This window comes from Spinacia oleracea, chromosome 1 (assembly GCF_020520425.1).
Source record: "Spinacia oleracea cultivar Varoflay chromosome 1, BTI_SOV_V1, whole genome shotgun sequence".
Taxonomy (NCBI): Eukaryota; Viridiplantae; Streptophyta; class Magnoliopsida; order Caryophyllales; family Amaranthaceae; genus Spinacia; species Spinacia oleracea.
Window position 1 is genome coordinate 107,286,134 of NC_079487.1, and position 143,787 is coordinate 107,429,920.

Sequence of the window (143,787 nt, forward strand, 5' to 3'; positions counted from 1 at the left end):
TTATGAGGAGTGACACATAGTCTGTCATTAGAATCTGAGAAATAATATTTGTGATTTACTATATATAGGATTAACCATATACGTAGTAGGTAATAATTAGGTGCCATTCATGTAGAAATTTTAGTTAATTGTGCCACATAATAAAAAATTAATACTAGCCACATGGATAAATCATTACCATATTTATTACATTTAAAGACCCAACCATTCGGTATTTACGTGGTTTAGGCCCCGTTTAGTTCACCTTATTTCTCCTGATCGGACCTGGTTTGATCTGATCTGATCTGATCTGATCCGAATTTATTTTTTCTGATCTGATCTGATCTGATTTTTCATAATTAAGTTTAAACAAAAATCTACATTTATTAATATTAAACGACTTACGTGTAAACACAAATTTATAATATTGTTATTATTTATTTGACTTTACTCATGATTTAACTGTTACTTATATAAGATAGACCTAAACATGATTTAGATAGATCGATTATGATCTAGACATATAAGTTCTGATCTAGATATGACCTGTACAGATCGGTTCTGATTGGGGATGATACGTACAAATTTGGTTCTGATCTAGATATGATATGGACAGATCGGTTCTGATATGGACATGATCTATAAAGACCAGTTTTGATCTAGACATGATCTGTGTAGACAAGTTCTGATTTGGACATGATCTGGACAGATCGGTTTTGATTGAAATAGATCGATTCAAATTTGGACATAATCTGGACATAGGACATGATATAGACATGATCTTGACAAATCAGTAAAGATTTAGACATGAAATAGATAGATCGATCTGAATATATTGGTTATGATCTACACGTATGAGTTCTGATCTGGACAGATCGATTCTGATCTGGCCATGATCTGTGTATATCAATTATGATCTGGACATGATCTATACAGATCAATACTGATTTTTACATATCAGTTCTGATCTGGACATGATCTGTACAGATCAGTTATGATCTGTGCATGAGCTGTACATATCATTCTGATCTGGACATGATTTATACATATCAGTTCTGATCTGGACATGATACGTACAGACCAGTTCTGATCTGGTCATGATCTTTAAAGACCAGTTCTGGTCTGGTCATGATTTTTACAGACTAGTTCTGATATGGACATGATCTTTGCCGGTCATTTATGATATGAACATAATCTTACAGAGTCGATATCTAGACCAGTTATAATTTGGACATATCAATTCTAGTATGGACATGATATGTACAAATCAGTTCTAATCTGAACATATTGCAATTGGTTCTGTAAGGATCGAACATGATTTGTAAGGATCGGCTCTGATGTAGACAAGATCTTTGCAGATTTGAACATGATCTGGACATGATATGTACAAATCAGTTATGATCTAGATATTATCTGATCATACCAGTTCTGGTCTGGATATATAATGGTTATGATCTATAAAAATCAGTTCTGACATAGGCATGCCCTGATCATATCGTTTCTGGTCTGGACTTAATGGTTTTAATTTGGACATGATGAATTTGAATGTTTTGTTAATGTTTTTTTATGCCTTAAATAATAGATTTTAATTGCATCGACAACACCATTCTTTTTTATAAAAGCAATAATAATAATAATAATAATAATAATAATAATAATAACAACAACAACAATGATATAAATATATACCAATAATAAGAATAATAGTACTACTACTACTACTACTATTAATAATAATAATAATAATAATAATAATAATAATAATAATAATAATAATAATAATAATAATAATAATAATAATAATCTGATAATAATAATAATTGTATCTCGGCTCCCCACCAACTTCTTGTAGTTTACTTGATCTTTGTAGCTTGTTAAGCTTGTAACGTTTTGGTGGTTTCCCATAATAATAATAATAATAATAATAATAATAATAATCTGATATGGTTTGATCTGATCTGATCTGAACTTATTTTTTTTGATCTGATCTGATCTGATCTGATTAAATCTGAAATAAGTAATAAAGTCTTGAAATAAGGTGAACTAAAGAGGGAAAATAATGGGATAATTGACACTTATAGATAATTTAGAACACAAACATAATGAGTGAGTTGTGAGCATCTCTCCATCATGGAAAAAGTGTCACAAAAAGATATAGAAATATCAGAGACTTGGTTACTCAACAAAATTTCAAGGACCTAGCTCCTTCAAAGGTAGTTGTTAATCGTGTGTATTTACCTCAAATAATAAATACGTTTTAACAATCATATACTAATACCACTGATAATAAACAATACACCGAAAATCTCAGTTTAACAGCTAGTAAAATTATTTACAAAATAACATTAATTTACGACTACAATTCTGATTATATTCAAATATGATAAGAATTATTGAAATGATGACATATGTGAGCTTATTCGGTCAACGCAATTTAGGAAGTGTAAAAAAATTGTAATTTTGCCTAATTTTACAATTTGCTTATATAAATCATTTTAGGAACCATAAGTGATTTCAAAACTAAATTATAATTTATTGAATAATTAAATATAGAAATATTTAATTTTTGTATCACGATGTACCAAAAAATGTGCCAACCAAGAACAAAAGTAGAAAGGTAATTAATAAAATAAAAAATAAGACGAAATCCGTGCATCACACGGGCTTCAAAATTAGTAAGTGATAATTGTAGATTTTTATTTAAATCATAATTCTTAACAATTACTAGATCATATTTCATCCATTTCTATATAGTTGCAACACTTCCCTGAAATAGAAATGTCACAATAGTTGCAACACACCTTAATTGGAAACATTTTTTTACCCAAAGTTACAATGTTACACGTACGATGAAGTAAGTAATGTGACTAAAGTGGTTGTGGCCCACTCAAGTACCACTTTCATAAATATCGTGTAGAACCGTAGAAAGGTATGTTGCAACAATAAAAAAATCTGAGGAAATATCATATAAAATCAGACTAGAAAAAAAAAAAAAAAAAAACTACAAATCAGTTTACATTTAAAAAAAAGAAGGAAGTTCAAATTAGATCAGTTCATGAAAAAAACATTGAGTTAAATCAGTTCTTATTTTTGTGAATCGTGAAAAACCACTATGCTCCAATGATGATGTTGTCACCATTTATTTTGGAAGATCGAGGACAAAAGATGATGCGAATAATTTGTTGAGACCTCCAAAAGTGACAAAGATTTGTCAAGGCTAAAGTTCAAGAATGGTCGCAACAACAAATACGTCAATATAAGTGGGCCACGTGTCAAGTGGAGTTGGTTTCACCATAAATGGAACTTCATCATCCTACCTTAATTTCAAATTTTAACTAGCTATTTGGCCCGTTTGATGAACAGGCGGATTAGAGCATCTCTAATAGTTACATATAAGGACTAGCTTGCAATTTTCATAAAGTTTCTAGCTACTAGCCAACCATTGGAGTACATATGAACAATTAGCCAAGTTAAGCAAATTAGCTCTACAAAGCTAATTAGCTTGGAAAAAAAAAAAGAACGGACAAATTTGTTTATTTGATAAACATGTGAATTGAATAATAAAAATAAATTAAAAAAATTGTTAAAAGATTTCAAGCAACTTGCTTACCATTGGAGTAAAATACACATGAAAAAATAGTAGTTTGAAAATCTGATGTGGCATATGAAAGCAACTTACCAATTTACTTACCATTAGAGATGCTCTTATAGAATGAAGAAAAATGATTTTTTAATTTTTTTTTTTACGAAATAAACTCCTTTTTTTATATTTTTGTGTGGTTGTATTTCCCTTTGTTTCGCACACTTCGTTATTAGTTTTCACATTCATGTTACTACGTATATTACATAAAAATTATGCCAACTGAGGATCTCCTGTTTCTCGAATTAAAACTAAATATTTCGTACATCATAAACCATAAAATAGTTAATGAAATTTTGACGTTTTGGTCACAAAAAGAAGTTGATGCTCATATTTGCCAGCTGATGTAAAATTTTGCTTTTGTCATTAAAATTTAGATGCACCTGGAATCTCTAAAAGAGGTTCTATTGTCCTGTTCTCAAAGTCGTAAAACCGACTTATAATCTAGCTACTTTATGCCACTATGTGTATTCCACTTTTACCCTTAAAATGGTTGTTTACATCATATTTTCTAGGAAATGGTTGAACGAAATGTAGACTCTTAATGACTATCATGACGTCATTGCTGCCCACTTAAAGTTATTAATATTAAAGACAAATGACATTCCCATGTCGTAGAACATAAAAATACCCTTGGATGCACTTTATTCAAATTAGAACCATAACAAAAATGGGGAGATAGCATGAAAAGATATCATTATGCTTAAAATACAAAATTTACCTCAACTAAAATAAGATTATATAAAATCAATTAAGAGAACCATTGCACTGATTTCGATCAATTTTAGATTTGAAGACAAAAATGCACCCAACTTGTAAATTTCCTGGAAAAAAAATTATAAACAGAAGATTAAGATTGTTGCAATGGAGGAAAGCAAAGAAGATGAACCCGAATGAAAATCGGTTCTGGGTATAAAAACTAATTACATCCATAAACTCACACCTTTTCAAATTCATCCATTTATTAATTGATTAGTTAATTAATTAATAATTTTAAAATTACTAAAAACCTTTTAGTGAAAGAATAAATGAATTTGAATGAAATCATATGAATTAACTATGTCATTGATTTTGAAGGTTGAAGGAAGTTTGGGAGATAATGAAGGTGAATCATTTTCCATAAATCGTTGTAGCATCAGGAAGTTTTTATTTCTTTTATATAAAAAAGAAAAGGAGATGCCACGTGTCATGAATGAAATTTAAAATTTTGAAAATAAAAAGAGGAACAAATAGAGGAGATGCCAAATGTCACCATGTTATGAGTGGTTTGGGTTTTTAAATACTAGGTATTGATTAATAATTTTAAAATTACTAAAAACCTTTTAGTGAAGGAATAAATGAATTTGAATGAAATCATATGAATTAACTATGTCATTGATTTTGAAGGTTGAAGGAAGTTTGGGAGATAATGAAGGTGAATCATTTTCCATAAATCGTTGTAGCATCAGAAAGTTTTTATTTCTTTTATATAAAAAAGAAAAGGAGATGCCACGTGTCATGAATGAATTTTAAAATTTTAAAAATAAAAAGAGGAACAAATGGAGGAGATGCCAAATGTCACCATGTTATGAGTGGTTTGGGTTTTTAAATACTAGGTATTGATTACTCCTACGTATTTTTTTTACATTTATCATTTTCGGTCGTATTTTTATTAGGAGTGATACTTTCATTTTTAATAACTTTTCTACATCACCTTTTAGTTATTTAATATGTTAATACTACTACAAATCTCGCCTTTTAGCGCGCTTTTTAAGCTGTTTTTCGTCGCAAAAACGCGTCGAGAGATTAGCCCTCGTCGCTTTGCAGAGGCGTCGAGAAAATTAAAGTCGAGAATATTTTCGACACTGTTATGCGACGAGAATGGTGACGCTTTTTGGCGACCACCTCTTTCCTTCAACGTCGAGAATCTCGACGCTTTAACGTCAAGATATTTATATTAGCGTCGTGTATACCTATTTTCCCGCCTCGTCCCACAATTACCTATTGCATTTCTCGACGCCAAAAAGCGTCCAGATTTTTTTGCGGGTGCCATAAATCTAAATGAACCCTCTATCACGACATCAATAAGCGCTTGGATTTATTTGTATAAAGCTTTTTTTTCCACATATACAACCAACATCAAACTATTATACAAAATTAAAATTCAATAATGATAACTAACTAATAACCAAAGAAGGTCGAAATGTTGAATTCTATTCATTATTAATGACATAAAGTACAAAATAAGGCTTGATAGAGTCTTACAAGGATTCTTTAGTAACAACAAGTTACAACACCATTATAATATTGTATACTATCAAGGCATACTTCCTCCAAAAAAATTTACATTAGAAGCATTGAGAAATTAAAATTAATTAAAGCTTCTCTCGTTTTCAAGAAGTGATGCAGTTTCTCATTATTTGCGTATTTGGACCTACTTGAATAATCTCTATACCAGAACTTCTCTGTATTATGGAGCCATATGCAGCCGGGATAGACGAGACTTGAATCACATGGTCATTCATCTTTAACACAAATCTCATAACTTCACCCTGCAAGTAATGAATTAATTTTCAACAGCCATAATAAATTATATTGAATTTTCAAGGAATTGGCCAACAACGTTCAAAAGCATTTCAGTACCTTCTGAACATTTTGGGCAGTTTTTGCATAACACTCATAAATATCAATCCATGTCCCTTGGGGAAACTATTCACCTTCCATGGTCACAATTATACCTATAAGCATGATTGTCATGTTTGCATTAGTGTGTTGCCTTGCATCCTCCAGCCACCTTGCAAGGTGATTAAAAATCTCCCTCCTACACAAACAACGAGGTTTCATATACTTGGTAGATGGTATTATAAGCCATATTTGTCTGCCAAATTAAGCATTTTAGAAGAAAAAGAAAGGGACCAATTCCTTTTTTGTAATACAAAAGGCCACAATGGCCACATGATCTCCATAATTTACAGATTAACAAGCCCCGGCTTTACAAAACCCCACCAAATTTTTCATACATGCCGCTGATGTCTCTTTACTGTTTTATACTAATTTCAAACAATTGCTATGTCAAAAAAATTGTACACAAAGTATTCAGAATACATGTTCACACCAGGAATTCCTTTTAAATTTTCTAGTATTATCCTTCAAAAAGTGGAGATTCTACTCAGGAAGAGCCAGGCAAACAAGAAAAAGCCCAATTTTGAGTACTCAATACTCTCTACAAGAAGTAAGCGTCAATATAGGCACAAGTATCTGTACAGACACTGATGAAGTTACCCATACTTTACTAACAAACATAGATTCAGCTTTTATAACAACAAATTTAATACCTTAAACGCAGTTCCCGCTCTGACGCCACGACGCCACTCATCCGGAGTCTCTTTTCTACCTTCCAACCAGTGGGTAACCGAATTTCATTTTCTTTCACATGCTAAATATAGGACACCAATCAATTAGTCAAAAAAAATACAGTGCAAAAGTTTTGCACACATGAAATTGACGGTCATCAAACTCACATGTGTTTCTATCTCTCCTGATCTCTTCTCAGCAAGCTCAGCAATGTGTCGAAGCACCTCAGGTTTTGAATATAATTTTTTACGAGTTTTAGAATTGATGTAGACCTATAAATCAGGCAACAACATTAAAATCTGAGCAAGTGTAGTAGATCAACATTTACAGATACAAAGAAATGATTCGTCTCCATCTTCAAACTATTAATACTCCATCATACATAATATTATAGTAACAGTAACATATTATACCATAAAATCAACCAAGCAAAGCTATTGTGTCCTTACAAACAGCGAGAAAATATGAAACCAAGAGGCAATATTAGTGATAGGGTGGCAATGATTTCCATACTTAAGAACTACAGAACGGATTTGAGGAAATATACATTTGTCTCAATTGGAGCTTTGTTATCTCGTCTTTCAGACTATCAATCTCCTTCAAATCTTCTCCCTGCAAATAAAAAAGAGACCCTTAGAAAAAGAGCATAGTTCGATAAGTGAGGCGTGTTATACAAAGTAATCAAAGAACTGTCTAGTAGGCCATAATCAACAGAATTCATGCCTAACATTAACCAGATACTTAAAAAAAGGATCTAAATTATACAATTATGTAACAGGGAGACATTTTTGTAATCATCAATCAAGTATGAAAATCTAAAAACAGAATTTGAGTTTAGACCCTTGTACCTCAATCACGAGCGTTGTTTTTCCAGTTGTGACATCAGAAGTTTCCTGAGCATTCTTGTACCTCGGAAGAGTTCTTTCATGCTGCGCGTAATTAATTAAAACACTTAAGCACATAGTGAATCAAAGAACATTAAGAATTAGTTTATTATATCAAAGGAACAACACATTCGGCATCAGTGATGTTGCTGTGAATTTTCCGGAGAGCTACAAATAATTTGTTACAAATTAACTGATAGAATAAATGCTAAATATGCTAATATACATATATTCTATCATTAACGTTGGACCTCCCGTCAAAAAAAAAACCTTGGACCTAAAAGCATAACTAGCTACATACATAAGCTATCAAGTACCAACGCGCAACTCATATATAATTATATAAACCACTCTTCTTTCTCATGACCCAAATAGGACTTCAATGCTAACAACTAAAATGTATTGAGATCATTGAAAACAATTCGCCCCTTCTCTTTTCATCAAACAAACTAAAGCACAAACACATGCACAAACGAAACAAATGCACCATTACGCTGCCAAACAACCCATGGGAAATTAACTTGCAATACAGGGAAATTATCTCAATAATCCAAACACTACAAATTAATACAATTCTATTTAATTTAATTTACAAAATACAAAAACATAAACAAGATTGAACAATATAAATGGATTAATTGAAAAAAGAAGAGTTAAGAGGACAATACCATGAGAATATGAAGATGATGACAAACTCCGGGACCGACAATAGAGACCAGCGACACTAACAGTACCGGAGGGAGGCGGCAACGACCACCGGAAACAGTAGTGCAGCACGAGCAGCAGCTAGAAGGAAAATAGGGAACAAGACTAATTAGTGTCGTTGGAATTGAAATGCAAATTCTTTGTTTCAATTTTGGCATTTGCAAATTGCAATCATATCAAACCATTATAAACAAATAATAATTAAACAGCAAATTAATCAGAGCATTCACTTTCACATTTCAATATTATCTATTCAATGAAATTAAACCAAAATCAAACAATATCCCTCTTGTAAAAGCAATCAATTACAACAAAATTGCTCAAACATGAAACTCGAACAAAATAAAATTTCTTTCTAATTGTTTCAAACAAAAGTAATTGCAAAATCGGGATAAGAGCGAGAGAGAAAAATTACCAACTCTAGCAGATCTTGAGGATTGGAGGGATGAATAGCTTATCAAATTGTCTGAAATCCTATTGCTGAAACCGATAAAATATGTAAGCGATCTGAACTAATCATTAAGAAACACCGGCAAATATGCAAGAAATTTGAACTAATTTTCAAGCAATTCGATCAAATCAACAACTCAAACTAAATCGAATTTCGATAACAGTTAACCTAATACTGCATATTGAAACAAATTCGCCAATTTAGAAGTAAAAATAAAACATATTAATGTTTAATCGAAGAACAAATTTGCCACATACTATACGAATCAAAGTATGAATCACGAAATTCGAGCCAGAAAAACGATAAACATCCACCAATTGTAGAATAATTGCCTTCGACCTAATTAATTTTAGGGAAAAAAATAAGAGATTCATACCGTCAAAGAGATTTTAGAACACATCAATTTCTAGGGTTCTAAAAAATTTGCAGAGAAAAACTACTTTTTTTAATCTGGAGTCAGAAGAGAATGGAAAATCAAGTTTGATCAGAATCAAATCGCTTAAAAAGGAAGATGAAGGATTAAAAGAAACTGGGGAGGAGAAGATAGCATCCCTCATTATCTGTACAGGGGAGTGCAAATACTGCAATTCATTAATTTCGCCCCCTTTTTTAGTATTATTAAAGGGCGCCCAACTAATTTCGCCCCCCAAATGATGCGGAATACCAAAGAAGGCAATAAAATAAGGTCGCCCTATTTGTTCCTATCAACAAAGACAATAAATTTCGCCCTGTTTGATTCATTTTATCGGGACGATTTTACTATTGCCTTCCTTTTTACAAAAAAATTGCCCTCTTTGCTTCTGATTCTTGTAGTGTATAAGCTGAACCTAGTTGGGTCCTAATCAGTAGGCGTAGGGTATATAATAATCCTTCAGTTCCACCTCCCCTTACCCAAAAAGTTGAATACTACCCAAACATTATATTGTTGGTTAATGTCATAAACAAGATACAAACATACAAGTATCGTGTAACTTAAGCTTATACTTCGTATTAAAATGGATATGAAACTAGATAAGCAGCAACCTGTTCTTGGCATATGGCATAACTCCTTGTGTCAAACAGATCATACCTAGCTAGCACTTAACGACAGGGACATGAATAAGAAACAATCAAGCAGCAACCTTAATCCATAGACACAAGTACTAGTATTAGTAGTAGTATTAGTATTAGTATTAGATGTAAATTTCTTCCCCTTTCAGCTAGCTGCTCCTGAAATTTACAACAACAACTTACTATATGTAAGTGGTCATATTCATTCCCCTGTATCCCTGTAACCCATTACCCGTGTGCTTTAGCAGATAACATTATTTACTTATATCATACCTTAAAACTGACAAACAAGGCCTTCCTACCAACAATATATTAAGGGGGCGTGAATACCAAACTCCACTAGCCGTGACCAATTCCTCAATTGTTTTATATCATTGACCTTTTGCAGACAAACTGAATTAACAACCATACTTGTTTTACACCAATCAGAATCGTTGTTAATTCAGATTTCAAGTTTTCCTTGTTAACTCAAGACAATAGGATTCTTTGGATATTCTTCAAACTCCAAAAACTACATGCAGAGGTGGTGACAAAGAAGCAATTAATGGAGAGGTGTAGATCATATGACAATTCACAAAACTAAAAAGACGAGGACTTCTAATTCTTAAATACTGAAACCCAAACGTAATAACTGAATTTCTTGTGTGCACCTTGAGTTTAACAGGATGTGAGGCTCTCTCAAGCAAAGTATCTTCTTAAAGTACTCCAATTCTCAAATTATCTACCACGTTCTTTCAGCTTATATTTTTTTTTTGACAACCCGTTCAGCTTATATTGATATGCCCTTATAATCACAAAATTAGATTATCCAGCAATAAATATTATATACCCAAAAAAAATATAACTCCAATTCTCAAATTATCTTATCACTACTGAATTTGAAATATAGAGTAACAATTGAAGGATTACGAAAAATGCAGTTTCAGCATTTGTAATCAATGAAACTATAAAAAAAAGGACCAGACATCAAATACCATATTCTTTCACATGGAAAAATAAATCACCCATGAATTTTATTTGATTCCCAAATATCAAAACCCTATATTCCATCAAAACTTAAATTCGATTCAATTTTTAACCCCCTATATTTGATTCAATTTGTAACCCCCTATATTCGATTCAATTTTTACCCAGAAAGTCAATTTAAACCAAGATTTAATCACCAATAAAACCCAGAAAAAACAATTTAATGGGTTCCAAATTGAAATTGAAATTGAAATTAGTTGTGAACTGACCTGACCATCATGAAACTGTGATCTAAGACTGGAATAGACCGCTCGGTCATGGGAGAATCGGGAATCTTCGAAAGCTTGCTGAACTATGAAAACCATCAAATAGATTTTCTCGTATATGAATCATGATAATAGTAACAAACTAAATTAAGAAAATTTCAAGGAGATGAAAAGAAAGAGGAAAATTGATTGTAAGGACTTACAAATGTAGATCTCGGACTTTCAAAGTGATAGAGAAAGAGGAGAGAAGTATTAGTTTAGGGTTGAGAAGAACGAGGACTGTGAGTGGAGGCGGTTCTCAGTTCTCACACAAAAAAAACACGCGGGCTTCTAAATATGACCACGTGCTGGGCATGTGTCTATTTAGTTGTATCTCGACGCTAATAGTAGACGGGAAATAGGAAGGCGCATAAAACCGTCGACAAAACACGCAAATCATAATTTGATACTGACAGTACACCTTCAGCGTCGAGGACTTGGGGTCGAGAAATGATGTGTTTTGTAGTAAATTAGTTTTCTCTAGAGACCACCACTACAATAAACTCCTTATCTACTTTGATTAAAATATTTTCTAGCATATTTTTCTATTTGTTTATTATCCCCTTCCCCACTTGTTTTATTATTTTTATTATATTCAACTCTCATTCCTTAATACGCGTGTCGGTTAACATGTGACTCCTAATAAAATGATGATGGAGTAATAACTAGCTCTCTTGAGCCTGTGTTATAGTGTTTGTTTACCCGACCGTCTTTTAAATAATTTTATTGACGACTTGTGATCTTAGTGAGAATATATGATTTAAATAGAGGTGGAGATTGAAAGTATATATAAATATTAAATGGTGAATTGATTTTCAATATTAAAAGAGTAGATGGAGCGGAAAACACTGACCAGATATATTGGACTACGACAACTTTTGTGTAAGATCGCCTTATCGAAAAAATCACTTTAATTGGTTAACTAATTGACTCCTTGCTTAAATAATTGGTTCCCTTATTTAACTAATTAGTTCCATTGTTTAACTAATTGGGTACAGTGCTTAACTAATTGGTTTCAGTGCTTAACTAATTGGATGTAGTGCTTAACTAATTAGTTTTAGTGCTTAACTAATTGGTTTCATTACTTAACTTATATGACACCATGGTGATTTTATGTGTAAGACCGCCTTATATAAAAGTAGTAATTGGCGGCTATTGATGAATTGATGTTGAATGAGAAAAACAAAGTAGAAGAGGCGTTGAAGTTGTAAAATATAGCAAATAAAAAATAAAAAATAAAAACACAAATTGATGGATGAGAGGAGGAGATGACACGTACTCCCTCCGCATTTAAATAAGAGATACATTTGACCGGACACAGATATTAAGGAAGAACTAGTATGTAACCCGGGCGTTGCCCCGGGTTTTGACTTTTATTCGGATTTTTTTTATAAAATATGTGCACGTAGAGATGGTGTTATCATCAAATTACGGTGGTGACATAAGATTAGTGGCCGATCAACAACCTCCCCGATTAAACCCATATCCAAAAATCTAAACAAAGTCGGATCCTTTTCTTCAATGTAATAATTGTACATTTATGAATTAAGTAACCATTTATTTTTTTTGCATTCACTTTTATTCAATGTATTTTTTATTGTAAAACAAATATATAGGATTATATGGAAAGATATTACATAAGTTGTAGTTGGTTAAGATGGTAAGAAGTGTAACTTTTAACAAAGAGGTTTGGTGTTCGATCCTTGTTAGATGTTTTTTGTTGTAATAACGTGTCATGATGCTAATAAGTGGTGACGTGGCGTAATAAGGAGAGATCTACGTGACACGTATACATTCTTCAAAACGCCTTTTAATATATTAGTATAGATAGTTGAATGAAATAAAACAATAAAGCAAGTGAGGTTGAGGTAAATATTTTAATCAAGTAAAATAAGTGGGGACCATTAATTTTGTAGGGATGTGAGGTGAGGGGCCGGGGTTTATGAAATTAATTGTTTAATGTGGTAGTGAGTCATATGGTAAATTAGATATATTATTTAATTAGATGGTGGGGTTGAAAAGTTACTAAAAATGGTAACTGTGTCTCATATTTAAATACGGTCGGAAATGGTCGCGTGTCTCCTATTTAAATACGGAGGGAGTATATTTTAAGTGTATCGTTATTCGACGCCCGCATACACTAAAATCACCTGCGGTTTTAACATGAAATGACACATTTACCCTTATAAAATATTACCCCTCTCTTCATTTTTTTTCCACATCTTTCACCCCTCCTCCTCCAGCAGGTTGCACTATCCCGCAAGAAGCCATAATTTCCGGCGAACTTACAATTCCGTTGGAAAACCTCTTTACTCCTTTGGCTACAATTAATTATCGCCGGAAAACGTAAGTAAACTAATATTTCTCGTCGGAACTTAATCCTACAACTTGACCAATACCCCTTCGTTGGCTGAGGTTCATAATTTCTCGTCGAAAAATTATGGGTTCAATGCAAATTCAAACAAAAAACAAAATAAAAAAAGACATTTTTTTAAAAAAAATCGAAATCTTCCCTTTGAAATCTCTCGCACAACCTTTGCGGGGGAAGCCATGACCGCTGCGCAAAGGCTGTGCGCCGACGACACGGAGCTCATGCACCAGATCTGCACGACCACCGCGTCGCCGATGCACACCATGTGCGCGGCGACCATGGCTTCCCCCGCAAAGGCCGTGCTCGTCATCCCAAATTTTTAAAAAAAATTAAATTCATACCTTCCGGCGGGTGTTGCTTACTCTCTCGTCGGCGAGTTTGGATAAGTGGAGGGCACACGACGGGGAGTTTGGTTCTGGGCAAACGACGAGTTTGGATGAGGGGAGGGCACACGACGAGGAGGAAGAACAAAAAAGGAGGACGAAACAGAGAGGCGAGGACGAACGGGAGACAGAAAACAGAGAGGGGAGGAGCAGTGAGGGAGGCAGAGCATATGTTCTAGGTTCCTAGAGTGTTTTTGGGTGCCCGAAGTTCTTAACAGAGAAAGGATGGGGTGGCCGGAGTTCTTAACAGAGAGGGGATCAAAGGTGAAGAAGGGTGAAGGGGGAGGGGTAAACTCGTACTTTAACATAATAGACGAGGGCGTTTTTAACGGATTAGGGCGTCGAATAAAAACCCCTATTTTAATCATATATGGTTTCACATTTTAAATACTAGGTATAAATTTAATATAGAACTACGAAATATATCAATCATATATATTTTTTCTTTTGGCGAGTCGAAATATATCAATTACTTGAATTTGGCACTTGGCTTTACATCCACCTTAGAGTTTCCCAAACTTAAAATCATTACTTATTTATCTTGCTTTCGTATTGTTTTTGTACGAGGATAATTCATGAATTACAAAATTACAACAATGTTTGTGTTACTACTTTTTATAGTTACCTTAATACGGAATTACCCATATTTTTTTTATTGGCTACGGAGTAGCTTAATATAGAGTTTTTATTATATTTAGAACGCCCTCATGAGGCTAAAGCTATTGTTGTTGAAATAGACAAGTACGTTTTCTTTCACGAACGTTTTGCTTAAAGCAAGTTTCATCACAAAATAGGAAACTAGGTGGAGCAAGGTACATAATAAACCAATAGACAATAGCTAGTGTGTTGCCTAAACCATGTTCCAGGATGATACTTCAAATGTTATGCCTAAACCATGTTCCAGGATGATACTTCAAATGTTATACGGAGTACTACATTTTATTTTCACATATGTTAGATTTGCAAGTTTTTTTTAACTTTATCGTGGCTGTGTTATGTGTTTTGTCCTTTCTAGTTTCTAGTAATGTTGTCTCTATTTTTTATTAATCATAAAATGTACTGTGATCAATTCTTAATGAAATTTAACAGTGCAAGATTATGAAACAAAAGAAAATATTAGTAAAATCAACAATCACTTTGTCTAACTTAAATATATTTGGGTGAATTAAAAAAGCACAATAAATAGACGATTGAGGTGGTTAAACATCCAATTTTGTTCTTGTTGGTCTCAGCTTCAACCGTGTGACATGTATACATGATTAGAAGGCCCTTGGCTTTACATCCACCTTTGAGTTTCACAAACTTTAATTTTTATTTTAATTCTTTTATATAAAGATAGCCGTTAAAGACAATGCGACAAATGATGTACATGAAATTCGATCCAGGTCTTGAGTACCACACCAGTCTTTAATTTGATTATTTATTTATCTTGCTTTCATTATCTCTAAATGGAGTACTTTTGTGTTGTTTAGTACGAGTATAACTCAATGATTACAAAATCACAACAATGGCCGTGTTACTATTTTTCATAGTTACTTTAGTGCGGAGCAACACATATCTCTTAAATGACTAGCCTAAATGCCTAATATAGGTAGTTATCTTTAGAACACCCTCAATTATTGAAGTACTTTTAATTTCCTTTCATGGACATTTTGTTTATGGCCAAACGGCCAAAATTTCATCTCTAAAGACTAAAGTTATGTAACTAGGTTAGCAAGGTGATAAACTAACAATTAACTTTGTTACATGATTGAATTAAACAGATTAAGAATCTTCTTTTGAAGGTCAAAAACATTAATTTCAACCTCACTCTTAATGTTCAAATTTTGATTGAGAGTTTATTGACATTTGTAGACCTTTTTTTAAAACCACACAAGGTACCACAACACAGAACTCTAGCAGTTGAAAAAAAGAAAACAAAGAACTCCAATTCTACTCATGATTTACGTATATTAGACCTGATCAAATAGCGGGCCGGGTCGGGCTGGGTCTATGCATAAAAAATCAGCCTGGTATGTTTGGCTGGGCTTCGGGCCAAAAAATTATGCCCAAACCTGCTATTTTTGGGCCTAAAATACCTGGCTTTTCGAGCCATTTCGGCCCGGGCCAATTTATAACTATAAATTGTATTTTGTGTTTCCCAAACCCATCCAAAAAAATTAAATTTTAGGGTCGGGTCGGGTTTGGGAAGAATCTTCCGATCCGGTTTGGGCCGATCTGACCCGAATTTTTAATTTTTTAGGGCGGGTTTGGGCAACACAAAACTACACTTTTTAGTTATAAATTTGGCCCGGCCTAAAAATAGTCCAAAAAGTCTGATATTTTAGTCCCGAAATAGCGGACTTGGGCACAATTTTTGGTCTTAATCTTGACCTGGCCCGTCCCGTCCCAACATAACGGCCTGAGTTTTATGCCTCAACTCGACCCGGCTCAAACCTAGGCCAGCCCGCCATTTGATCAGTTCTGCCTTAATCTAACTTATACCTTGTCGACTTATATGTCGTACTCACGAGTCAAACATGGGTAGTCCTTATCGGTGGTGAATCCTTTATGGTAATTGGTTAGCCATACATAATATACGTACTAGAATTATCCTTTGCCGACCTGCACCTAAAACTAAAACACCTGTGAAAAATCTGTTGGTAAAACAAAGGCCACAGCCCCAAAGCCAAACACACCCCCTATTAAAACTGCGCCTTTTCCTTCCTTTCCTTCCCATTACCCTGCAATTGCAAGATTCTGTAAAATATTTTAGCTTGATTTTCTCTCTCGTTTTCTTGGTGATTGATTAGCTCTTGTGGGATAAATGAACACGAACTTTTGATTGAAATGTGCTCAAAAGCCGAGCAATGGGATTCTCTGCTAATCTTCTCCCCCATGTTCCAGCTTCTTATCGCCGCCATTATTTCAAGGTATATATTCCTATTTTTACCCCCTTTTTTCAGCTGTTTGTTTCAATATTTTAGCTATATGATCTGTTTTTCATCTAATTTGTTGCAATTTTTCTCATTATTTATGTTATTAGTGACCCAATATAGGTTTAAGTTTTAAAGTTTTATTCTTTAATGGATTTGTGATTATGGATTAATTGGGATTTTAATTGAGATTATGGGGTTTTCGCGATTGTAGTGAACATTAAATTTGATAAGGATTTTACTATTATTTTGTTGGTATGCTCCTGATTTCGGGTTAGTGTTTGATTTTGTTAATAATTTGTTTGTAATTGGGTGGAAGTTGATTTGAAGTATGATGATGTTCGAGGGAAAATGGCGACTGTTTCATTGATCAATGGTGAATTGGTGATTGATATTATCCGGCCATAATTTAAAGGTTTTGGGTTTTAGTGATTGAATGGGGATTGGGAGAAGGTGAAATTTTTTCGTTAGAGAATTTGAAATTATGACATATCATTGGTCTAGAATGGGTTGTTTTGGACCTAATTGTGCTGTGATGGTTGAAGGGTTTGATGGAGGTTTGGTTGAATATTGAGTAATCTTTGTTGCCGTGTAAAGGGTTGTTAAGTGATCTGAAAAGTGAAAACACAGAGTATGTTCTATATCAGGACTTGAAGAAGAAGCAAATATGCAGTCGAAACACTCACCCTTTATTCCTCTCCCCTTCGAGTGGTGGCGAGTCTGGTGACTCTAGTGAGGACCACTGGTGAGTGGTGATTCCCAAAGTTGTGTCACCCTATCATAAGTCCCTTATATACCTGCCTTTTATTGGGGATCAATATAGGTGTAGGTTTGTAGGAGGATGGAGGCTTGTGCTCTAGGTTGCTCTATGAGTTTATGACCTTTGATTATGTGCTTTCTGTGAAGATGGTATCCTGCAAACCTAATAGGGTATCCAGAAAAGACTAAGCATTCCAATGCCAGGTTCTTTTAATTTAGTTCATTACTTTTGATGAGTCTGAGTGACAAAATTTTAGGGGTCATTATTTACCAACCTGTTCTTATAAGTTGTCCCTTTGTATAACAAAACAAAAATTTACCGGGATACACCACTGAATATATGATTCTGATCCGTCTAATTTTCTAGCTAAGTTTGTGCTTTGACATTTGTGGAATAAACTCAGTGCCGTTCTCCTAAATCTTTTGTTTTTTTATGCATCCCTGCAGTTTTGCTCTCTTAGGGTCCGTGAAAGTCACAGGTCATTATCATTTGTAACAACGACAAAGTGCTATGGTCTTCATGGCATCAATTCGATCTTGGGAGACAGGATATCCAGCATCAACAACAATGGGACACCTGAACCTGCAACGGCTCTCCTGGAGCGGTTGTTTGCACAGACACAGAAGTTGGAAGAACACTTGAATGGGAATTCTCATTTTTTCCAAGATGTTGATCCAGACTTTAACCTTGAAAATCTCGAGTCTGGTATTGAGGCTGCTCTAAAAGCCTTGAGGAAGAAGGAGGAGGATCTACAAGAAGCAGAAAGAATGGTGATGTTGGAACATGCTGAATTGAATCAAGCAAAGGAGGAATTAGAGCGTCGAGAGAAGGAAATTGCAGCAGCTTTTTCCAAACAGGAGAAATTGGAGGAGGAGTTACGACAGGCTAATTTGAAGTTAGTTTCACAGGCAAGGCATGTAGAAGATATGAAATTGCTATTGAAGGAAAGAGAACAGGAGATTGCTGCAGCACAGTCCGTATTGCTGTTGAAACAAGATGAAATGGATAAAATGAGGTGTGAATTGACACGAAAGAATGAAGAAGCTGCCAAGAATGCAATGCAGCTTATATCCAAAGCTCAGCTCTTGGACGAAGCCAACGACGTTGTGAAAAAGCAAGATATTGAAATTCAGGAACTTGGAAATGTTCTCCACGGAAAACAACAGGAGATGGAAGAATTGTTAAGTACGCAACAGCTTGAAGGAGAGAAGTTAAAGGCTGCGGAGACCAAGTTGGAGAAACAGACAATGGAGTGGTTGCAAGCACAGGAAGACCTCAAAAAGCTTGGTGAGGAGGCATCCAAGCACGTAGATGAGAGCAAGGAAACTATGAAAGATTTTAGGAGAGTTAAAAGGCTTCTTGCTGATGTGAGATCTGAGTTGGTCTCATCCCAAAAGTCATGGGTTACCTCAAGACAGAAAATGGAGGAACAAGAGCTGGTTCTTGAGAAGCAACGGCTGGAACTGGAAGAGCAACAGGAAACAATTGTGTCTTACATGAGTAGTCTGAAAAGTGCCCAACTAGAAATAGAAAATGAACGAGGAAAGCTCAGAGTTGCAGAGGCTCTGAATAAGGAATTTGAGCTGGATCTATCATTGAAGAGGGGTCTATTGCAGAATCTACTGGGGGAATTGGATGAGGAGAAGTGTTCTTTGCAAAAAGTAACCAGTGAAGTGTCTACTCTTCGAGAGGAGCTGAATATGAAGAGCAGTGAATTTGAAGAAAACAACAATCTTCTGGAAGTGAAGGAAAAAGAATTGGTAGAGGCTAAACTAGAAATTCAGCAGTTAATATCTGAACAGAAGTCTCTCATGCTCATCCTGCAAGAGAGAGACTTGGAGCTCAATACCGCGAAGAAGAGATTGGAGGAAGTGAATGCAGAGGTAGCAGAGCTAAAATTGCTCTTGAATAAAAAGGAAGATCAGCTTATCCTGGCCACTGGCATGCTTAAAGAAAAAGATGATTTCGCCGAGGCAATGCAGCATGAGTTAGATGATGCAAGAGTAAAGGCTTCTGAAGCTGAATCTGTTGTTGGAAGAATTGTAGATCTGACTAAGGAATTGGTAATCTCAACAAAGGAGGGAAGTCTCTACACATCAAGTGACTTGGAAAAGTTTCCATCTCAATTCTTAGGAAATAGTGGTGAAGATTATAGGTTACAGAAAATACAGCTGGAGGCTGAACTTGAATCGACTAAAGAGAATCTTAAGGCGAAGGAGATGGAACTTCTGGCTTCACAGAGGAAACTCGCAATCAAAGATGAGGAGCTGGAAATGGTACTTGAAAGATTAGAAGAAAAGGACAGAGAATTGAAAGAATTAGAGGAAAGGCGTAGAGATGCAGATGATTTGAATAAGCTCTCTATCTTGGCAAATGAGAGTGTAGACGACTTATCTATTGAGAAGCTTCAACTGGAAGCTGCTCAGCTTGAAGTCGAGGCTGCGACTAGTGCTTTGCATAAACTTGCAGAAATGAGCAGAGAGCTCCTCAATAAAGCTAGCTTGAGCATTGATTCTGATCTTGAGGTAAATGTCTTCCCTCAAAATGGGTTTGGCTCTGATTCGTGCGTGGTTGAAGAAAGTGTCCCTCTACAAAATGGGCCTGAACCTGACTCAAATTTGGTTGAAAGTAACGAGTGCCTAACAGAGATTACATTTGAAGTTGCCCGTCTTTCAGCTTTAACAGAAAGGTTAGTCCAAGAAGCTGGTGTTGTCAGTGCTGCAACCTAATAGCAGCATCGATTATTTGATTTTGGTGTTATGGTTGGTATTTGTGTGTAAATATGCATATTTTTAGAAAATTCAGATTGTTTATAAGTTGAAATTCTATTTTATTTTGACTAGAATACTGGTTAGTTCTTAGTAGTTTGTGGAATTGTGGTATGGCAGCGTTGTCTCATTCTTGTTCAAATGTTCTATTTGAAGTATTACAGACCCAGTACTTGTGCCAATTTAAGGCATCTTGTTCTGTTGAAGTCTGAAATTTGTGTGGTACCTCTGTTTTTCCAGCTTACCAAATACTCATTTGAGAATACTTGCTTTTTTTTTTTGCTAATTGCTATGGATGACGACTAACCTTGAACTAATTTATCTGTTGGTACTCTGTATGATTATAGCCGAGTTGGTGTTAGCTAGCTTCGTTGGTAAAGTCATGAGTCTGTTGTGTGTTTGTGGGTACACGCCTACGTTTATTTAGCTTTATTGGTGAAGTCTTTTGAAATCGTGTTTGCAAAGTTGCTGTCTTTGCTTGAACTTCATTAATCTTTTTCACCCATGGGTGTCAATTCCAAATCCTAAAATCGAACTATCATTTGTGAATTGATGTACATGTTAATTAATTTAATGATATGAAATCTGTTGTTAGATAATCTCAGATAGCTTTTAAAGTACCCAGAGCAAAATAAAAGATCTGAGAACCAGAGACAAGTTTCACAACATAATAACCACACTTTGATACTGTTTTATAAACTTAAATTGCACATAAAAAACAGGGGAACTACCAAGCTTATGACAATTCTAACGACGGTCTTAACCCAGCTCAAACCCGGGTAACTTTTATTTAAACTCTGGGAATTCCGTCCTTACCCGAGCTCTTCAATCCAGCGGTTACATGGGAGTAATATTGGGAGTAATACTGGGACTAAATTCGGGTAAAAATTCGGGTATACTCCATCCCCACAGATCATCAACAGGAAAGATCTCAGACAAAGGCAACTTCAAAATGGTAACATCTCCAAAGATAGGATGAGGAAAACCTGGAACATTCAAGGTGTGATAGAAGGGACGATCTGCAGAATTACCTATGATAACTTGGTCTAAGATATCAGTAAATATACGAGCACAGACATCAGTAAGGTAGTATTTAATACCATTTACAGTAGCAGGTTTATCTGCGTGCATCATGTCTAAAGGAATGTTATCCCCCATGATAGCTGTAGTGAAGGGTGTTTGGGTAATAGCAGGCATGGGTTGATCAGCAGCTAGTGAATTCAAGCACAACCTTGCTTCATCTGCTACCTTGTTAACAACAAAGTTTGGTGCCCTTAAAAGCCTTGTAACAAGGCAAGGGAGACTGTTGTCTTCCAACCAAAACCAGAATGCCATTGCTAGCATTGTTTCTGCTGGATCGCGAGATAAGTGCATCACTAAATGCACAAACAAAGAGCGATCTACAGCGTGATATTGGTGAAGATCTAAAAGGGGGATGCTTGGCATTGTTTTTAATCTTTGAGCAATGATGGATAGATGGATGGATGGATGGATGGTTGTGAGAGTTAGATTGTCTAGCACTAGCAGGGGTTAAATAGAGGGGGAGATATATATGTAACGTTTATTTCAAATGTTAGACCTGTTGCGTCTTACAGTATAAGCTGAATCTAAGGTGTTGTTTGGTTGGCATAGGAAGTAAAATTTTGCATAAAATGCAAATTCATAGGAAATGAGTTCTTTAATAGAGGAGGATCTGTAACGTTTATTTCAAATGTTAGACACGAGGTAAGTGATTCTTAACTCTTGAATACATCTTGCAGTACAAGCCAAATCTAAGTTTCACGCGTAACATGTTGATAAAAACAGCTTATCTGGAAGAAAATTTAAGATTTCAACGATTTCTGTTCTATTTTTATGCGAGAATCCGGCTAAATCAACGGAAAAGGGGAAGTTTTTTATTTTACATTTCATGAAAATTGAATAAGCATAATTTAATGTACAAAGAATGTAAAAGTAGAAAGCCAGTTAATGAAAGAGGCTTGTCTACAATCTCTCAAATTAGAGAACTTATTGTACATTAAAAAGCAAGCCTAAGATAAGTTTAAGGGTTTAACACACAACACATTGATAGGGAAAAAAAAGCTTTGTGTTTGGAAGGAAGTTGAAGATTATTCACAATATTTTAAGCGAAAATCTTGCGAAAGTAATTTCAAGATTATCAATATCAACTTTTAAAACTTTAAGCGAAAATCACGCTGAAATGACTTTAAGATCATGCACAATGTACGTTTTATGCGAGAATCTCGTATGAGTAGTTTCTTTTTGTTGTCTGTGTGTGTTTAAGACGGGCTACATGCCAAATTGGAAAATGCTAGAGAACTATCAAGACATAAATGCAATAGCATATAGTATAATTTTCATGCTAACTATTTTTTCGCCCGAGTAACGCTCTAAATTATTTCGCATTATATTATTGTGAATTTAAAATTTATTCAAAAATAATATTTTTTTAATATATTCATATACTCGTATTCAACAGCCGGTACTATATTATTAGTATACATTTTTTTTAAAAGGACATGTAATGTGCACTTTCAAGTAAAAAAAAATATCATAAATGTATTTTCTATGTATTTGTCATTTGGTTGTTTAATTTGTGTGGAGACTAAGAGTGAGGATAATAATATGTAACGCAATGAAGAATTTCATTTGAAACACTCCATACTTCAACGACTATATATTTACAGTTTACGTTGATCACTATCAAGAAATGGTCCCATGGTCTAGTGGTTAGGACACCAGACTCTGAATCTGGTAACCCGAGTTCAAGTCTCGGTGGGACCTAATTTTTCAATATTTTTTGACATTTCTGGTTTTTTGAACCCTTCATTTTGCGCTACTGAGCTCCATTTCTCGTCTCTAGAAGGTTGTTTTCTTACACAACAGTCAATGGCCTACAGAATGAAGTTGAACTAACATTGCGTCACTGTCATTAAATTGTTACTGTCTTCGAACAATAGGTTTATGACAGCATTCATTACATAGACAACCTGTGGTGAATTCTTGAGTCATCATTTTCTAGACTACATACAAAACTCGATTAAAACAGACATTTTTAGATAAATAAATAAATGGGACGTGATTAAAATAGGGCGTATTTACAACTTTACATAGATGGAACTGAACAAGTTGATTGAAATAGACATATTTACAAATATGAACTGGAAAAGGTGTTATGAAGTGATCCCCAGAAGCGGAAGCTATACAGTTTTTAAAAAGGCACTCCACACTTCTAAGAAGATCGATCTGTTCAGCTGAGAAAATAGAAATAAAAGGATAGACAGCTTGGTTGATGAATGATGATCGCCTCACACCCGCCGTTGTAAAAGCCATTTTTACAGGTTAAAGTTACAAATTATTATTCTCTGAAAATTATTTAGTCCACAGAAGGGGAAAACCAGGCTGTGATTTGCCGGAATCATCAACTACCTGATCATCTCTTTCTGCAGTTTTCTCTCTCTTCATGTTCGGTTTAGCTATCTTCTTCCCAACAATAAGTCCCACTTTCATGGCAGTAAATAGACCTAAAGCAACAAGAAGAGGTCTTACAGCCCAGTGGATATCCTCAAAATGCTGATATTTCTTCAGGACTCCTTGACAGGAACTGAAAGAGACCACTTCAACTTCAGCCGGGTCAGCCAAGAACCGGTCTTTTTTCTGAATAAATGGGAATCTTCCTGGAAAGTCTACTGTAAGACACCCATTTGGGTGAATATGTATGATCTTCCCGGTAGCCCATGTTTCCCTCTTCCTTGGCCACTCAAAACGAGGTTTAAAGACATTGGCTTTAACTCGCACAAATTGGCTCACGTGATAAGGCTTCGCCATCTGGAGCTCCGAATGTTTACCTTTCCATAATGTTTCCAATCCAATGAATGCAACAGCTGCAGTTCCATCACGGTGTATGGAATAAAGGATTCCAACTCGTGAATGCTGTTTTTGCTCCTCCCTTAGACGCACCCAATCTCCAGCAGCAAAGCCGTGGGTGACCCGCTCTAATGTGGATGTCCGGACTCTTAGTGGGTCGTGGATTCCTCGTACCCTTACTAAGACAGAGGCATCCTGATCATTATTACTGCCTTCTAAGCCAACTACTTTTCCCTCTGGAATAATCATGTTTTCAGATTTGGAGGTGTTTGGTGCCTTTCTGGACCTCACTATGTCCCCTTCCTGAAGAGTATCCTTCGAAAGAAACCACTCGGTATAATAGTGCTGGTTTGGCCTGCCACTATTGGTTTTACTCCTCAGAATAAAAGTTGTCTCGTCATTCATAATTGCATCCTGCGAGCTGCAAATCACTACAGATTAAAAAAGGCTTTGTACTATTCGACTTATTTTGACTTATTTCAGATAAAATAAGTTTTTTCCGGACATTTTCACACACAAATAAGTTTTTTTCAGATAAAATATAAGTTCAGACAAAATAAGACCAATAGAACGGAGCCGAAATGCAAGGATTCGCAACAAAGACTAGAAAAAGAAGATCTGGATGGCTCAAATTGCCAAATATCCAGAAAATATCGTATGCAACAACCACCACATCATTTCTCATATTTTCAGCAGGTGCATCCTTGATCCTTGTAAAATCTAATGCCCAATGTGCCAATGTTTTTTGTTTGAACATACCACAATCCTGTCCCCATTCTTGTGTCATCTGCAGAAACTAACAACGCCAATCCTCCTCTTTTTTTTCCCCTTCCCGCGCTTTTTGTTTACTTAGCAATTAGCATATTGACTTTCTAAAAGCAGACAGGTCGTTCTGTGATTGCTACAGATGTGAATTGCATTAGAATGAAGTTAAAAACTCAGTAATAAGGCTTATTCAGAAGCTAGAGAAAACCAAGCGAACATCTTGGGTGTAAGTCAGGTCCTAAAGAGCCAAAGATAGAGACTTTAAAAGGTTCTACAAGTAACCAAGAGATAAGTAGGTTTCAGGAGTAGTGAAACCATGTTTGCTTCCTTTTCAACCCTCTAATTCAAACTTCAAGAATTAATACACTAATATTAGCGGGGAGCAGATGAATATATATAATATTGCGCAGAACCAAGGGATTCTACAATGCCTTTTGATCAAGCTAGTCAAGCCTTGTGATGAAAAAGAAAATTTCTCGTCAATATTCAGAATTTAACCCCAATCCGCTTTCATAATAAATCGGGTTTTCGCAAGGTGATATTCCCTGGACTTTAACAGGAAAACAGAGGGATTGAAGGACAATCAAGTCATCTTATGCCTTTCTCTGTTGAAAAATACCTTGTATAGCTGTAAAATGGATCATCATTCAGCGCTTTTACTGTTTTACAACCTAAAGTGACTTCTCAATTCAGATTCAGCTTTACCAAATGTGGTTACAGAATTAAGCTACCAATAAATGATTCTTCCACAAGCTACTCAACTGAGTCCATCTCACTCACTCATGGATCTTCCTAATACATCATAAGCGGGAAAATGTCAGTGATGGCTAACTGGAGTAAAAATCAACCTTGAGACAATTCATTTCTCCCACAATGGAAACCCATAGCAGTTCTAGAAGGAACGTTGAATAATACTTAACTAACAGAAAACTTCTCAACTTCTAAGACAATCTTATCTATTGTAACAGTAAACTTCTCAACTTCTAACAAGGTCCACAATGTTTTTGCTTAACTAACTGTAAACTTCTAACACAATCTCATGCTCAGCTATCAAAATTGTATGCCATGCTTAGGTGCCTGAAAAGTGTAACAACTAACAAGCGGAATAAAAGCCCTAATGCCTTAATTGTTGAATATGTGGATCTTAACTTCAATTCCTATCTAGCGTTAGCAAGTGGTGAGTCCGCTCTCTTACTCCCATGTCTAACCCGTATTATGTGTCCGTACCCAAGTCGAGTCGATACAGGTACGTCTGGGGTAATGTGGGCCCATGGCGAGTACGAGCATCACAGCTATGCTGGATCAGCTAACCCTTGCCTTGCTAAGGGGATGGGGGAGGAAAAATCAACCAAGGGAAGTGACAGTGAGAAATTTCAGTGGCAAAACTGAGCCCACCAATTACCGAAAAATGGAAAAAGAACATTTCTTTACAGTGAAAAAGTCTAGTTGCGTGCTTCAACATTATAGGCAGGTTGAAATAAAATCCAAGTGATCATTTATAAAATTAAGAAAGAGTAGTTACTGCAGATATGAAAGTCAAAGGCATGATCTTAGTCCCTTTAAGCAATAATTTCACAGGCACATGAATCCAAATTGATTACTGACTCTCTTGCATGAAGCCAACTTAACTTAAAAGACGCAAATGTTGGAGGATCCCACTAATCACTACTAGTTCTCCTCTACTGTTTCACTAAAGTCTAAATACTCTAAAATCTAATGAAACCACTGTTTTAGCTGAATTTTAGGAACATTGACTTCCGATTAATAGAAAGCACTGGTTTCATGCAAGATCAGGTAAAGAACTAAAAATTTCATACTCCGTATCACATTACTCACATATACATTGGTGTCAAAAATTCCATCAGAAAAAAGAACCAGATTAGGACAAAGTTTAGTTTTCCTCGTAAAAAGGCAAAGAGGACTGACCTTTTGAATGCCTGCAAGATGTCTGTCATCAGAGGGCGATTTCGAAAGTCAAATTCAAAGCAACCAGATAGGACATTCTCAATCTCAGGAGGAAGACCACCTGGTATATGAGGTTTTTCTTGATTTAGAACAACTGAACGATAGATTTGCTGAACTGATCTCCCACACCAAGGTTGATCACCTGTCAACATCTCCAAGATACTGCACCCGTATCCCCAAGAGTCACTCTCAGATGATACTGGACCTCTTGCCTCTGGCTCCCACTGTTCGGGAGCCATGTAGTTTGGGCTTCCCATTCTCAGGGACATATCTGAGTTTGACAATGATAGTCCCAGAAGAAGATAGGGAACTCCAAAATCCCCTAATATCGCCTCATCATTCTCATCAAGAAGGAAGTTAGAAGGTTTGAGGTTGAGAACCAGAATTTCTTGGGAGTGCACTTCCATGACTGCTTGCGCTATGTTAATTCCATACCTACATATATATCAACATGCGATGAGAATAACTACTACAACGGCATCATATTCTCAATCTTTTGACTTTCATCGGCCACCTTGCACCTATATTACCTCAAGACATCAGGCAATGAAAGTTTCCCTCCTTTAGAACGAGCTAACTTGTCCCCAACTGATCCCTCATAGAATTTCATGACAATGCTTATCTGTTGAATTGCAACAAGGTGACAGATATGCAACAAGAATGCCTAGTTGACGCAGAATTTAAGTTTTTTCTAACACTAAATATATATATTCTTACCTTCCCATTTATAACTGAAATCCCATGAAGCCAACAAACTCCTTTCATTCCATGACACTTGGGAAGGATTTCAGTAAATTTGTCTAAAAAGGCTTTCACGCTATCTTCCTTCATCAAGTTCAGCATCTTTATTGCCACTTCATGATACTCATCGTAATCTTGAGCTGACCTGTGATGGGTTGCCAACCAAATATCACCAAATGGGCCCCTACCAATTCTGTGTCTGAGTCTCAATGACGAGGGATCAATCCATGGACTAGCTTCATTTGGTGTCACTGTAACAGTTCTCATATTATCAGCATCACCTTCAAAGATCACGAATTCAAATGGAGTGGGTTGCTTTGATACAAGTTGATCAGCCATGTCTCCTGGAAAAAGCAGACGTTGTAAACAGTCACTGACGTGTATTAGTGAAGATGAACCATATTAGGTGGAATCAAGCTGCGACTAAATATTGTTAAATGCGACAATACGTAAGCAAACGCATGCACTTAACAGAATATATTTATCAACTTATCCTGAAACACTTCAAAATGTCATCACTTCCCTAGTCCATAATAAATAATTAAAAAAAAAAACCTATACATCTGCAAGAATGTAACCTGTATTCTAGACATCAGAGTCTCAGGTTTTATCTGCTTTGTAGGAGACAAAAATAACAAAGAATTTGGCATGCAGAATATAAAATTAACCAACATTCATATACTTTCTATGAAAAAAGAGGGTGGCACAATTTACTGACAATGACCTGCAATAATTTCTCTTGCCCAGCAGCCCCAAGAAAAGACCCTGACTTGGGGCTACGAAAGTCACCTCAAATACCACTAGAACCAAGGAGAGTCAGTCCCTTTCTAGTTGCTTAGTAATGCAGAGCTTTTCATCATGTTTTAATCAAAGATAAGATTAACAAATAAACAACACTACATCAGTCTTACAGGAATTTTCAGCAAGCAAAACAGCAATATATTACAATGACAACAACTTTGCCAGATTCATCCAAATCAACACATTATAGAAGACTAGCGATAAGAGGTTAGGTTACAGGTAGCGTTGCCGCCAACACATTCTCTTCATCCAACTGAAAGATAAGGTCTTTAAGATCTTTCCACCACAGCATCACAACTAGCAGTCTATTACGTGTAAAGTTCGATAATGTAACAAAATGACTGAGACAAAATAAATCAACAAGTAATGCAGAGTTTTTTATAGCATGTTTTAATTATACAATACAAGGATCAACACATAAACCACACTACCTCAGTCTCACAGGAACTTTCAGCAAGTAACAAAGCAATATATTACATTACAAGCCAGCAACTTTGCCAGATTCATCCAAGATTAACCAAACTTCCTAGTCCCTACAACACGTTATAGAAGACTAACAATTACAGGTCAGACATAATGTTGCCACCAACACATTCTCTTCACCCAATTTAAAGATTAGGTCTTTAAGAACTCTCCTACCAAAGCATCACAATTTGTAAAATTCCATATTTCCATATATAACAAAATGACTGACACAAAACAAAACCAAGCCTAGAAATATAACTTTCTTGTTATTAAATAACACAGACAGTCCAATACTCCATGCAGAAAAACTCAGATTGAGCTTGACAATGGCATCGCAACTGGTGGTAATCTTATCCCAACAATTACAGCAGAGAACAACAAAAGGGCAGTTGATGAACAAGAACAGAAACCTTTGTAAACAATAGATTAAAGATTATACAGAAAGAGACTTATGCTAATGGCCTAAAGTAGACCCTGGTATGTCACAATCGAAGAAGGGACAATAATAGACACTGTAATTCTTGTTCCTTTTTACTGTCAAGGATTTTCGTCATGAAACAGAAACTGTAAATCATATTCACAATAAAAATGATCTCAACTATTTCTCAACAATAAGCTAAAGTTAAACCAAACCATAACATATTATCAAAATTTGCAATTGACAAATCATAAATCCAGTTTTAATGTGTCTCTCAGGCTCAATAATTTTTAATTGACTCTGTCATTTTACGCCAAAAAGATCAAAAATTGTAATTGAACAAATTATAATCACGACCCACATCATAAAAAGGAAAAAATTGACAATCCCATTTGCTATAACAACAAAAATCATCAAAATAAGAGATATCCAGAAGACAAAAGGCATAAATAAGGAAGAAAAACTCACAGGAAATGACAAAAGAAACGGCGAGTAATTAGGGAAATGAAAGGGGGCAAAGAAATGAACTCAAAATTGATTATGGGATTTTCAATAACAAGGAGAATTAGAGCAGAGAGTTGAAGAATAAGATGGCACTTCTTCCATGGAAATGGGGTTGAAAACAGTTTGCCAGTTTGGTGAAACGTCAAATACAAGTAAAATCGGTGGAGTGAGAGAGTTTCAGACTTCTCCTTTGTTAAATTGATGGATTTCCGAGGCTAAGGGAGAAAATTTATGAGATTAGAGTAACAAATTGGCAATTTTGGGAATATCAGGTGGTGGTTTTTAGCTTCGGGTGGCAATCTGGTAACATGCCACTACGACAATTGCTCATCATTCATCAAGTGGAAATTTTCTTTTTTCTTGGCCATCATAATCCCATGAAAAACACAGAAAATGTTCAAATGATTTTAATAAATAGGCCATCTTTTATATTTTTAAACAGTTAGATTGACTTTTTATCGCTTTTTATGCACGCGATGCGCTTGTAATTTATTATCATGAAATAATATAATATGTTTAGGTAACGGTTTGTTAGCTTTGTGAAACGTTAGAATTAGTAGCGTTTAAAGGTTACAGGTAACGTTTAATAAATTTATAATAAAGTTTTAAACAATATACTCCGCATATAGATTTTATTGTAATATTACAGTATCAACCGTTATTTTTACTGAAAACTCATACAAGTTACCTGCTACTTTGACAGCTAGCCGTTACCCGCTACTATTCACCGCTAGTTTTTCCGAACATCAGCATTTTTTATTCTTTATGTGTTTCGTTTTGGACGTCCCTCCTTACTATTTACGTTTTAGGAGCTTCGTGCTACAATGTCTAATGTGTGTTTAGCTTCCGATGTAATAAAACTTTGTTATGTTCACCTCATTTCCACTTATTTCAAAAAAAAAAAAATTAAGTTCAAATAAGTTCAGTTAAGTTCAGGAAAAACAAGGGTTATCCAAGTACAATTTATAACTAAATAAGTTTTAACAAGTTCAGATAACTCATTTCTTTCTCTCACTTTTCTCTCTTCTGCTAGGGTTTCACTTTTCTTTATCGTTTAGGAAATTAGACTATTTTCAACCCTTCTTGTTTTTTCCATCGTTTGTTCTTCAGGTTCTGGTTTTCTTTTTCTTTTTTTTTTCCATTTTCGTTGGTTTGTTCCTCATTTATTCTTGGGGGTTTCCTAGATTTTTCTTAGGTTTGTGATTTTCATCCATGGATGATAATTTTATTTATAGGGTTTCAATAATTGAAAATGTGATTTGGACTCATACGAGTTTAACGTTTATCATCAACTCGTCGATCGGAACAATTCGTGCCTAAATTGCGAAGGACTCTACTTGGAAATTAGATGTGGAAACATTGAAAATCATTGCTCGCGTCAAGTTAGAAGCGGTGGAGTACAAGTTGTGTTTTATGATGCAAAATAGTAATTGTTGTGATTGCAACAATTATGTATTTACTTTAGATATGTGGTATACAAATTTATTTTATCGTCATAGATGTCGTATGGTTGATTATTCATGACATTGTTCTTCACTGTAAAAAATAAAATAAAATTAGACATGGCTAAAATGATTTAAATAATCACTCGGGGCATCGCCCGAACCCAAAAACTAATCTATCTATACTATATATTAAAAAGCGTTTATAAGAAAGTTTACGTGACACGTGGCACTCTGCTTATGAGTCATCGTTCGCTCCATGTACATAAAATTGTCAAACATGTTTTGCATAAGGTTTGAACCCTTGACCTTGAGTTTAAACATAAAAGCTTTTACCACTAAGCTATTAGATGTTTGATGTTACAATTGCAAAAAAAATTATACATAAGCATATGTGAATGTCATTAATGTACTAACCCGGGGCATCGCCCGGGCCAAAAAACTAGTATCTAGTTAAATAGAGAACATGTAACGCGAAACTTCATAATTCCCCTTAGTAGAGATAATGAGATCTACGCATTTGCAATTTGCAATAGCAGCTTAGCTTCTTATAGTTCAGAATACAAATTTTGGCCTCAAATAATATAATGTCAGTAAAGTAACAAAAAGTTGATATGGCCGAGTTGGTCTAAGGCGCCAGATTAAGGTTCTGGTCCGAAAGGGCGTGGGTTCAAATCCCACTGTCAACAAATTTTTTTATTATTTTTTTCTTTTTTTAAATTTATATTATTCAACCTTTTCCACTCTATCTCCATTTTTAACTCTCAATATTGATAAATTTTTGAGTGGTAGGATCTTAATCCGATTCGATCCAGTATATACTATATAGTATTTCATGATAATAAATCCCTTTTTTATTACACCTTAATAAATAGTTCATAATCTCAAAATCATTAGAAATTTCATACTTTTCTATCAATTTTTTTTTTTTTTTTATAAAACAGAAGTATTCTTTTTATTAAAAAGTAAAGAAATTCATATAATTTTATCAATTAAGACTTGAAATTGATCATAACTAAAATCTTAATTTCAACGACCTTGCGCACATCTTATCAATTGTATTTGAATATACACAAGTGTTAATCTTATGTGGGCAAAATATGATCTTATAGTATTAAGATTTTTTGAATACATGATTTTACATTCCATTTTAATAATATAAACATTATGTAGCAGGAATTATGTAGCAGGATCTTGCGATCCTATGATCCAGTTCTACAAATCCGATCCTACACCCCTTCGCCGATCCTTACCACCTTGGCTAGGTGAGTGTGAGGCAGACCTCCTAAAAGCTCATCCACTACACATTTCTAGTTAAATAGAGGATATGCTGATTAAAAAACTCTTGTACAATAAATTTATTTTAAATCGGGGTAACTTTTAACCTGTTTTGATTTAACATTCATATTATGAAATATTTTAGATGGATGGATAAACATTTTAATGAGTTACATGGTTGGTTTTATACATTATTAGTGGTTTTGAAGAGATTTAATTTTTATTAAAGTGAAAATTTTTATCACAACAAAAATACAGTAGATAACTTTTACACTAAGTCTTTATGTTTGGTTGACATATAAAAATAGAGGAAGTAGAAATTCATGGGAATTAGAAATTGGCTAGTTGTTTGGTTGACATAAAAAATTAAAAATGGAGGAAGTTGGTATTCATGGGAAGTTTGAGTTCCTACAAAACATGGGTAATAAATTACCTAGTCTCCCATTGGTCAATCAAAGTTCATGGCAATTTCTAATTCCCATGTTGTCAACCAAACAACTTTAAGAAATTCCCATGAATTTAATAAGGGAACTAATTTCCCTTGAATTACAACTTCCTATGGGAATTAAATTCCCATGTCAATCAAACAAGGATCCTACTACATGTACACCTAGTGTATAAGGCATCTTATACACCATGCTTTTCTATTGGTTGAAATGACATATTTATTGTCTTTCATTCTCATTTTTAGTGGGTTTGATGATGTGTCAACAAATTAATAGTGGTGCACATGAGAATTTCGTACACTAGGTGTACATGTGGCGCTTTCCACCAAACAAGCCCTAAGAATTTGTGTATTATGATAGCTAGATATGCTAGTTAGGACTTCCTAGTTTACCTTTAACTAAGTTCTGTTATGTTCACTTTATTTCCATTTATTGGTTGGCCAAATACAATCTATACTATATATTAAAAAGTGTTTATAATAAAGTTTGCGTGACATGTAGCGCTATGTTTACGAGCCTTTCACTCCATGTAATCTTCATATACATAAAAAAAAATGTTAAACATGTTTTGTCTAAGGTTTGAACCTCCAATCTTCAGTTTAAACAACAAAGTTTTTACCACTAGATCATGACATGTTTCATGTTATCATTGCTAAAAAAAATATAACTAAATGTTAATTTTATTAATGTAGTAACCCAAGGCATCACCCGAACCCAAAAACTAGTTTATAATTAAAATAAGTTTTGATAAGTATACGATAATTTCAGGAAAATAAGTGAAAATCAGGTGAATAGAACGCACCTTAGTATAAATCGGTAGTGAAACACTGAAACGGTGTTGTATAACTAAATAAATTGGGTACGAGGTGTAGTTACGGAGTATAGCTGTCAAAAACTTCCCCGACACGAGAAACCGACCAGAACCGACCTGTATTTTTAAGGACCCGTATTCGACCCGAGACTCGAAATGTTGTTAAAATAGTAAACCGTAACCCAGCCGTATCCAACCCGTTAAAATCGACGATCGATTTCGACCAGTTAATGCATGACCCAGACTCGAACCTGACACCCGACCGAAATAAAACCGATAACAGAAATGAGTCAACTGACCAGACCGAAAAATGACTTGAACCCGATTCAACACCCGACCCGATGTGAACCCAAAATCGGTTATAACCCTATGAAACATGTTATTGACCCAACTCGTGACAATCCGTTACCTGATTTTACACGACTTGTTGATGACCCGATTTGTCATTGACCTAACTAAATAATAACTTTAATCAAGTTAATACTATTTCTTATAACTACCTAATCTAGAACAAGTGAAAAACGTTAAACCAAATTTAACCAAATTTATAAAAGTTAATTATAAGGTTAAAACTTGACTAGACCTGATAGTTATCGAACCCGGTCTTAAACGATGTCCGATAGTGAATCACCTGGATTTTATCCTACCCGATAATCATATGATCCGTACTTGACCCGAACGCGAAATTAATTGCTACAAGTTTGACTCAAACCCGACTCGTTAAGACCCAAACCCGACTCGTTAAGACCCAAACCCGAAAGTGTACCCAATTAGTAAAGACCCGATTCGAACCCGACCTATACCGAAATAAAAAAACAACCCGACATGACCCGACCGAAATCGACGTACATCCGAGTGACAAAATGACCCGATACAACCCGACCACATCATGACCCAAGACCCGAGATGACCAGATCCGGACCCGACTCGAGTAACCGTTTTGAGAGCTCTATTACAGAGTACCGAGTACATAATAAAAGCTGCAAACAGTCAAGTAAATTGTATGAATGTTGTTTTACAATGAATGACTAAACAGTTGATATGGCCGAGTTGGTCTAAGGCGCCAGATTAAGGTTCTGGTCCGAAAGGGCGTGGGTTCAAATCCCACTGTCAACATTATTTTATTTTTATTTTTATTTTTTAGGCATAAGTACTTTTTTTGGATTGACCGTTTGGTAAAAACTAATTTCTATAATTCCTGAAATTTTTAATATGTATAATTGATATTCTATATATTTTGACATTAGCTGTTTCCGTTGCAAGGATAGTAACAAACAATCTTAATTAACTCCTAAATTTTGACTATATGTAATTTTGTGTAACTGAATATTTGTATTGTGAAGTGTGAACATCTAAAAGAATAAAAAAATAAGGACATCTTTTAAAGATGATCCCTTATTCCCATCATTGAAAAAGAATTAGGAGAAGCCCAACACCATGTATGAGTGTATGACCTACTCCTCAACTCAAGTCCACATAAGTGCATAACCCAACAAGGCAACAAGTGGCACTTGGTGTTAAATATTTTCCATGTCTCCTTCTTTCAGTTGGTTCCTTCTCGTACTTCTCGTCCTTCCTTAATAAAATTAAAGCTCGAAGATTTGCGATCTTTGATGAAATATTGATTTTTCTGGGTTTTTAGCACATAAACATTGCGATATTTGATTTTCCATGGGTTTTGATTTTTGCAATGCAAACATCTACACCTTACAAGTTACAACCCGTGAATTTTGAGGTCCACAAGGAGTAAACTCTTTTAGGATGATTCAAAGATCTGCACTCGATCTCTTTCACGGTGCCTGCAAGCTGAAGGATGGATCATGTTCATGGATGGATGGTCCTTTTGTTTTTTTACTTGGAATAACGTTTGGATTTCAGTCCGTTTAATTACCTTAAATACTATTTCAGTTCGCTGCCAAACACTCCTAATCATTTAAGTCGACTTATATTATTAGCACCTAATCATTTAAGATATCTGAAAGTGTTTACCAAACAGATTAATGGAGGCAAACAAGGACATGATGAGTATGCAACTATTTATTTACATTAGGTTTAAGAATTTCTCTACTGGAATTCGAAGCCATTAAGAATTTTGCAATGCATCTTACTCAGTTACAAAAGCACCACCAAATCCACAAATTAAGCATAGAGTATCAAGTATATCCATTCTTATACAAATTTCACATTAAAAATACAAAACTTAAAAACCAAAATTAAGAAACAGGAAGAACCTTCTTAACAATGTCATCACTAAGAGCAGAAATCTGAGAATCAAGAGACTTAATAGTATCTTCCTTTTGTTGTTCCAAACTCCCCAAAGCTTCTTGAAGTTCTACTTCAATCTTCTTCCTTCCTTCCGCCAATTTAGCTTCAACCTCAAGCTGAGTCTCCTTCTTCATCTTGTTCAAAGCAGCTGAGATCTCCGCACGGGCAGCGCGCATCACGGCGTTAGCCTGTTCTTCAAGTTGCTTAACCTCCGAGGAAGTATCCTTCACACCGGAGAGCTGTTCTTTAATGGAGGCGTCACGCTTATCCATGAAGTCGCCCAGTGGGGTGTAGTATATCTTGTCAAGGGCGAACATAAGGAACAGGAATTCCGCCATGATTATGGGGAGAGTCAGGTTGAAGTCGAAAAGGGACGCTTTCTCGATTTCTTCGGCTAGGGATGGGTAGGGGAGGAGGAAGGAGAGGGTGAGAGGGGTAGCGGTAATGGCGGCGGATTTGAGGACGGAGAGGTTGAGGTGTTTAAGAGGTGGGAGCTGCGGTGGTGAGAGTTTAAGGAGTGGGGTTTTGAGGAGAGGGAATTTGGGTTTTGGGGTGATGGTGGTGGTTGTTGTGGTGGGGAGGGTTTTGGAGGAGGAAGCCACGAGCATGTTGGCCATTGCTGGTGGTGGAATTGGTTGTTCCCTTTCTCTCTCTTTGTTTTTATTTTATTTTTAATTTAGGAGATTTTTGATTGGGAAGAAGATGAGGAGGTGGTTATGGGTGGATTTTGGGAGGGAGAAAATGTGGGAGATTTGGGAAAGGTTATCCCAACCTATGCCACACAATTTGGGGTCAAATATTGTGGTACAAACATTTTGATTTTTTTTTAAATATAAATCTTTTTTTTTTTTTAAATAATTTTTTTCTTACTTTCGGACATCACTTTTGAGTTTTGAACCTTCTCGAATTGAACTATACTTGTTGGAAATTTACCACTCCGTAAATTATATTCCCATTTAGTACTCCGTGAACTCGAATAAAATTGATTATCGACATCTAACTTGATTACATCTGCTAAAAGTTTCATAAAATATAAGTACAGTGTAACCTTATTCCTAAAATTACCTCTTCTTTCACGGAGCAAACATAGACAGGCCTTATAACAAGGGATAATGCTTGAATTACAATTTTTGCTCTATTGTAATTGTTCCCTACTCAGACGAAATGCAGTTGAAACTGTTTCTAATCTGTTCTTCCTCAGAGAAGAGCAGGCATTGCAGATGAAACTGAAGTACCATCCCCATCATACTTGGTCATCATATAAATGATTCCAGATTAATAGCAAATTCAAACTCTTATAGAAAGTGTGAATTTAAAATCTTTATTGATGAGCGTTTATACTGTGTCATACTGCTACAAATGTATGTTTCAGGTATCGGAAATGATCCTATAACTGGGTTTCAAGCTCTATATAAGCAATCGAATTACTCCCACCGCATGAATCTGTATACAACTTTTTTGTAGTAGTTATGAATGACTGGCTGTCCAAGAGAAGAGAAGCCATTCCAGCAGAATTAGTGCTGTGCAAGTAATACTACTACTACTCAAATTTCTACCTGCGAGACTCTTGAAGAATAACTGGGGTGTCCCTTGTCACAAAAATGAAACCAACTTCTTACGCAGCCGACGAGTCCACCTGTCGACCTGGATGGATTGGCTTGCCCTTCGAACTTCAGCTGCTCAGCGCTAGACACTCTTGAATACATGAACCAACCTCTGAATAAATGAGAGATCATGGATTCATTGTGGCTTGAGTTATCTTCAATTTGACACCGTAGGTTCTCCAGATCATCAAAGGCCTCCTCTATTTTCACTATTTCCTCTTCGTCATTCTCTACCCTGCATTATACAACACCCTATTAAATCAGTTTCCCCAACCTAAAGTGCAGAAAATAGAAAATCCTAGAAAGTAGGGGGGAGCGAGTAGGATTAGTCCACAATTAGTCCATAAGCTTGCTTGTCACAAAGCTAGTGCTATTTTCATCTGATAGTCTACTATCCAGAAAGCACTAAGAGAGAATTCATATATAGTCTTTACCTAAAATTATAGATTTGACAAAAATAAATGCATCTGTACTTGTAGGGGGTGATGTTACTTTTCTTCAAGTATTAGAGCTGTCAAGAAACTTTTGTTTCTTCTTTATTCTGTGTTGACCAATAACAAAATTAAAACAAGCAAAGTAGTTCATGATCTTTTCGCATGTTGACCAGACTAAGGTGATGTTTGGTTGCAAGTAAATAGAGGGGGAAGTGTGAGTTCCTAGGAATTGCATATATATCAAGTTGTTTGGTTGGCATGAAATGAGTATAATGGAGGAATTGGAACTTTCTTGGGAAGTTGTAATTCCCATGGAACATGGGAAGTGACTTACCTACCCTCCCCTTGGTAAGTCACATTTCCCATGCCATTTCCCACAATTTACAAATGCCCAAGTTCTACCAAACATCATCAAGCTACTTCCTAGGAAGTTGACTAAGGAATTAACTTCCCATAAAATGAAACTTCCCATGGGAAGTTACTACCCAAGTCAACCAAACATCACCTAAAGAACAGCATGCTCCAGGCATCTGTAGCTGCAGAGGCAGCACAATGACCCAGCTAGATAAACAAGCCACCGCCTCAGCAATGGCCTCCTGTAAAAGAACCACTACCCAAGGAACACATTTCCCACTACAGAGGCCACGTAGCTCCATACAGGTATAACATTTAATTGCAAAAAGGATGGGAAGAGCAATAAATGAAGTCTTACACTGCACGAGGCTTTGGAGCTTCTATTCGTTTTGTTGATCTCTTCTTTATGAGGTTGTAAGCAATTGACACGTGCCGAACAAAGCGAAGCTGCATAGATCACGCCAGGTCAAGTCAGCATAAAGCAGAAGAATTAACCCTGACCTTACAGGGGAATTCACTCAGACATCAAGAAGACCAATATAGGAAGAATAGCCAACCTAGAAAGCCAAAAATAGATGGTAAAGATTTAGAAAAAAGTGCATGTTGTGTGAAGATATAAACTTAAGAAAATCCCAAATGAGTCTGGGGAGTTTGATATATAAAACCCTATAACGGTTTATCTTAAACACGAAGAAAACCAACAGACAGATAAAAGGAAAATGACCAATTTCAATTCACAACTCACAAGAGATTTCAGTGGCAATTTGCAGGCACCACAGTTAAGTAATTAACATTCTAGAGTTTTGATCATGCATCCTTTTTAATTTCATGTGAAATGCATATACCACCGAGGGCTTCAAATACTCCTTATCTGTGTAAATAAGACCTAAAATGGAAGCAATGTAGGGCAACTGTGCAAGTCTGTGCAACCTATGCTCAGAATTGAAAACTTCTTGTACTAGCGAAAAGGAAGGCCACAGTGGCATGCCTACAAGTTTACTGAAATAGAATAATGCTAGTCGTGACTGATGATAAGTAATCAGTGAACATCCTGATCATCACAACCTAGCTTAAAGTTAGTGTCCGTGCAATCGAGTGTTATGGATTTAATAGCCTCACAGGTAAAACCCCTCTGTTTATACAATGCAATTACTGGTAAGTAGACTCGAAATAGAAAATCCAACTTGGCTAGCATTAGCTACCTGCACAGAGCATGCTCAAAATTGTGGACTTCTCACACTTACTTGAACAAAACTACAATAACTTGATATGAAAGTTTCTCAAAATAGGTTATTATTTTGTTGAAGACAACACCGAATTAAGTGAAAATCCATGCAAAATAGACAACACCAAGACAACACTTGCTCTTTGAATCAATTGTTCCTCCGGTAAAAACACTTAGTTTGTATTGTCGAGGAGAGTATAAACCTAAACACATGCTTAGATGAAATCTTGAAAATGTATCTTCATATTTTACTCTCTAAACGGAAAGCTGCAGAAAGATGATCGTGTAGACCAGAAATAATAGCTTACTCAATGCCCATAAATCTCCATTTTTCAGCTAACAAAGCACTCAGATAACGACAGCCATACAAAACCAATCACACATATACATGAATTACAAAGAGCACAATGCAGAAAGCTAAAAAATCTTATTCTATCTTAGATTGTAAACTGCAAGTTAGGGGATGTGAATAATCAATTTCAGGAAGTATATTTTCTGCTTGAGAGTTGCAAACTTGCAACACAAATGTCAGGGCACTCAAAGTTTAAAGAGTATGTAAGCAAACAAACCTCATCACCATCCCTGATGCCGAAGTTCCTGAGATATTCGTTGTCATTAAGTAGCTTCTGACCACGATAAGATAAGCAAAATTGAGTCCATACATGTCGCCTATCAATAGAAAAAAGGTAAAATGAAATCGATTAATCAGAGCAAGTTGAAAAGAAAATACTCAAGACCAAAATAAAAAAGATGTATGACTTGATTTATCTAGTGTAGATTTCTAAGTAAACATCATACCATGAAATCTTGTCTGGTCCTGTGGTAGGCAAATGACTAAAAACGTTCTCCACTGCATGCTTGAGATCAAAGATCGTAGCCATCTTTATTACTTCAACTCCTACAAAGTAATCCAATCACCATAATTATCATATTAATCTTAACCAAAAGATATAATTGCAGTACTGCCTAGGCCTATAATGGTTTTCACTAATCTAACCACTCTACTCCATAAGAAATCTGTATTCATATGATCGTATCAAAATCAAACTACTACCATTCTACCATTCATGATTTATTGTCACAATGTCCCAAAAATGTTCCCAGCTCTAAAGCAATCAGTTTCTAGCTACGACATGTCTTTCAAAGTTACAATTAACCAAATGAATGCACTGAACAAATAATCTGAATCACACAAAAACTTTTGTTTACTTTATACGGAGTATAAGTTTTATCAAAAACATCCAGACAATATCATACTATAACCCCAATTGCACATTATGAACCTAATAACTGAAAATGAGAATATCTCAAGATTCAACAGACTCCAAAATACTTCATCATTGCCGAATCGGCAAAAACAACCAAGCAGAACAACCAACAATATCACAATTTTACCCAAATTACCAGCATTCGTTTGCATTTTTCTAATTCAAAACGAATTCAAATGATAACACTAGACGGCAACAACAACAATAGAAGGAAAAAAAAACGATAGAGAGAGATACCGAAAGAGGAGCCATCCAATTTGACAATGGTGAGATGAATGGGCGCCTGAGAAAGCTTGTCATATGAGAAACTCTTCCGGGAACTCACAATCGACATTGCCGTCGAAATAGACGACGGATTCCGACAAAAACTCCGCCGTGGTTTCGACGAAGATGACGACGAACGAGGCACCTCAATCGGAACCCTAGACAATTGCAAGTCGCGTCTTCCGAACAACTCATCATCCTCCTTGTTCACGGCCTTGAAGCTTAATCGTGGCATAATCACAAATGCAATCCAACACAACAAACACCAATAAAAATATTCTCTCTCCTCTCAATCTCTCTCTCTGTGTATCTCTGTAACCTCTGAGTTAGAGCTTTAATGGCGATCAAAAGAGGCGAAACAGGGGGTTTGATATATTGATTCGTAGGTGAAGTAGCACGCAATTAGAGAATTTTTAGGGTTTCCTGAGATTACAAAAAATGGAATTGGCTTGCTTTTGGGGTGAAGAAAGGTGATGTTTGGTGGCGATTCCTCGGATGAATAGAGAGAGAAAGAGGAGAGAGAAAAATGGTGGTGCACTGCTGCTGTGTGCCTGCCTTTGCTCTTGGTGCTTCTCCGAGTTTGTTTGTTGCGGCAGTTTCTCACATTCTAACATTTGTTTAGGCGCCTTTTTTCTATATTTCCCCCTCTACTTAAAAATGGCATAAGTATCGGGGACCTTTTAATCAATTAAGGTGATTTAAACTGTTTAAAAATCACACCTAAGTAATGGATATAAAAAGTAAAACAAAAGAAAATAAAAATCTGAGGTATAAAATTTGACTCTTGGTGACTAAAAATTTGATATAAATGAATAAAAGTTGGTTGTAAATAAATAATTTGGTCGGCGTAAATCACAAAGATTGATTTTCAATTTCTCATCACTATGCTAAAAAAATTTAGCATAAATATAAAGAAAATAATGAAAAGAAAAGAAAAATGGAGTATTAAATCCATTTTCCAATCATGGTATCATTTAATTTCTTTGGTATTACAAGGTATTCGTACTTATAGTCCGTCTAGAATTTATCAATTCCAAAGCATGTATATTCGTCAAAAAAAAAAACAAAGCAACGAGAAATTATTCGATATAAACCCGAGAGCCTAAAAGTGATGGGTTTTTGTAGGAGAATGAGAGGATTTTAGATGTGCATAATGAAGACTCGACAAATTATTCTAAATCAACAAAATTAGAATGAAAATTATTAGGTTTGGTGTCTAAGGGTATTATGCCCGTTGATGATCCCTACCATATTTCCTTCTCACGCTGAGAAGATGTGAGAGGGTGCACGGTGCACTCAATCCATCTAATAAGCTCTTGCGACACGAATTTCCAAAATTTCAAAAAAAATTAAAAAAATAAAACAGGAATTTCCAAAAACAGAGTATTTGACTATTTGAAGAACAGGCCCAAATAGGCAAATTACAACTTTCAAGCGAAAAGCTTTCAGCAGTTTATTACTCCGTACAAGAATACAACAAATACATGGGCAAAAGAATTACAGTATTTACTAAAATCTGCCCAAGGGAAAAAAAAGGCAGAAATAAATAAGCCACCAATGTGGTTAAATAATTGATGTCACCGCAGATTAGTGCAGATCAGTCTCTCTTCCCTTCTGATGTAATCTTAATAGTTCGCCGTAATCAGGGAACATAAGCGTTGCTCTTAACAGAATCAGTCCTACTGTCATTGACAAACCCTAGCTGCTTGTCAAGCCTTTCTGGCTTCATGCTATCAAAATGTATTGATCTGCAGCGGCTGCTTAAGCAAAACGAGTGGCAGCAACTGTAGCCATCACTCAGCAGTAAAAGAATATCGCTATCCATTAAATTAAGAAACCTCCCTACAAACAGGGCTACTTGCCCACCAACTTAAAGTAGGCGTACAAACCAGATCCCAGAAAACCAAGAAGCTGTCCAATAACATTGAGCTGCAACCATAATATACAGAATATCATTACCATTTCACTCCACAACATAATACTCTCAAGAACAAACCACAGTAATTCAGTTTCACTCACCAAATCAAAAGGTAAGCCCCCAAATATTATCCAGCCCAATCCAATGGTGAAAAGATCCTACAAGAACAGTATCAAGAATAAGATATTTGCAAGCGATATAAGGAAGAACAAAAAAAAAGAAGAAAAAGAAAAGAGTAACAAGGACACTTCGAAGGTGTTTGGTTAGAGGACTCTAGAAAAGGAGTATGGAGTTCAAGGCCCTTCATCTTTTTATGCAATGTGGATGCTTACCAACTATCACGACCTGACATCTCAATTGCAGTAAGATAAAAAACTGTTACAACTGCCTAAAAGAAGATCAAAAACCTTTACGATGTGGTTGGTGATGCAGCAGAGATTCCACCAACCCCATCCCCTTGCAATTCAACTCCACCTCCACCAAGTTACCAACCTAAGTGAGACTTCTTTTGCGACAAAGTAAAGTTCCTTATGATCTGCCTAGGTAACTATTTTCCACAAAGTAAAGAAGTCTCTCTCATCTTATCAATAAACGCGGGCTTGTTTGAAGGGTATTGCATGGATCCATCAACTTTTTCAAATTCTCTTACATATGAATAATAAATATATTTCTCATAAGCATAAAGATGTTTAACGCCACACGTGAATATATAGATACATCAAAATATATCTCCAGTGGAAGTTTAACGAAATAACAAAAGTAACAAAAAACTGTACCTTCAGGTTGCCACAAATAGTCTGTGTTAGTGCTGAATTAAGAGTGGTGTTGAGAAATATACTGAAGTTGAGGAAGAAAGCCAGAACACAAGAAAAGGACAAAACAACCTGCAATAAGAGGAGGGAATAAAGCGGGGATGAGCATCAACTTAAGAAGACAACCATCAGGAAATCATTTTAAAGAAACTCTCTGCAACATGCTAGGCTTTGGCAGCAAGCATGCATGTCAAAATTATGAGCATCAGAAAAATCAAGGGATTATGAAGTACCAGAAAACCAGGTGATAGCAAGTATGGAAAGTTGAAGGTGAGATCCAGGTCACCTCTCACATAAGTCCAAAACAGCAATATTGGTCCGCAAAGAATACCTAAAGTTAAAAAATATAGAGAAAAAGGTACCATAAGTAAAGAACTGATACATTGTGTAATAAGGTAGTGAGGCTTAAGTGCATTTTTTTTGTAACAGATCTGCAATCTCACCATTACACCACATAAGTCCAAAACTATTAAGGCCACTGGATTTTCCTGAGAGAAAAATGGTTATATAAGCATCAATATAAGAAATCATACAGAATATTAAGGCAAATGAATGAGAACAATGATGTATCACCAATTCGAGCAATAATTGCAAGGTATATAGCCGTAGAAATATTGGCCAGAAATACAATTCCATAACCATAAGCATCAAATGACAGATCTCGAGCACCAGCAATGAATGCACCAAGAACAATTAATCCTACACTGAAATAATAAGAGAAAAAAGTTAGTGACAACAAACCACTTCAGAAAAGAGAAGGAAAATCGTTGTCTCCATAGAATCGCAGATACTACAAAATCACACACCATGCAGGTTCCATAATTACCAAAGATTCTAAGAATGGTTAGTCAGGCAGGTAAGTCCTTTATGAAAAAAAGGAGCAACAGAATGTGTGACTTGTACAAATGCTTTTACCTTCCAACAATAGAGGATGTATATCTTTGCTTAGCCAGAAAATACTCCATAACCATTGTAAAGACAACCGTCGTTCTCCTCAGGGTAGTATACATAGGAACATTTACTCCACGCACAGACTCCATGCTGACTAACTTTGAAGGAGATGCAAAACATAAATTGTTTAAATTAGATACAGAAAACAAAAAAGCATTCTAAAATCAAATAAAGTTACTTTCGAGGAATACCATGTACATCAAATAGGTGAATGCAAGAGGTAGAGTGTGCATCAATGTTTTCAAAGGGACAAGAGTTACACGGTTATCAAGGGAGGTTGATGCCTCAGTAACAGTGAAAGAAATGAACTTCAAGCGTCTCATCGCATAGAGAAATGTAGATGAAGATATCATCTGCAGGCACAAACAAATCACAATTTCATGTTATCTTCCCTGGTATAATGTGTTTAAAGCACAAAACAGTGGCCTCTCAGAAATTTATAATCACTAGTGAAGCGGCAGTAGTCCATAATTTACTTAGCTGCCATCTTCTGCGGCCTTGCATCATAGAACAGCATCAATCAGATATTTGCCTACAACCGACGTTTTGACATCTAATTTTCCACAGGACCATCACCACCGCCCAAAATATGCAGAATACATTCAAGTATTGACTGGGATGTACATAATCATCAGTCCTAAGTAGGTAAAGGCATTTTAACCAGAACTTTTATCCATCCTTAATTGAATCACTGACTCAATAATTGGCTAAGCATTCATATTTAATATTTTAATGTACCATAGAGAAATAAAAGAAGATTGGTAACTGATGTACCCTCTTCTGATGCTTCTGAATAAAAGAGCAACATTATATTTCAGGAACTCTTTACTAAGACCCAAATCATATACAGATTTGATCACCAACCAAAAAATTACTAAATGGTAAAACGAAGTAGATCTGTAGATTTTATTACAATATTTATTTAGCTTTCTCATATTTATATATCGCATGCATTAGCAAGGCCTCTGCAAGGGGGTGATCTAGTTTACTTCTAAGTTCTAATAGTATGGAATCACTGAATTCAAATATGTGCCTCTTCCTTCCAAATATCAAGAAATCTCTTAGGCTGAATACAATCGATACATATTGAACAAAATCAGTAAACTCGTACATCAACTAGCAATAGAAAAAATAAAAAACAACTTACTTGAAAAAGCGTGATAACATTTGCACTTGGGAAGTTATATGAAGACAGGGCAGCCTTATTAAACAATATCAAGAGCACTGCAAAAAGGAAATGCAAGCTGAGTTTCTATCCATACAATCAGCCAAATGGGAACAATCTTTTTACAGTAAGCTGTGTACATCACACTCCCGACACCGCCCCACCCTCCCTCTAGACCAGGCACTGTATCGCAAGCTCGGTATTTCATAAAAATAAAACTGAAAAAGGCAGAACCAAGAAGTTCTAATGGTATTTGTACAACGAATAGCTTCCTCTAGATTATTCATATACGCCGTATAAGTCATAACTAGTTTTTGGGCCCGGGCGACCCCCCGGGTTTACATTAATAACATTCACTATTACTTATAATTTTTTTTATTTGCAATGATAACATGAAACGTGGCATGTCTTAGTGGTAGAGCCTTTATTGTTTAAACTCAAGGTTGAGGGTTCAAACCCTATACAAACTATGTTTGACATTTTTTATGTATATGAAGATTACATGAAGTGAAAAACTTATAAGCAGAGCGCCACGTGTCACGTAAGCTTTTTAGATACTCCTTTTAACATATAGTATAGATTGTATTAAACTACTGATATTTGTGCAATGTATTTTTGTTTAGGGATAAAAGATTACTCTGTAATACTTTCGTAAAATCGTAACCAGTTTCAGGAAATAACAGAATACACAGCTTTCACTTTTGAGATACGGCACAAACCAATTGTTATACTCCCTCCGTATTTATTTAAGAGATACACTTGGCCGGGCACGGGTATTAAGAAAAAGAATTGAATGAAATAAAATAATAAAACAAGTGGGGTTGAGTAGATATTTTAATAAGAAAAACAAGTGGGGACCATGTCATTTTAGGGAGTGGGGGGTGGGGGTGGGGTGTAGATATATTATTTAATTAGATGGTGGGGTTGATAAGTTACTAAAAATGGCAAGTGTATCTCTTAAATAAATACGGCCGGAAAAGGCAAGTGTATCTCTTAAATAAATACAGAGGGAGTATGAAAGAGATAAATAATTCTGATGCACACATAGGAAATACCCACAAGATTTGCTTAGAAAACAATAACCAGTTATACCTCTATTTGTTTTTGTTTTTCCAAAAGCCACTAGAGCCTGCTACTCATAGAAGCAAATAATTAAACCATGAACACTCAATCACTAGTTTTCCTGTTGACATAATAATACTCAAAGAACTTCAACTACTTCATGGTAAATTCTCTAGTAAGGCATCATGTCAATTGTCAATCAATGTCCTAATTTAATCAACAACAATCACAACTCCATCATTCATCAAACTCCATTACACTCAATCACCAGTTCCGTAGTGAGAAATTAAGGCAGAAATCCTAATGTACAAATAAAGGAAGCAACATTAAATTTTAAAACCCCAAAACCATCCCTCCACAAACAGAATTTCATGCAAATTCATGCCAAATCTCAGCATCAAAGAACTGAATTTTCCATAAGCTTATAATCACATAAGGTATCATGTCAATCAATGTCATAATTCAATCAACAACTAACACAGCGCCATCGTTCATCAAACTCTGTTACATCCAATCACCCGTTCGTTAGTGAGAAATTAAGGCAGAAAGCCTAATCTAAAAATAAAAAAAAGGAAGTAACTTCATACTTTTAACCCCCAAAACCATCACCCCACACCAAACAGAATTCCATACACTTCATAAACTCGCTGCAAATCCCACCATCAAAGCATTGATTTTCCATAAGCTTACACCAACCAATTTTCTGAATTTCTAGAGTTCCATAACCAAAACCTACTAAAATTAAAAGCATAATCAATCATAGACAATTTCGATTCACAATCAATCGACGACGAGTTATGAGATCAAACACTTAGCTCTCAGATTTTCCCAAGACAAAACCTTTGAAATTATTAATCAAGCTCCTAAGCATTAACAAATCACACACAAATCCCTCAAAACATTCCAATCCATATCAATTCATCTACAACATTAAATTCGTAATTTAGAAACATTTATCTCAAATCACAACCATATACCATAGAAATCGACAATAACACTAAACAATCAGTTGAATTACATTAAAAAATTCACCCCAGGAGAGAGAAAGTGGTAAATTACCAGCACAAGACATATAAGAAATGGCAGCATAAGCGCCACGTTTAGTCATGGCGGAACCTCGGAAGAGTTTATCGTCGAATTTGTTGGGAGGATCCGTGACCGGCAACATATTGGTCTTCTCTGAATTGGAACCCATTTGCATTCTCAATCCAATTCCAATATGAATTGAAATTCTGGAAACGATAATTTGATGATGGACGAAGGTTGATTCTTCTGGTTTGTGAAGAATATGGTCCGGAAGTTTCAACGGGACGCAGACGGTAATGGTCAAATTTGTTCTTGGCGTCTGTTTTGATCCGATCCAACTTCGCCCCACCCAACCAAATATCCTACAATAGTGTTCAACTATGTATCACTACTAGATTTTAGCCTGTGCGATGCACAGATTCTATTAAATTGTTAGGTTTAAATAAAACTCCTATATATATACCAATTTATATATTATATTAGATTAGTTTTTTTTTATTTTTCATTGAATTTCATTTTAGATTTTTTTAAAAAAAAAATTATGAGAGGGTTTGTTTTTGGATGAAATTGTATGTACGTAATATGAATAATTAATTGATAAAAATTTCTACGTGACAATTAATTATTTATCTATGCGCCACTCAAAACTTTTAATTCAAAATTAATTTTGAATTCTTATTTTTCATTGGCGGAAACCATTATATTTCCTACATGGCGCTCTAATATTGGATAAGTGTTTGATTTTAAATTAAATTTTATTTATTTTATTTTAGATTAGTGTTTGATTTTGGATGAATTTTATTTTTGATTTATTTTATAATTTTTAGAGTGTTTGATTTTAGATGGAGTTGTATATATTAACAATTAATTAATTAAAATATCTACATTGCACCTAATTATCTACATGGAAATCGATTTTTTTAATTCAAAAATAAATTAGAAATCTTATTTTTAGTAATCTTAGATGGCGCTCTAATATTTCAGCAAATATGCCTCATTATACATATATATACATATATATATATATATATATATATATATATATATATATATATACATATATATATATATATATACATATATATATATATATATATATATATATATATATATATATATATATATATATATATATATATATATATATATATATATATATATATATATATATATATATATATTTAGGTTCACATGAGAACCATCTTAAGGTGAGAACCTCTCTTGTGGTGAGAACTATAATCTTGACCGTTCATTATTTATATCTTAGATCGTTAATATTTTTATTCACCTCACGAGTGTTTATAGAATTAAAAAATTTTATTTTTATCCTCTTTGTCCGACCCTCTGAATCGAGGTTGCAGTCTCGATCGTATTTCCTGAAAATCTTGAGCTCACCGAATCCAAAAATCACATGTGATTGTTTGGGGTATGTTTGCAATCAGAACACCAAACAATTAAAACTCATAATTACCTGCTAATCAATTCTCCAAGCAATCAAACCTCATAATTGCCCGGGGTATGCGATTCTTAGTTTCTTGGCCCGCATCGATTAGCGACTAATATAATAATTAAATCAATACTGGGAGTTGAATCAATTTAGGCAACTACAAATTCGTTATGAGAGATAACAGAGGTAAGAGAGATAAAGAAGATGATGGGTTTTTATGTGCATATTAGTGATCGGTTAGTTTAGTTTATGTTGTTTTTTTTGAGGGGTTCATGTGCTACTTTAGTGATCGGTAAATGCAAATTGTTTACAGTAGAGAACTTTGTTTGAAGCTTGAGGCTCGGTTGTTGATCATAATGCTGATTGGATTCAGAGTTTAAACTGAATATGCATATGTTTTGAACTATATATGCATATTTTTAGAACTAAATATGCATATTTTTTGAACTATATGTGCATATTATTTGTCTCAAATATAATGTGCGTAACTTTTTTAAGTGTTCCAGGAAATTAAAATTTATATTCACATATTTTTTTTACGAAAATTTATCTTAAAAAATATGCACACATAGTTCGAAAACTACGCATATGTAGTTCGAATAATATGCACAGAGGTTCTCACCGTAAGAGTAGTTCTCACCCTAAGACAGTTCTCACAGGAACCTCACCCTATATTATATTATATTAGGTCCCGTGCATGACACGGATATTATAAATTATAATTTAACCTTTATTTATAAAATACTGCATCGTTGACTAATAAAGAATTGTTCAAAAATACATTAGTATGAAGTACAAAAGATTTTGATAGATTTTCTAAAGATTAAGTTTTAGTCAAATATACAGAATATTTTTTCCGATAGTTTAATGTCTAATAAAAAGAGATCCTTTTTTTTTTGATAGGTGTTGATTTAAAGAATGTAGCCGAAAGTGATGTACATGTCATTTTTTCCGGATGAATTTTTCAAAGATCTCTTTTTATTTTTTTTATGTATATAATTTGTGTAATATATAATTTCCATAATGCGCATTGTATATTTATATTCTATATCGTTTTTCCTTTTTTTTTTTTTTTTGTAGTTTCACGATTCTATATATTAAGTTGAAATCTTCTTTCTTAATATATTCTCCAAAGATCGCTGAGATCGCTGAAATTATGACCAAATTTATATAAGGTCGTAATTTTAGCGATGTCAGCAATCTAAATTGACCATTTTAAGAAAATTACGATCTTACTTTAATATATTCTCCAAATATTGCTTTAATATATTCTCCAAATATTGCTTAAAAACGGGTCTCTTGTTTTTAACAAACAGACCCCTTCTAGATAAAGAGACCCCCCATCTAGAGACCCCCTTAAATGGGGTCTCTTAGGCCTTTTGGACGAGTCTCTTTACCCATTTTTGTAGTAGTGTTATAGTGTTTAGAAATGAAACAATATAATTCATAAAATTAGCTTCTTAATCATTAACCACATAGAGACGTATTCCAGTGTCGAAGAGAAAGACTCGCCTTCTTCCCTTCCTAAAATAATGTTGGTCGTGCAGAAAAGCAAGTTGTGTGGAGTCGGCCTCCTTCTGGTTTCTTCAAGTTATTATTTGATGGCGCCCAAAAGAGGAAGCTCCACCAAAAAGATGAAGAAGGGACATTGTTAGTGGGAGGAGTCATGGCTCTACACCCGTAGGAATCCATCCTATTTGCTAAATTTTTGGCAATTCGAGAAGAATCAACCGTGCAGCGGCGATGGGGTGCAAAAATCTTATTATTTAAGGGGATAAAGTAGTGGTGATAAACTCGATCGATGATCCGGATTTAGCAGGTCCTGTGGGAGATTATTGGGCTCTTTGAGGATGAAAGGCAATCAAGCGGCATTTTTTGGCGGCAAAAGGAGGCTCTTGTCATAATATGTCGTTACAGTTTATGTCATTTGATCATTCCCTCTACCTTACCATTCGAAATGAGGTTTAATCAAATAAATAAAAACACAAGATACCCGTTTTTTGTTAAATTTTAGAGAATATGAAATGGCTGGACAACCCAATAAGGAGGAGAGGTTAGTCCACTTATAAGTCCAACCGAGATTCCACACTAAAACCAATAGGGGTAATAGTGGGAGTTTCCTCAAACTTATAAGTTGGTATTTTCTCTCATCTTTTACAATATGGAACAACTCACATGTGTACAACATTGAATATTGAGTTTCAAAATCACCGAGAAGGCAAGAAACATGGTAAAAGACAAATAAACCAAAACCTCAATAATATGCTCATTTTAGCAGCAACCATATGCATCCGTTTAAACAAACGCAAGTACTTTTTCCTTTTAAGGGCATTCTTGGATTGAGGGTGTTCCGGTGTTGTAAAGATGGAAACAATGGGCTTCTAATGAAGGCCCTTTCGTGTGTGTTGAAGATCTTGCTTGATTGAATGAGTTGAGTCCGAATTCACCTGCACAAGAGCAAAGTCACTAGCCTCGGGGGTGTTTCCGAGGAAAGCCCCTCCGATGCCTAAGTAAGAACGATGCTCGGATTCTAGAGAGAAGTTCTCTAGAAGAGTAGTCTTAAGGCGATAAATTGGACGTACCTTGAGGTGTGAGCCTTGGCGGCCTATTTATAGTGTTTGCATAATAAATGCCCATAGGTCATTTATTGCTATTGGGCCTTGGGCCTTAATGGATGGCTGACTAGCCATTGGTAGGTTTGATGCTGTTGTTTAGAGCCATTGGGCTTTAGACTTAGTGGCCCAATTGAGAATCAATTGGGAGCCCAAACAACATTCCCCCCAGACCCGGTCCATTTAGAATTAAATGGGTGGGTTTCCAGTTGTCAGAAGTCCAAAAGTTCCCTCTCTTTTTTGAAAAGGGATGATTTGCATTGATGACAAGTGTTGGGATTTGCATTGTGTCGTGGAGATCGTGGGTTGAAAAGAAGTTGATACGCTTCCCTTTTCTATAAATACTGGGCGCTAAACTTCCTTCAAACTTTACTTTCTCTCTCTTTTAGACAAACTTCCTCTCTTTTTCCGGCGATCGCAGTTTTCGAGTTTCTTCAGATCTACGAAATTCAGCCAGCTTTAGACTTCGGGAACTTGTGTCGTTCGTTTTGTCGGCGAATTCCGCTTCGGAAAAAGGTAATTTGTTTCTGAATTCTCCTTACTTCTTCGTTCTTTCTTCTACTCCTCAATCTAAACCCTAGACCGAGAATTCGCGACCATGGCAAAGAATAAGGGCAAAAGTAAGTTCGTCGTTGGCTCCTCTAGTGAGAGGGAGGATGTGCCTTCGAGAAGGGTACAGAAAACTTCAAGGGGTTGGCCTTCGGAGAGGCCGGTGGAGAAACGTTCGACTGGTTGGGACGCTTCCAAAGATGGTGCTGTTGGCGGGTCTGGCGTGTCTGAACGCGCTACTTCTGGTAAGAAAGCTGGTTCTTCGGGTGTACGCCGTCCTTACCCTGAGTTTCCAGTTCATTGGACTGAAGCTGATCCGAAGGGCAAGTATGCCCCGATCTTGCATGAGACCACCAAGATCGATGGTCCGTTGGAGAAATCGGTCAGTGGTGACTGGTTAGTGGAGGCGAAGCTGGGGAACTATCATCGGAGGGCCGAGGAGCTATACGGAATCCAGCACGCCTTGGGGTACTGGTGTGAACTTCCCGATCAGGAGCGTCCTCGGGTGACTCATCCGCCGAGGGGGTTCATCACTGTGTACACTCATCACTTGGAGAACGGTCTCCGCTTTCCCTTGAATCCGTTCATTTCCGAGCTCCTGGTGTCGTACAACATCAGTTTGGCCCAACTTACACCCAAGTCTATGAGGCACATCATCGGATTTAGATGGGTGTGCGACTTCGTTAACTTTCCCTGCTTTGTCTCCGTTTTTCGGGATCTCCACGATCTGTCTTTCAACCATGCTTCCAAGGGTGATGGGTATGGTTGGTGGACCATCATCAACAAAAAGTCCCGAAGGAGAGGGGAGCCGAACTATATTACGGTATACCCTTACCTTAGCTCTGACCATAAATGGAAGACGGAGTGGTTGCTTATTCGCGTGCCGACGGATCCGAAGCACCCCAATTTTTATCGCCCTCCAAAGTGGTTTGTGACTCCTGATCCTGACATGGGGGGCGTGGCTGCTCCGGATCGGAACCATCAACACTACGTGGATCTCCTCCATTGGTTCTTGGCTCGGGAGAATAATTATAAACTGTCGTCTAGCTGGCTCCCGAACCTTAACTACATCTTGCGGGAGGACATTCTTGCTGTCGCCGGTCTCAACAGGATTTTTGACAGGGGTAGGTGTCTTTCGGCTGGGACCGTGTTTCAGTGAGTTTGTCCTCCTCTTTTTTCCTTCGTTTTACTGATTCGTTTTGTACTTTGTTTTTGCAGAGTACGGCTTTAGCTGCCTTGATCCTGAGATTTTGGGCATTTCTTTGGATCTGAAAACTATTCACGACTCGGCTCCTGATTACAAGTTCGGGAAAGAGAATCCTCGTAATCCTCGCCTGAAGGATTACGTGTTGTCTCCTTCAGGTGTTGCTCGGATATCCGAAGTTCGAGCTGATCCGTGGGATTCTGCCTCCTCTCCCGAAGCTGTTCCAGTGAAGGTCGTGCTTCCTGTTTTGAGGACAACTTCGGATCCGGTGAGTGTTTCTATCGGCTCGGTTTTTGTTTGTCTTTTCTTTCTCTTTGGTTGGCCGTCGGCTAACGTCTTGGTCCTGGACCATCTTTCTAGGGTCCTGGGACTGACGCTGTGCCGCGTGCCGTTCCTTCGGTTTCATCCCCGGCTCGGATAGATATCTCTTTATCTAGGAACCGGGTACTTCGCCTTTTTCCTTTATTTTCCTTTATCTTCTTCTGAATTGACTGATCCTTTGTCTCCTTTTCTTAGGATCAGAGAAAAAGGAAGGGTAGCACTCTTCTGAAGTCTTCTGCGCATCTGAAGAAGGCGAAGGTTTCTCAGTCCTCGGAGAAGGTATTTGCTCTGACTTAGGACCTTTCTTGTAGTCCGTTTTTTTTTTCTTTTCCGAAGCTGATCTTTGAACGCTTGTTTGGTAGGAAACGGCTTCGGAAGACATGCCTCCTCCTAAGAATCTTCTTCACTTCATGCCTTGCCAGGGCAGAAGTTAAAAAGCGTGGTGGTTGCGGAACTACCACCCGTGGATCAACCGCTGGCCGAGGAAGATACCATCCCTTCTCCGCTGAAGCCGTCTACTGGTTTAGGGATCGAGGTCCAGGATATCACCAAGGTGGTGGAGGCGATTGAAAACGACTCTGTTCCTGGCTCGGATGTCCCTATCGTGGCCGAGGAGAAGAAGGAATCTGATGACGTTCCTCTCGAAAGAGAAAGAAGTCCAGATAAGGAGATGGTGGATCTCACAGGCCCCGATGTTGAGATTCCCGAGGCTGAGAAGGATGTTCTCTCTGCTGAAGAGGAGCAGCCCGAACAGGGTCTGACGAGAAAAAGGCGTCATTCAACTTTGGGGTCTACTTCGACTTCGGCCCTGGACAGGTTGATCCATGCTGACCCTTGCTCGGATGTTCCGCTGAAACGGATCCCCGAGGAAGTAAGGGAGGCGATGGCTCGGTTTGCTAGGGCTCCGGTTTTGGGAGAGAATCCCCTGGCTCATGTGGGATCTTTAGTGGGTCCCGAAGCTGCTCGGGAGAATCTTCTTCGGGCCAATCCGCAGTGGAGGGTTCCTGGAGCTGAAGAGAGGAATCCGGCTATGATGGCCCAGTACTACCTGAATGAGGTAAGTATTGGTTTGCTCTTTGATTTGTGTCTTTGGCTTATGTTTTTCCTACTCTTTCTCATCTTTCTTTTGCTCCCAGGCTGTTTTCTGGTCCTCGTTCGCTTCCGAGTGTAGCTCGGTTGAGGAGAGACAATTGAGGAGATATCAGGAGGCTTATGCTCGTGATATTCCTATCTTGGACCAGAAGGCTGGGCAGCTCCTCTCCGAGCTTGTGGAAGTCAAGCAGTTGTACCTTAAGTACAGTCGCGAGGCTAGAGCTACCGCTGAGCAGATCGGGGCCGAGGTTGGTAAGCTTACCTTCCGAGTCGAAGAGGATGCTGAAAAAATAGCTTCCTTCGACAAGGAGAAGAAGGATATGGCCGCCAAGTTTACGAGCGAACTTGAAGAAAAAGACAGACTTCTCAAGGAGATGACGTCTAAATTTGAGGCGGCTGATAAGGAGAGTAAGGATGCGGAGGTGAGGCTTCAGCAGTTCGTCAAGAATCGGGAAATGATTCAGAACCAAGCTGACAAGGTGCGTGTTCTTAAGCTGACGATCCGAGAGAAGGATGAGACCATTCGAAAGTTGGAGCAAGAGCGAGCTGACCTCTATACTGCTGATCAGTGTAGAGAGCAGTATTGGAATGGTATCCTGGGTGCTCGGCGCATGTTTGCAAAGCACATGCCTCATTTCCCTTGGAATGAGAAAGTTCCTCTCTGGATGCGGGCCCAGGATCACTTGGTGGAATGCCAGGCTGACCGAGACGAAGCTGAAGCCGAACGCCAAGCTGCTCTTGCAGTGGCTCTGGCCCAGAAGGCGGATTCCGAAGGTGACACTACTGTCGGGGGTTCTTCGAAGGATGCTCCCCTAGGGGCTGCTCCTGAGACTCCCAAGAGTTAGGGATACGTGCAGTCGTCTTCTTCAGAGTCGGTCGGTTCCAGTTGAGGACTTCCGAATGTGTGCTTGCCTTTCCCCCTTTTGCCTCGGCGCTGCGTTGTACTTGTTTCTTTTTGCTTTTTAGTACTTCGGTAGGCCGGTATTATCCGTTGATGGCTGCCGATTTTAACTGTTTCATTTTCTTTTCAATTTCTGAGGGTCCTCGGGTGTGTCCCGAGTTGGTTTGATGTATTTGTACTTCCCCCGAATATTGAATAAAAAATGAATGTTCGTTACTTGGCTGTCTCTTTTCAATTTTTTTTTTTTTTTTTTGTGCTTTCCGAAGTTTTAAGTCTGCCTTTGAACTTGTAACTCTCGAGCTTTTCTTTGTGGACTTGCTGAGGGATCCTTTGACCTGTAGATCTACTAAGAGACTCTTCAGTTTTGCGAGTTCTTCAAATCCGTAGATCTGCTAAGAGACTCTTTAATTTTGCGAGTTCTTCAAATCCGTAGATCTGCTAAGAGACTCTTTAATTTTGCGAGTTCTTCAAATCCGTAGATCTGCTAAGAGACTCTTTAATCTTGCGAGTTCTTCAAATCCGTAGATCTGCTAAGAGACTCTTTAGTCTTGCGAGTTCTTCAAATCCGTAGATCTGCTAAGAGACTCTTTAATTTCCAGACTCTTCAAATCCGTCGATCTGCTCAGAGGTCTGAATTGTTCTTCCGATCTCTTGTGGTTCAGAAACCTGGGCAAGAGATCGCTAGTCTGCCTCTTAGTTATGACTTTGGCGATCCGTGGATCTGAGCCGAAGTTTTATAACTTGATTCGAGCGACTGTTTGTTGCGAACAAGGTTTATCTGGGTATCGCGAATCCGAGGATTCTGGACGATTCCCCGAAGTGTATGATTTGGTCATTTCTTGCATTTTATCAAGGAATGGGCAAAGTCAACCTGCTTTTGGTCTCGGATTGATCAGATCCGAGGCTGCATGTATATATAAAAAGACAATGAATTTGAAATATAGAGATAGGTTTAATGAAACACATGGCGCCAAACGGCTTTCCTCTTCTCATTTAAACAACTTACTTGGTTTACAGACAGTGATCATACAAAATACTTCTTGAGAACATCGATATTCCAATGGTTCTTCAAGATTGTTCCATCTAACTGTTTCAGCATAAACATGCCTGGCCTTTTTTCGGAATGGATGATGTATGGTCCTTCCCAGGTGGCTGAGAGTTTGCCATGGATCCGTCCTTTCTGAACCGAGGCGGCGTTTCTGAGTACTAGATCGCCGACTTTTAGGGGTCTGGCGTTGACTCTTCGATTGTAATGCTTGTTGACCCTCTGCAAATAAGCTGCGTTGAGTGTCCTTGCATCGTTCCGAGCTTCATCTAGTAGGTCGAGAGCTTCAGACAGAAGTTGGTTGTTGCTTTCTCCTTGGAGTCCATCATACCTGTTGTATGCCTGGATCCTCAAGCTTTCTGTTCCGATTTCCACAGGGATGACAGCCTCGGATCCGTGTACAAGGTGGAACGGTGTTTGCCCAGTAGCTTCTTTCTCGGTGGTCCGAAGGGACCATAACGTTCCGGGTAGCTCTTCCAGCCACTTGTTTTTGTCATCCTCGACTCTTTTCTTGAGTGCGTTGAGGATGAGTTTGTTTGCAGCTTCAGCTTGCCCGTTGCTTTGTGGGTGGCAAACTGCCGAGTAAGCTAGGTGTATGCCGAACTGTTTGCACCATTTTTGCAGCGGGGTGTTGTCGAACTGTTTCCCGTGGTCGAAGACCATCAGTCTTGGTATGTCAAACCTTGTGATGATGTTCTGCCATATGAACTTGCGGAACTGAGGTTCGGTGATGGAGGAGACAGCTTCGGCTTCGATCCATTTGCTAAAATAGTCTACTCCTACAATCAACTACTTTTTCTGGTTCGTAGCTGAGGGGAAAGGACCAATGATGTCTAACCCCCACTGTGCGAATGGTAAGGGATATAGTGTTGATTGTAAGGTTTGAGCTGGTTGATGGATAGCTGGTGCGAACTTTTGGCATTTCTCGCATTTCCTTGCCATCTGCTTTGCCTCGGAAACCATAGTGGGCCACCAGTATCCGGCCCGAAGGGCTTTGTGTGCCAATGTCCTGCCTCCGATGTGGTTTCCGCATATTCCGAGGTGGATTTCTCTTAGGATATAGTCAGCGTCTGTTGGACCCACACATTTTAGCAGTGGAGCGGAGAATGATTTCCTCATGAGCTCTCCTTCGGCGTCGATGATGAACCACTTGTTTAATCTTTTCATCTTTCTCGCCTGTAGCTTATCTTCGGGAAGTTCTCCCCTTTCTTTGTATGCAATTACTGCGTCCATCCAGCTGGGTTCGGTACGTAAACTGCATACTGTGGGTGGTGGCAAGTCAATGCTTCTCTCTTTGTGAACTTTCACGTGGACCGACCTGTTTAGGTCGATGAGTGTTGAGCTTGCGATCTTTGACAGTGCGTCTGCTTGCGTGTTTTGTCCTCGGGGGATGAGAATGACTTCAAAGGATCTTAACTTTGACGTTAAGGATTTAATTTTCACTAAGTAAGCTGTCATGCTGGGCCACTTGGCCTCATACTCCCCTCGGATCTGGTTGGCTACAAGCTGGGAATCAGTTTTGAGGCAAACATGCTCGGCCTCCAGGGATAGCCTCATATTCGGCCTCGTTGTTAGTTGCTTTGAATCCGAACTTCAATGCATACTCTATGCTTTTCCCCGTTGGGGGGATTAATACAACTCCTGCTCCTGAGCCGTTTACTGTGGAAGATCCGTCAGTGAAAACCTCCCAAGTGCTTTTCGTATCATCCAGCATTTCTTGGTATGAGCACTCGGCCAAGAAGTCTGCCAACGCCTGTGCCTTGATGGCGGTCCTCGGCTGATATTTGATGCCGAACTCTGATAGTTCGAAGGCCCAGGCAGCCAATCTTCCTGACCTCTCTATTTTGTCGAGTACTTTCTCGATTGGTTGGTCGGTCAGTACTGTGATCTGATGGGAGTCGAAGTATGGCCTCAGTTTTCGTGCAGCTACCACCACTGCATATGCAACTTTCTCGATGAGCGGGTACCGAGTTTCGACGCCTGTGAGTGTTCGGCTGGTGAAGTAGATTGGTTGTTGCTTCTTCTCTTCTTCCCGAAGAAGCACTGCGCTGACGGTTCCAGGGCAGACTGCGACATATAGATACAGGGTTTCCCCCTCCTTTGGTCTGGCCAGTGTCGGCAGTTGAGCTAGATGGGCTCTGAGTTGTTGAAAAGCCTCTTTTTGCTCCTGCTCCCATATCAGCTCGGGGTCCACCTTCCTCGGGACCCCCTTTTTCTTGACTGGTTCTGCTTCTCCCCGGGGAGGCTCTTTGGTTTTAGTGCTATGAAGAAAGGGGCTCCCTTGTCCGAGGCTTTTGATATGAACCTTGTTAGTGCGGCTAACCTGCCGGTTAGCCTCTGCACGTCTCTCTTGTTCCTCGGCTCGGGTAGATCCAATGCTGCTTGGACTTTGTCCGGGTTCGCATCGATTCCTCTTTCGTTCACCATGAATCCGAGGAACTTCCCTGACTTCACCCCGAAGACACATTTTTTTGGGTTCAGCTTCATGCTGTATTTCCTCATATTTCCGAAGGTCTCTGCCAAGTCTTTGACATGGTCTTCCTCCTTAATGCTTTTTACGATGGAGTCATCCACATAGACCTCGACGTTCCTCCCTTTCTGGTCGGTGAAGACGTGATCAACTAGCCTCTGGTAGGTAGCGCCGGCATTTTTCAAGCCGAAGGGCATCATTTTGTAGTTGAACACTCCTGCGCTCGTGATGAATGTTGTCTTCGCCCTGTCGTCGGGGTGCATGAACACTTGATGGTAACCTGAAAAAGCATCCATGAAGCTGAGCAGTGCATGGCCGCTGGTGGAGTCAACCAATTGATCTATCCTCGGCAGGGGATAGCAGTCTTTGGGGCAGGCTCGGTTCAGATCTGTGAAATCCACGCACATTCGCCAAGAGCCGTTTGCTTTCTTGACCATCACCACGTTGGCCAACCATTTTGGGTACATGCATGGCTCGATGAATCCGGCTTCCTGCAACTTTTTTACCTCTTCGGCGATGGCTCTGTTTTTCTCCGAGGAGTAATTCCTCTTCTTTTGTTTGATTGGCCGAGCTTCAACGTTGACGTCCAGCTTGTGACAAATCAGCTTCGGATTTATCCCTGGCATATCTGCTGCTGACCATGCGAAAATGTCTTTGTGATCCCTGAGCAGTTGGATCAAATCGATTCGGAGCCCCGAGCTTAGGCTCTTGCCTATTCGGACGCTCCTGTCTGAACCCTCCTCGAGGAAGATATCCTCCATTTCTTGATCTGGTTCGGGAGATAGGGTTTCGGGACGGGCATCGACCTCTGCGGGAGATAAGCTGCTCGTGCCTGCCTTTCTCCTTTTTGCCTCGTTCTCCTCTCCTGGAGCATCTTTCTCCGCCTCGGAACCGTCTCCTAATTTGAGCTTTCGGACGGCGGTGTGGCAGGTTCTTCTTGCAACCTCTTGATCACCTCTAATTCGTTCGGCGAATCCTGCGTCCGAAACGTATATCATCAGCTGATGGTATGTGGAGGGGACTGCTTGCATCTTGTGAATCATGGTTCTTCCCATGATTACGTTATATATGGAGTCGCAGTCCATCACCAAAAATTCGTCCCGAATGGTTTTTGCTGTTTGGCCTTCGCCCACTGTGACTGGTAGGGTGATCTTTCCTCGAGTGATAGTTGCGGATCCGTTGAATCCGATCAGGGGTAACTGACTTTCGTCAATGCTTCCTCTGACTCCTCGAGGATCAGTTGCTCGAAGCAGTTTCTGAAGAAAATGTTGACGGCACTTCCTCCGTCGACCAACACTCGGTGTACGTTGTGGTTATTGAGGTCCATGGAAATGACTAAAGGATCGTCATGTTTGTACTGGACTCCGAAGCAACCATCGGCAGTGAAGGTCATGTTCGGAGGGCGTGGTTGGTTGTCTCCCACTGCGCTGAAGTTGACTCGATGGGTGAGAGCTCTTAGGTGTTTCTTGCTGGCCTGGCCAGACTTCTGTCCCCCGAACACCACTAGGATGTCATTCTTCTTGTGCCCTGTTGCTTCGTAGACCCTTTTCTGGGGTTGCTCGTGTTGTTTGCCACTTGCGGCTTTTTCTTTTTCCTCCCTTCGGTCTAACAAGTATTGCTTCAGATAACCTCGGCGAACGAGGTCCTCAATGTTGTCTTTCAACGAGTTGCATTCTTCGGTGTGGCGACCGAAGTCATCATGAAACTCGCACCATTTGTTCTTGTTTCTCCGAGCTGGGTTGGACTTGAGCTTCCCAGGTAGTTTCCACTTTTCATCATTTCTGTTGAGGCTAAAGATTTCCTTTCGGGGCAGCGTTAGTGGAGTGTAGTTAGCGTACTTGGGTTGAAGTTCACCCCTTCTCCCGTCTTTCTTCGGGCTCATTTCTCTAACTCCTACTTTCTCCTTCCCTTTCCTTGAGCTGCCCTCGGGCTTGCTCTGGACATTTTTCGTGTCTCTCGGATCCGACGATCCTTTCAACCTTGCAGCAGCTTTGTTGAACTCTTCGGTTCTGATGAATGCATCAGCCATTTGGAGCACGTCGGCTATTTTGGAGGGGTTTTTCATCGAGAGCTTATCACGGAATTTCCCTTCTTGGAGCGCGTGCTTCAAGGCGAAGATGGCCACGTCTGGATGCAAGTTTGGTATGTTTGTTGATTCCTTCATGAATCTGGCCATGAATTCTCTTAGACTTTCGTCTTTTTCTTGTTGGATTGAGGTCAGTCCTGCTGTGGTTCGCTCGGGGCGATTGTTGCTCACGAACTGTGTGCAGAATCTCTTTTTCAGCTTCTTCCAGCTTTTGATCGATCCCTTCGGCAGCGATCTAAACCACTCTCCTGCCACTCCGGTTAGCGTGGTTGGGAAATGCTTCGGAGTAGGGGCTCAAGAACATTTGCTGTTCGTAGGAGATGACATGATCCCTCGGATCTGCGATTCCGCTATATGTCAGGTGTGCTGGCAGCCTCACCTTCGGAATTTCTTCCATGATCAGCTCGTCCGAGAAAGGGGATGTCGTGGGAGTCATGATTCTTTTCCCGAGTCTAGCCCTGATGCCTTCGTTCGCCGAGGTTCTGTGATTAGAACGTTCGGGCGTACGATGGGGGCTAGGGGTTCGATCATGCCTCCTGTCTCTTCTTCTTTCTCGGCTACTGACCTCGGGTCGTTCGCCAGATCTGCTTGATTCGCCTACCCCGAGTCTCGTATGGATCGAAGGTCTTAACCTTGAGTGGACCGAGGGCCTCAACCTGCTGAGCACCGAGCTTCGGATCCGAGTGTTATGAGTAGTCGATTCGCTTTGGAGAGCTGTTGGAGTAGGCGATGGTCTTGCAAACCAGTCTGGTTGTTGTTGTGCCCTTTTTTGGGTGTCCCACGTGCTTTCCATCCATCTCGACGTCAGGTGTGTTCCTGTCAAGGGAGGGAGCTCTCGTTCGGGTCTGGACACCTCTACACTGGGCGGTTCGTTCAGCCTTCGCCTGGTCCTCCTCTCCTCTCTACGGTCTTTTGCCAATCCTTGCTGCTTCTCATTAAAGAGGAAGTTTTGCATGATGGTCATGGCCGCAGCGAGCTCTTCCCTAGTTGGAATCGGAGGTCATGCGTTTGTGGCGGTCGTAGCTCTGCTTGGCTGTGACCTCGCCACCGATTGAGGGTGCTCCTCTTCGTCAGATTCCGAATCTGACCGCACTAACATATCGTCATCATTGTTGTTGACAACATCATTAACCATTTTGCAGAAAGAGGTGGTTAATGTCTTTCAAAGGCTTTGAAGTGTTCTTCCCCACAGACGGCGCCAAATTGTTCCGGTGTTGTAAAGATGGAAACAATGGGCTTCTAATGAAGGCCCTTTCGTGTGTGTTGAAGATCTTGCTTGATTGAATGAGTTGAGTCCGAATTCACCTGCACAAGAGCAAAGTCACTAGCCTCGGGGGTGTTTCCGAGGAAAGCCCCTCCGATGCCTAAGTAAGAACGATGCTCGGATTCTAGAGAGAAGTTCTCTAGAAGAGTAGTCTTAAGGCGATAAATTGGACGTACCTTGAGGTGTGAGCCTTGGCGGCCTATTTATAATGTTTGCATAATAAATGCCCATAGGTCATTTATTGCTATTGGGCCTTGGGCCTTAATGGATGGTTGACTAGCCATTGGTAGGTTTGATGCTGTTATTTAGAGCCATTGGGCTTTAGACTTAGTGGCCCAATTGAGAATCAATTGGGAGCCCAAACATAGGGTAATGCATTAAGGTGTTAATAAAAGTCAAACTAAAAAAATAAGGTAATTGAAGGTGATGATGAGAGGATAAAGTGGTGGCAAAGAGAACAAGTTAGTGTTAGCAAGGAGTCACTCTAGAGGATCCAAAACCGTTAGTAAGAAGAAAATAAAAGGAAAGGGGGAACATACCCTCATTATGGGGGGAATAGTTACCCACCATCCCACTATGGTGATTATTGCCCTCATACTGGGGGTAATAACTCCCCCCTTCCTCCCTTCTCCTCACAACACCACCACTACCACAATACCACCACACCACCCTCATCGCAACCACCTCAATTCACCTCCATTGTCCTTTTATTAAGACGGTTCGACTTTTATTACCCCCATAATCCATTACACCAAATCCAAACATGCCCTAAAGCATGTCCCTACTTGTCTACTCACCAGTAGTCACCACCCTCACTAGGAATTCTCCCCTTATTTAAAGAAATAGACTAAAACCGAAGTACACAATATATGATCATAAATTCATAATGACCATTACCAAGCCAGGAAAAACATCAATCAGCATTTATGAAAGTTGACAAATCTTGAATCATTATAGTTGTTGCTGGCTCGTCTGGTTTTATTATGTGGAATACATGGGTTTCCCCCTTGGCCTCGATCCATTCGGCCTGACCAGCCCACTTGCTTGCCTTAACCATTTTGTAGTACCATATCCCACGGGCCCGAAGCTCATCCACCTCGGCTGTGTAAACCAACAACTTTTTACACCCGAGGTGGGTAATGCTCGGTGCCTCGGGCCCAAATGGGTTGATGAACCCATTATCGACCCCATTTGTACAATTGTTACAAACATAAGACCATACTTTAGAATTAGTGGAGGATGCGATACCCTCGGGCTCGAGTGGAACCCGTTTCGACCCGAGGAAATATGGCATAGCCAAGAAGAGGCCTATGAAGCGTGTGTTGGGTCTAAGCCCGGCCTTCATCGCTAAATTATGAGCTATTGTACCCCCTGCACTATCCCCTCCAACATAGATCCTCTGGAGATCTCCATACCGGGCTAGCCACGGGTCGTGGTCAGGCCCAGTACTAGACGCATGGGCTACTATCCACTGGAGGGAAGCCCATGCGTCTTCAAAAGGGGCGGGAACCGTAAACTCCGGGTACAGGCGATAATCTATGGCAACTGCAAGAACCCCGACCTCAGCCGCGACCCTAGCCACAAAATTGCTGTCACCACTGTAGAATGGGGCACCAATGCAGAAGGCTCCTCCGTGAAAGTATACAAGAACAGGGATCTTCCGGTGCGGGTCAGGATGGGCTGGTAGAAAAACCCGAGCCCGGAGATTGCGGTCCGAAGAAGCAGGGAAGGTGATGTCTTTGGATTGCACATGAGCATCATTTGGAGGTGGGACGACGGTGGGTGGGGTGGTACTATTGTATCGTAAAACGGTGCCGTTTTGATAATCGATTATGTAAGGCTGAAGAATAATTGGGGGTTGAGTAGTTTCAGATGATGAAATTTGAGCAAGAAGTGGAAGTAGTAAGAAGATGACAATGAGAAGATTATGGTTTTCTATTAGGGAGGCCATTGTTGTTTTTCTGTTATTTTCGTTGGAGTGTGAGACTAGAAAGATTTGTATAAGTTGGAGATAAGGTAAGAATAAATGGGCACTTCTAAATGAGAAAGATTTTTTCCATCAAAAAAAGAAAAATAAAGGAGAAAGATTTATTGTGCTATAGCCTATATGCATGTGAGGGCGTCAAAATCGCAGCCCAGGCATGTATTATGAAATACATGTCATGGGCTTGTTTGTAATTTCCCAGCCATTTTGAAATGGTTGAATAGTCAACCCCGTTTGCCAACTTGGATCCCGTTACTGCCAATTTTGTAATATGAATACCATTTTAAAATATTTAGCACCATTTTTGTGATATTAATACCACTTTATAAAATTTAGTACAAAACGAGTACCATTTAAGGAAAATGAATTTCATTTAGAAAAAGTTTAGTACCATTTTTGTAATACCAATATCATTTTTCTAATGAATTGCCAACTCAGCAATGCCAAGTCAGCACCGCGTTTTACAAGTGTACAATACCGTTTTACATTTCCCCCCAAAAATATTTACCATTTAGATTTACCTTTTTATTTGGAGTTGGCATGTTTTTGCAAATACATGCCTGGCATGTATTTGGACTTCCTCATATGCATGTGTCCATGTCAAATGTAAATCTAGTACCACTAACCATTAATTGAAATGATTTAATAACTAGTGTAAGATTCCTTGTTTTCATACGTTGTAGACTTGTAGATATTACATGAGTATATTTTAGAGACGTTTATCCACCTCTTATTCAAGAGAACTGTCAACTCTAAGGGTCAACTGAACATTTTCCATTATTGCTCATATTTTTACGCCATTGATTCGCAATAGACGCATTGCTTGATATAAAACGGCTTGTTACTTGAGTAGATTGAAGCATCCGTCTAAACATAAGATGATTATCTTTCTCCCCGAACTTACCCTCTCCATCCTAATGTCAAGAGTCTGAAAATCTAACAACTTGTGGTGGCTTAGCTTGTGACATGTCCAACATGTTGAGAAATTTTATATACTTAGTATTAAACATTTGCAAATTGCAGTGTATCTAGGGAAAATCAAACTTACAAGATTGAGTATTTTTAACAATTCATTAGATACATCTTGGAGGAATTATTGGCCGACAATATAGGGTGGTATATATATTGCACCACTCAAGAAATGGTGCATAACCTAGAAGACTGAAATAATATTGTGTTCCTCGTCAACATATAGACTGAAAATTATGGTTATTGGATTTGGATCACTGGACGATTGGACTAGTGTTCAAACTAATAAGTTGGGTTTTTGGTGTTGTCATTTTTTGATTTCCAGTTTTCTATTTTTTTTTAAAATATTACTAAAAAAAATGCGGATAATATTTAATAAAACTTTCATTTTTTTGTTGTCAGTTTTCAAAATCAACATGGTTATTATGGGTGTGACTAATCTATACCTAATCCATAGTATTATACCCGCACCAAAATATTTTAAAACTCAAATCATTAACCTCATATCTTTTTCATAATTTTAAGTTCATAAGTCTACCTACATCACACAATTCCTAATTCGTGAAACCAAAAAACAAAAACTGACATCCTCAACAATCAATTGTGGTGAAAATTTGTAAAAATTGACTCCAATTGAAAAATATTGAACAGAAAAAGCATAGGAGGTATGTCTATGAAATAAAGAAAATTAAATTGGAAAATATTTACTCTTCTAAAAAAAAAAAAATGATGGATGAAAGGAGAGAAGCCACATGGTTTCTAATAATGAGATGCGACATAGCTTCTAATAACCTATGGTTTTCCTTTTTAAATACTAGGTATAGATGAGAGAGTAATTTATTTTGCGGTTTTTTCTTGAAATACCCTTGAGGTTTCACGGAATGTACCAAATACCCCTCATGTTATCAAAGAATATAATACACTCATATTTTTCCAAAAATGCACCAAGTTCCATTGATCTTAACGTAAGTCTAACACCATTAGTAATTAACCTAATTTATCCCCTAATTAACCGCCTAATTAGCCTAATTAAACCTAATTAATCCTAATTACTACCTAACCACAACAAACACCCAGCCACCACTAACCCAACATTATCCTAATACCAACACCACCGCACCACTATACTTGCAAGACACATGCGCGGGCTCTTGCCTGACATCGTAGCCGTCGGCGCACACCGGCTCCCTCACTTGACACGTTGGAGTCGTCGGCCCACCTCACCGCCCGCTTTTCTTTCTCTCTCTTTAGACAACCACACCGGCCTCCATACCCCCAACCCTTTTCTTTTCTCTCCCTGCGCCGCCCACCACGCTAGTCATCCACTCACCATCGAAAGCACCGTACACTCGTATCCGCCGCCCACGCTTGGGTCCACCTCCGCGCTGACAACCGTTCTCCTTCTCTTTCTTCCCCTTTCGCTTCTCTTCCATGGCGCGCATCACCATCCTCGATATGTTCCTCCAACACTCCTCTTTCAATTTTCTCTTATGTGAATTTTGTTTTCACTCTCTCCTTCGATCTGATAATTGTTTAAGTGAAACTTATGACTAAATTCGACTATGAAATACTCCATTAATGCCTAGCTAATTCGAATACTTATATTTTTGTTTACCAAGAACATAAACCCTAAAAATATTTCCCCCAATTTAATTTGGATGCAAATATAATTCCAAACAAGTTTAATTTGTTTACCAAATATTCAAACTCATGACCAAATTCGCACCAATGTTATTCAAAATTTGCCCAAATTCAATAGCATTTTCTCAAAATTTTTGGGCTTATTGTGGTGTTTGGGCGTCGGATCAGGAAACGGGCTTGGGACAACAGTGGGCTCAGGCGAGGTGGGTGAGATGGGGGTTGGGGTGGCAGCGAGATAACATAAGGGTTTGGGGCAGTGGCGGCAGCAGTCCAGAAGAGGTGGGTGAGGAGGGGTTGGGGGTGACGTCGGGCTCAAGGGTGGTTAGGTTGGTGGTTGTGGTGATTATGTGAGGTTTACATTTACTTAGGTCAATTAGGGGGTTAATGAAGCTAATTAGCGTTTAATCACTAACGGCTTTAGACTTTCGTTAAGTATAGGGGCATTTGTTGTATTTTTCAAAAAAATAGGGGTATATTATATTTTTGGGAAATATGAGGGGTATTTGATGCGTTCCTGTGAAATCTCAAAGACATTTCATAAAAAATTGTTTATTTACATATGAATGAATGAGCAACAAAGTTATATTTTTGAGGGAAAGGAGGTTCGAACGTGTTATTTATCATACACATGTACTCGATTTTTAGGATAAAAAGGAAATTAGTCAAACAATGAAAATTAGATGAAGCGAATCACGAAAAGTTAGGAAAAATATCAAAGTAGTCTTATTTAGATGAAAAAGATCAAAGCAATGAAAGAGACAGAGAAGACTAGCAGAAAAGAGAGAAGGCCCGTGCAGAAAATAAAGGTAGGAGACCAAAACAATACTGCTTTGAATACTTGGGAGTAACCCTTTGTCTTAAACTCCTGATCATACTTTATTAAGCCAACAATTAAAAAGCAACCCCCAACCAATTAATTAAACTCCTGATCACCGTCTCTTTCATATTAGTATTACTCCTTCAAAATACGAATTAAGCCACATTTGTATTAAGTACCAGTGTGTTATAAATCACCATATATTATTTTATAACACTAGTTAATATTTGTACATTTTTTAATCCTCCTATAAGGTGCAAATGTGCACTCTGCATTGGCACCTGAACAACACAAGTAACACTTTCAGGAGTACGGAATACTATACTATACTACTATATGTGAACTTTGTCGACAGAGTATTATCACAATAAATTATTTTTGATTAACTCATAACTTGATTACAAGGACAAAAACATTAATTAGTTATTAGTATTGATAAAGGCTGACAAATCTTGAATCAATTTAGTTGTTGCTGGATCATCTGGTTTCGATATATGGAATATATGGGATTGTCCCTTGGCCTCGATCCATCGGGCCTCACCCGCCCACCGGCTCGCCTTTACTTTTTTGTAGTACCATATCGCTCGGCCCCGAAGCTCGTCCACCTCGGCTGTGTAAACCAACAACTTCTTACATCCAAGATGGCTAAGGCTAGGGGCACCTGGCCCAAACGGGTTGATGAACGCGTTATCAACCCCGCGCTTGCATTTGTTGCAAACATAGGGCCATACTCTATAATTGGGCGAGAACCGGATGTATTCGGGCTCGAGAGGAACCCGCTTTGACCCTAGGAAGTAAGGCATGGCCAAGAACAGGCCATGAAGGCGTGGGCCAGTGCTAAGCCCGGCCCGAATAGCCAAATTATGAGCTATGGTGCCACCTGAACTATCACCTCCAGCGAAGATCCTTTGGAGATCCCCATACTGGGCCACCCACGGTTCATGTCCAGGCCCGGTACGAGACGCATGAGCTGCCACCCACTCGAGGGCAGCCCATGCGTCGTCTAAAGGGGCAGGAACCGCGAACTCCGGGTAGAGGCGATAGTCAATGGCAACCGCAATAACCCGCGCCTCGGCGGCGACCCTAGCCACAAAATGATTATCACCCCAACCGAAGGGAGAACCGATGCAGAATGCTCCCCCATGGAAGTAAATAAGAACAGGAATCTTCCGGGCTGGGTCAGGTCGGGCCGGAAGGAAAACCCGGGCACGGAGATTATGATTTAAAGAAGAAGGGATGGTGATATCTTTGGATTGCACTTGAGAGTCAATTGGAGGAGGGACAAAGGAACGCGGGCCGTTATAGTATCGTAAAACGGTACCGTTTCGATAATCAATAATGTAAGGTTGGATTTCAATTGGGGATTTATTGTGTTTGATAGCCTCAGAAGTTTGAGCAAGAAGTAGTAATAATTGTAGTAGGAAGAAGAAGAGTGCAAGAAAAAGTTGTATTTTTAAAGCCATTGTTTCGTAAGAGTTTTAGAGAGGAAGAAATGGCGTATTTATTATTTAAGGGGGAGAAAGAAATGGAGATTTATTGAAGATTGATGATGGATCTAATAGGGAGTGTATGAGTACATGTCATATCTTGAGAGGAAAGGGACAAACATAATCACGGTGGGTTTGTCGGAAATTGATACACCTCCAAGAAGGCACTAATTGGGGTTAATTGTAATCAACGGGGTTTTACCTTTAAATTGTAATGTTTAGCAAACACTAATAATAGAAATAGTAAAAAACTAAATTAAGTTTTAATGCGTTGGATATCTACCCCTCTTATTTTATCATCGGACATTATTATATAAAACATATTGTAATGATGTATCGATTTATAAAAACAACACAATATAAAGTACACATAATCATTCTATTAATTCATTATATAAATAGATGGTGTAGTTCTGCTTATGTCACATATATTTTGTATTATTTTCTATAATAGATCAATGTATCATTAAGACTATCAATATCTTTAAAAATTATGAAAAATAGAATTTTGAAAATATATATTGAGATTAACCCAATTAACAATAAAAACTAGAAAATTTATCTTTACATATCATTAATATATGTGGTCAAAGTTTATAGATAAATAATGTAAAAAGTCAATATGATACATCTATTAAAAAAAAAAAGTCTTGGTCGGACCAACCCAACCGGTAATTTCCGACAAGTCTTTCCTCATTTTGGAGCAAGAAGCGGAACGTACTAGAGCGATGAAATGAAAAGTGTTTATTACGATTACGGCCTTCAACCCACTTGAGCAATTTTCCATTCTTCCATTGATTCCTTTGAAAATAAGAAACTTGTATGTCTCATTTGCAAATCCATATTTGTTTATGCTTCTCAGTTTGGTCCTACTTCTGCTTTATTTTGTTATTAAAAAGGGAGGAGGAAACTCATTACCAAATGTTTGGCAATCCTTGGTAGAGCTTATTTATGGTTTCGTGTTGAGCCTGGTAAACGAACAAATAGGGGGTCTTTCCGGAAATGTGAAACAACGGCTTTTCCCTATCTTGAATCTTGGTCACTTTTACATTTTTTTGTTATTTCGTGAAGTATATCATATTTTCCAACGTATTACATGCACATTATACTTCTGTTGTCTCCAACATAAACGGACGAGGTGGTGTTAGCATTCAGTACGAGGTGGTTTTTTATATATATATAATTCATGACTCATAAGATAAAATTGATAACCACCTCTTGGATGAGGGTGAGTATTTCATGTGTTGAGTACGTAATGTCTAATGAAATTGTTTAAGTTGAATTAGACTATGTTTTGTTCGACTTATTTTAAGTTACTTCAGAGAAGATAAGATAAGTTCAGAAGAAAAAAATAAGTTTTTTCAGACATTTTAGCATACAAATAAGTCTATTTCAGATAAGATAAGATTGAGGTTACAGTGATCTATATTACTATATTAAAAAGGAGGAAATCAATGTGGAACTGATAAGTGTCTCTCTATGATTCGCCTCTCTTTTACTTATAAAAATATATATTAGTTAATTCATTCTATAGTCATTTTGTTAAATTCATCATAACAGCCATATAGGAAATCCTCTATATATCTATATAATATAAAAATCTATTTATATCTATATAATATAAAGAGAGGAAATAAATGTAGTGATGACAAATGTCAATTATTGATTCTTCTTTCTTATAGATATAAAAAAAATACTTGGAGTAATGTTTTGTATATTTTTATTTAAACCTTTTAATTACTTTCTTCATCTAAATACATTACTAAAATAGCATGTTGAAATATTCTATGTATACATAGAGATCATTGACTAAAAAAATTATACTAAGAATCTACTTCAACATCACAATATTTAAAGCATGACAATAATCTGTTTAAAAGAAAAATAAAAATATTTTAACAAGGTTGTCTAAAATATCGTTTTACTAAAAATATTTTAAAATCTCTTAGCAGATATTAAAATATTGAACTTAAATTTATTAATGACTAATTGTATGTATTATCAATTTTTATTTAAAATATGTGTCTTAAATAGACTGCGGATATGTATAACGAATATTACCTTTTTTTTTTAATATTCGAAGTTCTTCGTAGTATTTATCAAGGTTGTTTAAAACATGCTTATTTAAAAATAAATTGCTTAATAACTTTGTATCTTTTCTGTCTCGGATTATAATTTCTACTTATCCTTTTATTTAATAGCTTCTTAATCTTTTAAATGAATTTTATTTCCCAGAGTTTTATAGCTTCATTTTATATCACTACTACAGAAATGTAATTTAATAGCGTTTTTTTAATAGCGCTTTTGCCCTTTCCGCTGTGAAAGATATTAAATACTACATATTATAGCGCTTATAAAATAAGCACTGTTATATCTCTACTTCCTATAGCGCGTCATAATACACCGCTATTAAATCCATTAAAAAATAAAACAAAATAAATTATAACTTAGAAAAATTAAAATAAAGAAATTGGTTCTCTTTCTTCCGTTTTCTTCTGCTCCCCCAAAACCCTTTCGATTGCGCCTTTTCTCTACTCTCAACTTCTCAAGACTGACAAACAATGCCGACAACGCGAGGTTTCTTTATCTTCCTCTCATTTTCGTATGTTCTTCTTCAATTTTTTAAAAGTTTTACTATGAATTGTGGCTGATGCAAATTACAAAGCATATTAGGGATCGAAGAGGATTTCGTCGGGGAATTGAATTGAATGAATTCCAGAATCACCTAGTATCGGAAATTGTTCTCTGATTTTTCTGGGTCTGTATAAATTTGTTGTGATTTAACTGATTTACTACTCACAAAGTCACATTGTCTAGCTGGGTTTGGTTCGAGGGTTTCAAATTTTTGTATTTGGGTTATGGAGTTGGCTGGAATTGAGGTCTTAAACTCCTTAAGAACTGATATTAATTGGGTATGAGAACACTGTTTATGTGGGATTATCTTTCATAAAATGTCATCCTTAGATCACAATTTGTCAGCTTGTTTGGTGATTTCTAGTATAATATCAACAAATCAAATATTCTCATGTTTGTATGATCAAGTTGTTATACCTGTTAGAATGATGATTAGTATTTGCAAATTGCGACGGTGTAAAAACACATTGTGATGCAGAAAGACAGTGATGCTGTGAAGGATGATCTTGATCAGTTAAGCGAAGTTGGTTGGGCCAAAAGGTGGAGCTCTCAGCCGCGTATCTCTCGTCGCTCAGTAAGTATCCTATGTTCAATAATGGCTAAATCAGCAAATGCTACTTCAAGAAAAGTCATTCTGTGCACTTGTAATGTACAGACCTAACTAAGGGAGCTGACAACTCTTGAGATAAAGAATGCGGAGAATCTAACAATGGGACGAATTTGAAGGAAGAGCCTCCTGCGAAGTGTGGATTGAGTTCTAATTTGTCAAAGTTTATTTTTCTGTGTTCAGTATTGATTGATTATGCCCTAGTTTTGTAGTCTGACATAATTGGGGGTTTAATTTAAATTTGAAATTTATGTTTTATTATCATTTTGGGGGATGTTTATTGGGTGAAATTTGATATAATGAAGGTTCGCGGATGATAATGGGGGAGATAAGAAGTCTTTTTTTCATGCAATTTCCTTTTCTACCTATTGCAATTTCAACAACTTTTTGTCCAGAAGGAAATCTTAGACTACTTAAAACTGAATGCTATTAAGAAAATTCAGGGTTGTGTATAGAGACAATCAATTATGGTTAAAGAGGAAAGTTTTGGCCTCCTGATAAAGCTTCTCTGTCCGAAATATACATTTCCACGGAAACGGTTGTTCTCACTCTAGTGAGTGCTTAGGGAGGGGCAATAGCAGTAGTACAAGAAGATTTATCACCTGATATTTGCTGATTATAGTAGGGTAGCAAGAGAAGCCCCAAATCCTTAATTTATCCAGGAAAGACTACACTGCTTAGGGACCTTTTCTTTTGTTCTTAGTAAGTTAGGCTTTTCTCTTTCGGTCCTTAACATCTGCATCTCACATCTCGGCACAGTGGGACGTGTAAGCCGCCTACTGTCCCAGTTAACTACATTTGTTCCTGTAATCGCTAAAGATCTTGGAGCTTTTGGATTTGATTCATGTTTGTTTTCAAATGCCACAGATATCCATAACATAAGAGGCCTTATAGAATTCAGAAATTAGTCATTAAAGAGAACCAAGATCTACTCCTAAAAGTCCCAATGTATGTAGAGAATATTACTATTAAATGATGACTCATCAGTAACATCGTACACCTGCAGAATACCAATGGCTCCACGATAATAAGCTGAAATGACAAACTCGAAAAGTTATTTTTTCTGGCAACGAAACAAACTAGAAACAAAAACTAGCTCCTAACTTCTGTAGCTAACATGTGGGCTTCAGACACCAGGGATCTACCTTTAATACATTTGATGTGACTAAAATCTAAAACCAAAGACCTAATAAATTACAATATTAACAATTTCTTTGGGGGCGTTATCTAGATTCTAGAGTTTGAAGAGCCGTAAGGTGGTTACTGCAATTACCACATGGTTCCCAAATTGCCTTGCCTGCTATAGACCTAATAACATAACCATAACTTCAGAGTGTAGAGGAGAAGAGGCCCAATAATTAATTTATGGAATTTTGGTAAAAACATAGAATTTGGGCTCATTGTTCAGCACACTCAAGACAGTCTTTGACCTCCTGCATTTCTTGTATGAAAGGAACTATCAGTATGTATGTCTGTGGTACCTTACGATGTACTCGTATTATTGACTACATTTGAATGTGAGATATAAAAGAGAAAGAGAAGATGAAATCTAAGTAGTGTCACGTTGTTAGCAGGTTTTTAAAACCTCTGTTGTGAAATTCTATATTTGCACGATCAAGGGTATATACACTACTACTGATATGACATTTTATAGCGTTTCTTTAATAGCGTATATACACTACTACATAACACTTTTCAGGTTAGTTAAAAGGTTTCTACTATGTTCTGAGATTTAATTTGTTTATTATTAATTTGATCTGATTATAATTTTAGTTAAACTTAATGGTTTGTGATTTGGTTTCAATCTTATCTGATTCTGTGATTCTATGTTATTTTCTTTGACTGAGATATCTCTATTTTGGAGGCGCCTTGAGAGTACCAGAGGGTCAATACTCAGGTTTTGATTTTGGTTTTGTTATTTTCTTTTCAACTTGTTATGATTAATTGATTTCGTTTTATCTTTTCCTATTGATAGGCGACATGTATTGACATAATTTCGCTTGTCTTATCGTGGTCAGAAGCTACTAAATGACAATGAATATCTCATAAACATTCAGAGATTGGGATGGAATGAGGTATGTTGGCTCACGTACTCTTTAAACTCTACCTAGGTATTTGTGTTGCAAATGAGTTATGCTTGCTTACATACTCTTTAAATTCTAAGTGCTTTTACATTTGTATTACAACTAGTTAAGTTCTCTTACATACTACTTAAACTCTGAGTGCCCCAAGCAGAAATATAATATACTCTCTGATATTGATTATTCACTTCCCTAACTTGCATTTTACAGTTCCAAGTCATTATAATACTTTTTAGTTGTCTACATTGTGCTCTTTATGCTCTTTGTTTTCCAGAGTATTTTCCCAGTATCTCCCTGCATTGTGTTTTTGTTTTTGATTCCCTTCACTCTTATTCCCGAAGAAGTTTTGTTATTTGTGACTGCGTTTCTTTGAAGGGTTTTGACTAGAGAATTGTTTGTAAAATTAGAATAACAAGTATGTGAAGTTTGAACCTCTTATGCTGCTTTCTAGATGAATTATTTTTAGACTTCAGGAGATTCGATGCCTTTTGAAACTGACAAACTGTGCATGACAGTGAAGCTTGTATTTAAAGGAGGGAAGAATTTGTTTTGTTGCTTTCTTTATCACAGTTTCTTTGAAGGGTTTTGACTAGAGAATTGTTTGTAAAATTAGAATAACAAGTCTGTGAAGTTTGAACCTCTTATGCTGCGTTTCTTTGAAGGGTTTTGACTAGAGAATTGTTTGTAAAATTAGAATAACAAGTCTGTGAAGTTTGAACCTCTTATGCTGCGTTTCTTTGAAGGGTTTTGACTAGAGAATTGTTTGTAAAATTAGAATAACAAGTCTGTGAAGTTTGAACCTCTTATGCTGCTTTCTAGATGAATTATTTTTAGACTTCAGGAGATTCGATGCCTTTTGAAACTGACAAACTGTGCATGACAGTGAAGCTTGTATTTAAAGGAGGGAAGATTTTTTTTTGTTGCTTTCTTTATCACAGTTAGCATTTGGAATACCTTCTGGAAATTGCATCTTACTCTTGTCGACTTGCCTGCAGGGAGTTCTTCATGTCAATCTACTCACTCTATACGCAAATTTTAACACTATTGATCATTCTATTAACAACTTGAATGGATTGTTGTGAAAAGATTTTCTCAGTTCATCCAGAAATACTATTATTAAGTAAACTACAGATCCTTGACCTGTCAGCTAACAAACAATCTGGGCCTCTTTTTTTTTCTTTTTTTTTTGAGGCCATAACTGCTAAATCCTATACTAGTCTCCAAACTCTGAATCTTTCCATGAACCTGTTTGGCTTGTGGGTCCCTAACTGAGCTTCATTTGGCACAACTTGTCTGATTCTTTGTCATCTTGCAAGTGGCTTCAATAACAAATACATTGCCTTTGAAGGTGTATGTTGTTAGTTATTTGAATGAGATGTTGATTACTTCCTTTGAAGGTGTATGATGTTAGTTATTTGAATGAGATGTTGATTACTTCGGGGCCAAATATGGTGGCAATGGATTTATTAGGGATGAAAATATTTACCATGTATTTAATAAGTTAAAGAATGATAAGAACAAGTTTAAGTTTGATTGCCAGATTGAGAATGACTTAAGAGAAAATTTTAGTACTTGGGTAAATGAAGTCGTGCAAGTATTTTTCGAGTTAGTAGGAAGAAATAGAGAAGCCTCTAAATGGATTTTTTCTTTCATATATGACACGTATTTAGATACTCATGTATATATTTGAAACTGTAAATTTAAATGGAGCTTTGCTTTCTTTCGTATTTAATATTTTTCCCCTTCTATATGTATGAATATCTTATACACTTTCACAGTACTTTTTTCAGATTGCCAGTTTCCAAGTTATGACAGAACATATTGACAAAGTAAGGACTCAATGGGTGCACCACGTTGTTCAACAACTGTATAATAGCTAGGTTACGTTGATGGAACCAACAAACATAAGCCTCTATTAATTAATGTATTTTACGTAGTTTAATGTTTAGAATTTTAGTTCAGATCTATGTAATCGGTTTTATTAGGGTGACAATTGCAAAAATTATTTTAATTGAGGTTTGGAAATTAATTTTCAACTATTACTATTATTCAATATATGGTGTTGTTTTGTGCAAAAAATTAAATATTTTTCAGGGTGTATTACACACACACATATATATATATATATATATATATATATATATATATATATATATATATATATATATATATATATATATATATATATATATATATAAATATATATATATATATATGTATGTATATAACCTTTTATAGCGCTTCATATACATCCGCTATTAGAAAATAATTTAAAAGATGGCGGTAAATATTTAACGGCGTTTCTTTAATAGCGCTTATAATGTGCTATGAAATAAACATTTGAATTATCCTAATGTTACATATGATAGCGCTTTTGAGAAGCGCTATTAAAGGTACCTTTTACTTTTAATAGCGGAGCCATCAAGAGCGCTTCAAGAAGCGCTGTTAAAAGCATTATTAAGCGCTATTAAAAGCATTTTCTGTCGTAGTGTATTATTAGTTTCTTTGTCTTTAATCATTTGTTGGGTATATTTGCCTTTATTTTACATTGTAATTCAATGAAAAATCTTTATGTGCAATCATTTGTTGGGTATATTTGCCTTTATTTTACATTGTAATACTCTATAATAGGGTTTTAAAGTTCAAAACTTTCTTACCAAAAATAACGTCGGCCATCTAGGGCTAGGTTTGACACATGGGGAAGAAAATAATTTTGTTTATGTACCCTTATTTGTTTTTTTTTGTTTTTTTTGATAAATAAGACACTGAATGGGCAATAACAAATTTATCCATCATTAATTAATTAGAAAAATATCTATAAGCTATATGTTTCCAAAATATAATGTAACCGGACAACCAAATTTTCAAATACTCTTAGAGTTTTAAAATTCAAAACTCTCTTATCAGAAAATAATGTCGATTCCAGCTGTCTAAAGCTTGGTTTGAGGTGGGTGTGGATACACGGACGGGTGATGAAGCGGAGTTAATTTTATTTTCCGTCTTTGAGGCGGAGTTTTGGACGGGGACGAGTATCGTGCTTATCGTGGTGACGGGTACGAGGATATCAATGCTTAGGACGGGGACGAGTATCGTGCTTATCGGAGTTTACACATAAGCATCATTGATTTTAATTAGGAGAATATCTATAAGTTATATTTGTCCCAAGTATAGTGTAATTAGATAACCAAATTGTGAATAGAGTTTTAAAATTCAAAACTCTCTTACCAAAAAATAAAGTCGAGTCCAGCCGTATAGGTTTAGGTTTGACAAATGTGATGAGTGGGGATGAAAATAATTTTTTCTATGTACCCTTATTTGTTTTTTTAATAAATAAGACACCGAATGGGGCACTAACAAATTTATCCATCATTACTTCGTTTTAATAAGGAGAATATCTATAAGCTATATGTGTCAAAAGTATGATGTAATCAGACAATCAAATTTCAAATACTCTAGAATAGGGTTTTAAAATTCAAAACTCTCTTAACAAAAATAACGTCGGTGTCCATGCATCTAGGGCTAGGTTTGCACATGGGGAAGAAAATAATTTTGTTTATGTACCCTTATTTTTTTTTTGACAAATAAGACACTGAATGGGGCAATAACAAAATTATCCATCATTAATTAATTAGGAAAATATCTATAAGCTATATGTTTCCAAAATATAATGTAACCGGACAACCAAATTTTCAAATACTCTTAGAGTTTTAAAATTCAAAACTCTCTTATCAAAAAATAATGTCGGCTCCAGTCGTCTAAAGCTTGGTTTGAGGTGGGTGTGGATACACGGACGGGTGATGAAGCGGAGTTAATTTTATTTTCCGTCTCCGAGGCGGAGTTTAGGACGGGGATGAGTTTCGTGCTTATTGTGGTGACGGGAACGGGGATGAAAATTTTAGGCAGGTATAGGTGTTGAAGGACAAACCCCACCCCGCTTCGAAGTTATCTCTAGCTGGAAAAAGTATACGGTGGGGGGAGGTGTTAAATGATCAGTTAATGATGTAGATGATAGGGGAATATTAAGTGGGTGAGACTATTGAAATAAAGCTAGAGCGGATGAAAACAAATTTATGTTTGCCCTTGGTTATGAAAGGGGAAGAAAGGTTTTGAATTTGTTAAATAAATAAGACATGTAATGGGGCAGTAACCGATCTATTCATCGTTAGTTTTAATAAGAATATTATCTATAAGCTCTATTTTGAACTGTCTATAGTAATAGTTTAAATATGTAAATTTAATATGCATATCATAAACCGTGCATCGCACGGGTACTATACTAGTTACTATATTAAAAAGGAGGAAATCAATGTGGAACTGATAAGTGTCTCTCTATGATTCGCCTCTCGTTTACTTATAAAAATATATATTAGTTAATTCATTCTATAGTCATTTTGTTAAATTCACCATATTAAAAGATTTTATTCTATTTTCCTAAAAAAAAATTATATACATGGCAGAATATTTGTAAATATATTTTATAAAAATTAATACATTATACGTACTGTAGTAAAGATATGGTGATGATTAGCCTCTATGATTAGCCTCTCTTATACATATAAAAAAAATAAGATGGTTAATTTATTTAAAAGTTATTTTGTTAAATTTCACCTTATTAAAAGATTTAATTTTATTTTCATCATAAAAAAATGATTTTTTACATGGCATAATATATTGTAAATATCTTTTTATAAAAATTAAGCCATTATACGTAGTAAGATTTTTATAATCCATTAAATTATTCTATTTATTTTTACTTACATACAGATCGAGTAATTAACATTTTAAATAAATTATAAAATGAATCAAATATGAATAAGAGTGTTCTTAAAAAAAAAAGTAGTACTATGTATAATTTTAACAACTAAACTTGATAATTATCACCGTCATTGATTGTAATACTAGATTAGATCCCGTGCACGCACGGATTTTGATAATCTTTTACACAAAATATTTAATTGATATCTCCCAAACTACTGCATAGTTATAACATTTTTAACATACTCGTTTAAATTTATTCATCTAATATGCATATTTAAAATACTATAATGGTAATTTGACCAAAATATTGAATGATATATGTTCCATTATTAATATAGCAATTTGACTAAAATATTATCAATTTAGAATAAATATTATTACGTCGTATCTATTATTACCATAATTTATAAATTAAGTTTTGTTTCCATACATAAATAGTTTATAAAAAAGGTAGAGAATAAATATAAAATCAAACAGATACACTTTTTTTGGGAAAGTAGTTTTTGGCGGGAAAAAAATCTCACCAGGAATTGACACGTGTCATTCCTGGTGTCTCTTTTAGTATATAGTAAAATAGATTTTATATATTTCAATGTGATAATTATCACTGTCATTGATGGTGATATTTTACTACTCAAAAAATCGTGACTTCCTTACACATGAGGGAAAACTTGTATAATCTAATCCATTTATTATTATTCTACTACATAATTCCTCAATTTTTTAGATGCAAATCTTTGATTTTAAAACTATTATATTTACACACTCTACTTTCTCCGCTAGCTTTTTGGTGATTATTAATACTTTATGATGAACATATATAGTCATGCATGTATCATTTTGTTGGAGTCGTCTTAATAAGTACTTACAAATATATACTACCATTCTTTTCAATATAATTTTACTTATTGATAATTTAAGATATTAATAGTTGACGTTACTTACTGGCAATTGAGAAAATAAAGTGTTTTTATCCTAAAGAAATGGAAGAAGTAGTAGACAAGAAAATCGATGTTTAAATATTTATGAAGCAATTTGCCATAAAGTTAGATTACTTCATAGTAACTTGTATCAAGTCACTACATAATTATGAGATAAATTAGATTAATATTTAGGATTTAAAAGTCGTTACTATACAAAATCTCTTTTGATATTTCTTAGAAAACCACAAAGTATATTTTCCGTACTTCCCTACTCCTTGACAAGTGACAAGTCTAATTATTACTATCATATTTCTAAATATTGTTATTAAGATTCATTTATTTTTATATCAATATCCCACATCACACACAAAAAAAAAAAAAAAGTATATAGATTATCAAAGCTCTAAAACCTACAATCTCAAATTCTAGGACAAACTTTGTGAATTTATGTCGGTATTAGAGAAAATTGAATCATATCAAACATGGCTACCATTGTAGTACATATTAAAAAAGTATTTATATCACCGAGGATACAATAAATTAAAAGGAACATCAATACTCTTTTTTACTTCTAACCTAAATATTTATATCACTAAGGATACATATATCTAAGAAAATTAAAAATTTGTATTTTGAAATTTATATTTAGTTCAATTTAAAAATTGATGAATAAGATTGTGGTTATATCTTATAATTAAGGGTTTATATCATATTTGGGGGGTAGGGCATAGATGATTTTGAAACTTTTAACTCTATGCCACAAACTTTATAATGATGTATCTTTTTTTAGGGTTTATAATGGTTGTATGTTATAAGGGTTTATATTATTATATTTTATTATTGTAATATTGACTTATAAATACTACGTAGAGATTTGTGTTGGTGGGCGAGTATAAGGATAACATGTACCCAACTACCCATATTGGTGATGAAGTTGATTTGAATTTATCAAATTTAAGAACACTCGACCCCATATATAGCCACTTTAAAATAATTTATTAATATTTTAGGTAATTGATGAAATCAATTATAATAATAAAGTTACGTCTATATATTCATTTTATCTTACCATCCTTTGACCTTTGATGGTAATTTACATGTATTTCCTTTTTCCGGATTCCTCCCTCATCAATATTTCTCCTATTCATTAGATATGTTTCCCTTTTCTACTCCGTATATTGAACCTCCTTTATCCGCAAGTAACTTACTTCAAGATTCGTAGATTTCTATTCACCTTGTGAGATTTGGGCTTGATGCTGAAATTGAAGGTTTTCACCGGAAACTCGCCACAATCCTTGATTGTCACTGGTCGCCGACAGTTCTCCGACCTCCTTACGGGTAGCTGCCGAGGAAAAAACTTGAGATAGGGGAAAGTGACTGAGATTAAGGTGAGGGTAATTGAGAAAGGAAAGGAGAGAGTAATTTAAGAGTAGACCGCGTTTTCAGAAACGAAAAATACAAAACCACTATAACTGGTTTGTACTTTTCCGTTGTAGTTGTAAGAAAAGTAGGCAAATTTTATTTTTTTATTAAGTGGTTTAACCGACCAGGTTTTGTTTTATTTTTAAAGAAAAAACGAAAACGGGATAACTACAATAGTCCCGAATAACCCCTTAATTTTCTGCTTACCGTTTTTGTTGTTTTAATTTTTTAAGGGTTGTGCCCTCTCAATTCCTTCAAAAAAAAAAAAAAAAAATATAAAAGTATTATCATTTGTTAATTTATGTACTCTGTATAAAAATAAGTATCAAAATTTCATGGGGTTGCATTTGTAAAGGGTAAAGACTGAGCTGGCAGCGAGTAAGTTGCGTAATAAGTGTTCAGTTGTTCACGCTCCTCCTTTACAAAGTTGATGACGGAAAGAAACACGAAAAAAAATAAGTATCAAAAATTTCGATTTCACGCTCCTCCTTTACAAAGTTGATGACGGAAAGAAACACGAAAAAAATAAGTATCAAAAATTTCGATCACGGTGGGACTCGAACCCACAATCTCCCGCTCCGGAGGCGAGCGCCTTATCCATTAGGCCACGCGATCTTTTTATGCTTTTAATCGCCTTTAAAAGTATTTAAAATTTATAAAACGTATTTTGTTCATTTCCTCCACTGTAATACGGAATAATTAAATATGGGCCGGTGGCCTGTACCAGTGTTACCACTTACCTTACCACCCAAGCACCCACTGTCGGTCAAACCATTTCATGGAATGATGGAATTACGAAATAATATAAATAACCTTTCACTCTTCCCTGGAAAAAAAATAAAAATAAATTCCAAAACAAGTCAATAACTCGTGAAATTGTAGACGTCAAATATTTAACTTAGTGGTTGGTTGAATTTTTAGACTAAACAATAGAAATAACGTTTCACCCTTCCTTAGAAAAAAAAATCAAACAAAGTTAATAACTCGTGGAATTGTAGATGTCATATATTTAACGTAGTGGTTGGTTGAATTTCTAGAGATGGTTTATGTCTATATTATTGCGCGTGCAACTTTTTTCAACAAGAAAAAATACTACTTCGTAGTTTCCGTACATACAAATTCATATTATTTGAAAATTCTTTCAAACTTACACATTTTCATATTATATAAAGGTTAAATTTGTCTTTTTTTTTTTTTTTTTTTTGACAATGTTTGTTTAGCACTTGTCAAAAAAAAAAAAAAAAAAAAAAAAAAGACAAATTTAACATTTATATAATGTTAAATTTGTCATTGACTCCTTCTGTCTATTTTTAATCATCTTTACGTTTTGTATTATATGCACGAGTTTTAACAACTAATTAATGTGGATATAAGTTCTACTTAAATGGTGCAAATTACTTATTATTAACAATGTTTTCCCTTTTATCCAAAATCTAGCATTGGAAAAGAGAGAGATTAAATGTTCTAACTAGTTAGTGGCCCGGGCATGCCCAGGAGTTTTGTATGTAGTTTAAGTTTTTTATAATCATTTCAATTTCACTTATAAATTTCTATATGTGTGCATTTAAAGAATAATATGAAGTTCACTATATATGTAGTTGAAAATAAAATTGGTTAATCAACAATTGATAGACTAAATTTTTGAGTAATTTACATTATTTGCGTAAAACTTTACTCCGATTAGATTTTATGTTTGATTAGCTAAAGGAAAACAAAACATTTTTTCCTATTCTCTTCTCTATTAGTTTGTATGTTTGATCTAAATACGGGGTAATATTTTAGAAAGATATACTATGTAAAATTTGATTAATAAATGAAAATTATAAAATTTATTATTATGTGGTATCTATTATTCCGGTATCTTTTGAAGTCTTTCCATGCGTTTTGTGTTTATATGGCCTAATCGACAATGCCACAGATATGTGAAATCCGAATCACCAGTTTTAGCCTTTTTGGTATTTAGGTTATAAGTTTGTTTGCTTGTATCTAGCACATATAGACCATTTCCTTGTTGTGTTGAACCATAAAACAGTCCATTCAAAGAAAAAGAACAACTATTATCTTTAAATTGAAAACTAAAACCTTTAGAATCCAAACTTGAAACGGAAATGATGTTTCTGGTGATACTAGGAACATAGTAACAGTTTTCTAGTTCCAAAACAAAACCACTAGGCAAAGATACAATTAATAAATAATAGATACCACATAATAATAAATTTTCTAAATATTTTGTGGGAATATTTTAGTCTAATCGGTACATTAGTAATGTAAAATAAATTAACTCAATATTTTGGTCAAATTAACATATTACGCATATAAAATACATATATTAGATGAATAAATTAAATGAATATGTTCAAAATTTATTAATTAAGCAATAGTTTGTGGGATATTCGGTTAAATATTTTTGTCATAAAATTGATCAAAATCTGTGCGTGCATGGTATCTAATATAGTGTTAATATAAAATAAAATATTCTAACGTAAAAAAGGAATAAAAAACAAAATACGTAAATAACAAAAAGGGCGGAGGGAGTTCAATTTATTGTACTTAATAAAAGGGTTAGAAGATGTAACGTAATTAGTGCAAACGAGTATCAGGAAGAAGGAAGGAAATAAAACGAGTAATATATAATTAGGGAACATATCGATCAATTAAAATAAAAAAACATGATTTTAAAGAAATACTCACCTTAACTACTCCGCAGTTACGTTAGAGCAATTTTAATGGTGAGCTACAAGATATTGTGGCTAACTTTGCCACATCAAATTTCTAACTAAAATTGATTAAAACTACAAATTATCACATTGGTGGGATCACAATACTTTAATTTTTAGCTCCCTATAATATTTAATTTAAAAAAATTATTTATTTGAGCTATATTTTTTTGAGCTACGTAGCACAAAATAGCTACAAGGTTTTAACAACTGCTTATGTCATTGTTGTACCAATGGTGGACTACCTGCTCACATGCTCAATTTATTGTGAACGGGTCCATTTTGTAACCATTGGAGTTGCTAATGAGTGAGATATTTAATTGCTTTAAATGTTCATAGATAATTATTTAACCTATGCATTAGGTACACATGATAGAAAAACTGTATTTATTATAAATTTTCTAAAATGTGAATAAAAGTAATTTAAAGCTCTTAAATTAGGATAGTTTTACAATGGCTACATCAATTGTGTAGTCACTATAAACTTTTAATCTTTTTTTTTTTATTTTTAATTTAGATGTATTAAATAAACACCATTCATTTTCTATTAACTTGACTTTTACAATGACTTGTTTTTCTCTGTAAAAAGAAATTAATATAAATATAAATTAGAAATAAATAAATTATTTTCCTTTCCTCTCCTAGTCTTTGTGTATCATCGAGCTATTCTTTATTCTTTTTTTTTCTTCGCACAAACGTGTATCACGCTGACATTTTTTTTTTATATTATTGTTTAACAAAATTGCATATTCTACTCTCTCCACACCGTCCTTTCTCACGTCACATTTTCCTCAATCTCCAATAAACTCATATCAATCTCATTCACCCTCTTTTATGTTTGCTTTGGTCTTCTCTACCCCTCACAATTGCATCTGCTTGTTACTCTTCAATCCCCTTCTAACTGGCACATTATTTGGCTTTCGTTTTATGTGGCCAAACCATCATAGTCAATCTTTACCATCTTATTCACACTCGGTGCAATCCCTACTTTCTTCGTAATTTATCACCTCATTCCTAAACTGATCATTCCTTGTATGACCTAACCTCACATCCAATGCAACATACATATTTCCGCCACATTCATTTAAGAATGTAACATTGTTTTGCAACCCAATATTTTGTACCAAACGATAGTGCAAGTTTAGTTGTCGTCCGATTGAGTTTTCCTTTCAAAATCTATATGGAGCATGCCTGGATCACAAAGAAACCATGTAACACTCTCATAAACCTAATTTAATTCTATGAGCAAATCTCTATCAAACTCCCCATCCTGTTGTATAATAGATCCTAGATAGCGAAAGAAGTCTGAACCTTTCGACAATCCGACCTCTCATCCAAGGTGATCGATCGTCTCCAGGTCTTTGCTTCTGTTACGGCTAAACTTACGTTCCAAATATTACTTATGCTCAACTTAAAGCTACGAGATTTCAAAGTATGTTTCTAGATAATCCAAATTACTTTTTCACACATTCTTCCGTTTCATCGACCACGCAATATCATCTGGAAACAACATCCACAATAACATTATATTGAATTTAACCCGTCGATTCGTCCACTAACTTGACAAAGAGAAAATGCTAAATGTAAATCCTTGATGCACTCAAATCGTCAAACACTTGTACTAGCTCCCTCATACATACCCTAAATGATGCCAATATATTAATTCGAAATGGCTACCCTCCAAATTATTCTCCTAATACTTTATGGTATAAAAAAACGGATAAAATATTACTCCATCTGTCCGTTAATACTCGCACCGTTTTGACTTTTTGCACTATTCACATAATTCACTTTGACCCTATTTTATTTCTAGTATATGAAAATAAATGTTAGTATATAATATATTGTTGGCTTCATTTTAATATATATTTTTTAAATATTAATATTTTATAAGTTATTATAAAATGTAGTTAAAGATATTGGTGGTCAAAGTTGTGTATTAACAAGCGTGTCCAGTCAAAACGGTACCAGTATTAAGGGACGGAGGGAGTACTCCGTAATACTCTCTCTGTATTTATTTAAGGGATACACTTGCCTTTCATTCCTTATTTATTTAAGAGATACATTGCTATTTTTAGTAACTTATCAACCTCACTATCTAATTAAATAATACATCTAATTTACCCTGTGACCCACCATCCTATTAAACAAATAATTTCGGAAACTCACCCCACCTCCCACCTCCCACCCCCAAAATGACATGGTCTCAACTTGTTTATTTATTATAATATCTACCCAACCCCAATTGCTTTATTATTTTGTTTCATTCAATTTATTTTTCTTAATACCCGTACAGCCGTACTCGGCCAAATATATCTCTTAAATAAATACGCAGAGAATATGAGATTTTGTACAATTACTCCGTACAATTTACAATGGCTATTTAACTGATATGTTCCTTGAATTATAATCCGTGCTCCTAATAAAAATGTTTGTTTTAAATACCGTGAATGATTTAATTCGAATTTACAGTAAATTTTCTTTTTGTTAGAAAAAAGGAGGCGAAAACTCTAGAAAAGAAAAAGCGCGTAAAAGACAGACACAAGCCGTATCTCCGACACTGTCCGACAGTTGAAGCACCTTAAATTAAGATCCAAATATCAACGGTCAAGATCAAACCTCCACACTGTCCAACTCATCAGATTAAACACCGTCTTCCTTCTCTCTCCTCTTTTGTAATAATCTTTTTTCCTCTATTTCGCCATTTCCCCTCTTTTATCTTTCTCCTCCTTTCAGCTCCAACCCAGATTTTTCTCGGAAAATAAAAAAAAAAATCACAAAAAAAATTCAAGATTTTATTTCCCCCTGAATTATCGCAGCTCAAATAAATCGGATTACAGAGAAAAAAGAGGGGGAGAAAATCTAGGGTTGGGTTATCGAACATAGATTATAGCCGTTGGATCGAGCTTGGATCCGGTTCAAGGGTGATCGGAGGGTCCAGTTTTGACTTCATTAGTCAACGGATCCGACGTCGTCTCTGCAGATCGGTGATTTAATTCCCTCGGTATGTTTTTAATTTTATTAGATATTTACCTCCATTTTTAGCCATTTTAATTGTTATTTCTGTACTTCATTTTAATGTGATCAAACTTTAGGTTTGATGATTAATTGGGTTTAATTTCACGAAATCATAATCTAATTAGGATTTTAATGGGACCTATTGCATTATTTATACGTTGTATCAATGAATCATTTGAATCTAAAATGACAATTGATGTGATTAATCTTACTATTAATTGATTTGATAGTCATTATGTGTGACAAGTTAATACATATGATTAGAGGGGTAACGTATTTAATTTCTGAAGATAATCTAAATTAATGAAATAGGGTGGTTAATTATAAATCATAAGCTCATTGATTTAATCTTGGAAGTAAATTGGATTATTTGTTTATATTCAGGTATCTATAGTTTGTTTAGAAGGGCGAGAAAGAGAAGGGTGATTTGGTTTAGGAGAGAGAAAAATGGCTCTAAGGAAAGCAGTGGGGCAACTGAAGGACCAAACTAGTATTGGTCTTGCGAAGGTGTCGAGTGACATGGCGCCTGAGCTTGAGGTCGCCATTGTCAAGGCTACGAGCCATGAAAATGATCCGGCGGATGAGAAGTACATTAGGAGGATTCTGACATTTACGTCGTACAATCGTATGTATGTGAATTCCTGTATAACTTCTATCTCGAGGAGGCTTGGTAAGACAAGGGATTGGGTTGTTGCTTTGAAGGCATTGATGTTGGTCCATAGGCTGATGAATGATGGGGACCCTGTTTTCCAGCAGGAGATCTTGTATGCAACTCGAAGGGGGACTAGGTTGTTGAATATGTCGGATTTTAGGGATGAAGCTCATTCGAATTCGTGGGATCATTCGGCTTTTGTGCGGACTTTTGCTTTGTACTTGGATCAGAGGTTGGAATTGATGTTGTTTGAGAGGAAGCAAGGTGGAAAGGAAACCAATGGTGGGGGAAGTGGTCATGGTGGGGAGATTGTCAGGTATGAGCCAAGGGATGAAAAATTCAGGTCCCCACCGAGTCGGTTTGATTATGATTATGGGGAGTTTAAGGATGAGCCTAAGATGAGGAGGACTAGGTCATTTGGGGATGTTGGTGAATCAAACGGCCGGGAGGAAGATAAGGCTGTCACTCCATTGAGGGATTGGATTCCCGAGAGGATTTTTGCAAAGATGAGTCACCTGCAGAGGCTTTTGGATCGTTTCTTAGCATGTCGGCCTACTGGAATGGCAAAGAATAGCAGGATGATACTCGTTGCATTATACCCAGTTGTGAGGGAAAGTTTCAAGCTTTATGCTGATATATGCGAGGTTCTAGCTGTTTTGCTGGACAAATTCTTTGACATGGAGAATTCAGATTGTGTCAAGGCTTTTGAGGCTTATGCTAGTGCTGCAAAGCAGATTGACGAGCTTGTGGCCTTTTACAACTGGTGCAAGGACACTGGTGTAGCAAGGTCGTCAGAGTTCCCCGAAGTGCAAAAGATTACTGATAAACTCCTTGAAACCTTAGAGGAGTTCGTGAGGGACAGAACCAAGAGATCAAAGAGTCCCGAGAGAAAACCAGAGCCAGAACCAGCACCCAAAGAGGAGGAACCGGTTCCTGATATGAATGAAATAAAAGCATTACCTGCACCAGAGGAGCCCACCCCTCCACCACCCCCACCAGCACCGGAACCTGAACCAAAGCAGCAGATAACTGGTGACTTGGTTGATCTAAGGGAAGATGGAGAAACTGCAGATTCTCATGGTAATAAGTTTGCGTTAGCTTTGTTCGCTGGAGGTGCTGAGAATGGGAATGGGTCATGGCAAGCATTTGACAGTAAAGAAGGAGTAACTTCCGCGTGGCAGAACCCAGCTGCTGAACCAGGGAAGGCAGATTGGGAGCTAGCATTGGTGGAAACAGCTAGCAACCTCACACACCAGAAGGCAGCTATGGGTGGTGGATTAGATCCCTTACTCTTGAATGGTATGTATGATTCAGGAGTTGTAAGGCAACATGTGACTGCTACTCAGGTGAGTGGAAGTGCCAGTAGTGTTGCAGGGCCTGGAAAAAACACAACACCAGTTTTGGCACTCCCTGCTCCTGACGGTTCAGTTCAAACGGTGGGTGGAGACCCGTTTGCTGCTTCTTTGAGTGTTGCACCCCCTGCATATGTACAAATGGCTGACATGGAGAAGAAACAGCACTTGCTTGTGCAAGAGCAGGTTGTATGGCAACAATATGCCAATAGTGGTATGCATGGTCAAGCTACTTTGGCTAAGATAGGCGGTCCTGCCTATTATACTCCGGGATCTACCTCGATGATGCCCGCTGGTGGTCCAATGATGCCATATGGTCAATACGGAATGCCACAAGTAAACGGGATGATGCCTCCACCTAATGGCTATTACTACAACCCGGTCTGATTTTTGTGCCTATACATGTGTAGCTGACCCTTTTTTTTTCTTTTTCGTTTGTTTTTTCGTTTTGTTTTTGTGATTCGTATGTTGAAAGTATCACTTGTTTGTGATCCTATGTACTCTTCTCCATGGGTAAGAGCCGGACGGGAACGAGGGAGGGTATTCAAGCAGAATGATTCGAGATTCCTTAGGGCGGAGGTTGATTCCGGGAGAGGCATTGTCTTGTAGTATCGCGCCTCTGCTTTGTACTATTAAAATTTTCATGGATGTACAATACGTGTGCACAACACTGTATCCATCGAGTTGTAGAGTGATACTCCGTAGAATTTTCATCTTCTTGGCGAGCAATGTAGAATTTTATCCCATATTTGGCAATAAAATTGTAGTAATTCAAGAAGGGTAATTCGAGTACGAAGTTGTTCAAGTTCAAAGCCTGATTCCTGAAAAATGGGAAGAAAAAAAAGAAAGAAATCATGCATATGAAAATCGTGAGTGGGTGGCGCGTATCTGTAAATTGGTGTGGTGTGAATAAAAGCGACGGTAGAAGGTAGAGTCATTGGTTACCTAATTCATTCATTGGTTGGAAGAGTATTTAACGGACAAGGACAAAGCGACAATAAATCTGTACGATATTGACGTTTGACCAATTTTAGAAGCTCACCACTTGTTGGGCTTCTAGATGACTACATCTTTGGGGTTCAGGAATGATTAAAAAGTGTATTTTGGAGTTCTTTTAGTTTTATTTGCGCTATATCAGGACCTAAAAACCCCCACTGTAAAAGTTAATAACGAGAGTACATTGGTGAAAGACTAAAAAAAGAGATATGTCCCCTCGGGATTCATTTCGGGATGATTTTGCAATAGTTACAATAAAATTATAGTCATGGTAACAACCTCTATTTATACCGTTTATTTGTATGCATTTAATTTTGACCTTTCATTCTATTGACCAATATTTAACTTTTTTCCTTTTTTATATAGAAACATAATCAAATTATTAAATTCTTAATTATATTAAAATGAATCTATCATTGCAACCAAATTCACAATTTGCCGTAGTCTAAGATTAATCCGGCATCAAAAAATCAACTGGGTGAAGTTTGAGCCTGGGATTTGGAAAATGGTACGGAAGAGTTTGGAGGAGAATGACGAAAGAAGATAGAAACATGGCGGGTTTCACCGTTATTGTGCATTAAATGTTATGGATTTACTACGAACTAGCTAGTGAATATAATAATGGCAGAAGAAACTACAATTGATGCTATAAAAAAACTGCAATTGTTAGCACTTAGCCATATATTAATAGCGGTTTCATTAAATTCTTTTTGAGGCTGCGTTCTATTCACCTGATTTACACTTATTTTTCCTGAACTTATCTTATCTGAATTTATTGAAACTTATCAAAATTTATTTTAGTTATAAAATATATTTGGTCAACCTTTATTTTTCCTGAATTTATCTGAACTTACTTGAACTTATTTTTCCAGAAATAAGTGGAAATAAGGTGAACTGAACGGGACCTAAATCTATGCCCATCATTTTATGAATTGCTTCTGATATATTTCGCAATATGATCAGATTGGTGGTACATATGAGAGGAATTTATTAATTCTTTATTATAATTATTTTTTTTGCAAAATGAATTGTCAAGAAGAGTTAAACCTACTGACGATTGGGATTAGTTCTTGAAAATTTGACGGTTGAGATCGTGATATTTACCATGGCTACCATTTTAATATAGCTATTGAAAAGTTATCATTCATTTTGTCATGTTGCAAGTGCTTGCGAATTGAGAGGTTTAGTCGACATAATTTGATTGGTTGTGAACTTAGTGATGAATCTGATTATCATTATTATAATTCATATAGAACGTGATGAATTGAATGACTAGTAGTTGCGAATCTCACCTAAAATATATCAAATTAAAGTTTAGTCTTTTTAATTTTATTTACATAATTTGTTTCTTCTTTTTGGGATTAAGGTAGTGTTCTCTTCACCTGAATTTCACTTATCTTATCTTATCTTATTGGCCCTGAACTTATCTTATCTTATCTTATTGACCCTTATCTGAACTTATTGACCCTTATATTATATTATCTTATCTTATTGACCCTTATTTTATCTTATCTTATCTTATTGACCCTTATCTTATTGAAACTTATATTATAACCTTATGTAATATTTACCTTATCTTATCTTATCTTATTGGCCCTTATTTTATCTTATCTTATCAGAACTGAAATAAGTGAAAATAAGGTGAATAGAAATAAAAATAAGGTGAAGAATAAAATGTCCTCAATTTTTTTGGTTTGTTAGATCCATAATAACTAAGGACTTGTTCGGGAATGATGCAAGTTTCATGTTTTTCGTTTTTTCTTCTTCTTGAAAATGAAAACAAAACCAGTTCGGTAAAATCGTTTTAAAAATCAAATTCCTTCATATTTTTACAAATAAAAAACGGAATGGAGGAAACCACTTTTACTGGTTTTGTGTTTTTCATTTTTTTTGTTTCTGGAATAACTTCACAATAAATGAGCAATTCAAATCACAATATTCTCTCCCAGATCAAGATCCCATTAAAAAAATATTGACCATCGTTATCGTCTTTGGCTATCCTGCCAGTGTTGCTTCTTCAAGACTATCTCTCGCCTTCTTTTCAATATATTTCAGCCAAATGATAATGAAGTCCTTGAACCTTGTTAGAAAATTGGGAGTTTGTGCTAATCCTTGTAGAATATAATAACAATTTTAAGGGTGAAGGATAAAGATTAAAAATTGATTATTGGGTGTTCGGGTGGATTGTTGGGTATAAATTTAAATGGACAAGAGAATACTCCGTACAAAGAAGTGAAAGGAGATGAAAGCTTGAAGATCCATTGAAGAATATGAAGGAAAATTAAAACTCGATCGAAACATAATAATTGAAGAATATTAAAGAATATTAATTGGGTAAGTGATATGGAGATGGATGAAGGAAGATTGGAGAGGGGAAGATAGAAGGTTGGAGAAGGTTGTAAGGATGAAGATGGATATTGTAATGCAACAATGACGGCTGGTTGTTCTTATTTGGTGAGGATACTTGTTGAGTTTTTGCAGAGATAAATGACACGTGATGTAGAAGTAAGCTAAAAGGTGTAATTTTTTTTTTTTTTGGTAGGAACCAACTGGAAGGTCCATAGAAAATAATTCGGTTTTTTTATTAGTTTCTTTGAAAACTTAAAACAAAACTAAAATTAGTTTATTGTTTTCTTAAAACTAAAAACTAAAACCAAAACTGATATCTAACGGGCCCTAATAAATTTGTTTTTTTTTTTTTTTTTTTGCAAACCAACCAAACAAGTCATACCCGTCAAAAATCGGTCCTTGACTTAAATTTTTCAGTCCAAAACGGTCTTGATGGAATTATTCTGATCCGATCTCCGGACCAAGGTTTTCTTGGATTCTGAATCCGGCCCATTATAGAACCGATCCGGTCCGAACCGGACCGGTTTTGGACTGGTGAACAGTTGTGTTATTAACCCGCGAAATTAAAAGCCCAACCCAATTATAAAGGTGGTCTCTTGTGTCGCGAAGTTTGCAACCCTAGAAAACAAAAACAAACAAAATTCAGGAGATCACAAACACCATAATCATGGCGGTCGAAGATCCCGAAACTCAAATCTGGAGAAAACCCATCATACCTCCAGACTCACTCACCCAAATCTGGGCACGTCTCCCTATCAAATCTCTCTACAAATTCCGATCCGTCTGCAAACTTTGGAATTCCCTAATTTCCTCCGACCCTCTCCTATCCGATCTCCGCCACCGTTTCTCCCATTCTCTCGCTCCTCTACCGCATCTCCGACCACCAAATCTCCTCCTCTTCCTCCGCCACCTCACCGATGAACCTGTCAAAGTTCCCGACCGCCCGGTTCAGATGTCAACCCGGCCCATGGAAGAGCTCTTCCGGTTCGAGCGGGATCCAATTACTCGTTCCATCAGAAACGGGTTCACCCCTTACGTTGATTTCTCTCTAAGTTTTCTCCCGTCGAAGGGCCCATTAGTTTGTTTCGCTGCGAATCAGTATTTTTATCTTTGTAACCCTAGCACCCAGGAATTCCTCCGCCTTTCTCCAGGGCAGAATGGTAATTCCGTCACCTCTAACGGGGCTTTTGGGTTTTTGGTTGATGAGAATCGGTATGTTCTAGTCGGGCTAAAAGGTGAAAAGTGTGAGTTTTTTGAGTTCGGGCCGGGTCTAGCAGGGTCGGGTTCATGGCGTGTGATCAAACAGAAGTGTCCAGTTGAGGTGAGCCGGTTTGGGTTAATGGTTAACAGAGAGTTTTACTGGACAGTTGCTGACGGGCCGGGTTTCGCGGTGTGTTTGGATGTGAAAGAAGAAGAGTTCAGAGTGATTCCACCCCCTGAAGGAAATGAAAACGAGGTTATATTATATGACATGTTATATTTGGTTGAATTTAAAGGGTGCTTGTGTGCTGTTGACAATTTTTCGAGGCCATCAAGGATGGAAATTTGGGTGTTGAATCGAATTGAGGATGAATTTAGTTGGAATAGAAAGTTTAACATTTTTATCTCTGGAATGGCTAGAGATATTGTGTATCCATTTTGCGATTACGAGGGTGAAAATGGGGGAGAAATGGTGTTGTGTAATGAGACAAGAAACAGGCTTTATTGTTACAATTTGAAGAACCGGAGCATTAAGCAGGTTTACCGCCCTAAAAACCGGACCAATGATCGCCTAGCTGTGTATACTCCTGGTCTTTTCCCTCTTTCCATTGCTGGTTAATATGTTTTGCTTTGATATTTTTATTTATTATATCACTATTATCAGGGTTCATGTTTGTTTATTCAAACTTGAGATGAAAGAAATGTCTAATTTGTTACCCCACTGCCACTGGTGTTATATATTGGGTTTTGAGTTGGCTAGTATTGCAAATTTGCAATTGCAATGCGACTTATTGTTGGAACAAAGCGCTTATTTGATCTTCGGAATCAATTCATTTTGAGGGGAGTGTGATATTCTGGGTTGGTTATGGATAATTGTAGCCTCTGGCTCACTTTTGGTCTGATTTGTTTGCAGTAGTCACACAACAAACTCTGTGTTTCATGAAAGAACAAGATGTATGCTACGGAGTTGCCTTTTAGTGTAAGCTTATTGTGTTCCTTGAAACTTGAAAGCTGGCTGCTAAAGTCGAAAGTTGATGCATTTTCTTTTAACAAAGTATTGCTGACTGTTTTAAAGTCAGATAATCTCAGGATTAATGTTAGCACATCCAATTAGATACTTGGTATTACAGTAGCTCTTTACTCTGTTTAGTGCAGAGATCCATTTTTCTTTGCTACATTCATGGGAGAAATCGTGAAATACATTTCAAAACATCGACCCCGGTGTCAGAAGCTGACCCGACTCCGAAAAACCATCTGTTTCGAACTGTAATCGAACTGGTTTGATCCGAAAAGTTCAGGACCGAAACCCGACCTGTAACCGATTTGACTTTATCCGACACCCGTTTCACCCGATCTGAACTCCACCTGTAACCATTTTTGATCCGACCCAAACTCCACCTGTCACCGGATAGACTCCACCCAAACTCCACCCGACACCGATTTGACCCGACATAAACTTCACCGAAAACCAATTTGACCCGGCAAATATCTGATTTGACCCGATTTGGTTTGACCCGAACTGTTGTCTAACCGACACCGATTTGACCCGGCCTAAACTCCACCCGACATCGGTTTGACCCGACCTGAACTTCACCCGGCACCGATTTGATCCGTAAAATATCTGATTTGACCCGATTTGTTTGAATCGAATTGTTGTCTAACCGACACCGGTTTAACCCAACCTAAACTCCACCCCACCGATTTCACCCGACAAATATCTGGTTTCACCCGATTTGACCCGAACCATTATCTAATCGACTTTTTTTTAAATTGAACCAACCTAACTATATCTGATCTCACTTAATTTTACCTTCAACTCTTTTAATTACTCGAATTCATATATTTGTTTATTTGTTCTTAATAACTTTTTTCCTTCCCTATTCAAAATAATATTAGATCAAGACTAGTTTTGACCATTATTATCTCCAATTTAATCTTATAATATTGAATTGATAATCCAATGTTCTTTACTTTTTACATAAATTTGCATATTTTAGCATAATCAAAAGTGAAGAGAAATTTAAGCTTAAGGGATTGCATTATAGTACGGAGTAAGAATTATCCAAACGGGCATGATAAATATTGAAATACTAAACATCAAATTTGTGGACATATTATATCTTGCTTATTTTATGTTCATAAAAATTTAAGCTAATTAAAAACTAACAAATAAATAATTATAAAATTTCATTTTTATTAAAAACATCCATAAATATTTACATTATTCTCCAATTGTTTGGCAATTTACAAACTGATACTTAATTCCTCCTTGCCTAACATATTTAATTCTTGAAGGCCTCCACTGCATTCCACGAACCACAGAAGGAGAAGAGGCTCCACCGGCGACAACTGCAAGTCTGCAATGATAATATAAAGAAAACCACACACAAGCATGATATATCACAATTAACTTTATAAAAAAAACCACACGCAAGAGCTTCATACAGCTTAAAAAAGAAGCCAAAGGCTACACCATACCACTAGTACTACATCCGAGTTTGTTGTCTGATCCTACAAACTTCTCTACGTTTTTGCAACATTTCATTTTGCTCTCAGGTCAACATGTTTCAAAGATAAACTTTGATACTAAATGACATCATCATCGAGCAATCTCTCTATTCAACATTTATAAGACAAATGAACCAGCAAGGCAACATGGGCGTCGACATTAGGCTGTCACTTTTTCAACTTACCGAAATCACAATCAAGTGTGTATCAAATTCCAAAAAACAGGCCTAAATGTCACACCTACATGAAGCCAAGGGCAACAAGATGTCTAATAATAGGAGAATAGAGTTATTAAGGGTCATTAATCAAACAAAAGTAACCAACATCACAACAGCACCATCATCACAGCAACACCATGTAAGCACCATCACCACAGCAACACCACCCATCAGCAACGACCTTTAAACTGCAACAAAAAACAGCAACCAACATGTAAAACAAAGAGACAATCAAAACCAACATCAAAAAACTAAAAAATACTAAAAAATAAATAAAAAATACTAACCTTTAGATAGAAGATTACTCGTCTTCAATATCATCAGCTTCAGGTAGGGCTTCAACAACGACATCCAAATTCGAATCATCTTCAGGTTCATCATAGCCCTCAATCCAACTTTTAGTTGTCACCATAATCTCAACATTTTTAGACAGCATCCTCGATCTAAGCTTGGTCAAAATTCTTCCTCCCATACTAAATGAAGATTCTGAAGCGACAGATGAAATGGGAATAGCTAAAATATCCCTAGCCATACGTTTAAGAATGGGATAGGCAGATTGGCCTTTCCAATATTCAAGAACATCAAAACCATTCATGTCACTGATAGGGGGGGAATAAAGGTATGCATCAATATCAAATTTGATCCCCCTACTTGAAGCAGCATGTCTACCAAAACTCTACATAAAAACAGACATAAATTATAAAAAAAAATCACTAAAAAATATTCTAAAAAAAAGACATGATTAAAATTTAGTTACCTTTAAACTAGGCTTCATATAGGGTCGAAGAAAACTATTAGCAGCACTTGAAGAGAATGTAGCACTTCGAGATGAAGATGTAGAACTTCGAGATGAAGACGAAGAAGTAGTAGGAGTAACTGACTGTGAGTAATATTCATACAACTCCGTGAAAGCATTGTATGCCTCTTGAACCTTCCTATTAACCTCCTCATCTTCGTAGAGAATTCCATACATTTCCTTCACGTAATTAATTTTATAACGTGGATCAAGCATGACAGCAACAGCAAATATAGAAGTATAGTTCTCCCAATACTTCGAGAACTTTTCAAGCATAGGAGCAGCCATTTTCTTTATGCAGTCACTAGGGTCAGCATGAGCTTTAACTAGCAAATGTTCAATATAAACAACATTTTCAAAGTACAAATTAGCAGTAGGGTAATCAGAGCCAGAAAACAAAACAGTGACATCATAAAAAGCTTCAAGAAAATCACAAACATTTTGAACAGTTTGCCACTCATTAGCATCAATAAAATATGGAATCCCAGATTCCAACACGCAAAACCTGTCAATACCAACTTTAGCTTCCAAACACTTTCGAAGCATCAGATAGGTAGAGTTCCATCGAGTTGAAACATCAAGCTTTAACCTACCTGAGAAACCAGAATTAGAACTCCTACAAGCTTCTTCAAATCGAGTAAGCCTAGAATCAGACCATTCAATGTACTTAGCTATCAAACGCAACTTAACAACACTTTCATCAACCAATGCCAGACCAGCCCTCACAATTAAATTCAGAATATGAGCTGCACATCTGATATGAAGAAACTTACCATCACAAGGCAGAGAATGAGTTTCAAGCAAATCTTTCCTAAGCTCATCAACCGCAACATCATTGGCAGAGGCGTTATCAACAGTAATAGAAAAAACTTTACCTTTGAGGCCCCACTCATCAATCAAATCAACAGCAAACTTATAGATATCTTTACCATTATGTGGAGGTGGGAAATACCTAAAAGACAATATTATGGACTGAAGTTTCCAATTACTATTAACAAAATGAGCAGTAAGCACAATATAGCCACGGGAAGTGCAAGCAGACCATACATCACAGGTAAAAGATATTCTGCAAGGCAATTCAGATAATACTTTGGACAGAATAAGTTTTTGTGCATCATACTCACGTCTGCAATGCTTGAGAATGGTGTTCCTGGAAACATGCCTAACATTGGGATTCAAATATTCATGCAGCTCCCTGATTCTAACATGCTCAACGATCTGAATAGGATATGCATGACATATTATAGCTCTAGCCCACAAAGCACAATAGACTTTTTGATCAAACTTACTCAAAGATTGAGAACACTTCAACTTTTTGTAAGCATCACAAATTTTAAGATGGTTAGATTGGTTAGAAGTACCCAAGTTACTTTCTGCACGATATACCTTTTCCTGGCAATGGATGCAACGAGACAATACCATGTCGTCCTCGTCAAAAATATTGAAATGTTCCCACACCCATGAACGTCGCTTACCCTTACCCTTACCTTTAGGAGCAGACATAATCCCTTTATCGGCTACAGTTTCCTCATCACTTTGAGAGAGGACATCACCTTCGCAAAAAACACAAAAAAGACCATCTCAGGACTACAAGAACAGTAGGTAATGTCCAAATGCTTCAAATCATAAAAATGAAGAGCATTTAAAGAGACTCATACCTCTTCGAGAATCAAGATGCAAAGAATTATCATCCATTCTGAAATAACAACAAACTATAATTAATCACAAACTCCATCATTAATTTGTGAGTTTTGTAACCTCCAAAAACTGAAGGAGACATTTAAACATCAAAACACAGGAAAAAAACTCACATTATATCAAATACACCAGCACTGTGATTATGATTTATGATGCAATAAAATCCAAGTTAAACTATCACCTAAACCTTAGCTACCTTAAAATAATGGAGAGTAAAGCATGAACATATTAATTAAAATAAATTATGGACAGTACTAAAGCAGGATCTTCTGTTCCGCTTAATACAATTAATTAAAAATTAAAATTTAAAACTAAAAGTTAGTGTTAAAGTTTGGAACTTTGATTCGCAAGTTACACAAGTCAATACCTAAAACCCCAAAATTAGAAAATGAAGCTCAGAACAAAGGAAACCCATAATTCAGAAATGAAACTACTCCTATAAAAATGGAAACCCATAAATCAAACCTGCAAAAAACTTAAAACTGAAGCAAAATAGATGTCTGGACACTCTTATATCAGGCTTTATCAATTTCGAAAACGAAACCACATAAACAAGGAGAAGATCAAAAAGTTAAAATTTAAAACTAAAAGTTAGTGTTAAAGTTTGGAACTTTGATTCGCAAGTTACACAAGTCAATACCTAAAACCCCAAAAATTAGAAAATGAAGCTCAAAATAAAGGAAACCCATAATTCAGAAATGAAACTCTTACATCAGGCTTTATCAATTTCGAAAACGAAAACCACATAAACAAGGAGAAGATCCAAAATATCAACAAAAGTAATACTGAGTTTTAGAGAGAGAGATGAAAGGGATACCTGAAAATACTACCACAATTACCACCAAACGGCAGATTTGAGTTCGATTTTAGTGAGTTTATAGTATTGGATTCGAGTTTTTGAGAGAGATCGAGTGTTAGAGCGAGGTTGAATTGCAGAAACCAAACCCTAACTCGGTTTTTGTGAGAGAATGAAAGCTCACAAAATGAGAGTTGTGTTGAGGTAGGGAGGACTGAAGATTTGAGGCGCCGTTGTGTAATCCGAAATAGGGTTGAGAATTTGAGATTATAATGGTATATTTATATGGGGATCACCAATTATGCCCTACTTTTTCTTAAAATATATTATTATTATTATTATTTATATAATTATATGTTCTTTTTACTCTTTTTTATAAAAAATGGTGTCTATACTAATAATATATTACTACTAGTATCATACTATACTTATTATATTATTAGTAACAAATTATTATTAAATAATGTTGTGAGTTTACTATGCTTATTATATTAGTACGTACTATGTTTTTTTAATAATATATTAGGACATAGTATGCTTATTGTTATGGTTATTATATTTTATTATCATAATTAACATAATAAAAAATGTTAAAACATGTAGAATAACTTTAGGCTCCGTTCTATTAGACTTATTTTGACTAAAATTATATCATCTAAACTTAACTGGACTTATCTGGACTTAACTGGACTTATCTGAACTTAACTGAATTAATCTGAACTGATTAATAACTTATTTTGTCTGAAATAAACTTATTTGTGTGTGTAAATGTCTGAACAAAACTTATATATCTCTAATGATATATATTAATTAGTCGTTCAACCCATTAATCTCTAATGATATATATAGTCAACTAAAAAAGATCTCATAGATTACGTCCCGACATGTGTCTCATTATAACGTTATCAGATCCAAATAGCTATTTACAGTTAAGTACTTTGTATACTAGTAATAATTGACCAATGTTTAATGATATAATCCAATTCTTAATACTTTCAATTCTTACATTTGTAGAGTACGTTATTGTTGTGAATTTTGCGTTCTTATATGCGATTATGATCGTTAACACTTGACATATTGGTCGTTTTTGGTTTCTTGTCGACTGATACAATCTCATAGATTTATTGTTTCATACTTTAATGTCTATGTTATCTCGATATAACGTTATCAGTTTTAATTACCTATTTCTTGTTAATCAAGTACTTGTATACATGTAATAATCATTAAATGTCTAATGATATGATCAAATTCATGATATAAAAATGAATAATGTGTTTTTTAAACTTGTTAGGACTACTAGTAAATTGAAGAATTGTTTTGATAAGTTATACGGAGTAGTTGTTTAACTGTATTAGGAGTATATTTATGATGTATGTTATTATACACTATAATCGTTATTATTTAGTAAGAGTTATATTCTTAATTTCTTATAGATTTACATATATTGTATATCTATTTTTTACATGTGGTTCTCGTTATATAATCATTAATCATCTAATAACTTAAAAGAAACATTGATATAACGATGTTGTAGTTTAGTAAATTAAAAATACTCGTAAATACGTAGATTAATAACTTGTTTAATTAGAAATAGAATGAAAACATTAATCGATAATGACTTGAAAAGATATAGAATGAAATCGATCCAACCCGAGACCTAACTGAAATGACCCGAACTGAAATCGAACTGGTACTGAATTGACCCGAACTGAAATGACCCGAGTCAAAGTCTACCCGACCCAAAGTTACCCGACCCGGGTTTGACCCGACAAAACCCGTTTAGGACCCGACACGGGAACACCGGGTCTGTTTTTGACCCGAACCGAACTTGAACCGACCCGAAATTTACCCGGACCCGACAACAATTGACCTGAAATTGACCCGAACCGAATAGACCCGACCTAAACCCGATCTGATCCCGATAACTTTTGACCCGAACTTGACCCGAACCGAATAGACCCGAAGTGTTATGGGTCAACCCATAACCCATCCGGTGACCCGATTTGACACCTCTAATCCGCACGCGTTATACTGTACATGGAGTGCACTGTGCACAGTAGTACAGAGTCCAATAAAACAGATAGAAGGTTGGCCTAGCTAGTAGCTATAGCTAGTTCAATCTTGCACTTTTTCAATGGGCTACCGCTCAACTACAACATAAACTCGAGTGATTCTATGGTTCCATCAACCTCCATGTTTGCAATCCCCTGAGTCATCATTCATCAATTGAGAACAACTCCAACCATTAAGATCTCCTTTCAAATGGCTCGCTTAAATCCACACAGTTCAAGCGATGTACATTATGTCTTCAAGAGATATTCATCTGACAAGGTGTTGGAAAGACATTAAAAGTTGATACAACAGTTCCATATGATATGTTCCAGAATCCAGAGAGGTGATTCGTGCTTGCAAGTTGATAAAAAAGCATATCCAAATGCTCTTACAGGTTCATAACATCCAAAGCATATCCAAATGTTCTTACAGGTTCATAATATCCTTGGTAGTAAGGAGTAGATTTGATCCAATATAACACTCACATTAGTATTGTTAGTTTGATACAAATTAAACCAGGAGCTGAGTAATGCATGTTTAACGAGAGAAGGCTGATCCACTGAGGTTTTGGTCTCCAGGTCATAAACCTTTGTTGTTTACCTTTCAACAGAAATGTTGCCCTAAGTAATTCAGAACTCGGTTGGGGGTTTCAACCTTACAAGTCTTTTGATTCTTTCTTTATCGGTATTCTCCATAACTCCCTGTATATGAAAATTGATTATTCAGTTTACATATCTTAAATATGTTCATTCAAGCTGCAGACAACTGATCAATACAATGGCAACAAAGTAAACGAACACCATACCGTCCAAACAATTTCATCAAGGGATAAGCAGATTTTTCCATATTTGTCCAGGAACAGGCGCTCATTTGGTGGTTTTCCACAGACGTCCTTCAATGTCGTGGTGATTATGAAAATAACTTCTGACACTTGAAATATGCAATCACCAACATGAGTCAGTACAGGGCACTCTCAACCAAAATACTACAATGAAAATGAAAGCAAGGATGACAACTGACACATTGTCATGTCATTGACAAAAAGTTAATTCGAAAAGAATATGAATACACCAAAATCACAGCCTTATTCCCAAAAGATGCAACAAATATGAATAAACGGGGAAAGAACATACTCGTATATTAACAACTAAAGAAAAAGTTCCTTCTCCTCTTTTTTTTTTTTTTTTTTTTTTATTGAAGTTGTCGATAACAGATGCACTTATTTTCTTAGGTTAATCACGGGGTACATGTGAAACAAATGTTTGCCCTTTTGTAATTTGTTACAGAAGCAATGGCAAATCAGCAACTCAGTAATCACTGTTGCCAATTCAGAAGAAACAGGGAAAAAGGCATATACTTACAAGCAAGTTCATCATACTCATCCTTGCCAACAAGATAGATGTGAATATCTCCAAGCATAGTATACACAACATAAACCGATCTGCATGAAAGTAAAAGCACAGAACGGTCAAGTGGAATCAATTAAACAGAGTGAATTTTACAGCATCATAAAACGCCACTATCACTCCTTTGATAACATAATTAAATTGACTTCCTTGGTTTCAGCTAGGAATTAAGTGTTCAAGTGCATTAAACAGCAAAAAAAAATGTTGAAGTGCATCATGATTGATGACCTACAACTAAGACGATGGAAAATGATGAAATGAAATGTCTTCTCCAATGACGTAACTGAAGAATGTTTTTGTCTAGGTCAGAGTCATAACTAATACAAGTAATATGACAGCAGGAATTTGTTATATTGTGTTGAAAAGGCCATTGGTACTCCCTGCATAAATTTTCAGCTAATTAACTTCCTACATTTTATAATAGCCAGACAAAGTGCAATGGTGCAAATCATGATCCTTATCCTTCAAGAGGTAAAATCATTTTAATTCATACTATTGTCTCTTCAAATAAGAGGATTTGAAGTAAGGAAGGGAAGGGAGACTGAATAATGACAGATTCATTATGTGTTTATTTGGATTTGGAATGGGGGGAAAGGAAGGAAGGGAAATGGAAGGATACAATATAATGTCCTTGTTAATAAATTAAAATTTTCCAGAGTCAGAAAGATTTGGAAGGAAATCAATATTCCGATTCCCCTTTCTTTTTTTGCTCTCTCTTTCTCAACACCATTGCTATCCAAATACAATACATGACTATAAAAAAAAAAGCTTTGGAAAGGCATACAGGAGTAAGACTCAGCTAACCAATCTAGCAGAAAATCAAATCCATGTGTTTAACTACTAATAGTACATGAAATATTATGTTCGAATACTGAAAATCTCTGCAAAAAATCCTTCATACAAATCATGCCTATGTTACATGAACCCTCGTATTAAGAGCACTTCCCTCTGACCATTAGGATCAAGTAATTCATGTTCAAGTCACTAAAAGTCTAGAACCAAACTTTTCTAATCAGAATGCATAAAATCCTAGTTTATTGTTAGTCTTGGGACTGCATTGAAAGAATACACTGTTAATGTATAGAGTATTTAGAGATATACGCATCTGAACTTCTAAAATTCATGACAAACATTCTTTCTGTAGCATCCTAGTATCCTACTTCTGAACTATTCATATTCCCATGAACAAAAATAGAAACCTCCAATACCAATGGCCTAACACAAGATTCATCAGTAATCATTTCCTTGACAACCAATAACAACAACAGTCAGTATCCGATTCCACCAAGAATACATCGGTTTATGGGACATACTGAGGACATCTGCATCAGCAGTAATGTAGGTAATCCTAACAGTTTTGAGACTCGGGTTCAAATGGCTCAGCACCACAAAATGGAATCTTGCAAATTTGAAATGATCAGTAAACCATATGCATGAAGCAAATACGGGATGCATAAGCACAGCCAGCCACACAGGATATTTGTCACCAACATGACAATTGGCGCAGCCTGGAAGATAACAATTCCTCAAAGGGAAAGGGAAATGCAATAAAATCCACAAAACATTACTGATATCACTCTAAAACGTCTAGAAAACTAACACATGGCAACAAGATGAGGAGGTATGGAAGAACGAACAGCCAATTAACATACAAAACATGTTCACATGGTTTGAAAACCAAAGATTTTCTTAAGACAAGCCTCATAATCACTTATGACTTGCATCAATATATGCAATGATATTATGTAAATGGTAATGAATCGCAGTACACAGACGCAATGGAAAATTTAAGCAGAAGTTTAAGCTACATCTTATAGTTCTACAGAAGTGCTACATACTTGTGTGAAGCAACAAAGAGTTCTTCATTCTTAGCATCCTTGAGATTCTCTCCACCCAACTTAACTAAGAAAGTTCGCCAATGCAACCGCTCCTCTACAGGAACCCCATTGAACCTGAAATACAACAGGGAGTGGCATGCTAAATGAACCCCAATGAACTACCAAAAGCACCGCACGCGATATAAGCAAACAACATCACAAAGCTTAACACATAGTTGCTGATCTTCCTAATTGAACTTACACTTCAGCAGGTATCAGAATGACCTAGAAACCAGAAATACAAGTCACTCTTAACAAATTACTTATTTGATAAAAATCTAAACCCAGATTTCAAAATACCAGCACAAATGCACAATAATTAATAGCAATTGGTTTGTCTAACTAATATAACCTAAAACAACAACAGAGCTAGGTTTTTTTTTCTCTTGTATATCTTCATATCAAGAAAATTGATTATGAAAATCACTAATTCAGCTCAAATTTACATTACAAATCCAACAAAATACAAATTTGCAAAATTGACATTACAGTATTGTGATTTGAGGACAGATCATGTAAAATCAGTTCCTGGGTATCTAGATAAAATTGAAATTGAGGACAAACAGTACTTCAATTTGGCAAGAAACAAAAGTTGAGATCGATGATCAAGATAAAAGGGGAAGCAAAAAGCAAAATTCCAAAATGGGTATTTGCAGATTAACCAGAAAAACAAAGTAAAAATGGTTGCAGAAAAAGAAAGAGATTATACCTTTCGACGAGAATGTTGCCCTCTGAGTTGGAAATTAGCATTGCCAGCAACATCTCTCTTCCTCTGTGCTCTGCTTTCTCAGAGAGAGAGTTGGAAGAAAGTGGTCAAACTGAAAATGGTTTTTTTTTTTTTGTTTTAAAAAAGAAGAAGAAATGAAGATGCTTCAAAGGGGGCCTAACTCACCTTCTTATTGGGCCTAACTCACATATAGTTCAAATACAAAGAACATATTTTTCATGCCCAAAGAACATATAGCCAATAAACATATAGTTCAAATTCATAGAACATATAGTTTAAATATTTCACTAGTACATGTACATTGAAATCGTTCTCAATGTTCATTAGATTTTCAATAAATGTTCAACAGGGTGCACAATGAGCACTGTGCACCCGGGTGTATAATCCAAATTGCGCGTCCGTACTCAATAACACTTCGATTACTTATCATATCAACTCATTGATATTCCTAATTGTTGCCCTTTTTTAGTTTTTGTGGAAATTTCAGTGAAACACAAGATTATTTATTTTTACATTGCCCTATTGCTAGAGAATATTGGAATACACACGTCTCAGTTCGATGGCTCGACACTCGTTTCCGATCTACTTCCATGCTTACACTTTTCCACGAACTCTGAAATAATGTTTTCCTTCCGGCTAGAAAGATTATAACTTCTCTTTGGTGTATCTGGAAAACACGTAATGCTCACATTTTTAGACAATCTCATGTATCATCAATGGGAATTTATACTAGAGCTTTTAGAATATTTACAGAATGGAATATGCGTACACATCTAGATTCATTGGATATTAACATTGTTAATAACAACACTCCTTCGAAATCCCCATGTAGTAAGAAGTTGCATGGACCCCTGCTACCTTATTATTTTGAAGATTAAATTTGATGGGTCACTTTGTAATCACCCTGGCACGACCGGGGTTGTTAGTAGGGATCACCTAGGGAATAACGTGGTTAGTTGAACTTACAATCTTGGAACTTCTTCTCCACTTCTCGCTGAAGCAATAGCCTTTCGTAATGGTCATTTGTTAGCCATTGTAAAGCTCAATTTCCGTGGAAAGTTCAAATGTTGATGAAAGATGTCAAACAACTTTTGAACCATTTTAATAGTTTTTCTTTTCGCCACATCTACCTAGAAGCCAATCGCGCAAACAAATTAGGTTGTCGCGTTAGGTCATCATATCTAGACCCATCAAGATATTGATCCTTATGTAGATCCTATTTTATATATTTAGATAAGCTCATAACTTTTGTCGTATCTTTCCATTAAAAAAACACTTCGATAAGCCTTTTTCTTACTCCTGGCCTCCGTACCAAATTGCTTGCACCATTTTACCTTTTTGAGCTATTGACATAATTTACTTTGACCATATTTTATTTTTATACGGAGTATTTGAAAACAAATATTAGTATATAATATATTATGGCTTCATATTAATGTATATTGTCAAAATGTTAATCTTTTATAATTTGTTTTTAATACATAGTTAAAAATATTGGTGGTTAAAGTTATGCATTAGCAAGAGTGTCAAGCTGGGACAAATAATTTGGGACATAGGGAGTATTTTTTTTCCAACTTTTTTTTTCAAAAGCTTTAAATCCTAATTTCTTTAATAATCACTTAATAATTTGTGTAAATAGAAATTTATTAGCAATATAGTCGAAATTGCTTGAAAATATTAGTAATTAATGTTGAATAATATTCTGGAGTATAATAATTTAGTTATGAATAATCTTCTGATTGGATATCACATCGGATCTTCAAATTGGATATCATATTGTTTTGGTTCAACGATATCAATTTAAGTGTTATTTTTTATCTGGAAATGAGATCGATTCCGCAGTACGTAATTATTAATATATAGATAGGTATCCACCTAGCTATATATGCATATGCAACAATACAACGTCGTTTCATCATTTAATTGGCACGCGCGAAGCACATGCTTCTTACCAGCAACACGTATAAAACTGCTCCTGACGTCATTGGAAGAGAATTCGACATTTTCTCTCTCCTCAACATCTCACCATTTTCTCTCTCATCAAACCTCCCACTCTCTCTCATCAAACCGCCCACTCTCTCACTTCAAACCGCCGATTTCTCTCTATAAAACCTCGATTTGCAGTTCAAAAGCGCAATTCAGTGACAAAACTGAACATCGCGGCGGTTTCGGAAAATTTGAAACCCTAAAAATGGATGTTCGTGAGGAAGTGAAGCTCAGTAGAACAAAAATTACATTTAAAAGAGGAAAAACGCAGAAGTAAGTATAATATCTGCATTTTTGTTTATAATGTACATAATTTTTCGCGTTTTCCAGATTTTAATTTGATTTTTGTTTATAATGTACATAATTTTTCGCATTTGCCAGAAAAAAGAACAATCGAGTGGAATCGAGTACTGCGGATGCTGTATTGTAAGTGAATTTAAGTGTTCTAAACATTTTTAACTCAATTTAGAAGTTGTATGTGAATTCACGTTTTGAAATTTATCATGTTCAAAATTTAGGACTAAATGTTCATTATCTTTTACTATATGATCTGCATCGTCCCTGTCTAAATATTATCATAGTTCTAGAGCGTGTGGAAACCTGAAATATTCATGTTCACAATATGAAACAACATGTTCAAAATGTGAAACATCATGTTCAAATAGGTTATAATATAATTTTTGGTTTGATTAGGTGTTCAAATATCCATGTTCAAAATATGAAACAACATGTTCAAAATGTGAAACAAAATGTTCAAATAGTCAAATAACTAGTTCAAATAGGATATAATTTTTTTTGAAATATTTATGTTCAAAATGTGAACATAATGTTCATAATGTTCAGATTAGCTGTTGAAATATTCATGTTCAAAATGTGAAACATAATGTTCAAAATGTCAAATATTTTGTTCGAATAGGATATAATAAAAAATTTGGTTAGATTAGCTGTTGAATATTCATGTTCAAAATATGAAACAACATGTTCAAAATGTAAAACAACATGATCAAATTGTGAAATAACATGTTTATATATGTTATAATTTTTTTTTGGTTTGATTTGTCTGTGCAGAAATCCAAAACCATTGAATTTTGTGAAACCAGTGCCAGCAAGGGAATCAGATTCTGAAATGTGAGTGAAATTTTATGTTAGAAACTGTTTGGTAGTTGATCATTATAAGAAGCTAATAGTTATATTTGCAGCCTCAGGATGATCGATGAAGATCGAAGAACATATTCCATTAGCAATCCTAAAGAAAAGAAAGCAACAAGAACCTACAACAACTTCAAAACTGGTGGATCCAATACTTCTGCAAAACATAAATGAATCATATGCGGAGGAAACTGTGAATGATGCGTATGTAACTGTTTATGTTCACTTCTATAAGTAGAATAATACATATTATCAAATGTTGTTGTGGTTAGTGGTGCTGTTGTTGGGGTTGTTGCTGCTTTTTTGATTTCATGCATTTTATATGTTCATTTTCTAATTCATCATGTTCAATATATTATCAGTAATGTTCAAATGATGTTTAAAATTGTTCAGTATGCTATTCACTATTGTTTAGGTTGATGTTCAAATATTTAACGAATAATGTTCAACATACAAATAATCATGTTCAAAACGGTGAACTTTTTTAAAATATGAATGCAGGAATTTTGTTGCTATATGGATTATAATTATAAAATGTTGTTGTTTATATAGGAACCCTCAACCAAAGAATCAGAAAAAGTCCAAAATCACATTCACATTAAAACCTTCAGCTGAAAAAATTATTGATCCAGCTCAAGCTGCTCCGGTTCAAGTTGCTCCGGTTCAACCTGCTCCGGTTCAAGCTCCGGTTCAAGATGCTCCAGTTCAAGCTGCTCCGGTTCAGGAGGAAGATATTACAAATGAAAGGTATCAAAATAGATTTGTTCAACTAATCCTGATAGTTTAAAATCAAAAAAACATGCTAATAATATAATATACTTTTTGCAGGCTAGACAATGACGATGGTATGCATGTTGCTAGGACAAGGATTCTGCGTAATGTATTGAAGTTTTCTAAACATAAAAAGCATATTCAGCATAACCATCGCAGGATAACTATGTCCCCTGGAAGGTAATAATTTGATCAGTTATTACGTTCTGAATAAATATTCTATTGTTGTTGTCTTTAAATTTGTGGTGTTCAGTTTCTAAAATATCATGTTCAACTTTTAAAATATCATGTTCATATTTTAAAAACAATTGATCAATTTTAACTTATGGTATTAAATAATTGTAAGTTGAACACAGGTTATTATCAGTTTTTTAGAGTTCATGTTCAACATTTTAATTATAATGTTCAACTTATCAGAAACCTATGTTCAACTTACAACAACCTATGTTCAACTTACAACAACCTATGTTCAACTTCCAACAACCTATGTTCAACTTCCGAAAACCAATGTTCAATTTCTTAAGTTTAATATTTATATTCACCATATGTGCTGTAGGAATGAAATGGCAAGTCCAGAAACAATAGCATCCAAAATAAAGAAGTAGCAACAAAAGAAAAAAGGTGATTTAGAAAGGGAGGCTGCTATAGCTGAAGAAAAAGAAGCCGAAAGAAAACAAGAAGCTGAGAGGTTGATAAAGGAAGCTGAAAGGAAGAAGAAAGAGGAAGCGGAGAGGAAGAAAAAAGAGGAAGATGAGAGGTTGATAATAGAAGCTAAGAAGAAGAAGAAAGAGGAAGATGAGAGGTTGATAATGGAAGCTAAGAAGAAGAAAGAGGAAGCTGAGAGGAAAAAGAAAGAGGAAGCTGAGATTAAGAAGGAGGAAGCTGAAAGGAAAAAAGCTGAAAAACAGGAAGCTGATAAAAGAGAAAGGAAGCTGCCGAAGCTAAAAAATTAGCTGCGAAAGAGGAAGCTCAAAGAAAGAAATTAGCTGTAAAAGAGTTAGCTGAAAGAAAGAAGGTCGAGAGGGAAGCGGCAAAATTGGCAGCAGAAAAAAAGAAAGCTGAATTGGCAGCCGAAAATAAGAAGGCTGAATTGGAGGTTGCAAGGAAAGAGAAGGAGAGAGAAAAGCACGCTGAAGATGAAGGTGAACCACCTTTGAAGAGAAAGCATATTGCGAATAGAAAGCAAAAGGAGAAAGAGGTGATGAATTTCTCTTTCGAAAGGAGAATGACAAGAAATCAGACATCTGGAAATGATATGGAGCCTAAGGAAAATGAAAGGGAGGAAAGTGAGAATGGGATCTCATCTGAAGATGATGATGAAGATGATGAGGATGTCAACATTACACAGTTGTCGGGATGTCAAGATGATGAAGATGATGAAAACGACGATGACAACATCCCGTCAAAGAAAAGACATGTTCAAAAGACCGAAAAAACAATTGTTAAAGCTGGCAAGGAGGAGGATCAGAAGAAAAAGGAAGTGAAAAAGACAGGGGTGAGGGCTAATCATACAGCTTTCATGGAATGGGTCCCTAAACTAACCGATAATCTAAGAAACGCTATTCAAGAGATCGGGTTAGGACAATTGCTCACTGTTAATCTGCCCCAAAATGAGCAGGTAACTTTAATTTTTAATGTTCAAATTCTTAATTTTGCCATGTTCAATATATAAAGAATTATGTTCAACACTATAATGTTTAAAAATTTTAAAAAGTAAAAAACAGTTGTTTAGGTTGATGTTCATATTCTTAATGTAGCATGTTCAATAAATAAAGAATGATGTTCAAAACTTATCCCAAGTTTTAAATATGAATGCAGGAATTTTGTTATTGGCTTCTTAATCAATATGAAGAAAATTCTTCAACACTGTACTTACCGCGTGGTAACACAATCCGATTGGAGGTAGGGATGGCAATCACATTCGAATCCGAACCGAGTCCGACCCGATCCAAAGTAAAAAATCCGATCCGAATCCGAGAAAAAAAAGTCCGAATCCGAATCCGATTAAAAACATCCGAATCCGAATGGATATGGATAGGATATGGAGTCTTCAGAGACTCTGATCCGACTCCGACCCGAGTCCGAGTCCAAATCCGACTCGAATTTTTTTCAAAGTGTATTATTTTTCGTACATAACTTTTTTTAAAAGGAAGTTCCCAATTTAATCTAATATATTTAATTAAAGCGCATACATTTGTAATTTATTAATTTATTAGAAACTCATTAGATTTTGGTAAATGAGAAATATGATTTCTAATTTATTTTAAAATTAAGAAATACAAGTTCTATGTAAGTAAAGTTAACGTATGATTCGGATTTGGATATGGATATGGATATGGATTTGAATTTGGATATTATATGGATGCAATTTTGGAGTCCAAATTTTAAATGGATTTGGATATGGCTATGGATATGGATATGGATATGGATATGGATGCAATTTTGGAGTCCGAATTTTAAATGGATATGGATATGGATGCAATTTTAGAGTCCGAATTTTAAATGGATTGAATTTGGAGTTTACTACATCCGACCCGAATCCGATCCATTGCCATACCTAATTGGAGGTGGAGGATGTACACATTGTGTACGGTCTTCATATGGATGGTCGCAGAATCATTGAGTCCAAGTTTGACACTAATACCGAGGAGTACAAAAATTTTCTCACAGAATGGAGAAACACCTGGAATATCAGAACTGGAGCCCCTAGTGTTTCAAAGATAATCAAGCGATACACATCAGAAGTTGAATTCATAGGCTGTGAACCGAATGATAACTTCATCACTGACTTCTTAGTGGTTGCGGTGAATATGTTCATGAAGTCCAGTCAAAGTACACAATCAAACTACAGATTTCTGCTATCCATGATGGATCGTAATGAGATCAGAAATTTGGATTGGTGTGAATATGTCCTATCGAGTTTGGGTGCTACAGTGGAAGACTGGAAAATGAACAAGACAAGATTTTTCAAAGGACCATTGCCTTTCTTACAGGTATTCAACATTACCTGAAATTCAATGTTAAATACTTGAAATTCAACTTTTAATTCATCATGTTCAATTGTTTTTATGTTCAATGCCTTGCATGTTGTTTTTCATACTTTTTTAATTCAATGTTCAATACATGATGATCAACTTTTAATGCATCATGTTCAATTAATTTATGTTCAATGATTCCATGTTATGTTTCACACTCATGTGCAACTTTTAATTCAATATGTTCAACTTTTAATGCATCATGTTCATATTCTTAATGTAGCATGTTCAACTTTCAATGATTCAATATTATGTTTTATAATTTTAATTCAATATGTTCAACTTTTAATGCATCATGTGCAACTTTTAATACAATATGTTCAACTTTAAATACATTATGCTGAATATACAGTCATGTTTGATTTAACTCATTGTCATTAACAGGAACAAATATTCAATTTTTAACTAGTTATGTTCAAATGTTTTTTACTTTTAATACGTTTTTTAATTTTAATGCATAGCTATTATACTTCGACCGCATCATGAAGAAAAGGGTAGAACAACCAAGAACATTTCCCCTAATATCAAGTTGGACAAAGAAAATGGTCAAAGATAGAATAATAGAGGAAAGGAAAGGGTATGGGCTTGACCGAATTCTTGACAGAATACAATTGCCAGAACCAGAAGTGCCTCAAGAAAATGTGCAACATAATGTGCAAGGAGAAGCTGTGCAACAACTTGTGCAACAACCTGTGCAACAACATGTGCAAGGAGAAGCACATAATGTTCAACAACAAGAAAACCCGAAGGTAAATATTGGATGTTAAACTCGATAAATATTGGATGTTCATATTTAAAATATTTACATGATTATTTTTTTACAGGATTTCATGATGGACTTCATCATGTTAATGAACAATTTAGGTGCTAACTTGTCTATGTTGAGCACAAAACTGAAAAGGGCTCAAGAACTCTTCCCGTACAACAATTTGGTGAAGAATGTTGAAGAGTTCATGGGGAAAATGGCAAGAGAGCCATCAATTCTTAGTCAAGAAGAAGAATTTTATGGAACTGATGAATTCTTGATGGCAGTAGCAGAAATAGAAAGGAATATTGCACAAGGAGTTAAAAGGGAGAACAAAAGGATTGCAAATGAGGAAGAAGAATACGTCCAGTTTAATCCAAATCGCCCCTTTAGCCTAGGAATTGGCCTAACCCCAGAAATACCCAATGATAAGGATGGAGCATCAACTTCAAAATCCCCGGGACAAAATGAAGACGAGGACCTGAACCTCGATCTAAATCTGGGATCAAAACAAACTGCTGATCATGTTTTGGAAACGCCACGGACTGGGAATGTTAGGGATGGCACAACAGCTGTGGATGGTGAACTAGTGGGGGCACCACAGACTGAGAATCTTCGGGAACACACAGCAGCAGTGGCTGGTGAACCAGTGGCTGCGGTTACCGATGTCACAGAAGGGTAGGATTCAAGTGATATGAATTTGAATATGGAACACTGAATATTATAAAAATATGTAATTATTAAACAAATATTTTGAAGTTATGAATGATAAAATGGTTTTTGATAAATGTTCAAATTTTACTGTCATATGTTCAAATCAAATATTTTGAAGTAATTAATTATATAATGGTTTTGTGTAAATGTTCAACTTTCACTGTTATATGTTCAACTTTTACTGTTATATGTTCAAATTACTATTATATGTTCACTGTTATATGTTTAATGTTCAAAATTCTTCTGGAAAATGTTTATATGTTCAATGCAGAATACCAGAGCCCCAAAAACGGCCTCAGAGGGAACTCCGAGACGTACCTGCTTGCTTCAAATTACCATTCATGGTCAAGTACAAAGATTTATTTAAGACTGTGGAGAACATGAGAGCAATCATTATAGACTATGCGTTTGATGATGGAGACGACAAATACATAATTAAAATAACATTCATAATTAAAATAACATTCATTTTATTATTTTTATCTTTCATAACATCGTTGAATCAATATTGTAGGGAAGTATTATATTTTGATGGAGAAAACTCAATAGACAGAGATGAGATGCAAACATTGGGTCGTGATGGATACATAGACAGCGCTATCGTTGATACATGGTCTGCAATCCTAAACGGGAAATGCTCCAAGACTAAGTTCTACTTCTCCACAGTCCCCTTTGTAAGTATAATACTTGTGGTGTATAGTTCTGGATATTATTATTGATTTCAATGTGCAGAATTTTATGTCTTATGTTCAGAATGGTATCCCTTATGTTCATATTGTTATGTCTTATGTTCAGAAAGTGAAAATCAATGTTCATAGAATGTTCTGAATTTTATGTATTATGTTCAGAAGGTTATGTCTTATGTTCATATATGTTAAATGCAGTTGATCATCAACACCTTCAAAATCAGTCCAGAAACAGATAGCTGGGACACAAGGCTTCATAAATTCAACCACAGATTGACAACTGAAATGAGGAATGCTAGTGTTCATAGCCTTAAGACGTATAAGGAGATATATTTTCCGGTATGTGTAAGTACGCATTTTTATATGTTGTGCGTTAACTTCTATGATCGTTCAATAGATACTATAGACAACCGGAAGCTGCCACAACATGTCAAGGTGGGCACAAAATACGAAGGACACCCAACAAAAATGGTAAGTTAACATCCAATGTTCATTAAATGAATATATATATATATATATATATATATATATATATATATATATATATATATATATATATATATATATATATATATATATATATATATATACATTGAAAATACTTACCTGCTCTTAAAAAATCGAAAATATAGGTCGAAGCTCTAGAATATTTTTAGAAATATAATGATTACAAGGTAGGACAAGGATTGTCAAAGTATAAAGAGGAACTGATTAAGATGAAATGGCGAAGCAATGAGGATGCAATAAACTGTGGAGTACACCTATTGAAACATATGGAAACATACACAGCAGACCATGAATTAGAATGGAATCCTGGGTTAAAAGCAAACAATGTAAGTCTTTTGTATAATGTTCATTTTTTGAAAGCGAATGTTCAATATATTATTATAAATATTCAATATTTTCTTTAATTTTCTTCTGGGTGGTTGCAGCTTGATCAGATAAGGAAATTAAGGATGCATTATTGTGCTGAAATTCTATTGGACAATGGAAACAGACATAAGTACCGGATCCAGACTGCTGCTAAAAGAAAAAACGAGGAGAACTGGATGCAAAGCGGAAGGTAGCAGAAGTCAGGTGGATTGCCTTGGAATTATAGTTCGTTGTTTGTTTATAGTTTATGTAGATTTGATATGACATTCTAATTGACATGTTTAGTGAAATGTTTGGTTTGAAACAATTTTCGAATTAAGTACATATAGTTAAAGGCTATTTGTGGGTTATATTTTCATTTATTCAAATTCGCATTTAAAATGTTCAATGATAAACACCAAATGTTCAAATAAAACATGATATAGTAACAATGCTGTAAGAAACATCAAAAATTATCTTAAACCAATGTTTAACATAAATCGAAAAATGAGTTAATCAAAGGTATCACATATGAAATTCAAAAAATAGAAAATATCGGAAATTACATATCACGCAAATTATTAATCAAAATTGGCCATAATCTCATCATAAAGCGATACACGAGCAGCAGGAGAATTCAATTCCGTGTTAGCAGAAATTGGAGCGCATGCCGAATATATTCCTTTCCTTTTCTTAGATTGAGAACCAAAACCACCCTACATTACCAAAAACAAAAAATATTAGAAAACAATGTTCAATATATGACTAATAATGTTCATAAGTAAGACATATATGTTCAAATACCTGGACAAAATATTTCAAAGAGTCTACAACATCTGGTATTGCTTTCTTACCACAAATATCCTCCTACATATGCATCAAATTCGTATATTCAATTAATCAAATGTAATATTCAAACTATGAAGAACAATGTTCATAAATAAGATAATACCTGAACAGAATCAGGTACTACACTCTTGCCAGAAATACCTTTCTACACATTATAAAGAAATATATTTAGGCATATTCTCAAACTATTTTTTTATTCATATTCACACACTAACCTCAAGGGATGAACCTAATACACGCAACTCTGAGCCAGAACTTGGATGAGAATAAAGGAGAGGATTTCCCAAAGCATCAAACTCCTAAAAAATTTGATGTTCAACTTTTCAGAAACAATGTTCAACTTTTAAAACAACATGTACAACATAGAAATTCATGTAAAAAAAATAACCTGAACAGAAGCTTGGGCTTTAGCTTTAACATTTTCAGCATGTTTTTCAGCACGTTTCCTCCAAGCCTTCTTTTTGTTACACTCCTTCTCAACAATACCCTTAGGCCTCTCGTTTGTCTCACCCTTTTTCCTACGCTTTTTGGATCTTTAATGGATGGACCATCATTTCCATCGTGACCATGAACATCAATGCCCTCAACCGGCTCTGAAAAATCAATAGCACCCCTAACACTCTCAACCTTTTGCCTTAACAAATCAAATGCGGTATCAATTTCTACTCTAGCTTCAAGGAAATCTTGACAAGATGTAACCAAATGAACAAACTTCCTCATAGTTTGAAATCTCCAAACAGAAGCGGGAACAACGTTTTCTTTGGAGGATTGTTCATCCACAACAGCGCTGCACATAGCTGCTTTCGTCCACCTCTTCAAAATGTATTGCTCAGGTAACATAGCAACACAATGTATACTATATATACGAAGAATATGAGAACACAATAAACCCACTTCAGAAAAATGCTTGCATGTACAATTAGACTCAAATGTAATTTTGTTAAACGTAACCTCATGCCTTATCAAATCAGCTGTAGCAGGCTTCCATAACAGATAAACAACTTTTTCTGCATCTTCAAATGTACGTTCCTGATTCAATGAAATTCCTCTCAAAAACTGCTCCTCAAACTTCACATATAGATAACCAGTGTACACCTTCCTTGCATGCACAAGTATACTAACATTGACAGAAGCCATATGCCGATTGCCCCTCAATACACGATAATCATGGTGATTTTCTTTGCTTCGCCATGCAGATATAACATCTAAAAACAAGTGATAAAAATCACATAAACCATATGTCTTCCTCAACCTATCTTGTAACGCCCCGACCTCTAATTCAAGTATTAAAGCATAATTAGCAGCGGAATTAACCTAATTTGGTCGGGACATTACCTGCCGTAATTCTCTCTTGGAAATTACAAGGCAACACCATACATACGCCATAAAAACCTCCAATTTAATATAATAATCCTTTATGTATTCTCAAAATAAAAGTACATAACTTACTAAAAGTCTTTAATTAAACTATTATAACTTTAAGCATAAACTAGGTGAATATTATAAAAGTGAAATTTCCTCGCAACTACGCGTTTCCATCGATTCCCGCAGTACCTAAAACGGAAAACAAAATGGTGAGCCGAAGACTCAGTAACGACTACCCTAGCAACGTAAATTCATTTCAACTCATTTTATTTAATAACACAGGGAGAATAGAATCAGTAACACGTTTAATAAAACATCATAATAAATTCATTCATAAACTTTTCAATGAAAACGTCATTCATAAACTTTGCAATTTAACATGCTAGTTGTCGGCAAGTACGAACCGTGAAGGAATTCTCCACTGGGCCTGGGCCCATAAGAGCCTGGGCTCATCGTAACATGGGGCCTGGGCCCTGAGCCTGGGCTCATAAACCATGGGAGCCTGGGCTCGTAATCCATGGGTGGACAGGTGTCCGTGGTGCATGCATGACCGGTAGATAGGAAGATGATAGTTTATATACCGCCAAACAAACCAGGTCTTTCACTTTCATTTATCATGTTGTATGTAATTTTTACCAAGCCTTGGCTTGTATTTCAGTTGAAATAACATAACTTATAATCATAAAACATCATTTAGATCCTGGGATCCATAAAACATCATTTCATTCAACGCATCATATAAACATCATTTTATGAGAAAACTCAATCAAATCATATTATAAAGAATAATTCAACAAATCATAATTCATTCCCACAATCCATAAAGCATGTCAAAACATTTAATTCATAAATCCAATCATAACGTCATAATTTCATAATACATTTATAAAGGGATTGCGGGTACTAGCAATAGCCGTTACCTTAACCGTCGTTTTATACTTCCCGTCTGATGGATCGTTCTTCCTGAGCTCCAAGTTCGATTTCTTTTAGAATATTAAATTACAGAATTAATACTACAACGATGAATAATCTAAAATCAATATATTAAAAATAATAAATTTTATAAGTAATGAAATTATAATTAACGAATTTTAATAAAAAGTATAATTTCGAATTTTAATGAAAACATTATTATTAAACGAAATTCTAATCAAAATATATTTATATATTTCATAAGTCGATTTACATCAAAATATTATATAAATTCGGTTTTTGATAAATCAAGCTAGTAATTTATTTTATTAAAATCGATAATAAAACCTGAAAATATTAAACAATTTATTAGTTAGTAATTATATCATAAAAGTTTATTAAAACATGAAAATTAATAGATTACAAAATCAGAAATAGAAAATTAGTTTCTTACCAAAAGCCCACTTTAGAAGGGCCCAATTAGTGGTGGGTTTTGAGAAGAGTAAAACCAAGAACCAAATATTGGTTTTGGTTTTCTGGAAAGAAACGCACGAACAAGGGGGGGGGGGGGGTGCAAAGCAGAGGAGCAACGAAGGGCGGAAGGGGAGGAGGAGAGGAGAGGAGGGAGGGAGGCCGATGGCTGGGAGGTGCAGTGCCGGAGCTGCGGCGCTGATGGTGGTTGTTTTGCGGTGGAAGAACGGCGGGGGAGAGGGAGGGGAGCACAAAACAGGGGAAATAACAAGGGGGAGTTTGTGGGGTGCTTGGGGTGGTTCTGGGAGGAGGCAGCGGTGGCTCGCCGAGAACTTTGGGACGGCGAAGGTTGGTGGTGGCGAGGGTGGTGTTGCGAGCAGGACAAGACAAAAGAAACAGGGGAGGCAGGGGTATGCGAGGGAGGAGAGAGCAGGGGAGACGGTGGGGCGTGGTGCGAGCGGTGGTTGAAGGTGGCTGGGGCGGTGGTCGAGCAGTGGTGGTCGAGGTGGTAATCGGTGGTGGCTATGGTGGTGGTTTGAATCACAGACAACAAAGATAATGAGATTTTCAGTTTTGGTAATTGATTTTGGTTTGGGGAAATTGGTGCAATTATGTCTGATTATAGGGTGAAGAAGAGTGAAGAAGAAGGGAATTTGCTTGGGGTCCAAGGAGTGAATTTGGACAGAATTGAGGGAAGGAGGGATGGAAGAAAATCCTTCACTCCATTTGTACGTGGAGAGCAAGGAGAAGAGGTGAAATGAGATTTTGGCTCTTCTAAGGGCATTTTGGTCATTTTCCAAAGTTAGGCAAAATTCAGAAAATCAATTTCTGTTTTTAGAAAATTAATTAGAATAGAAATGTTTAATTAAAACTAAGTCTCAAAATAATCTTTTATAAAAGTGTCGTTAACGAAAAATAAATTTCGTTTTCGAATAAAATAAGAACGTTATTAAATTATGAAAAATCCGAAAATAATTAAGATTTAAAAAGATCGTTTAAGCTCGTAAATATAAAAATTAAATTATAAAATCCGAAAAGTAAAACGTGTAACAAATCTTAAAATTTAAATAAAACTTCGTTAACTAAAATAAAGTTCGATATTAGGGTTTAAAACGATTTAAGCTAAATAAAAATAATTAAGCATAATTAATCGTGTTTTAAAAACTCGGGGTATTACATATCTTTAATAGAATTATTAGTCGATTCACTCCTTTGAGAAGACAAAGCTCCACCAGAGAAAGAATCCTTAGAATACGCACGACACCAATGCTCTCTAATCACATACAAATTATTCAACCATACATTCGTCTCACACTTATAGTTCTTAATGAATCTGAAAGTTAAAATGAATATGAATATTACATGTTATGAAATGAACAATACTTATAAAGAATTGAACATAAGAATAAAAGGAAATATACCTTGGCCAATAATGTTCAAACTCAGCAACAGTATCACAGTACTTCAGAAGATAACTAAACAACTCAGTAAAACCTTTCATAGCTCTCTGCGTAGCAATATTCTTCTTTGAATTCTCTCCAAGATGTCATGTACACAAACGGTGACTAGCACCCGGAAACACATCCCTAATAGCAGCAGCAATGGCAGGAGTTTGATCTGTCATTATAGTTTGGGGTATTCCACCACCCATTGATCGCAAAAAAGATTCAAACAACCAAATAAATGAAGGAATACGCTTATTAACCAGAAACCCCAAACCCCAAACCAAAAACAACATTATTGCAATGATGATTCATTCCAACAAATGGTGCACATATCATATCATACCGATTTGTCCGGTATGTCGTATCAAACACCAATAAATCACCAAAATATTCGTAATCCCTTTTCATCCTTCCATCCCTCCAAAAGAAACTAATTAAATGTCCATGTTCATCTAACTCAAAATCATAATAAAAATCACTCTCAGAAGATTGTCTTTGAGCAAAGTACCTAATTAACTGATTATTGTCTTTACCATCAAGTTTCATTGCCTTTTCAGCAGCCAAAGCGTTGGATGCATCAACAGTAATAAACCCTAAATTAGGAGATCCTCCGACTTCTTTTCTCATTGCACGAAGCACATCAGACACTCTACAACCACTGGCTTTCATTGCACTAAGATACTTGAGCTGCTCCCCTGTAATATCTCTTTGAGACCTAAGCAAGTATCTCTTGTCAACGGGAATCATATGATGATTGTGAGTCATGTTATGCCTCACCACAGTCCAAAAACCATCATTGGTAATAGAAAACTGAATAAAAGCAGTACAACCTGTACGCAATTTAGACCTCTCATACTTCCTCAATGTTTCCTTCTTAACATCTTTAAAGCCAGAATTAGAACAAAGAAATCTGCGCATAATCCACAAACTAGTTCTACGACTAGTCCTAATTAATCCCTTACGAATACTAAAACCCTTCCTAAATGCATAATCATTATACATTTCATAAGCTTCATCATCCCTCCTAACTTCTTTTAACATTAATTCTGATGCAGATGCTTCTTCAACCACTACTACTTCTTTAGACACTGTCAAAAATAAAGGGTAAAGATGATGTTCAATTTAAAATGTACAATGTTCATATTAAAACAAAATGTTCATAATAACAAACTTCAATACATGTGTTGTAATAAAAACGTAATAACCACAACAAAATATTCACAAAAGTGAATAAAAAAAATCATGTTCATAATATAAGTGAAATATGTTCAAAATCATCAAACACAAAATCTGTGAATTTTCCAGAAAATAATAGAATCTGGAAAAATTCAAAATCATAAAAAACGATAAACAATTTTTAAAACTAAAACCTAATAAAACTATGAACGTAAAAAAAACAAATATAAGAATGATTTTATGCATAATTGAATCAAAAACCAGAATCGAAAACCAAAATTGCAATAACAGAATCGCAAAAAAACCAGAAAGTCAGAATCGCAAATTACAAAAACAAAAGAAAAGCTAAAAAACAATTGAATCAAAACTCACATTCCTTTATCAACGCAGAGAGAATTGAGGAATTATCAGCATTAAATTCAGCAAGTATAGAATCAATGGAACTTTTGCTAGTAAAATCATGAACAGAGCTTAATGTAGAAACAGAAGAAGCCATGGATGAGATTGGAATAAATGAAATTCAAAGAGGAAAACTGCGTAAATGCGAGAAGGAAGAGGAGAGAGAAATTTTGAATTAATCAGCGTGATTACTAACCTAGATTTAAGCTTGATCAATAAGCAAAAGGAAAGAGGGAAAATAGGAAAGAGGCGCTAAGGAAGGAAGGTTGGATTGGAAGGTAAGTAAGCAAAACGACGTCGTTTAACCTCCTATGCACGCTGAGATGCGTGCATAGGTATCCAGCCAAAAATTTGGGCTCCAGTACGGGTACACTAATGTGGGACAAATCTTGCACAAAAATAACAAAGTGTAACCCATATGGTGCAACTTTGTTAGTAATCAAATCATTATAGAATTGGAGTGTATTACATTGATCAAATATATAGAGATTACAGTATGAGTCCTGATAGAATTAGGAACACTAATATGACTAGAAGTCTAATATACATCAATATCCTAAGAGATTAAACCCTTCAAGATTTTTATCTCTCACAACCCGCAGTCGTAGCAGCAGGAGGTTGTACGCTAAGACTGGATCCAAGATCCAAAAGCAATTGTCGAGGAAAACCCTTAGTGAAAATGTCTGCAAACTGATACCGCGAAGGAACATGTAACACCCGTACCTGATCCAACACCACTTTTTCACGAACAAAATGGATGTCCACTTTTTCACGAAATCAGGGGCAATTTAGAGATGGGAAGGCATAAACTATAAATGATGGGAACACAAAGGTCCTTAGGTAGCAAGAAAAGAAGGCTTGATCTGCATCTAGGGGTGTGCATGGTCTGGTCCGGACCGGAATTTGGGCCGGAACCGGACCGGAATTGGACCGGATCGGATCGGACCGAAGGATTCCGGTCCGGTCCTCGGTCCTTGGAAAACATCGATTCCGGTTTTCCGGTCCGGTCCGGGTAAAACCCGGAAAATTCCGGTCCGGACCGGTGACCCGGTTTATTTATAAAAATAATATATTATAGTCTAAAATTTAACATACGCTAATACTCTTATGTATACGAACCTTTCTTGGCATTACAAAAATAAATAAAGTTGTTCTTTCATCTCCCTTGTTACTATTTGTGTACGAAGTACGTACTACTTCTTATTAAAACCAAGATGTGTTATTCATCGAGTAATACTCGTTTTTGTTAGGTTATGATACATATGAACAACATAATCATGCGGAAAAACCTATATGTCAGGATTCAAATTAATTGCACATAATCAAATAATTAGTCTAGAATGCATACACTTTGTAGCGTGCCCTCCCTAGCAGCGCCGGAACCGAACAAGAACAAGTCTTTAGGACTCCAAGTGTCGTCCCTCCATAGAAAGTCCACAGCACGTGCGGATCCGCCTTAAGATTGACCAACTAGAATCGCCCTTAAGGTACTAGGAATTTTCTGCTAATATGGGCAACAATATGACTGAATTTTGCTCTCAAAATGTCACTCTGAATACTTAAAAAACTCGTCCATAAATTGTGAACCTAGGCACATATTTATAGGGGTATGGAAAGGAAATTGGAATCCTATTAGGATACTAATTAGCTTAATTAGAATTTTATTAAAACTCTTTTAAACTGATTCTATCTATTAGGATTAGGAATTAATCATTGAACGAATCCCATTAGATTTAGGATTTGTATCGAAAATAAACGCACACGAGCCACACCCTTGCGGGCGCTCAGCCCACGCAGGCCTTGCGGCCCACGCGTGCCTCACAGCCCACGCGAGCGCAGCTCGCTGCCCCATTGCGCGCGCGCCTTGAACTGCTGGGCCTGGCCTTGCGCTGGGCCTGGCGTGGCCTTGGTTGCGTTGTGTTGGCGTGCAGGCTTGCTGGACGCGGGCCTGGCTTCGTGCTGGGTCTTCGTCTAGCAAGTCTCGTCCGATGCTAATTCGTACGACGCGCTTCCGATTAATTTCCCGATTCCGGAATTCATTTCCGATACGAACAATATTTAACATCTCCGATTCCAGAATTAATTTCCGTTTCGAACAAATATTTAATATTTTCGTTTCCGGAATTATTTTCCGATTCCAATAATATTTCCGATTCCGACAATATTTCCGTTTCCGGCAATATTTCAGATTCCGGCAATATTTCCATTTCCGATAATATTTTCCGATACGTACCATGTTTCCGTTTCCGGCAACATCTACGAATTGGATAATATTTATATTTCCGATACGATCCATATTTCCGTTTTCGGAAATATCATCGTTTCCGGAGTATTCATTGTTTGCCTTTGACGATCTCAGCTCCCACTGAAACCAAGATCCGTCGATTCCGAATATCCATAGATGGAGTATTTAATGCCATTAAATACTTGATCCGTTTACATACTATTTGTGTGACCCTACGGGTTCAGTCAAGAGTAAGCTGTGGATTAATATCATTAATTCCACTTGAACTGAAGCGGCCTCTAGCTAGGCATTCAGCTCACTTGATCTCACTGAATTATTAACTTGTTAATTAATACTGAACCGCATTTATTAGACTTAACATTAAATGCATACTTGGACCAAGGACATTATTTACTTCAGTTTTTTTTCATTTGGTATTTATGCAATGATATTGATGGTGGGTTGTTGATATGCAGATGTTGAAGCTCTTTCTTTTCACTTTTCTTGTTTAAATTCATTACTTTCTTTTGGATGCGCTACTTAAGTATCACTAATTAATAAATTCAACTTTTAAATTTATATGACAAACCTTCAGATATACTTTTATTTGAAATTATTTAGTGACTAAAAGATTAATTTATATTCCAGGTTGTACATCATACCAATTAAAAATCGTCATAAAAAGGGCAAAAGTTGCAAGTTATACTCGCAAATGCCAAAATAAATTATAAAACAGGTCCAAACCGGTCCAGACCTGGACCGGACCTGAAAAATCCGGTTTTGGACGGGACCGGACCGAATGATTCCAGTCCGGTCCTCGGTCCAAGAAAATTAAAAATTCCGGTCTACCGTTCCGGGTTTGGACCTGTGCACACCCCGAACTGCATCATAGGAGCTAAACCTGGTGACCACCTTATACTTACTTACAGGCCCGGCCCTAGGGGGTAGGCAAGGGGTGCGACCGCCTATGGCCCAAGGCGGAAAGGGCACCAAAATTATAGCCTATCCAATAAATAATTACATGTAATAAACAATACATTAAATACACATGTTATTTCCTTGGCTCATTGGTAGAAAGTAAGTGTTAATATTTTGATACCTATCTTAGGTCTAGGGTTCGACTCCCCTCTATGTCTTTATTATTTTGTTTATTCGTTCCTTCATTGTTTTTCTTGTTGACTTCCATCTTCCTTTATTCGCTCAACTCTTTTATTTTTGTGTTTGTTAGCTTGTTATGTAATTTTTTATTTAAATTTATTTTTTAGCAATTAATTTTCTCATTTATAATACTTTTTACATATAGTGTCTCAATTATTTAAACCCTTTATTTGTATTAGCTTTGTCCTTTAATTCTTTATAAGATAATTAAGTTTTATATTGAGTTTATGTACGTAGTATTTGACTTTTAGTACTCAGTTCTAATCGCTGTAACTATATGTGGGCGAAATAAATGCTTATTTGATGAACTATGGGTCTATAAGCTTTAAAATAAATATCAAATTTTAATGATGACAAAATTAACTGAAACTTTTATATGCTCAAACGGAACCTTTATTTTTAAAAAATAAAAATATCTTTATGCATATTAATTTTTTTCTAATTAAGTAAGTATTTATTTTATTGAAATTTTTCAAGAGATCGACTAGAGCAGGATTTTGAATTCTAGTATCCTGCAAAGAAGATATTTTTTTTATTGCTTTGAATTCAACAATATAATGGATTTAACAAAAAAAAAAAAAACATTTCAATTAAAGACATATCATTTCGGAAGGGCCCCTTATTCCTTATTTCGCCTAGGGCCCTCAAAATGTCAGGACCCGGGGCTGCTTACTTAGCTTCAACCAGACAAAGATCATCCTAGGAATTAAGTATCTCCATTTGAGTGGGAGCCAAATAAGGAAGTTATGGATCACCAAAACTCGGATCAAGGCAATTAACAAACTGTTCATCAGATACCAGTAACTGATACCCAGGTTCAAAAGCTCAGCTCAAAAGAGAAAGACAGGTCAATAACAGTACAAACTGGAAAAAAAACACACCTGGAGAATTTCATTAATGTACGTAGTAATTAGAAGAGGCTACACTTGCAACACTACTCATAAGTACAACACAAATTCTTATTTACAATGGGTGTACGATAAATATTGTACACCGAAGTTAAAGTTAACGTAAAATGCATAAAAGTTACCCTTATATACGTAAAAGTTATCTATTTTTTACTAATAAATTTTTTCATTTTAATTAAAAGTATTTCTTCAAAATCACTAATAATGTATAAAATTTATCATTTAGCCCTTTTAAATGATTATCTATCAACTTATTTTTTAATAGTATAAAAGTTAGAGAAAATTGGGTAAAAGTTATAGAAAATTGGGTAAAAGTTATGTTGGTGTACAATAAATTTATTGTACAACTTGTGCATACAAGACCTTTTGTAAGTACAAAAACTAAATTAGTCTCGTTCCAAGTTGCATACATGACATGCAGGTATTTATAGTGCCAGAAAGCGTAATGAGGAAGATTAAGGGGCAACACACAAGAACAACCTTGATTAATTACTACATGCATTAGACAGGAAGGATCTAGAAAACAAAACCGAATTTGAAGAATCGCAATAGTAATCCTATCACAGAAAATAGCAAAACAAAAACAAACAAATTGCATGCATTGAAAAATCGCGAAAAAATCTAAAGAAACAACATAGTAAAAGAAATAGCCCAATTAAATTCTTGATAAGAGCTAGACTTCCATGTGCCAGAAATAGCCAAGATAAGGTTTTGTTAGAGTTTTGATTAAATCATCGTTGGTTTGTGGAACCAATCTCTACTCCCATTGGCCGAATTAATAAGATACTCCTTATTGAAGTAAACTCTTTAATTAACTCCACTAACCCATCATTACGGTTGAAAACCCCAAGATCTGGTGACTCAACAGTAATCTCAACCCTTGGATCATGATCAATGGCTTGTAGGGGAAGGCAAGATCGATGATAGTCGGAAATGGAAAGGCATACCTCGATACAATCGAGGCACCAATACGGAGCAAAGGAAGCCATAATTACCACTAATAAACCTTAGGCTAGGCAAGTATGGGTAATCTCAGCTAGATTTGAAGAGAAGGAGGAAGACGAAAGGATTTGCAGAGCAAATCCATCGCCATAAGGCAAGACATAGCTGGGAAAGGGGCAAAAGATTTTTTAGGGTTTTATTTCTCTCTCTAGAAACCACTAGTCTCTCATGTTTCGCTCTCATCTCCCTATTTTTTACTCCAATTACTGTATAAGGGGTATTTAGCTTAACTCGATATAAATTACTAGACAACCTATTGTATTAGTATTTGGTGTATTAAGTATTGAAATTGGGGTATTTTATGTATTATTGAAAGTCGAGGGGCATTTGGTGAATTATGCCAAAATTCGGGGGGTATTTCATGAAAAATCCGTAAATAAAAAGTTCTTAATCTAGTATTAAGCCAAATACCCCTATCGCCAGGGTTATCAAAATCGTGATTCTACTTTGAATCGGAAGGGACAATTAGAATCGAATCGTGAAAATCGAATCGTAGAATCGTAAGATTCAGATTCTATACGAACAAGATAATCAAGATTGTATTCTGAAAATTCATTTAAAATGCTTATATTATAGGTAAAAAACTTAATAATTTAAATATATAGTTGTTTAATATCTAAATAAGCAATAATTAACAATATTTATCTATTAATAACTTTCTCAACGTGATTTGAATTTATGAGGTTTTCGCTAGTCAAGAAAAAAGTGTAGAATCGTGTAGAACCGTAAATCGAATCGTTGACAATATTTAAATCGTAGAATCTTACGATTTTCATAACCTTGCCTATCGCAATTTGCAAAGTCTTCTCCGCCCCTTAAAAAGAAGAAGGCAAATTCTTCACCAAACATGTAATAATACGGAGTATAATGTACTCCGTAGTAGATAGAGTGGATCTATATCTGCTCATCTATCACTATATACTAAAAGAGACATCAGGAATGACACGTGTCATTTCCTGGTGCGATTTTTTCCCATCAAAATGTTTTTATTTTTATTTTTTTACTTTAAAATAAATAAATTACATTATATTTTTTAGAAAACTAAGATAAAAATATATTTTAATTACCATAGATGTGTATTATTTTAATGTAGTTAGTGGGAAATGTGTAAAAGGGTGGGGTTGGGGGAGAGTAGGGGTTGAATTTTTAATTATTTTTTGTATGGAGTAGGGGGTAGGTGGGTTAATAGGGGTGGAGTGAGAAATAATATAATACTAGGTGGATGCCCGTGCGATGCACGGTTTATTTTTTCTTTTGGGTTATTATCATAAGGATATGTACGACAGATGGTTTAGAATTTAGATGATTGTCAACATCAATTCTATCGATCATTATTATTAATTATCTATATTTTAAATTTTACCTTTAAAAGTACACTATATTTTTACCATAACAACAATTTATGAGAATCCTATAAATCATAATGCTTAATAATGAAATTGCTACACACCTTTTGTAGGTGGTACACTTCATCAGATTTTTATCCCATAATTTATTGTCCTTGTAAGGATAAATTGTTTTTTACCACCTAAAAAAATCAAAAATTTGTTTTTTACCACCTAAAAAAATAAAACTTGTATTTTACCACCTAACAAAACAATAAAAATTGTTTTTTACCACCTCAAAAATGGAAAAGTTGAAGAAACCGTTACGTGGGACAACTACTCATGTGAGTTGCCTCGAGTTGACATATGCTATTGCTACTACTTTGCATTTGCTATGCTGAATTTCCTATTTTCTTTGCTATCTGCTTACGGACAGATATGAGATTCTATCAAGAACAGTAGCCAGAAAGATAGTTAGGTGCTTTAGCACATTTAAGTAGAGCAATAACGGGGTGATTTGAGTCTACCAAGAACAACACCTAGAAAGATAGGTTGTTTATTAAAGTAGCAGAGGAATTACGGAGAGATTTGAGATTGCAGCAAGAACAGAAACAAGAAATGGTAGGTGCCTAGCTCTTAAGACACTGCAAGAGGATATGTCTCTTAATCAGTATTTTTTAACATGCGTATTTAAGAAGAAGCAATAAAAGAGAATAACTTCATAACGGCTCGTTATGGACATAACGGCTTCTTCAATTTTTCGTTTTTAGGTGGTAAAAAATAACTTTTATTATTTTTTTAGGTGGTAAAATACAAGTTTTATTTTTTTAGGTGGTAAAAAGCAATATTTCTATTTTTTAAGGTGGTAAAAAACAATATGTCCTTATTGTAAACTTGATGAAATAATTGTTATAAACTTTACCATAGCTTTAATAGTACATAGTACTACGTCCAAGAGCAAAAAATATTATTGGCCATGACTTAGATAGGTAATAGACTAAATTGTCTATATCGAAAAATATAGAATCCACACCATGTAAAATTCTTCAATGAGGACGATGCCAAACAATTCTTTAAGTCTAACGTTTTACGGAATGAAACCATTATATGGAGAATATACCTGCAATGGCTGCAAATCATTTATTAATTAAAAAGCAATAAACAAACAATTAGGGCTACTTTTTTTTAATACTTGTTAAAAAAAATCATGAAATCCTATCTCTATCATTCTTAAAATATATTTTGTATACGTTAATACCCTACACAGTACGAAAATATTTGTTAGTATATTGAGGAAGATCTTATAAACAAGAGCCAAGCCTTGGTTGAGTACAACCCGGTTCACAAAAAGGTGCCAGTTTTGGTACACAATGGCAAGCCTCTTGCTGAGTCTTTGGTCATACTTGAATACATCGACGAGGCCTGGCCAACTCACACGCCGAGGCTTCTGCCTGAGGATCCATACGAGCGAGCTAGGGTTCGGTTTTGGGCTAGTTTTCTCACACACCAGGAATGTATAGCAGCATATATACACACTGCTCTTACCAACGTGAATGCAAGTATAATGCTCTAAGGAATCATAATTATTTTAAACCAAAATTTTTCTTTACAAAGTTATCTTTTCAAGAAATTTTCAATTTTATCTTATATTTTTCAAGATTTTTTCATGGAAAATTTCAATACTTATCTAAAAATTTTATATTTTTATTTTATTATTTAAAATGGTGGCGTTACCATTTAATTTTGTAACACGAAAATCCTATGTGTACGCTCTCATTGCTCTCCAAAAAACTCCCCTTTATTTATATATATATTAGATTGTTAGAATATTTCCATTTTTAGAAACAGGTTAAGTATTAAGGGACGACCCGATAAGGAAAACAGGTCAAGTATTCCGGGACGGAGGGAGTATAAAAAATATTGATAAATGAACTTCTAATGTCAGTCTACTATTAATAATATAATACTACGTACATGGCAACTGACAAGTAATAATGTTAATTAATTAAAATAATAATACATGGTAAGTAGACTAACATACTACGTATAAGTTTATTTATCAAGATTTTACTCAATTCAAAATATGTTGTATTTGACTAACTCGGTTATGCTCGGGTCTTTTCGAAAATTAGTCTTTTGAGTCATTCGGGGTTTGGTTAACGTTGTTAGATCGTTCTACATACAAGTAAACAACTATAATTTTTAACTTTATATAGTAATATGCAAATTTAGTTCATTTGAATATTTTTTTTTAACACAACTTTGAATTTATACTTTTTCATATATCTTTTTTACTTTCATGTTTTCTTAATATCACAAGTCTTTTAGTTACTATTAAAATAATAAATTGTTTTAGTAGTAGCCGTGCGTTGCACCGGCCTTAAACTAGTTGGCACCTAAACAATAACGTAATTTCTATTTCATGGTCTTGCTTGTCTAATAAGAAGTATATTTTTCCCAAGGTGATACATGCCATCCCTGGTTACTAATCCAATAAGTAATAGATACTCTAATAGGTATATAGGAAAAAAATTAAAAAATTCAAAGGTGAAGTAATTAATTTGTAGCAAAGGTGAAGATCGATATTCATTATATTTATGTTAGTAGCCAGGGAAGGGCAGGGCAGGGCAGGGCGGGGTGAGCCGGAGTTTGTTTAACCAGATATGATTCCAGCAAGCAAGTCTCGAGTCTCATACGTCAACGGCCATTCAACGCCAGATAGTCCAACAATCACTGAAGTTCCTGTTTGTTCGTCAGAGGCCTTATAGGGGTTAATTGCCGGACAACAAGGGTCATCCAATTTCTTTTCAATCCTTTCCCAGTTGAGGCAGTTGAATTTGCTTATTGGGCCACACTCTGCGTAAACCTGCGTCAATCGATAATAACCCACATAAGTTAAAGTTGTGTGTTGACGATGGTACTACTACTTAGTGATAAATGTATTATATTAAGAGTATTAAACTAGCAAGTACGAGGAATCTTTACTACTCCTTTTATATATTAAAAGGCGTTCTTAAGAATGTATACGTGTCACTTCCTACCATCTTAGCCAACCACAACTTATGTTACATCTTTCTACATAAACATATATATTCTTTTGACGTTAAATAATACATTAAACAAAAGTGAATGCAAAAAAAAAAGTAATGATTACTTAATTTATAAATGTTCCGTTATTACTTTTCTTGCTTAAGCCTCAAAAACAAAAAACAAAAAACGGTGTAATAAATCAACTAATTTCGAAGAAAAGTATCCAACTTTGTTTTGATTTTCGAATGTGGGGTTTCATATTTGGGAAAGTTGTTGATCGGCCACTAATCTTGTGTCACCACCGTAATTCGATGTCATTTGATGTCAACAAAGACTCTATCTATATGTGCACATATTATAAAAATAAATAAACCCGAATAAAAGTAAGAAATCGGGGCAACGCCCGGGCCACACACTAGTTCTAACATAAAATGAGGTGCTATAAAATACTTTAAACAAGGTTAATTAATTATTTTGAAAAAGTATTGGGGTAAAATGTTTTTTACCACCTAAAAAATTTGATAAATTGTTTTTAACCACCTAAAAGAATAAAAATAAAATAAAAATTATATTTACCACTTCTTAACCGGAAAGATTGACGGAAACGTTATGTACTTACCCTTTTCCCCTTACCCTGAGAGTCGGCCCAAGCAAGGAGCCACCCACAATCAACACAAGCAATATTCTTGCCAGTATACAACACTGCCGCCTTGAGGCCATCATTGGACACGCCTACTTGCACCAATTGCAAGATACTTGTACCCACCAAAAGAGGATTTGGATAATCTTTGATAATGTATCCCGCCCATAGCTTGGAATCGAGAACGGTCAGGGGTCCTTTTGTCAAGTTACTCAAGTTGCCTCCTAACACGATCAAATGGCCACTAGCAACCTCGGCTTTGTTTTCAGCAACCACGGAATGATTCACCATATCCTCAGCGCAAAACGACTTCTTTGCGTTCATGATTATCTCATCTAAACTCGCTTGTTCCTCGAAACTCAGTTTCGATTCTTCTCCCTTCATCTCACTTGATCCCGCCATTTCCCTAGATGTATATTATGTTAATTACCCAAATCAAGTCATGGTACATGTTCGATTTGTAATTAATATCATTTCAACAAATGTGCATATGTACAAGGTTTCATCGTTACCCAGATGTGCATATCTAAACAATGTTCAAATATATGTGCGTGTACCGTGTACGTACGTACTACGTAGTTATTTTTCTTTAAGTTTGAATTCGAAGTTGCGTTCATTTAGGGTTAAGCAAAGCTAACTTAAAATGGGAGATTACAAAATATTCTAACTAATATATATTTACATGGTTTATCAATTAACTTTAAAGTGGTTTATCCTCATACTTTTAAGGAAACCCCCATTAGGTTGAAAGGACTGGAGACTGAAAAGTAATATTTCTCGGCTCAAAGACTTGGCCGGTTGTCTCATGCACGTTTCACTACAAGAAATGGTACTATTAACGACGGGAGCTAAAGGCCAATAATTGTTGATTAACGACGAGATTTTCTGTTACGAACCCGTCATAAAAGAGGCCGTCGTTAATGGAAAATCCCGTCATTAACCTGTCGTAAAAGACATTTGCGATGGTTGTTCCCGTCTTTGTTGGGTGGTTATCCCCGTCGTTATTAGGTTGTCATAAAAAATACAGATTTTTGTAGTGTTTGGTCCATTCCGGTCCATTTATTCTATCCAGACTGATTGTTTTAACACCCCTAATAACGTGTAACAAAAGTTTAATTTACATTTGTGTACTTTGTTCAAAAGGGGAAAAAAAATAGCTAGCGAGTATTTTGTTGTATAGAATAGTAATGTGTAAAGGTGCTAGCGGTGACAATCAAATTGATGCATGTGATATTAATGTGTAATTAGCAACTTATATTATACAAGGATTAAAGTCAAAAAAAAAAAATATTATACAAGGATTAAGAAAAGTGTACTCCATAATAATACGATAAATAAACAATAGAAAGAAAGGCTGGAAGAAATTACCTCGACACTCAAAGATCGACTAGCTAGAAATCTTGATTGAATGGTTGCAAATGTAACTTGATGCTTATGATGTACGATTAAAGACGAACTTTCAAATGAGTATTTATAGATCTAATAAAAAGGGTATTGTAATTTTAAAATAAAATAAACAAATACGAAGTACTTCGTACGAAATAAAGAATTACGCAGGTCATCGCTTATCACAATTGTCAGCATTTGTGATCGTAGATACTCCGTATATACTTGTACGTATGTATTTGGTGAATACTTTGCCTATTTTTATTAAGGGGTGGTGAAGACTTTGCTATAGAGGTATAGTTTAATAGTTTGACTTTGGCATCTAAATTTTTAAGTACACGTTACACATTGCAAGCACTACTAAAATAATTTGAAATCAAAGAGTGTAAATATAAATTATAATTAATTTGGTCTTGCATAACTTTGTACTCCGTATCTAACAAGTAAGGAACTAAGGATATACTCCCTGGTGGATTTCATAAACTCCCAGTCATCTAGCAATTTGATTCTTGCTGTTATAAGAGAAAAATCACTCTTGTTTTGTTTATTTTTGTCAAGATAATATTATCGGGCAAAAACTAATGAACACAGTTAGTGGGCTCGTATGGCTATACTTTACCTACATTGATGTGAATATTTTTTTATTTTTTTTTTGACATTGGCTTACCAACAACAACTACAGAAAACTAGTAAATGACACTAAATTCGCAGCTGTTCTTTTTGCTAGGTTATGTGCTTGATCAACTCGTTGCTTGTCCACTTTATGAATGCCACCAGGAAAATCTCTTATCCACTCGCTTGATTTCATCTATTGTCCACCGCATCTGAATTTTTATTGAACAATCTTCTAAGAGCATATGAACCAGTACCTGAGAATCAGTGAGGAAGTAACTTTTTCCATGCGTGCTTGATTGGCCCACTTCAAAGCAAGGAGGCAAGCCATTGTCTCAGCATGTAAAGCATTTGATGTGAATCAGAACTATTATAAGTGGAAAAACAACCTATAAGTGTGACGAAGTTCCATCCCAAAACCAGTAGAAAAGGGTAAATTAGTCTACCAATCTTATATGTTAGTCAATCTCTTTTATTTTTACCATATGGGACAATAGTCTCAACAACACCATCCAACTTTTTTGTTGGTGTAAATCAGATCTACGTACAGTAATAATGTGTACTCCCTCCGTCCCGGAATACTCGACCCGGTTTGACCGGCACAGAGTTTAAGGTACTTGAATTGACTTATTTAATTTAATAGGTAGTAGTTGATAGTGGGGTATTATTTTAATGTAGTTAGTGGGAAATGTGTTAAGAGGTGGGGTTGGGGAGAGTAGGGGTTGAATTTTTAATTATTTTTTGTATGGAGTAGGGGGTAGGTGGGTTAATAGGGGTGGATTGAGAAATAATATAATATTGTTAGAATATTTCCATTTTTAGAAACAGATCAAGTATTAAGGGACGGCCCGATAAGGAAAACAGGTCAAGTATTCCGGGACGGAGGGAGTAATACGGAATAATCAATTACTCACCAGTCACTATAGACTTTACGCGATTACACTAGCTGGAGTGCTGGACCCATACATTATGCCATTCATATTACTAATGCTGCTAAAGAGAAAAAAAAGAAGTTAATTTTAAATAACTTCAAGTCGATCTGAAAATCATTCAAATATCTGCTGTCATGGACTTCATGGATATGTTTGTATAAAGGAAAATACTTTTAATGTTTCATTTCTTTTTATAATTACTTTTAATGTTTCATAAAATAAGATGACTTAAAAAGTCAATATTAAATGGACGACTACTTAGGACGGTTGCGTTTATTTATAACACTTGTAGAGACAACACCTCAGTAAACCTATTCAATTATATTCCACACGATGCTTAGGCAGTATTGCGTTATTGCAACATGTAATGTTTTACGTTTACTAACAAATTAACAAAGTAAACCATCAGTATTTTTAATCCATTTTTAATACTCAACTAGTGTGTGGCCCGAGTGATGCACCGATCGCTACATTAAATAGTTAAAATTTTAGATTTTTTTTGAGCTCAATATTTGACGAAATGCATCTATACCTTAAAGTGAAAAACATCAATTAAGTTTGTCAACTACACAGACACACTACATCATTTATCATGCCAAGTAATTTTTCAATTAGATCATCTTACAATTGTATAATTTGTTTTCTAGTGGAAATAAGTGCTTCAAATTAATAACACCAAATTAGATATAAGCAACCATGGAAGGTATTTCTATAGTTGATGCTTATGAGATTCATGACATCATGTTTCTTCATAGTTGTCCTAATTATTTATTTTTATTTTTTTCAAAATATTCCATAGAAAATAAAAAAATCAAATAAAAATTTAGTTGGTTTAGACTTCATGTTAACATTTATTTATAAATGAATGTGAAGAAATAAAACACAATTGGTGGTTGGTTAAGATGGTAATGAGAATTATCATTCAGACATGAGGTCTAGAGTTCGTACCTCGTTGTATTGATTTTTGGTTATCCATGACATGACATACCGGCCACTTGGTGAGTGCATGATGTGGTGCAAAGGGAAAAGTACTACGTGACACATAGACGTTTTCTAAAACGCCTTTTAATATATTAGTAATTTAGTATAGATACATAACTGTATCGAGACTAATTTAACACACACGACTCAGTATTTTTAATGCTCACTACTATAATTGAATCGAGACCAATTTAACACAAATGACTATATATTGTTTAATTTACGTGTATCAATAGAGTGAAACTCCAAACAATATATATATACGGAGTAATGTGTCAATGATAACATCTTCAAATTTATCCCGCATCACGGCATGCACCAAGATTGCATACTACATCCATTTCAAAATGATCTTTATGGTTACTATTCGCACAAATATTAAGACAAAATAAGAAAAGTGTGTGAAAAAAAAGGTGGTTGGATATTATAAAGTATGGATAAAGTATTGTAGATGGGTAAGGGTAAGAAAAATATGAATAAAGTAAGAGAAAGTGAGTGAAAAGTTGTAAATATTGTGGGGGTAAGAGTGGCAAGATAGTAAATTTTCATGTCTAAAAATTGAATAAAGCAAAGTGTAAAGAATATTATGAAACGGACTAAAACGGAAAGTATAAAGATCATTTTGAAACAGAGGTAGTGTTTCAGAACGGATGAAGTGCCTGTTGAAAATTCTCATTGGGAAACACAAAGGGAAAAAGAGAGTGAAAAATAGAGAGTCCCATATTGAAAAATCTCTTCATATTCTCCTTGCTTATTAATTGGGGAATGGGTGTAACTCTGGTTTAAAAAAGTGTGAGAGTGGTATGGGTGGACACATAACACACTCGCGCGCGCGGGCTGGGCGAGGCTCGGGCCTCGGTACTTGGATTTCGGTACTTGGGCTCTTGGGAATGCGGTTCGCGGGCGTGGGGTGGGTTTTGTGGGTCAACCCTATTCTTTTTGGTAACCGGACTTTTATGGTTAAGTCTTTGTTACGGGAATCTGTATTGATTACGTAACTGCTAGATTAATTGCCATTAAATGCGTTCGTTACAACCTTTATGATTCTGTCCGTTTTGGCTGTTACAACCTTAATTGATTTTGCCCCTTTTTGACTGTTGCCTTGCCTTAATTCTGATTACTTAATCATAATTTCGATTCAGTTTCAATACACATAAATTATTAAAACACTCTTCCAGAAAATCGAAAACACATTCTTTTCTCTCACACAAATTGCTCTCGGTTTTGGGCATATGTTCTAACTCCATCCGGTTTTGTGAGTGCACACAATGTCGGAGTTGCGCTAATCCTGGAGGGCGACTGCATTCTATTCTACTGTATCGTGAGGTAGCGCGGAATCGTCTTTTAGGACAATGGGTGTCCACGACGCAACAATTGTTCTTCATTCAGTTCATCAAATCAGTTTGTTCTAATTTTTGGTTTAATCGCAACAGTGCCTCCCTGAACAGAATTGGAATGCGAAACTTTTGTGTAAGCTAGACCGCCTCACATGAAAGACCGCCTTGTTGGCAGCCATGTGGCACGCGCTTTGACGTCAGCGTGTTTATTAATTTTTTTTTCGATTTTTTTTATTATTTTTTTCAGGCTTAACTAATTGGATTTCAAGCTTAACTAATTGAATTTCAAGCTAGTTATTGGATTTCATTCTTACTATTATTTTCGATTTTTTTTTTCGATTTTTTTTATTCGGAAATTAATTTTTTTCAATTTTTTATGGTACTAACTAAACTAGTGTAAAATATAACTAAAAGTAATAAAATCATAACTACTTGAATAACAAAATAGTTATGGTATAAACACAAATAGTAAAACTTATTAGTTAATACGGAGTAGTTATGAATTTTAAACAAACTTATTATTAATTAAAACTCATAAAATCTTAACTAGTTAATTTTAATGTTCAACTACGGAGTAATTGGTTTCATTGCTTGCCTAATTAGTTCTAATGCTTAACCAATTAGTTCCAGTGTTTAACTAATTAGTTCTAGTAATTCACTAATTGGTTTCAATGTTTAACTAATTGGTTACAGTGCTTAACTAATTGGTTTCATTTATTGACTAATTAGTTCTAGTGCTCAACTAATTAGTTACAGTGCATTAACTAATTGGTCTCAATGCTTCAATAATTGGGTATATTGTTTAACTAATTGGTTCAATTGCTTAACTAATTGGTTTCATTACTTAGTTATATAACTAAATGAATTTCAGGCATAATAATACTTTCTTTATATATGTAAACTTATTGGTTTCATTGCATAACTATTTGGTTCTATTTCTTAACTACTTGGTTTCAATGTTTAACTAATAGGTTTCAATGCTAACTAATTGATTCTTCCAATGTTCAACTAATTGGTTATGATTAGGGATGGCAGTGGGTCCAGGCCCTACCCGGACCCTGTCAGACCCTACCCTAAAATTAGGGTATGGATCTTTATTTTTTAGACCCTATAGGGTAAGGGTAGGGTATGGGCATATGCTGTTTTTTTTAGGGTAGGGTAAGGGTCTTAATTTTTCAGACCCGTACCCTACCCATACCCTACCCGCGGACCCTTTAGACCCATACCCTACCCATACCCTATATTTAGACCCGCTTAAATTTTGTTATTTTTATGTACTTCACTTTTTTTGTTGGTTCTTGATGATGAAGTAGATGATGATATGGACGATAACTACTACTAAAGTACTGAATGGATGCCTATTTAGTAACATTAATGTTGTATAGTTAAGAATGTGGGATTTTGTAATTATGAGCTTCGTACTTTAAAATGTATTGTGTTTAAGGAAAGACAAGGATAATTTTTGAAGACTAGCTATTTATTTGTTTTAAAATGCCTTATTAATCGTTGTTCTTGTATTATTTTTGCATATTACATATAATTACATACAAAAAAGGAAATAAAAGTTATAGTTTTACGCGGACCCGCATAAGACCCTAGACCCTACCCATACCCTGTCGGACCCATAGGGTCCGGGTAAGGGTCTTATAATTTTAGACCCTATAGGGTAAGGGTAGGGTATGGGTATATATAAAAAAGTTTGGGTCCGGGTCCGGGAATTACTAGACCCTACCCAGACCCTACCCATTGCCATCCCTAGTTATGATGCTTAACAAACTGATTTCATAGCTTAACTAATTAGTATCAGTATTTAATTAATTAGTGACATTGTTTAACTAATTGGTTAAAGTGCTTAACTAATTGGTTACATTGCTTATCTAATTGGTTACAATAATTAACTAATTTAATTTCGGGCTTAACTAATTTAGTTTCAGGCTTAACAAATATTTTCTTTATATGTTATAAGATTAGTTTCATTCCTTAGTTTTATTGCTTATCTAATGAATTGATTTTATTGTTTAACTAATTAATTCTATTGGTTAGCTAATTAGTTTTATTGTTTATAATTAAAATTGTGTATCTTCACTACAACCCTGAAATTTGTTGTAACTAAATCCAAGATAATCGTAACTAAAACTAAAAAAATCCTAATTATATAAACTCAAAAAACCTAGAAAGTAATTCTTAACTAAAAACAACATTATTCTCAACTAAAGCAAATTAAACGAAAATATTATTAACTAAAAAAAAATAATTCTTAACTAAAACTTCTTAAATCACGACTAAAACTCAGACAAATGAAAAACAAAAAATCTTAACTCGATCTCTGAAAATCTTGACTAAAACGCATATAAAGTTAACTAAACCACAAATAATAACTTAAATGCAAAAGTATAAATAAAACGAATCAAAAGATAACTAAATCAACAATATTCTTAACTAAAACGAAATCAATCATAACTAAAACAAAATTATTCTCAATTAAAATGAATCAAACGCAATTAAGGTACAAAACAAAACAAAACAAAATCAACATGACATGAGCAAGAGGAGCTCTTCTACCACCAACGACCACCAGGCCAACTAGAGGTGAGGGTAGAGGTTGGTGTGTGCCTCGGTTACAAGGATGGATCTGATGGTGTTGCGCTAGCTCTTCTTCGGCATACATCCAACGCTACATCCACCTTCACATTTGAGGAGTTGTAGCGAGTGCGATGCCGACAGCTAGGAGTTGTAGCGACGGGCGACTCTAACAAGGCATCAATCATCAAAAACCTAATTTTCCGCCTCTGTTGTCTCCATCATCGACGACACCTTCACCTCCAGTAAAGTAATTCCCACGCCACCGCCACCTCTCAAAGTCTTAGATCTACAAAAGAAATCGAAAAATTCAAAATCATGAATGTATAATCTAAAAAATTAATTAAAAAAGAATTGAAAAATAAACAACCTAAAACTAATTGAAAATTCAAACACCTAACAGAATTGAAGAAAGAAGGAGCGATATGGAATAGTTACCTCATTTAGCGACAACGCCGCCGCCTTCCCCGCCGAATCAACCGCCTTCTAGCTTCAACGTCGTCGAAAACGACCTCTTGCCACCTCTTCCTAATTTGAGATTAGGTAACACCATCAGTTGTTCTCGAAACTTTGCCGGTGGAGGAGAAGATATCCTTTAGCGGAGAGCCGACAGAGTAGAGGAGATCCTTTAGCGGAGAGGAGAGAGAGGCATAATGTTAGGAGAGAGAGAGAGAGAGGCAGAGGGTTAGGAGAGAGAGAGGGGGGGGGGGGGGGGGGGGAGGGAGGGAGGAGAGTTTAGGAGGGAGAGAGAGAGAAATAAATTAGGGTTTGGAATATGAAAAGAAAATGATCGAGTATTTGTTACGTACTCAGGCTGACGCCAGCATAAGTACATCCCATTTTGAGTACCATCAATGCGGTCTTTCCTGTAAGACCGCCTTAATCAAAATTTTGTATTTTGTTATTGACTTATTGATGAGGCTAATTGAATTTATTTTCCAATATTGAAATAATTCGTCTATTAACGCAATTGATTGACCATTAATATGTTTAGGCTCTGTTTGTTTGGACATTTCAAGCATCTTAAATGATAATTAAGTGCTAAAATTTGAAGGCACCTAACTTATAATTAGAGCGGTTTAAGAAACACCTTAAATTAAGTACTCTATAGAATTTAAGGCACTAAATGGACTTTAATTGAGATGACTTTGGGTACTGTTTCAAATTAAGGTCCTTAATTAAATTTTTATGTAATTTATCTTTAATTTATTACTTCGTATTTAAAAATTTATTTTCAAAACTCCAATTCCTAACTAAACTATTAATTCCACTAAACAACCCATCTAAAAAGATACCTTATCAATTTTAACTACTACCTTTTCAGTTTCAGCTAATACGAATAACTAATTATGTTTTGTTATATACTCCCCCATCCCGGAATACTCGCACCCCTTTCCTTATAAAGTTGTCCCGTATTACTCGCGCCGGTTCTATAAGTGACAAACTTTTATTAATATTATATTTACCCATGGACCCAGCTATATCCCTACTCTATAAAAAAAAACAATTAAAAAGTGAGTCATTTCCCACTATCCCTTTAAAATGTTGACACATTCCATTATTTATATTAAAAATACTCCGTATTTCACTATCACTTACTCCCTCCGTTTCAAAATGTTTGTTACGTTTAGATTTTAGTACGCTTATTAACGTATAATTAAGTTTTTTTTTTTTTTTTTTAATTTTAAATGTTTTAGATTCCATCATAAATCTGATTCTATCTTCCAAATTCTGACATTTATTACTCTCTTTGAATATAGTGCACATCTGCTTTCATCTTTTATTAAAAAAAATATACCTCAATCCACTAATCATTGAAACAACCACTACAAGAATTTGTATCTTTAACGACAACCTAATTACGATGGGTCAAAAATCCCGTCGCAAAAGGCTTTTGCGACGGGGCTAACAACCAAACAATGACGGGAATAACCGTCGCAAATGTCTTTTACGACGGGTTTACGACGAATTTACGACAGGATTTTCTATTAACGACGGCCCCCTTTTATGACGGGTTCGCGACAGGAAATCCAGTCGTTAATCAACGATTATTGGCCTTTCGCGACGGGATTTCCCGTCG

At 35.8% G+C, this 143,787-nt stretch overlaps 14 protein-coding genes and 4 non-coding genes across 19 annotated transcripts; 6 read left to right on the forward strand and 12 right to left on the reverse strand.

Moving 5' to 3' along the window:
* Nucleotides 1-16,670: 16,670 nt before the first annotated feature.
* LOC110788392 (uncharacterized) lies at nucleotides 16,671-20,716 on the forward strand. The gene is made up of 2 exons (XM_021993039.2): nucleotides 16,671-16,979; nucleotides 18,189-20,716. Exons 1-2 carry the CDS (start codon nucleotides 16,917-16,919, stop codon nucleotides 20,469-20,471), a joined length of 2,346 nt encoding a protein of 781 aa, XP_021848731.1. The 5' UTR covers nucleotides 16,671-16,916; the 3' UTR covers nucleotides 20,472-20,716.
* A 328-nt stretch (nucleotides 20,717-21,044) lies between these two features.
* LOC110788402 (uncharacterized) lies at nucleotides 21,045-22,033 on the reverse strand. Its single transcript, XM_021993051.2, has one exon. It carries the CDS (start codon nucleotides 21,954-21,956, stop codon nucleotides 21,348-21,350), a length of 609 nt encoding a protein of 202 aa, XP_021848743.1. The 5' UTR covers nucleotides 21,957-22,033; the 3' UTR covers nucleotides 21,045-21,347.
* A 1,189-nt stretch (nucleotides 22,034-23,222) lies between these two features.
* On the forward strand, nucleotides 23,223-23,294 carry TRNAQ-CUG (transfer RNA glutamine (anticodon CUG)). The gene has a single exon. It is a non-coding gene; the product is annotated as a tRNA-Gln (tRNA).
* Nucleotides 23,295-23,546: 252 nt separating this feature from the next.
* LOC110788391 (E3 ubiquitin-protein ligase KEG) lies at nucleotides 23,547-30,437 on the reverse strand. 2 transcript variants are annotated; one of them, XM_021993038.2, is made up of 5 exons: nucleotides 30,001-30,437; nucleotides 27,825-28,192; nucleotides 27,638-27,729; nucleotides 27,069-27,542; nucleotides 23,547-24,798 (listed from the first exon to the last, which is right to left on the reverse strand). In XM_021993038.2, exons 2-5 carry the CDS (start codon nucleotides 28,185-28,187, stop codon nucleotides 23,883-23,885), a joined length of 1,845 nt encoding a protein of 614 aa, XP_021848730.2. In that variant the 5' UTR covers nucleotides 28,188-28,192; nucleotides 30,001-30,437; the 3' UTR covers nucleotides 23,547-23,882. The 2 variants fall into 2 exon arrangements, with proteins under 2 accessions (XP_021848730.2, XP_056694817.1); XM_056838839.1 differs by lacking the exon at nucleotides 30,001-30,437 and adding an exon at nucleotides 28,573-29,878.
* Nucleotides 30,438-32,086: 1,649 nt separating this feature from the next.
* Nucleotides 32,087-32,167, forward strand: TRNAL-AAG (transfer RNA leucine (anticodon AAG)). Its single transcript has one exon. It is a non-coding gene; the product is annotated as a tRNA-Leu (tRNA).
* Nucleotides 32,168-35,048: 2,881 nt separating this feature from the next.
* TRNAL-AAG (transfer RNA leucine (anticodon AAG)) lies at nucleotides 35,049-35,129 on the forward strand. Its single transcript has one exon. It is a non-coding gene; the product is annotated as a tRNA-Leu (tRNA).
* A 949-nt stretch (nucleotides 35,130-36,078) lies between these two features.
* LOC110788390 (ATP synthase subunit b', chloroplastic-like) lies at nucleotides 36,079-37,069 on the reverse strand. The gene has a single exon (NM_001426394.1). It carries the CDS (start codon nucleotides 36,893-36,895, stop codon nucleotides 36,227-36,229), a length of 669 nt encoding a protein of 222 aa, NP_001413323.1. The 5' UTR covers nucleotides 36,896-37,069; the 3' UTR covers nucleotides 36,079-36,226.
* Nucleotides 37,070-37,571: 502 nt separating this feature from the next.
* LOC110788389 (uncharacterized) lies at nucleotides 37,572-41,950 on the reverse strand. Its single transcript, NM_001426395.1, has 5 exons — nucleotides 41,401-41,950; nucleotides 40,694-40,793; nucleotides 40,465-40,564; nucleotides 39,029-39,117; nucleotides 37,572-38,117 (listed from the first exon to the last, which is right to left on the reverse strand). Exons 1-5 carry the CDS (start codon nucleotides 41,660-41,662, stop codon nucleotides 37,823-37,825), a joined length of 846 nt encoding a protein of 281 aa, NP_001413324.1. The 5' UTR covers nucleotides 41,663-41,950; the 3' UTR covers nucleotides 37,572-37,822.
* An 826-nt stretch (nucleotides 41,951-42,776) lies between these two features.
* LOC110788388 (UDP-N-acetylglucosamine transporter UGNT1) lies at nucleotides 42,777-48,712 on the reverse strand. Its single transcript, XM_021993035.2, has 10 exons — nucleotides 48,395-48,712; nucleotides 46,256-46,332; nucleotides 45,300-45,461; nucleotides 45,073-45,206; nucleotides 44,731-44,861; nucleotides 44,601-44,645; nucleotides 44,391-44,488; nucleotides 44,122-44,229; nucleotides 43,447-43,503; nucleotides 42,777-43,356 (listed from the first exon to the last, which is right to left on the reverse strand). Exons 1-10 carry the CDS (start codon nucleotides 48,534-48,536, stop codon nucleotides 43,282-43,284), a joined length of 1,029 nt encoding a protein of 342 aa, XP_021848727.1. The 5' UTR covers nucleotides 48,537-48,712; the 3' UTR covers nucleotides 42,777-43,281.
* A 15,510-nt stretch (nucleotides 48,713-64,222) lies between these two features.
* LOC110788378 (2-hydroxyisoflavanone dehydratase-like) lies at nucleotides 64,223-65,401 on the reverse strand. The gene has a single exon (XM_021993012.2). It carries the CDS (start codon nucleotides 65,301-65,303, stop codon nucleotides 64,266-64,268), a length of 1,038 nt encoding a protein of 345 aa, XP_021848704.1. The 5' UTR covers nucleotides 65,304-65,401; the 3' UTR covers nucleotides 64,223-64,265.
* Nucleotides 65,402-69,122: 3,721 nt separating this feature from the next.
* Nucleotides 69,123-70,412, reverse strand: LOC110788377 (2-hydroxyisoflavanone dehydratase). The gene has a single exon (XM_021993011.2). The coding sequence runs from the start codon at nucleotides 70,224-70,226 to the stop codon at nucleotides 69,183-69,185; it is 1,044 nt and encodes a 347-aa protein (XP_021848703.1). The 5' UTR covers nucleotides 70,227-70,412; the 3' UTR covers nucleotides 69,123-69,182.
* Nucleotides 70,413-83,217: 12,805 nt separating this feature from the next.
* TRNAR-CCG (transfer RNA arginine (anticodon CCG)) lies at nucleotides 83,218-83,290 on the reverse strand. The gene has a single exon. It is a non-coding gene; the product is annotated as a tRNA-Arg (tRNA).
* A 4,735-nt stretch (nucleotides 83,291-88,025) lies between these two features.
* Nucleotides 88,026-91,192, forward strand: LOC110788387 (probable clathrin assembly protein At4g32285). Its single transcript, XM_021993033.2, has 2 exons — nucleotides 88,026-88,396; nucleotides 88,795-91,192. Exon 2 carries the CDS (start codon nucleotides 88,858-88,860, stop codon nucleotides 90,799-90,801), a length of 1,944 nt encoding a protein of 647 aa, XP_021848725.1. The 5' UTR covers nucleotides 88,026-88,396; nucleotides 88,795-88,857; the 3' UTR covers nucleotides 90,802-91,192.
* Nucleotides 91,193-94,426: 3,234 nt separating this feature from the next.
* LOC110788401 (F-box protein At5g18160) lies at nucleotides 94,427-95,578 on the forward strand. The gene has a single exon (XM_021993050.1). The coding sequence runs from the start codon at nucleotides 94,427-94,429 to the stop codon at nucleotides 95,576-95,578; it is 1,152 nt and encodes a 383-aa protein (XP_021848742.1).
* Nucleotides 95,579-103,351: 7,773 nt separating this feature from the next.
* LOC110788386 (uncharacterized) lies at nucleotides 103,352-107,176 on the reverse strand. Its single transcript, XM_021993032.2, has 5 exons — nucleotides 107,020-107,176; nucleotides 106,272-106,385; nucleotides 104,389-104,468; nucleotides 103,833-103,957; nucleotides 103,352-103,728 (listed from the first exon to the last, which is right to left on the reverse strand). Exons 1-5 carry the CDS (start codon nucleotides 107,070-107,072, stop codon nucleotides 103,657-103,659), a joined length of 444 nt encoding a protein of 147 aa, XP_021848724.2. The 5' UTR covers nucleotides 107,073-107,176; the 3' UTR covers nucleotides 103,352-103,656.
* A 10,380-nt stretch (nucleotides 107,177-117,556) lies between these two features.
* LOC110788399 (protein FAR-RED IMPAIRED RESPONSE 1-like) lies at nucleotides 117,557-118,961 on the reverse strand. Its single transcript, XM_021993048.2, has 5 exons — nucleotides 118,335-118,961; nucleotides 118,040-118,123; nucleotides 117,928-117,969; nucleotides 117,780-117,842; nucleotides 117,557-117,691 (listed from the first exon to the last, which is right to left on the reverse strand). The coding sequence occupies exons 1-5, from the start codon at nucleotides 118,959-118,961 to the stop codon at nucleotides 117,557-117,559; spliced, it is 951 nt and encodes a 316-aa protein (XP_021848740.2).
* A 3,311-nt stretch (nucleotides 118,962-122,272) lies between these two features.
* On the reverse strand, nucleotides 122,273-123,689 carry LOC130465599 (protein FAR1-RELATED SEQUENCE 5-like). Its single transcript, XM_056834424.1, has 2 exons — nucleotides 123,566-123,689; nucleotides 122,273-123,105 (listed from the first exon to the last, which is right to left on the reverse strand). Exons 1-2 carry the CDS (start codon nucleotides 123,687-123,689, stop codon nucleotides 122,273-122,275), a joined length of 957 nt encoding a protein of 318 aa, XP_056690402.1.
* Nucleotides 123,690-132,606: 8,917 nt separating this feature from the next.
* Nucleotides 132,607-135,343, reverse strand: LOC110788376 (uncharacterized). Its single transcript, XM_021993010.2, has 3 exons — nucleotides 135,248-135,343; nucleotides 133,859-134,285; nucleotides 132,607-133,075 (listed from the first exon to the last, which is right to left on the reverse strand). Exons 2-3 carry the CDS (start codon nucleotides 134,279-134,281, stop codon nucleotides 132,863-132,865), a joined length of 636 nt encoding a protein of 211 aa, XP_021848702.2. The 5' UTR covers nucleotides 134,282-134,285; nucleotides 135,248-135,343; the 3' UTR covers nucleotides 132,607-132,862.
* Nucleotides 135,344-143,787: the final 8,444 nt, after the last annotated feature.

What these genes read in the sequence shown, in the direction of transcription:
- LOC110788392 (XM_021993039.2), top strand. Translation starts at nt 16,917, where the DNA reads ATGGGATTCTCTGCTAATCTTCTCCCCCATGTTCCAGCTTCTTATCGC. An exon ending in ATCGCCGCCATTATTTCAAG is followed by an intron (nt 16,980 to 18,188) that starts GTATATATTCCT and finishes GCATCCCTGCAG; the next exon opens with TTTTGCTCTCTTAGGGTCCG.
- LOC110788402 (XM_021993051.2), bottom strand. Translation starts at nt 21,956, where the DNA reads ATGCCAAGCATCCCCCTTTTAGATCTTCACCAATATCACGCTGTAGAT.
- LOC110788391 (XM_021993038.2), bottom strand. Translation starts at nt 28,187, where the DNA reads ATGGCTGATCAACTTGTATCAAAGCAACCCACTCCATTTGAATTCGTG. An exon ending in TTTCAGTTATAAATGGGAAG is followed by an intron (nt 27,730 to 27,824) that starts GTAAGAATATAT and finishes GCAATTCAACAG; the next exon opens with ATAAGCATTGTCATGAAATT. An exon ending in ATCTTGCAGGCATTCAAAAG is followed by an intron (nt 24,799 to 27,068) that starts GTCAGTCCTCTT and finishes AGTGATTTGCAG; the next exon opens with CTCGCAGGATGCAATTATGA.
- LOC110788390 (NM_001426394.1), bottom strand. Translation starts at nt 36,895, where the DNA reads ATGGCCAACATGCTCGTGGCTTCCTCCTCCAAAACCCTCCCCACCACA.
- LOC110788389 (NM_001426395.1), bottom strand. Translation starts at nt 41,662, where the DNA reads ATGCCACGATTAAGCTTCAAGGCCGTGAACAAGGAGGATGATGAGTTG. An exon ending in ATTGGATGGCTCCTCTTTCG is followed by an intron (nt 40,794 to 41,400) that starts GTATCTCTCTCT and finishes ATTACTTTGTAG; the next exon opens with GAGTTGAAGTAATAAAGATG. An exon ending in GGACCAGACAAGATTTCATG is followed by an intron (nt 40,565 to 40,693) that starts GTATGATGTTTA and finishes TTCTATTGATAG; the next exon opens with GCGACATGTATGGACTCAAT.
- LOC110788388 (XM_021993035.2), bottom strand. Translation starts at nt 48,536, where the DNA reads ATGCAAATGGGTTCCAATTCAGAGAAGACCAATATGTTGCCGGTCACG. An exon ending in TCACCTATTTGATGTACATG is followed by an intron (nt 45,207 to 45,299) that starts GTATTCCTCGAA and finishes TCTCCTTCAAAG; the next exon opens with TTAGTCAGCATGGAGTCTGT. An exon ending in ACATCCTCTATTGTTGGAAG is followed by an intron (nt 44,862 to 45,072) that starts GTAAAAGCATTT and finishes TTATTATTTCAG; the next exon opens with TGTAGGATTAATTGTTCTTG.
- LOC110788378 (XM_021993012.2), bottom strand. Translation starts at nt 65,303, where the DNA reads ATGGCCTCCCTAATAGAAAACCATAATCTTCTCATTGTCATCTTCTTA.
- LOC110788377 (XM_021993011.2), bottom strand. Translation starts at nt 70,226, where the DNA reads ATGGCTTTAAAAATACAACTTTTTCTTGCACTCTTCTTCTTCCTACTA.
- LOC110788387 (XM_021993033.2), top strand. Translation starts at nt 88,858, where the DNA reads ATGGCTCTAAGGAAAGCAGTGGGGCAACTGAAGGACCAAACTAGTATT.
- LOC110788401 (XM_021993050.1), top strand. Translation starts at nt 94,427, where the DNA reads ATGGCGGTCGAAGATCCCGAAACTCAAATCTGGAGAAAACCCATCATA.
- LOC110788386 (XM_021993032.2), bottom strand. Translation starts at nt 107,072, where the DNA reads ATGTTGCTGGCAATGCTAATTTCCAACTCAGAGGGCAACATTCTCGTC. An exon ending in GGCAACATTCTCGTCGAAAG is followed by an intron (nt 106,386 to 107,019) that starts GTATAATCTCTT and finishes GTTGTATTTCAG; the next exon opens with GTTCAATGGGGTTCCTGTAG. An exon ending in TTGATGAAATTGTTTGGACG is followed by an intron (nt 103,729 to 103,832) that starts GTATGGTGTTCG and finishes TTTCATATACAG; the next exon opens with GGAGTTATGGAGAATACCGA.
- LOC110788399 (XM_021993048.2), bottom strand. Translation starts at nt 118,961, where the DNA reads ATGGCTTCTGTCAATGTTAGTATACTTGTGCATGCAAGGAAGGTGTAC. An exon ending in TATTAGGTTCATCCCTTGAG is followed by an intron (nt 117,970 to 118,039) that starts GTTAGTGTGTGA and finishes TATAATGTGTAG; the next exon opens with AAAGGTATTTCTGGCAAGAG. An exon ending in TAGTACCTGATTCTGTTCAG is followed by an intron (nt 117,843 to 117,927) that starts GTATTATCTTAT and finishes ATGCATATGTAG; the next exon opens with GAGGATATTTGTGGTAAGAA.
- LOC130465599 (XM_056834424.1), bottom strand. Translation starts at nt 123,689, where the DNA reads ATGGCTTCTTCTGTTTCTACATTAAGCTCTGTTCATGATTTTACTAGC. An exon ending in CTCTGCGTTGATAAAGGAAT is followed by an intron (nt 123,106 to 123,565) that starts GTGAGTTTTGAT and finishes TATTTTTGACAG; the next exon opens with TGTCTAAAGAAGTAGTAGTG.
- LOC110788376 (XM_021993010.2), bottom strand. Translation starts at nt 134,281, where the DNA reads ATGGCGGGATCAAGTGAGATGAAGGGAGAAGAATCGAAACTGAGTTTC. An exon ending in CTCAGGGTAAGGGGAAAAGG is followed by an intron (nt 133,076 to 133,858) that starts GTAAGTACATAA and finishes CGATTGACGCAG; the next exon opens with GTTTACGCAGAGTGTGGCCC.